The 144179-nt window shown below is 37.0% G+C and overlaps 6 protein-coding genes across 14 annotated transcripts in view; 3 read left to right on the top strand and 3 right to left on the bottom strand.

The window, feature by feature from the left end:
* Positions 1-18882: 18882 nt before the first annotated feature.
* Positions 18883-21447, bottom strand: clrn2 (clarin 2). The gene is made up of 3 exons (XM_067442769.1): positions 20956-21447; positions 19945-20124; positions 18883-19842 (listed from the first exon to the last, which is right to left on the bottom strand). Exons 1-3 carry the CDS (start codon positions 21206-21208, stop codon positions 19574-19576), a joined length of 702 nt encoding a protein of 233 aa, XP_067298870.1. The 5' UTR covers positions 21209-21447; the 3' UTR covers positions 18883-19573.
* A 9699-nt stretch (positions 21448-31146) lies between these two features.
* Positions 31147-51730, top strand: kitb (KIT proto-oncogene, receptor tyrosine kinase b). Its single transcript, XM_067441816.1, has 21 exons — positions 31147-31279; positions 34237-34506; positions 34936-35220; positions 36291-36430; positions 36519-36687; positions 36953-37139; positions 37970-38085; positions 38173-38287; positions 39118-39302; positions 40990-41096; positions 42001-42127; positions 42379-42483; positions 43282-43392; positions 46381-46519; positions 46627-46688; positions 46785-46885; positions 47057-47179; positions 47554-47665; positions 49417-49516; positions 49975-50080; positions 50171-51730. Exons 1-21 carry the CDS (start codon positions 31198-31200, stop codon positions 50327-50329), a joined length of 2901 nt encoding a protein of 966 aa, XP_067297917.1. The 5' UTR covers positions 31147-31197; the 3' UTR covers positions 50330-51730.
* Positions 51731-52110: 380 nt separating this feature from the next.
* Positions 52111-78102, bottom strand: clockb (clock circadian regulator b). Of its 3 annotated transcripts, XM_067441818.1 has the most exons (22): positions 77966-78102; positions 77672-77877; positions 76966-77072; positions 74136-74195; positions 72464-72612; positions 71078-71169; positions 70838-70927; positions 70610-70727; positions 70330-70443; positions 70120-70238; positions 69891-69973; positions 69688-69794; positions 69451-69598; positions 66807-66882; positions 66136-66277; positions 63967-64052; positions 63746-63859; positions 58888-59034; positions 58572-58799; positions 55169-55278; positions 54744-55011; positions 52111-54259 (listed from the first exon to the last, which is right to left on the bottom strand). In XM_067441818.1, exons 3-22 carry the CDS (start codon positions 76980-76982, stop codon positions 54074-54076), a joined length of 2454 nt encoding a protein of 817 aa, XP_067297919.1. In that variant the 5' UTR covers positions 76983-77072; positions 77672-77877; positions 77966-78102; the 3' UTR covers positions 52111-54073. The 3 variants fall into 3 exon arrangements, with proteins under 3 accessions (XP_067297919.1, XP_067297920.1, XP_067297918.1); XM_067441819.1 differs by lacking the exon at positions 77672-77877 and having other exon boundaries at positions 77966-78092; XM_067441817.1 differs by having other exon boundaries at positions 77672-78074.
* Positions 78103-80818: 2716 nt separating this feature from the next.
* Positions 80819-91552, top strand: lap3 (leucine aminopeptidase 3). 2 transcript variants are annotated; one of them, XM_067442770.1, is made up of 13 exons: positions 80819-81010; positions 81113-81228; positions 81338-81392; positions 81497-81602; positions 82910-83069; positions 83232-83396; positions 84206-84364; positions 86928-87052; positions 87135-87223; positions 88704-88806; positions 88888-88967; positions 89086-89198; positions 90556-91552. In XM_067442770.1, exons 1-13 carry the CDS (start codon positions 80915-80917, stop codon positions 90740-90742), a joined length of 1554 nt encoding a protein of 517 aa, XP_067298871.1. In that variant the 5' UTR covers positions 80819-80914; the 3' UTR covers positions 90743-91552. The 2 variants fall into 2 exon arrangements, with proteins under 2 accessions (XP_067298871.1, XP_067298872.1); XM_067442771.1 differs by having other exon boundaries at positions 83235-83396.
* Positions 91553-104478: 12926 nt separating this feature from the next.
* On the top strand, positions 104479-132560 carry rbm47 (RNA binding motif protein 47). 6 transcript variants are annotated; one of them, XM_067441821.1, is made up of 6 exons: positions 104479-104712; positions 121270-121993; positions 123066-123534; positions 125406-125612; positions 126650-126840; positions 128404-132560. In XM_067441821.1, exons 2-6 carry the CDS (start codon positions 121301-121303, stop codon positions 128653-128655), a joined length of 1812 nt encoding a protein of 603 aa, XP_067297922.1. In that variant the 5' UTR covers positions 104479-104712; positions 121270-121300; the 3' UTR covers positions 128656-132560. The 6 variants fall into 6 exon arrangements, with proteins under 6 accessions (XP_067297922.1, XP_067297927.1, XP_067297928.1 ...); XM_067441826.1 differs by having other exon boundaries at positions 125409-125612; XM_067441822.1 differs by lacking the exon at positions 104479-104712 and adding an exon at positions 111558-111745.
* Positions 132561-134057: 1497 nt separating this feature from the next.
* The window catches only part of tyrp1b (tyrosinase-related protein 1b), a 13179-nt gene continuing 3057 nt past the window's right edge, over positions 134058-144179 (bottom strand). Inside the window, exons 3-8 of the mRNA XM_067442772.1 lie at positions 143772-144094; positions 142308-142512; positions 139642-139809; positions 139292-139471; positions 139051-139200; positions 134058-135217 (exon numbers count right to left, since the gene is read on the bottom strand). Coding sequence (XP_067298873.1) covers positions 135018-135217; positions 139051-139200; positions 139292-139471; positions 139642-139809; positions 142308-142512; positions 143772-144094 — 1226 coding nt within the window. The 3' untranslated portion in view covers positions 134058-135017. The remainder of the gene's footprint in view (positions 135218-139050; positions 139201-139291; positions 139472-139641; positions 139810-142307; positions 142513-143771; positions 144095-144179) is intronic.

Below are 144179 nucleotides of genomic sequence, written 5' to 3' on the forward strand. Positions count from 1 at the left end.
CAGGAATCATTATAAGTAGTGTATGTGTTACCACAAATATTTTGAAATGATAATGTTTGTATATATATATATATATATATATATATATATATATATATATATATATATATATATATATATATATATATATATATATAAATTATCAGTTTCTCTGTTTTTATTATTATAGGTATGTGTTGGGTAAAATTAACATTTTTGTTTTATCCTATAAACTACTGACACATTTTCCCCAAATTCCAAATAAAAATATTGTGATTTAGAGCATTTATTTGCCAAAAGCAAAAACTGGTCAAAATAACAAAAAAAGATGCATTGTTGTCAGACCTCGAATAATGGAAAGAAAATAAGGTAATATTAATTTTTGAACAACACAATACTAATATTTTAACTTAGGAAGAGTTCAGAAATCAATATTTGGTGGACACTGATTCGGAATTACAGCTTTCATACGTCTTGACATGCCCTCCACCAGTCTTTCACATTGATTTTGGGTGACTTACTCCTGGTGCAAAAATTTATGCAGGTTAGATTTGTTTGATGGCTTGTGACCATCCATCTTCCTCTTGATCACATTCCAGAGGTTTTCAATGGGGTTCAGGTCTGGAGATTGGGCTGGCCATGACAGGTCTTGATCTGGTCCACACCTTGATTGACCTGGCTGTGTGGCATGGAGCATTGTCCTGCTGGAAAAAACAGTCCTCAGAGTTGGGGAACATTGTCAGAGCAGAAGGAAGCAAGTTTTCTTCCAGGACAACCTTGTACGTGGTTTGATTCATGCATCCTTCACAAAGACAAATCTGCCCGATTCCAGCCTTGTTGAAGCACCCCCAGATCATCACCGATCCTCCACCAAAGGGTGTCTCGCAGGCCTCCATAACCATTAGATGACCAGGTGTTGGACTAAGGTGAAAATTGGACTCATCAGAGAAGATGACCTTACTCCAGTCCTCTACAGTCCAATCCTTATGGTCTCTTGCAAACCTCAGCCTGGCTCTTCTTTGCTTCTCATTGATACAGGGCTTTTTTCTAGCTTTGCACAATTTCAGGCCTGCCCCTAGGAGCCTGTTTTGAATCATCATCGCCATGCACTTCACCCCAGCTGCCTTATGCCATTCTTTTTGTAGGTCACTTGATGTCATCCTACTGTTGTTGAGTGACATTCAAATGAGTTGGCAGTCATTCCAACTCCAATCAGTGGAGGGGCGTTTTGTCAATCAGCTGCCGGTCTGTAGATTTGTTGTCCCCAATGTCTGCTGCTTGACCTTGTTCTTATAAACTGCAGTCTGAAATTTTAAGGATGGAAGCAACCCAACTGTGGCAGAGGGAGCGTAGTTTAGCGAGGTCTGCACGGAGAGAAAGAGTCAGGAGAGTGACGGTGAGGATGTAGGTCAAGTGCATAATAATGAACACCTGTGTCTGATTGCAGTGATTGGTGTGGAGAGCCGGCATATAAGCCAGCAGAGAAAAGGCAACGTGGAGAGAGACACATACTGGGCACTCGTGGGCTGGGATTGGACTACAGAGATAAGATTGTGGTGTACAAGTTATATGGGACTGAGTTATTGTGAGCGTTGTGTGCGCACGTTTATGTACTCTTCAAGAGTATTAAAATAAAAGCCACGAGTCCCAGACACACCTTCTTCCTCCTTGCTAATAAGAACCTTCACTACAGTGGTGTCAAAAACCTGGGAGGAAGAAAAGTGCCACCGCCAGGATGCTCAGTCTTTTGCATGTTTCTCCAGAGGAAGCGCAGGATCGCCTTGTCATCTGGCAGTATGCGAACTTGGTTAAACATCCCTTTCACATCTCCGCTCACAGCCACAGTGTGTTGTCGGAACCGAAGCAGAACACCAAGAAAAGATGGGCCAAGTGTGGGACCAGGAATGAGGAGCTCAATCAAAGATTGACCCTGATACTGGAAAGAACAGTTAAACACAATCCTGGTTTTATCATTGTGATTCACCATATGGTGTGGAATGTAATAGGATTCAGTGGACTTTCAGCTTCCTGAGTGGAGATTTCTGCCACATAGCCAGCTTGTTCTAGCTTGTTCATCTCAGTACAGTATGCTTTAGAGCGTTTTGGGTCTTTGAGTCTCCGTTCAGTGCTGCGAAGACTTGCTAGTACTGCTTCCTTTGGGGCATTAAGGGTGACAGTATTTGGTCGTCTAAGCAAAGGAGTGGCATATCGTAGAATGCCGTCCACTTCTATCCTAGTAGTGTGTGTTTGTAGTAGTGTCAGAGCATGCTGGTCCTGCTTAGAACGAGTGGCTGTTGTCTCATTAATGTGAGGCAGGGTGTCAATCTGCCAGAGACGCTCAACATTCTTGAGTAACTCTGCATTCTGAGCATCTATAGAGATGTTCAGACATTGTTGATCACAAGGAGCAGTGTGGCTGTATCCAACAGGGCCTTGAAGAGTCCATCCAAGTCTTGTGTGAACAGCTATGGGTGCATTAGGAGGTCCCATTCATATAGGTTGGATTGACTCAATGAGTAGCAAGGGTTGTGCTTGTTTAATCTGCGGCAACGGTAATGACTTGATATGGGCATATTTGCATTGGAGAGCAGCTACTGGATAAGAGTGTTCAGACAGTCTCAGATTCTCTGCAGTGAAGGCATGATTTATCTGGAACCTCTTAGTAGGCCTGTTTAAAGGTCACACAGAGAGGGAAGCGGATGCCCCATTTAACTGAAGTACATCCTGACGTATTGTACGTAGTGTGAGGGTTTCAGGCACTGTTGTGAGGTTTAACTGTTCCACAGCCTGTGGTAGTACAATGCTACACTCAGAGCCATCATCTAACACTGCATATGTCTCCATGGCTTTATCTCCGTTATGAAGTAGGACCCTAACTACTTTGAACATCACCTTGGGAGATTGTTTGGGACGATCTAAGTATACTTGAGAAGTGGGAATGTTGACCAGAAGGACATTCTTTTGTGTCTGCAAGGCTGCTTCATGGAGAATGGTATCGTGCAGGTCTTTACAGGTCTTGCATCCTTGCTTTAGAGTACAGTTATCTGAAGCCTGTGTCCTTCTGCATTTCCCACAACACTTCCCATCCATTATCCAACTCAGTATTTACTCTGTGGTTAGTAGCTTAATTTTAGAAGAAGAGTTCAATAAATGGTCCTTATTTTTCCAATATGGGCAGTATGGTTGAAATGTGGGTTTCTTTACCCCTGATTGTACTTTAAAAGGTGAGGTACTGTTAGTGGAGTAAAGGATTGGAGGTTGATCTGTCCTTAGGGCAAGAAGGTGTGCTATCCTTCATAGCTGTCCTGGTTGCCTCACTTTGATAAAGCGCTGCTGCCCTGTTGGAAATACGCTTAGCCTGAGACTTTAACTGTAACCATGCAGAGAAATCAGGTAGGGTATAGGTACGTTCAGTGCCAGTCTGGAGAATGCCAGTATTCCACAAAACTGTCACGGTATGAAGGTGGCATTTTACTCAGAAGGCGATCAACATGAGATCCGCACCTTAACTCATAGCCATTTGGGCCCTATAGAGTCCTGAGCATCCCTACTAACGAATGGATGGATAAGGTGAAGTCATCAAAAGCTTCAGCATCTCCGAACTGAAGCATTCAGTATTGAACTTCGAACAGCTGGAGCATTCAGTATCGCTCCCAACTCACACTGGACTAGTTGGCGTGGTTGACCATATTTATCTTGCAGTGCCTGTAATGCAGCTGTGTATGGCCGGGGATCATGCATATATGCCTTTGCAAGCTGGAGAGCACTGGGAAGCTTTAAGTGACTTAGGAGCACTTGATACTTACTGTTCACCATTTTGAGCAGTGCAAAGTCACTTTCACGTCCAGTTTCAAAGGTTGGTATAACTGGTTTTGGAACCCCATAGGCAGAAGCTGCTAACATCTCTAGTTCAGACGGCTGGGCTTGAGGTATAAACATTGTTGCCGGAACTAGAGGGGCATGAGATGGAACTGGATGAGTGGCCGGGAGGAGACAATACTAATGCCTCAGAAGTAAGAAAGACAGGCTGTGGTGTGGAATGTGCCGGCATTTCCTGGGCAGATGATAAGAAATTATCCCTCATAGCAGCTCTCTGTAGAAGTGGACTTACTCCAGGTGGTACTTCAGGTGAGTTACTGGTGATGCTAAATTGCAATTCAGATTTGCTAACATCATGGTTGTCCTGTTTAAGGAGTGAGGTAACTTGCTTGGCAACCTCAAGCTCATTTTGTACTTTCTTGAGACGCCGTTGTGTTGCAATTTGTTAAGCCAAGGCTTTTCTGGCTTTGAGTGCCTCCCTAGCTTGGTCATCAAGCCTCTGACGTTCCTTATCTGCTGTAGTATCCTCTTCAATCTGAAGTTGGAGTTCCTCTTGTTCAAGAGCCTTTAATCTCTCCCCCAGCATTGCAGCTTGAATGTCAGAAAGGGCGTGTCTTGGAGACCTACCTGATGTTGTGTTGGAGGCTGTACCAGAGGAAATGGACTCAGAGGAATGTCTAGAATGTCTCTGCAAATGAGCATCAGCTGGAGGGGGAGCTGAGTGCAGGTGTGCAGGGAGTTAGACTTCATAATCTTCAAGATGAGCTGGAAAATGTCACTCTCTTTGTGTGCGGGGTCAGACTACGGGGTCTGCTGTGCTGGCAGTCTCAGGATCCATCTCTACTGAAGTACCCTCTGGCACGAAGGACCATAAACAAGCTTATGGGACGCATAGAGGGTTTGGTTAGGTACTAGTAGAAATGGTGGTAACAGTATCTGGTTAGAGAAACTGAAGTGAGAGAGACAGTGTCCCAGATGAAGGGTTTCATTAAGATTATTCCTGCATGTATGAGGTATTACAGGCATTCACCTATATGGTATGTGTGGTCTACAATGAACAGAGAAACAAAATGCAATAAGTTTCTAATATAAACAGTATTACAGATATCATAAAACGAATAAACTATTCAAAATGTGAGTAACAGTAAGCCAGGCTATTAAATGTTAAAGTTTGAACAATATAGAATGTAAAACAAAATAACTTCTTAATCAATCACTCACAGAATCACAAATATTATATATATAACTGACTGATTGTTATACATTATACAAATGTTATCATTCCTCAATATTTGTGTCATAAAATAAGCGCATAAATTATAGCAATATTTGATATCTCTACATTGGAATTCCTGCTTATAAACAGACAATATTTGAGCAATTTCACTAAGATTTTTTTTTAAAATATGTTTAAAAAAAGTTGTTTTTGTTGCTCTTTTCACTGTCACTAGAAAAAATTATATAGCAGGCCAGCCGTACAAGCCTGTGTGGACTCGCATCTTCCTCCCTCTTCTTTTCATATCTGTTCTTTGTTGAATTTGCTCTCCCTTTATTCTTGAACTATTTGGGAAAGCTTTTAGCGTTTTATAATCTGATCACGCATATACACACACACACACACACACACACACACACACACACACACACACACACACACACACACACACACACACACACACACACACACAACCACTAACAAACTCACTTCTGGCTTAGATGAGCCATGTCTGACTGATTGTACTAAAATGCCCTTGGGGGAAAATACATCATTAGTTATGAAAACACATTTCCCTCTTAAATCTCCATCGTAAGAGGTGCAGTTAGAAACCATTATAATTATAATCTCTACAGGGATAGCCCACATATTGACTGTGGTTCCATCAACCTTTAAAGATTCGATATCCAGCGGATCTACAAATGCATAATTTATAGCCAGAAAACACGTTCATACAAACAAGTGTTCTGATAGCATCTGATAAAGACTGTATCAAGAAGGCTTCTACACTGATAGCTGTAGAGGCCTTCTTGATATCCATCTGTGTTTTCAGAAGGCTAACTAATTAATCATTAAAAAAAAAAACAATACACTCAGGTGCAGTTTACCCAAAAGAAGGAAATGACCTCTGCTTTTAGTCTTCGGAGTAGCTTTTAGTTGGTCTTTGAGGCTTTACTTGTGGCTGCTGTTAAAGTCAGTTATAAAGGATGGTCAATTATATATTTTTTATTCTCTCATGTGCAGTTCCACAGGTAATGGATAAGTAATGGATTAAAGGGATAGTCCACCCAAAAATTCTGTCATGATTAACTCACCTTCATGTCGTTCCAAACCTGTATGAATTGTAGCTTAGAGTGTGAATGAGGAAGCCAGCAGTGAGGGAGGAATGGTGCACTCGTGAAAGAAAGGACACTCAATATCCAACAATATAATTGATCTGGCCGCATTCAAATCATTGTATGATAACTAAAGTGAGCTGGACATTAACATCACTGTTTTCTGCTGTATAGATTAAATGTACTAAATTAATAACTTTTTTACAAGAGAAATTAATACACCCTGAACGTACCTAAGCTGGACAATGACATTTTCTTCTAGAGCAGCTGTGCAGCTAAAACAAACTTTGTGTTATTTTTTAAGTTATCACTGTAAAGCTGCTTTGAAACATTCTGTATTGTAAAGGGCGCTATATAAAGGTGATATGACTTTACATGACAGAGCAGAAGAACACCACAGTTGAAACTGAAGATCCCCACTGAGTAGCAAACGATTTGAGGACGAGGAGCCAGGGTACACACGGTCCCCACTGATTAGGTGGCCAGCAAGATAAAGCAGGTAGCAAAGGTGACTAAGAGAGGACTAAGCAAAAATTTCTCTGGTTTTATACACTGCTAAAAAAATTAAGGTAACATTTAATCAATTAAACTGCAAGGATATCAGTCTCTCCAGTTGGGAAGCACAAATGATCTTAAATCATTTGTGCTCCTACAATTTGTGCAGTGGAGAGGCAACAGCAAGACAACCCCCAAAAATTGAATTAATTGACTGGTTTGTCTTTAGTTTTGTCAGGTTCTTTGTCACTGTCTGAAGCATAAGAAAGTGCCTGCAATCCAATACTTTGAGCAGTGTATTTTGGGTCACATGACCTTTTGAGGAAGGCCGGCTGAGAGATGGACTTCTGGAGTGCCAGCTGGGTGTCTGGAGTGGAGACCATGGCAGATCTGGTGAAACAAATAGAGAGAACTCAAGAATGGCCACCATGGCTGAGTGTGCTTGAAGTGGCTTCCGTGGCCATGATGAGTGAGGTATGATCGGCCTCCGTGGCCATCATGAAGGAGCTTTGATCCGCCTCCATACCCGTGACGAGGGAGCTATGAACCGTCTCCATTGCTGCAATGAAGGATCTTTAATCTGCCTCCGTGGCCATGACAAGAGAGCTATGATCGGCCTCCATAGCTGTAATGAAGGATTTTTGATGCAAGTACCATTCTACTGGTAACTGCCAAACTCTTGTCCATCAGATTCCAGAAAGAAAAGCATGATTCGTCACTGTAGAGAACACCACTGCTCTAGTCCAGTGGTGGCGTGCTTTACATCACTGCATCTGGCACTTTGCATTGCAATTGGTGATGTAAGGGTTGGATGCAGCTGTTCAGAAATGGAAGCCCATTCCATTAAGCTCTCTACACACTGTTCTTGAGCTAATCTGAAGGCCAGATGAAAATTGAAGGACTGTAGCTATTGACTTGAAAGTTGGCAACTTCTGAGTACTGTACGCCTCAGCATAAGCTGACCCTGCTCTGTGATTTTACATGGCCTATCACTTTGTAAGCTGAGTTGCTGTTGTTCCGAATTGCTTCCACATGTGTTATAATAACAGTTGACCGTGGAATATTTATTATTGAGGAAATTTCACAAATAGACTTATTGCACAAGTAACAACCTATCACAGTACCACGCCTGAAGTCACTGAGCTCCTGCGAGTCACCCATTCTTTCAAAAATGTTTGTAGAAGCGTGTGCATGCCTAGGTGCTTGATTTTATACACCTGTGGCCATAAAAGTGATTGTAACACTTTAATTTTATTGATTTGGAGTGGTGTCCCAATACTTTTGGCAATACACTGTCAGAAAAATTGTTCTAAAAAAAAACTAATTTCCACTATTAAAGTAATGATATGTACCTTTTAAGGTACTAATATGTACCATTTGGGTTGCACCTATTCACTTTTTTACCTTAGGGTACCGTCCCAGTGACAGCGATGTTTTTTTTCTGAGAGTGTATAGAGAGTCTTGATAATGAAGGTTGCTGTGACGTAAATTTAAAAATAGTTGTACCACATAAGCATTACTATTCTCTGTGGCATTTGATATTGATGTTAAAGTGATCAAAGTTTGATCACTTTAATCCCCATCCGTGCAAAATGCCACAGAGAATTATCATCAAATAATTATTAAAAGTGAAAGTAAAGACAATTATAATGTTGCAAAAGGTTTATATTTAAAATAAATTAAAATAACAGGAATAAATTACATTTGAAAATATACAGTATATGAAATAACATGAAAGTCCACACAAGACCAGGGGAATACAGGAATCATGACATTAATATTGGTAGGTTGAAAGTGTAAAAGTGAACAAATATTTGCATAAAAGATTGAGGTACATTAAATTGTAAAAGTGTTACTACACTATGTTTTTTTTTAAATTAAGTATGGGTGGGCACATTTGATGGAACTTTACTTCATTATCATGTACATCTATTTCTGCATGCAAATCAGGTAATTGTAACATTTGTGGAAGCATAATTATTCCGTGTGAAACAAACACAACACTCAAGTCTGCCAGTCTTGTGGAACTGGTAACCAAAACATTATAAGCTTATGAACTGTCGCCTTTGAATTGTCAAGACCTATGGTTGCTTTCGTGGGACTTCCCCTCTAAAAAGTGTGAAAAGTCACTTAAGATAATAGCTCAACTAAATGGTTGTTTACATCCTGTCCATAGTGCTTTTATATCAGCATTATAGTCACTCAGAACACCAAAGTACAGATAAACCTCTTTCCTGTACTTCCTTCACTGTATTTTGTGGTGCTGTAGACAACATCTGTGTATCTATCTATGACGATGATCTATGTGCATCTATAAATATTGCAGTGAATTGGAATAGTAAAGTGGCAGAGTGGACAGAACTATGGAGACTTACACCATTGCCAGTGTTGTGGAATCTTTTTTTATTCTGCCAAGGAGTCTGAATCTGGGGAAAGACAATGGGATGCTCTGAAGTGCTTCATGATACACTGCATTGATTTGCCCATGTCCAATAAACTGTGCTGGGAATGAGTCCAAGGATTTCCAAATGTACTCTTAGTCAATAGACTAAAACAAAATAAGTATCCTTCACGAAACTAAGGCATTTACAGTCGAAAATATGCATATTATGGCCATAATGTCATAATATATTTTATGTTTTTAACAATATATTTAGTTTACTAAACATAAGATGTGAAAGCATTAACATGCAAACCTTCCATTTTTGTTTTTTCCCGTGATTATAATTTGTAACTCAGGAGTATATTAAAACAGTAGTGCAGATATTACTTTAAACTATTTCCAATCAACAAAGTTTTCCAAACTATAGCCATTTTAAATATGATCAAACCATATTCAGTCAAGTTTTAAAGTCAAGAGTATGAACTTTAATACACTGTACATTCTAAATACATTTTAATTTCTCTAGAAACATCATGAATGGGATATATATGAACACCCTGCTATTTTGCAAGTTTACCCACTTGGAGATCATGGAGGGGTCTGAAAGTGTTATCGTAGGTGCATGTCCACTGTGAGAGACATAATCTAAAAAAATGAATAAATCCAGAAATCACAATATATGATTTTTTAACTATTTATTTATATGATACCGCTGCAAATAAGTAATTGAACACGTCTATCAGCTAGAATTCTGACCCTCAAAGACCTGTTAGTCTGCCTTTAAAATGTCCACCTCCACTCCATTTATTATCCTAAATTAGATGCACCTGTTTGAGGTTGTTAGCTGCATAAAGACACCTGTCCACCCCATATAATCAGTAAGAATCCAACTACTAACATGGCCAAGACCAACGAGCTGTCCAAAAACACTAGAGACAAAATTGTACACCTCCACAAGGCTGGAAAGGGCTATGGGAAAATTGCCAAGCAGCTTGGTGAGAAAAGGTCCACTGTTGGAGCAATCATTAGAAAATGGAAGAAGCTAAACATGACTGTCAATCTCCCTCGGACTGGGGCACCATGCAAGATCTCACATCATGGGGTCTCAATGATCCTAAGAAAGGTGAGAAATCAGCCCAGAACTACACGGGAAGTGACCTGAAAAGAGCTGGGACCACTGTTTCCAAGGTTACTGTTGGTAATACACTAAGACGTCATGGTTTGAAATCATGCACAGCACGGAAGGTTCCCCTGCTTAAACCAGCACATGTCCAGGTCCATCTTAATATTGCAAATGACCATTTGGATGATCCAGAGGAGTCATGGGAGAAAGTCATGTGGTCAGATGAGACAAAATATAACTTTTTGGTCATAATTCCACTAAACGTGTTTGGAGGAAGAAGAATAATGAGTACCATCCCAAGAACACCATCCCTACTGTGAAGCATGGGGGTGTTAGCATCATGCTTTGGGGGTGTTTTTCTGCACATGGGACAGGACGACTGTACTGTATTAAGGAGAGGATGGCCGGAGCCATGTATTGCGAGATTTTTGGGGAACAAACTCCATTGAAGATGGGTCAAGGCTGGGTCTTCCAACATGACAATGACCCGAAGCACACAGCCAGGATAATTAAGGAGTGGCTCTGTAAGAAGGCTCTGTATGGTTCTGCCATGGCCTGGCCAGTCTCCAGACCTAAACCCAGTAGAGAATCTTTGGAGGGAGCTCAAACTCCGTGTTTCTCAGTGACAGGCCAGAAATCTGACTGATCTAGAGAAGATGTGTGTGGAAAAGGGGGCCAAAATCCCTCCCGCAGTGTGTGCAAACCTGGTGAAAAACTACAGGTAATGTTTGACCTCTGTAATTGCAAACAAAGGCAACTGTACCAAATATTAAAATTGATTTTCTCAGGTGTTCAAATACTTATTTGCAGCTGTATTATACAAATAAATAGTTTTAAAAAATCATACGTTGTGATTTCTGGATTTTTTGTTAAGATTATGTCTCTCACAGTGGACATGCACCTATGATGACAATTTCAGACCCCTCCATGATTTCTAAGTAGGAGAACTTGCAAAATAGCAGGGTGTTCAAATACTTATTTTCCTCACTATATATATATATATATATATATATATATATATATATATATATATATATAATTTAGCCTCAATAAAGCAACATGTTGCAAAGAGAATCATAACTAACTGTAGTTATTAGGATTTATTTCTCGTCTAAATCTCTAGAGTCTTTTTGATCACTTGAGAAACTCTGCTCACAAATGTTTAGGGATTCATAAAACAAGCCTCAGTTTTGATCTGATATACATAATGTCTATGTGTGGAATTTACTCCCACGCAGTCTGTTTTTTATCAAGAAAGTATGTGGAAATTGATCAATAATTTCCTATGAGCAGAAGTCAATAACTGACACAAAGGGACTAAGTTTATGCTCAGGGAACAGTTCTATTAGATTTTTCATGCTTTTGTGGGTGTGATGCTAATGGCTGAGTGCTGTGGGATATCCTGTCTTTCGCCCACACACATATTCTGAGGTTTCCATTTGCGTTTCCCCACAAAAATGCATCCAAATGTCAAAAAGCATGTTTTATTTACCATTTACCAACTGTAGTTTCTGCTTTTTAATAGCCTCCTTTTTTAACACTGCATAGTGAATAAACAGCACTGTAAAAAAGAAAAAGAAAATCAGGCCCAAAATTACAATTTTCTGGTGACACCCGTCTGAATTGATGCAATTTAATTCACTGAAATTCAATTTGGCCAACTAAGAAATTTAGATGTGATCAGTCATTAGACAATTTTCAATTAGGGCCTGAATTATTTTTTACAGTGCTGTTTATTCATCAGTGTTAGTGATTTTTATTTATTTTTACAATTTATAATTGATTTCAATTTTTGAATAAATAATTATTCATTTATTTATAACATCAGTTGACATATCGTATCATTAGATCAGCGGACGACGCAGTCATCCGAACAGCTCTTCACACAGGCAGCCCTCACACATCTGGGCCAGTCAAACATGTGAAGATGTTGTTCGTTGATTTTAGTTCAGCCTTTAATACCGTCATTCCTCACAAATGTTTCCAAAAATGTATGCACCTGGGCTTGGATACTGGACTTTTTAAGTAACAGACCGTTAACTGTCAGGATGGGAGGCTGGACATTAGCTTTGATCCTGAATACAGAACACATTGTGAGATTATTGACCTACTGTTGTAATGTGTGGTATGGCAGCTGCACAGCAGAATACATGAGAGACCTACAATGTGTGGTGAAAGAAGCACAGCAAGGATAGATATAGATGTAGAACAGTTAAAACAAACACAAACAGGTTAAAGAACAGCTATCCTAGAGCTGTAAATCTACACCCCCCCCCCCAACACATTTTTTTAGTGTTTTTAGGTTCTACTTAATATTGTATTTATTATTGTTTATTTTAATGAATTTTTTTAGAGCTGCTTAACTACATTTCATTCTTCTGAAATTGCCCGTGCAATCATTAAATCTTTTTTTAATTTGACCATTTATTTGATTTAATAGCAAGAATAGGTATGCAATAAACAGGTAGAGCTCAGAGGTGATGGGACCCTCATGCATTGCTGACCTCGCCTTAGGGCAGGGGTTTTCAAACTGGGGTCCGGGGACCCCCAGGGGTCCAGAAGGTTCTAAAGGGGCTCCAGAAAATTTCAGAGAATAAAAAGACAAAGCAATAATGGATAAAGTCTACTCTACTGTTTAGTTTCTAAATGTTTCTCTCATTTCTTGTCGTATACATACTTTCCAGAATTGTAACCGTTTGCTTTGCATCTTTCCCCTTTAGAAAAGTCCCCTTTATCTCGCTCACTGGGGTTGTAAGGCAAGAACATAAACTGCTTACATACATTTATTGTGAAAGTTGAAATGTTGAAAACAAAAATGTTTTATTGAAAATGTTCTTCAGGTTTATACATCCAAGATTAAGTATAGCCAATTTAAGTTGGGAAACAATATGTTGTATTTATAAACTTCACACTTATTATTTATCTAACAGTTAAACTGTTTTTTCTTCTTAGATAAAAATAGATGGATTTTAGGAAGGGGGTCCGTCATAAAGGTTCATCATATTTGGGGGTCCTTGGCATCATAAAGTTTGAAAACCCCTGCCTTAGGGCACAATAATGTGAGTCTAGACCGCTGTACTGATGCACTCTGTTGGTCAAAACTTGCAGTACACATGGACAACAAACTGCTGTACGGTAGAGGGCTTATTATAATTTTCCACAAAAACAAAAACAAAAATTGCAGCATAGAATTTTTAAGTGCAATCAACAATGTTTAAGTAATTAAAACTTAAATTATGTTAAACTGACTTCATAAGCTTACAATCAGTTGTATCTTGTATATGAGTTTCGATCACTTATCTTTCAGGATGACTTGTTAGGAAAACCTTTGCCCCAAAAATAATTATTCTTTGTAAGTTGAGGAGATCTCATGTTTTCCAGGTTGTTTGTGAGACAATTTTTTTTGTATAAAGGTCAGATGGTCTTTTAAAATATATTTTAAGAGCAAAAAAAAAAAAAAAAAAAAAAAAAAAAAAAAACGTGTTATGTTAATTATAATTCTAATATTGTGTGTATGGCCCTGAAGAGCATGAACTGTCTGCAGAAAATGGCTCTTCTCAAAATGTTTTTCAAAATGAAACTGCCTGCTGAACAAAGCACTTAAGTTTGTCATAATAAACAAGGTTTTAAATAAAATTGATTGATTGACTTGCTAAATAATGCGCAAACAAACTGAGTTACCCTGTTAATGTAGAACTTAATGTAATTCAAAAACCATTTAACAAGTGATCTAGGCCTAATAATATATCATTACTGCTTAGCAAAATAATGGGAATTGAAAAATCAACTTAAAGCATGGAATAAGGTGCCACGAACCAATACATTTAAATTTTATATATGTATATTATCAGTAATAAAGTAATCATTAATACATTTGTAATCATTCCAACAATAACAATAAAAAATCAAATTAAATATGATTAGTTAAATCACAAAAGATGTTAAATTCAAAGATGAAGGTATTAATACTAATGCTGTCCACTAGAGGGAGCCACAAGATAGCAAATCTCAGGTTGACCGAACATTTTTCTAATAAATGTAAAAGTAAATAAAAAATAAATTAAAAAAAATCATATAATATTTTAATGCATGAAGTTTATTAAGGCCCGATATAATTTTACACTTTAATCTTCAAAATACTTACAACCTTTTTTTTTTACATCTCAATATTAATTTAAATGATATTGACAACATTTGACAATGACTGACTAAATATGTATGTCCAACTGCAGAAGAAACAATATATTATTAGTCTATTTATAATAATACTTCCATACGAAATCTTGTATAAATTATATATTAATAAAGTCATAGTTTTTGCTATTTTTGGACCAAAATGTATTTTCGATGCTTCAAGAGATTCAAATGAACTAACTGATGTCACATATGGACTACTTTGATGATGTTTTTATTTCCTTTCTGGACATGGACAGTAAAGTGTGCACTTAGATACGCTGTCGGACTAAATATAAAATATCTTAAACTGTGTTCTGAAGAGGAACGGAGGTTTTATGGGTGTGGAACGACATTAGGGTGAGTCATTAATGACATAAATCAAATTTTTGGGTGAACTAACCCTTAGAGGGCCAAACTATTTATTTTGTTTTACAAATGATGCTGTTGATATGGAAATGGTCATTTCACTACTAGCTAGTTGTCTATATTATTTATTGTCAAATACGTAAAATATTTTATTGTATATATATATATATATATATATATATATATATATATATATATATATATATATATATATATATATATATATATTTTATCTTGCAAAAATAGCATATTCTATACTGGAATTTGCTGTTTTTGTGTTGTCCGATTTGTTAAATGTGGATAGCATGTTTCTGAATATATCTCATGTTGTTGAATTGTCATTAATAAATATCAATTTTCATTTTACGAACATTCCTTTTGCCATAAATGTAATGATCCAGTGATATCCAGTGCTTCTATTGTGCAGGTGTTCTATTGTGCAAAAAAAAAAAAAAAAAAAATGATTAGCACCAGCTACACTCGAGGCTGGGCTCTTTTGACTCGGCCTGTCAACTACATCACAACTTTATAACCACGCCCTAGCAACCATCTACAGCACCCTAGCAACCTTATATCAACATTAACAAGCCACATCTCAGCACCAGAGCATTGTCCACATACAGAGTTGGGCTCTTGACTCTTTGACTCTGACTGACAATTAGTCTTTAAATATCACCCCATAAACTGTTTAGCCATACCCTAGCAACCATTTAGAGTACACTAGCAACAGTACAAACGCATGAATAAGCCATATCTCAACTCCACAACATTGTACAGACATGGGGATGGGCTCTTTTGCATAACTGGGCCCCGAGTTTTGCCACGGCAAGCACCACGCACAATTTCTTCAGGAATTGTGCATTCTAAATATTCAGGACATCAGCTGCCATTCTAAATGGTGGAATCCTCTTACCTCTTAAAGGCATGATACGTAAGATATTTGGAATTTAAAAAAAAATATTCCCAAACCACTAGAAAATTTTTATATATTTTGTTGACTTGTGTACTTACATCATCCCAACTGTTTCCAAGAATGTTTAAATCCAGAGAAATGCAATTTTAACCAGGACACGGACCGTGTCTGTGCGTCGCCTATCAATGACATCTTACCTACGTTAGCCTCAATGTTTTAATTTTTATTTTGTAGAAACCATGGTGACACCAAAGACGCTATAATATATTATGTGTTTTATTAGGGGGGTGAGCAACTGTTGGGATACATTTATCATCAGAAAACAAATGATCGTTATATAGATACAACATAGTTAGTCTTTTTGTTTAAATATTGTTTTCATGATTGACCGTAAGTACCATGTTTTACCATGCCTAATATCCGTCTAGATTACTGCAGTGTGAAAAAAAGTGTCTCAAAGTGGTCACCGAGACCAACTTTCCTTTCAGCACTCAATAATTGTATCTAATATGATAAAACAGCACTGCGTTATTGCACATACATGAACGGAAGAAACAGAAGAAGCGGAAGCGGTCGCCTATGGCATAATAAAAGCTCCACTGCTCTCGAGCCGTGTCTTTTAGCCCCACCCTGCTTCATACTACAGTAACGTTAATAAGTCTTTAATACATTAGCTCATCCATGAGTATGATTTCTTCCCGAGCTCTGTCATATTCTTTCCACCGGCTGTAGAGGTGAAGACAACATCTCCCAGGATTGTGTGAAATCAAGGCGTCATCAAGCTAAACCTTTGTTTTGAATAAGCGACCTCTAGCGCCAAAATTACATATTGTGCCTTTAACCCTCAGGCCTTCAGTTACCTGGGACATCATTCACTACCTCATTATTTTTTAAGTTAGACATAAACATTCTTAGAATTCTTTAATCAATTCATTATAAGCAATATAACCAGAAAACAACTGACAACATTATGCCTGTTATCCCATTAATTTTTTGTAAAAATTGTATAGGGTCACTAAAGACCCAAGATGTGTAACAGCGCACAAGAATAATTGAATCTTTGATTACTGAATAAGTGCAGTTCACCTTTATTCCGCAAGGTGTCAATGTCTAATAAACAATGATGAAATGACGTTTCACTCATAGGTACCACAAACAGAAAACAAAAAATAGAAAGTATCATCAGCCAAACTTGAAATGGCTCAGCGATTTACTGTACTGAACGCAATCAAATATTAGTGTCACTAACACTTGATGGTGGGTCTGCTGAAGAAGCTGTCAGCGATCAGAATGTTAATTTTGAAGATGTTAAAATGGTAGTTTTGAGAATTTGCTTGAGATGGCAAATATAAGCCAGATGATGAGTGTACTGGGAAATGAGCTTGAGGACAGTGATAGTGGTACAACATATTGTTCAAACTGAAACATTCCAAGCTCCAAAAGGTAACAAAATATGCTTTTATTCTTCCATAATTGTTACTTTAATATTAGGAGTTTTATATTATTGTGACAGGTAGAGATCTATCCGTGTTAGATATAGATCTGGTTTGCTAAAGACCCAAATATATTATAATGATTGGTGAAACATTAATGCATTTATTGATTATACATCATTCCTCAAAAGGCCATACCCAGCATTGAGATCCCTGAGGTCCGGACCTAATTCTCTCTCGAGATCCGCATGCATGTGTTGGGTTGGTAACATTCCCCCCCCAAAATTTCCTTTCACATGTGGAAATAAAATCTAGTCAGTAATATGTCAACATCTTATATGAAATATTTAAAATATCACACACACTATAGCATATATATATATATATATATATATATATATATATATATATATATATATATATATATATATATATATATATATATATATATATATATATATATATACACATATCTACATGAGTAATACACTGTAAACCCTAATGTTGTCTTTACTTAAACAAATCAAGTAAACTTGACTAAATATTACTAGTTTAGTCTAAAAACTCAGTCATATAAGTTAGTATAACTTATTAACCTACAAAATGCATAAACTTAAGATTTCAAGTTGTATGAACTCAAAATCATAAGTAATTAAAATAGCTCACTCTGGTCTTGCTTTGATGTGATTGGCCATGCAAGGAGTTCTGTCTAGCAACAAGAGAACGAATTCACTGATTGGAGGACATTTCCAAAAGGCAATCCTTTTCGCCTCACCTGTTGCTTGTTGCTGATTCAAATTAAGATGGAGACTTTTTCATTGTGTGCAATCTTAAATTCGGTAAGTAAAAATTTGTAAGTTACTAAACCTAACAATAATACGTGAACTAACTTATAACCAGATTGACTGTATTTCTGTTTTAATGAACATAATTGTTTTGTTGGAAGTCACCATGATGGAGATAAGTGTTTGCTTTAGTTGGGCTCTTGACAAATGATAATGTAATATTAGTGTTTCTCTGGCTGCTTTGTGTTTGTGAGACACATATGTTAAGTAACAAAAAGCCAAGAGAAATTATCATTAAGTGGTGTTGTTTATTCATTGATGATGATAATAACATCATCAAGCATAGGCAGAATTCCTGATCTTGTGCAGAGTCCAATGCTTTGGATGTCAAAGCAATTATTAATAGTTTTGAAATATTAATAATACTAGAATCTTCACTATTGTGCTAATATAATTTTTTTTTTTTTTTAATGTGCACAAAATGTTTAAATCTATGGCATTAGTTAGACACATACACACATCACTAATCTGCGTATGAATCTCTACAATGGTGACAAAACTTTTTACAATGGTGAAAAAATCTGATAAACAGATCAACTCTGAACATACAACAAGCTACAAAAACATCAGAACAAAACAGCAAAAGTAACAGCAAATAGTTAGAATTCAAAGAAAATTTGTCACAATTCAGACGCATAATTTATTCATGCCGCAATGCATGTTGGGACCAATGGGGAAGTTTTGATTGGTTGTACCCAGCATGCTGTACTGAACTGGTGTAGCAAGTTTGGTGAACTTAACAATTTAAGTACAGCGAAAGTGAGCACCAAGTTAAGTAAACTTAAATATTCAAGTTTTATGAGACTCCATTACTCAATTGAATTGAGGGAATCACTTTCCTCAAATCATTTGAGTATTCTCAACTTATTAGGGTTTACAGTGTAGAGGCATCAATATGCGATATAATTGTTTCATTTAATTTTATTTACGTAGAATGTTAATATTACAAAACCAAAATGTAGTATTTGCTTGGACTCAGGCTAATTGAAATGTTTTAATTAAGTGTGTTTAAGTTTTTTTATAAAAAAATAATTGGCACTGGAAGTGAAATGTTTTTGTATTATTGAAGAAATTGTATTATTTCTTATTTTAGCTATTTTATTATGCTTTGTCCATTTATTGTGTGTTTAATAAATCTAAAGATATGATATAGAGGTTCTGACATGGAGTGTGCAGTGCTGGGAGTCGAGGGCCACTCAACCACTGCACTCGATGTATATAGAAAATAAACTGAAAAATACATGCACAATCAATTAGTTTAGATTTTGATACTGTGCACTCGTAATTTGCAAAACATGAATTGCTATCTAGCGCTGTTATTGCAGTTTGAACAGGAAAAAAATACATATTTCTCAGTTGCTCTAAAATAGAAAAATTAGATAACATTAATATTAACTTGCTTGAGACATACACAATGTCACATTTCGGCCTGGAAGCCCTGCAGTTGTCCATAACCTGTGTCAGTCAAACAACATTTTGCTGTCCTCCACAAAAAAAACCCCCAGCATTTTCAAGTGATTTTCTTTTTACTTTTTTGCACAAAAAAAAGTGTTTTATAAACTCCTATAGTTCATAGTCATAAATCACCTCATATCACCCCAAAAATCACCTCAGGTGCAGTATTTTGGGTCACATGAACAGTCTGTTTGGCTCATCTGCAAAGCTTCCTCTCCGACCCTGCAGTCAAACCTTTCAGCTCATTCTTGTTTTTTAGTAGAGGAAGTCTTCTCCAGTGGCTGAGGGTTCCTCTGGTTTCTTAGTCTGTATTTTAGGCAGATGTATCTTGCTGGAGGCTACTACAAGAATGTTAGCTCCATGTGTTACAGCGCTGGCAACGCACAACCAGAAGGAGAAGCCAAGATTCTCCTCAATGATCACAAGGGTAAAGAGGCTCTCACGGTAGTTAGCCACATGTTCCGTGAGATGATGGCACTGAATCGCTGCAAGGAAACACGCAAAGCCCATTGCACTGAACAGAGCTGAGGGAAGAGATTAAAAGAGAACGGACAAGTATATGATTAGTAACTTGTCCATGAGGTGTAGAACATTGCCATCTTAGATTTAGTGTTATGTTGACTTACCGGCAATGAAATTCCAGATGTAGAGGCCAAAAGGTCCTTTGATTGATTGATAAGGAACTTTTCTGGCATTGTATATAGAGAAAGCTAAACTGACCACTGCAAAGCCAATAGCAATTAAAAGAAAGAAGATAATGATCATGTGAAGACCACTGTTGATTTTTTTGATGAGTTTTGGGAAAACTGTAGAATTTTTGAGGAAGAAAGAGGGAGAGACAAAGATCAGGATTCACACAATTGGATGTATACTTGAAAAAGTATCTGTATCACTGCATAACAGGAGTATCTATCTATCTATCTATCTATCTATCTATCTATCTATCTATCTATCTATCTATCTATCTATCTATCTATCTATCTATCTATCTATCTATCTAGATGGTTTTGGGTTGGCTTCTTATGCTTGCACAGACTGCGATTATCAAAAGCAAAAACTGTAATATTGTGAAATATTAGGCTATTACAATTTGAATGAACTGTTTTTATTTTAATATCATTTTATTTCTTTGAATTTTCTGCATCATTACTCCAGTCTTCAGTCACATTATCCTTCAGAAATCATTCTAATATGCTATTATTATCAGTGTTGAAATGTAATATATTTTAATGGAAACTGTGATACATTTTTTCAACATTTTTACAAGATTCTTAGAAAGTTTAAAAGAACAGCATTTATCTGAAATATAAAGTTTTTTTATTTATTATTTAACAATTTAATAATAATATTAGTTTTAAAAAACAAAACTAAATTGTTTTGCATCATTATAAAAAAATTATGCATCATTATAAAAAAAAAACTAAATAACTTCTAATAAAAGTAGGCCTGTTCATTTTACAATAACATCAACAAAACAACAACTAGGCCTATATATAAAAAGAAAATTCAAAGATCTGTTCTAATAATAACTTGTAGGCTACATCAGATAAATGTGATTCATTACAATATCGGTACAGAGCTTACATGTTTAATCAGAACAAAGTCTATCTAATCAATCAACACGTTAGTGCTCTTACTGTATATTTTGAAGCGGCGGATTCCGAGCCCGCACCTCCGTGTTTTCCCGCCCTGAAAGAGGCCGTAGTAAATGTGTCCCGTGAACTGCTCGAGCTCGGGACTAGACGCGTTCACCAGATCTATTCCTGTTTGACACAATGTGGTTCCGGTGACCCAGCGCTCGGTGGACAGTGCCACAACAAGAAGTACCACAGAACCGATGCTGAGTATAGAAGCGAAGGAAAACACGACCTGTTTCCAGAGAGTTGGCATTTCACTAACCCCATTCCTCCTATAAAATGCAAGACGCAAAGTAACACGACTCCGGGAGGCGTCCGCCTCACTCCGCTACTGCGCGAGCCAACTCTGCTGTAGCCTACCGTACGGAGTGTAAAACTTCACGCAAATAGCCTGCTGATTTGCAGCATGTTTGCAGAAAGTTTGCAACAGTCAAAACTAAATCACCATGGTAGCCTACTAAACTGAAGGAACGCGAGATAGACGCGATATAGAGAAAGAGCAGGAAACCAGATATAAAGCGGTCAGGTGGATCTCCTTCACCACCTAACGAAACCTTATACAGTTTACTTGCCTTCGCTTGGTTTGGTTGCCAGAGCGCGCGCGCGCGCACGCACAGAGCAGAGTTATTACGGGTTATAATTTTTGCGCCGAAATTTGGTGGTTCATCTAGCGCAAGTGAACTGTCGAGTCTTGTACTCACACACATTAATCAACCTGCTGTAACAAGGATTTTTATTGGATGTATTTTGCTATAGCAATGAATCAAATAGCGATGGCTTCTTTAAATTAAAATTTATAGGTCGTAAAAACGGGCGATTCAAAACATTAAATGTCAGCTCAGCCAAGACTCTATACTGGGTCACTGAGCATTGAAATAAATAAAGAAAGGGCAGGGTTTGACAGGAAAGTCACTGCACTGCAATTGGATAGCACTAAATGATAGTGACTTGAAATGTTAACCTGCCTCGATATTGTTTTATTTGGTGCAGACCCAACTCCGAACTGGCACTGGCTCTGATCTAGCACCCGGGTAATTCGGGTGGAAAAGGGGTATTAGTCAGTTGGAACAGTCTTAAAGGGATAGTTCACACCAAAATGTACATTTTGTCATCCTTAACTCAAGTTATTCCAAACCTGTGAGTTTCTTTCTTCTGCTGAACGCAAAATAAGATATTTTGAAGAATGTTGAAAACCAAATGTTGATGATTGATTTTGATTAAGTTTATTGACGTATTTTTACTACTATGGAAGTCAAAGGGGTCCATCAACTGTCTGATTTCCGACATTCTTCAAAATATCTTCTTTTGTGTTCAGCAGAAGAAAGAAACTCATACAGGAACAATTTGAGTGTGAGTAAAACATGACAAAATTCTCATTTTTGGGTGAACTATCCCTTTAAACAGACGTCAGCACCATGGACAGTGGTCTGACCAGTCTTCTACGATTCAGAACCACGGACAGCTCAACTCGTTCAAGAGTTCTGTAAACAGCGCTGATCTCCGCCACTAGAGGGAGATACCTTCCCGTTTCATTGAGCTGTGCTCTGTGCCAGGTCTTTTCAAACCTTTCCTGGAGGACCCCCAGCACTGCAGATTTTGTATGTCTCTCAAATTTGACATACCAGGTCTTGGAGTCTCTATTGAGCTCAAATCAGCAGTGTTAGATGAGGGAGATACAAAATGCGCAGTGCTGGGGGTCCTCCTCCAGAACAGATTTGAACACCCCTGCTCTGTGTCATTTATTGTGAAAATTACTCAAAATATACATAAAACAAAAACATAACTTATTGAAATATTACATAAATGTACTGTAAATATTTACAATTATGAAGTTGATTATACTCTATTTGTCAGTGTTCATGTCAAGGGAATATTACAAGTAATCAGATATACGTGACCCTGGACTACAAAACCAGTCATAAGGGTAAATATTTTGAAATTGAGATTCATACATCATGAAAGCTGAATAATAAACTTTCCATTGATGTATGGTTTATTAGGACCTTATTTTGCAGAGATAGAAATGGAAATCTGGAATTTGATCAAATCACCTTTAAAAATGTACAAATGAAGTCCTTAGCAAGGCATGTTACTAATAATAATAACTTTTTGATATATTTATGGGAGGAAATTTACAAAATATCTCCATGGAACATGATCTTTACTTAATATCCTAATGGATAAATGGATAATTTGACCCATACAATGTATTGTTGGCTATTGCCACAAATATACACATGGGACTGGTTTTGTGGTCCTGGGTGACATATGATAAATACATTTGCAAAAGACACAATATACTAGTATGCATATCCATCTTTCTATTACATCATATGTGACTATTGGTTTCAGTTTTTCATTCAATTTTGTATGCTCATCCCTCATTTTTATCTTTTATATGAAAAAATATATACTCACATGAACATTGATTTGTTTTTTTGATCAATCTCTCATTCTAAAGATATTAACATTCATATGATGTCATTACAATAGTATTTCTATTCAATATGACAGATGCCGAGAGAAAGAAAGGTTACTGGGTTCTTGAGGCATGTCTCGAAACATGTCTTCAATCTATATAGAAATGTATTGATGAAAACTGCTTGTGAAGAACATCAATTGGCTGTGTAAACAAAATGTTAGCTTTAGTGTCAGGCACATATACAATATATGTTCCCTGTGGTCAAAGAGTCTTGTCATATTGATTGAAAAATGGAGGCATATTGACAAGCTAAATTGCAGCGATGCTCATTGAGGCAACTGTGAATATCAAATGACTACTGTTGTGGTTTTGGACAGGCTTATAGACTTAATGCATTCTGGAATGTTTTAAATGTTTATAATGCAGTTATGATTGTACATGAGTTATATGACAGGTGTGTTTATTAATATAAACATCCTTTTCTATGTAATCTTGATCATTCTTTCTGCTCTTAATGTATAATGCTACACTCATATTTTTGTATATTTGTTTATTTATCATTTTCTGCTCAATCTAAATTCATTAATATTAATCTACTCTTTCTCTTCAGTTCTCAGCTTCACATTATGCTCTTTCTTCTTTATCATTTTTTGCCTTCTTCCCAATACCAATAAGCTTAATGAGATTCAAAGTGCTCTGTAACCCAGTTAATCAGATTCATTGTTTTGATTACACACTCAGTTTAGCATCTTAACATTTCTTAATCTCTTTGTTTTTCTGAAAAACAATCAGGCGTAGTGCATTGATTTGACTCTGTTGCTGTCTGGATCACAATTCTCACAGATCAGTTCAAATGCATTTCCTGTCATGTCTGACTGAAATTGCTCTCTAAAAGATACCATGAGAGTTTATGCAGCACAAGACATTAATATGTTCAACTGATTAACAGATTGCGAACATGGTGTTTTGGAAGAGATGCTATGAATTTGGGAACAGATCAGGGAGGGGCAACTCTAGTCTTGGAGAGCCACTGTCCTGGAGAATTTAGCGCCATCCTTTGGATGTTTTTAGGTGACGTTTTAAGGATGGAGCTAAATTCTAATGACAGTGCTCCTCCAGTTGCCCATCCCTGGAGTACATTGACAGTATATTCTGAAACTTACACTGTAGCATAATGGTTTTGGTCTGCTTTACTCTTATGTGGCCAAAAGGTCAAAACAAAACAAAAAAAATCCACTGCAGACCGTGGACAAAAGAAAACAAGTCATATGCACTCTGTAGACAAAACTAAACTAATCCACCGTACTCTGTGGACAAAACAAAACAAATCCAAACCACTTTCTGGACAAAACAAAACAAATCCACTGCACTCTGTGGACAAAACAAAACAAACCCACTGCACTTTGTGGACAAAACACAACAAACCCACTGCACTCTGTGGACAAAACACAACAAACCCACTGCACTCTGTGGACAAAACAAAACAAATCCACTGCACTCTGTGGACAAAACAAAACAAACCCACTGCACTCTGTGGACAAAACACAACAAATCCACTGCACTCTCTGGACAAAACAAAACAAACCCACTGCACTGTGTGGACAAAACACAACAAATCCACTGCACTCTCTGGACAAAACAAAACAAATCCACTGCACTCTGTGGACAAAACAACACATATCCAAAACACTCTGTGGACAAAACAAAACAAATCCACTGAACTTTGTGGACAAAACAACACATATCCAAAGCACTCTCTGGACAAAACAAAACAAATCCACTGCACTCTCTGGACAAACAAAATAAACACACTGAACTCTGTGGACAAAACACAATAAATCCACTGCACTCTCTGGACAAAACAAAACAAATCCACTGCACTCTCTGGACAAAACAAAACAAACCCACTGCACTCTGTGGACAAAACACAACAAACCCACTGCACTCTGTGGACAAAACAAAACAAACCCACTGCACTCTGTGGACAAAACACAACAAATCCACTGCACTCTGTGGACAAAACAAAACAAACCCACTGCACTCTGTGGACAAAACACAACAAATCCACTGCACTCTCTGGACAAAACAAAACAAATCCACTGCACTCTGTGGACAAAACAAAACAAACCCACTGCACTCTGTGGACAAAACACAACAAATCCACTGCACTCTGTGGACAAAACAAAACAAATCCACTGCACTCTCTGGACAAAACAAAACAAACCCACTGCACTGTGTGGACAAAACACAACAAATCCACTGCACTCTCTGGACAAAACAAAACAAATCCACTGCACTCTGTGGACAAAACACAACAAATCCACTGCACTCTGTGGACAAAACACAACAAATCCACTGCACTCTGTGGACAAAACACAACAAATCCACTGCACTCTGTGGACAAAACACAACAAATCCACTGCACTCTCTGGACAAAACAAAACAAATCCACTGCACTCTGTGGACAAAACACAACAAATCCACTGCACTCTCTGGACAAAACAAAACAAATCCACTGCACTCTGTGGACAAAACAAAACAAACCCACTGCACTCTGTGGACAAAACACAACAAATCCACTGCACTCTGTGGACAAAACAAAACAAATCCACTGCACTCTGTGGACAAAACACAACAAATCCAATGCACTCTGTGGACAAAACAAAACAAACCCACTGCACTCTGTGGACAAAACACAACAAATCCACTGCACTCTCTGGACAAAACAAAACAAATCCACTGCACTCTGTGGACAAAACAAAACAAACCCACTGCACTCTGTGGACAAAACACAACAAATCCACTGCACTCTGTGGACAAAACAAAACAAATCCACTGCACTCTCTGGACAAAACAAAACAAACCCACTGCACTGTGTGGACAAAACACAACAAATCCACTGCACTCTCTGGACAAAACAAAACAAATCCACTGCACTCTGTGGACAAAACACAACAAATCCACTGCACTCTGTGGACAAAACACAACAAATCCACTGCACTCTGTGGACAAAACACAACAAATCCACTGCACTCTGTGGACAAAACACAACAAATCCACTGCACTCTCTGGACAAAACAAAACAAACCCACTGCACTGTGTGGACAAAACACAACAAATCCACTGCACTCTCTGGACAAAACAAAACAAATCCACTGCACTCTGTGGACAAAACAACACATATCCAAAACACTCTGTGGACAAAACAAAACAAATCCACTGAACTTTGTGGACAAAACAACACATATCCAAAGCACTCTCTGGACAAAACAAATCAAATCCACTGCACTCTCTGGACAAACAAAATAAACACACTGAACTCTGTGGACAAAACACAATAAATCCACTGCACTCTCTGGACAAAAAAAACAAAACAAACACACTGAACTCTGTGGACAAAACAACACTCTGTGAACATAACAAAACAAATCCGCTGCACTCTTTGAACAAAATAAATCCACTGCACTCTGTGGACAAAACAAAATAAATCCACTGCACTCTGTGGACAAAACAAAACAAATCCACTGCACTCTGTGGACAAAACACAACAAATCCACTGCACTCTGTGGACAAACACAACAAATCCACTGCACTCTGTGGACAAAACACAATAAATCCACTGCACTCTGTGGACAAAACACAACAAATCCAATGCACTCTGTGGACAAAACAAAACAAACCCACTGCACTCTGTGGACAAAACACAACAAATCCACTGCACTCTGTGGACAAAATAAATCCACTGCACTCTGTGGACAAAACACAACAAATCCACTGCACTCTGTGGACAAAACACAACAAATCCACTGCACTCTGTGGACAAAACACAACAAATCCACTGCACTCTGTGGACAAAACACAACAAATCCACTGCACTCTGTGGACAAAACACAACAAATCCACTGCACTCTCTGGACAAAACAAAACAAATCCTCTGCACTCTGTGGACAAAACACAACAAATCCACTGCACTCTGTGGACAAAACACAACAAATCCACTGCACTCTGTGGACAAAACAAAACAAATCCTCTGCACTCTGTGGACAAAACAAAACAAATCAACTGCACTCTGTGGACAAAACAAAACAAATCCACTGCACTCTGTGGACAAAACAAAACAAATCCACTGCACTCTGTGGACAAAACAAAACAAATCCACTGCACTCTGTGGACAAAACAAAACAAATCAACTGCACTCTGTGGACAAAACAAAACAAATCCACTGCATTCTGTGGACAAAACAACACATATCCACTGCACTCTGTGGACAAAACAAAAACAAACCCACTGCACTCTGTGGACAAAACAAAACAAATCCACTGCACTCTGTGGACAAAACAAAACAAATCCAATGCACTCTGTGGAAAAAACAAAACAAACCCACTGCACTCTGTGGACAAAACAAAACAAATCCACTGCACTCTGTGGACAAAACAAAACAAATCCAATGCACTCTGTGGAAAAAACACAACAAATCCACTGCACTCTGTGGACAAAACAAAACAAATTCACAGCACTCTGTGGACAAAACACAACAAATCCACTGCACTCTGTGGACAAAACAAAACAAATCCAATGCACTCTGTGGACAAAACTCAACAAATCCACTGCACTCTCTGGACAAAACAAAACAAATCCACTGCACTCTGTGGACAAAACAAAACAAATCCACTGCACTCTGTGGACGAAACAAAACAAATCCACTGCACTCTGTGGACAAAACACAACAAATCCACTGCACTCTGTGGACAAAACACAACAAATCCACTGCACTCTGTGGACAAAACACAACAAATCCACTGCACTCTGTGGACAAAACACAACAAATCCACTGCACTCTGTGGACAAAACACAACAAATCCACTGCACTCTGTGGACAAAACACAACAAATCCACTGCACTCTGTGGACAAAACAAAACAAATCCACTGCACTCTGTGGACAAAACACAACAAATCCACTGCACTCTGTGGACAAAACACAACAAATCCACTGCACTCTGTGGACAAAACACAACAAATCCACTGCACTCTCTGGACAAAACAAAACAAATCCTCTGCACTCTGTGGACAAAACACAACAAATCCACTGCACTCTGTGGACAAAACAGTCTTATTTGCTTAATTCAGCTTTCATACACAAAATAAAGTCCTATAGCCTATGGCTTTATGTCCATATGGACTGACCTACTGTAGTTTAGTGTATGCACTTATACAATATTAAAATGTACAAAGTTAAAATGGTCCACAAAAGCAAAGTACTCTCAATGTAGACATACAGCAACACTTAAAAAACACCACAAAACCCACCCCACCACACACCAATATGACTATTATGGATTGAAGACCCTAATGGTCACTTGGTTGAGTAGATGAGGTTGTCTGTACGGTCAGCAAAAATCCAGTGGACAAACTTCATTAGGTTGGCATCTTAGTCCATTAGACTACTCTCGATTTCAGTCTGCGTTGTTCTGAAAGGCCTTTTTAATACTGATAAATCTTATTTTAGAATGGTGCAGCCTTTAAGCTTAAAGCTAATCTCTATCTATCTATCTATCTATCTATCTATCTATCTATCTATCTATCTATCTATCTATCTATCTATCTATCTATCTATCTATCTATCTATCTATCTATCTATCTATCTATCTATCTATCTATCTATCTATCTATCTATCTATCTATCTATCTATCTATCTATCTATCTATCTATCTATCTATCTAACTATATGTCTGTCTGTCTGTCCGTCTCTATCTCTCTGTCTGTCTGTCTAAGGAAAACACAAACAGACAATGGACACTGTTCTCTTTAAACTGGCAAAGTGATCATATGTCCATAAAAGAAAAAATTAGTCACTTCTGAAAAGAAAGACCAGTGAGTCAGCATCTCTATCTCTCAAACAGCCTGCAGATGATGAGTAAGGACCTATCGGTATCAAAACCTGCTCTGATTCATGAATAATTGATCAAACACAAAGTAGCTTCACCCACACAACATACATGCCCACTGCATAACAAGCATTGGCCTACAGGTGTCGTATGGACATTTCTCACAATAAAATGAGAAAGCGAAAGTATACTTGAAGGTTTGAAAAGCCAACATATCCACCAGGTTGCCATAATTGTGTTTGAAGAAAAACAATACCAGAACCAGAGTATGTATGTGTTTGTTTACGATAAACACACATGCGCACACACACTCCTGTCCCTGTTAAGATTTCTGATGCAGCAGACAGCACGTCATCACTGAAGAGCTGCAACATTTTGAACTCTATTGATTAACATGTGCATGAGAGGGCAGCCAGAGCAATAAGTTTTAAATTCATGTCAGTGGTCTTTGGCAACACAGAGATGACTGAGCTGCTGAACTGCTGCAAGAGACGTGACACCGTCCAAAATCCTCCACTTAAGATAATGAAAATTGCAATTTGTCCTCTTAACAAGGACGGTTCTAATTCAAAGTCTGTTTGTACTTCCTGTAAGCATGCGTCAGCTGGACTGGGTGATGTCGAGCATCGGAATACCGAAAACATTTGGTCAAAACAATCTTCATATTGGCAGCTGGGAAGCATAGAGAGAGAGAGAGAGAGAGAGAGAGAGAGAGAGAGAGAGAGAGAGAGAGAGAGAGAGAGAGAGAGAGAGAGAGAGAGAGAGAGAGAGAGAGAGAGAGAGAGAGAGAGAGAGAGAGAGAGAGAGAGAGAGAGAGAGTATGGCAATCCACTTTAACATTATTAAATCAAATAAAAAATTGCCACCGATTTCACTTATTCACTTCTGAAGAGTATATATTACTGTTACACATAGTGTAATTTACAGGCGTGACAACCGCATTCTACAAGCAAATTAACTCCCAAAAAATGCAGGTAGTGACAAACAAACTTCTACGCAGTGTGTATGGAAGTGAAGTGAACAACTTTGTTAATGATGTATTTAAATGCGCATTAGAGGTGTGTCTGTCTTCTGTGAGTGTGCGGTGCAAGAAAGCCAGGGAAAGTGGTACTAGCTTTGACTCATTTGTGTTGCCAGATCTTGTAATTTAGGGATGAGGACACACAGAACAATAATAATAATTTAGGGGATTCACTTAAGTATTTAAATGCAGTGAATCTTTGCAGTGTATGTGGCCTAAGTGAAGTTGGAACATTACTGAATGCCCCTTTGACAGCTGTGAACAGTTAATAGTGAAACTAAATAATAACCTAATACCTATTGGATTAAGTATGCAATTAAGGGACATGTTTGGGATTCATGTGACTCTTTCACACATTTCATAAGCGCATCACAAGTTCTCAGCTGATCAAAATACCTTCATATGTGGGATAAATGTGCTCGTATGTGCGTATAGCCTACATAACATGTAGTATAGCACACACCATTATTTTGGATGTTCAGTGAGTTGGATCTTAAAATAGGCAATGCATCATAAAAGCTGACCGATCAGGTTGTGAACGTATCCTTGCCCTGCTTCAGTATCTTCTTCAGGCTGGTGTTAAAAATGGCTAGCCGAACACTAAGCGGACAAGGAATAAATGAACGAACTAACCAAATGTAACCTAACTATAAACAGACCCAAAAAATAAGTAACTACTAGTAACAAACATAGATACTAGTTCAAAGGATTAAATGTTAAATTGGCTTGCCATACCAAGTGAGTGGAGAGAGAGAGAGAGAGAGAGAGAGAGAGAGAGAGAGAGAGAGAGAGAGAGAGAGAGAGAGAGAGAGAGAGAGAGAGAGAGAGAGAGAGAGAGAGAGAGAGAGAGAGAGAGAGAGAGAGACTTGAAGACGGACAGTCAGAGTTGGATCAGTAGCCTAATACTAATGTATGGACACACGCACACTCAGAGACAGAATGGGTGACGCTTGGTTTCTACGCACATTTCTACTTTTATTCGCCTTACCTGGAGGTGAGAACTTACATTTTCTGTTAAGATACTAAAAAAATGCGTTTTATTAGCCTATTATCATTATTAGTTTTATTAGCCTATTTTTTATTTTAATTTTATTATTTTGATATGTTGCATTGTTTCCCAAAAATATTATGTCCGCAATATGCCTATATTTTTTAGAGTTAATTATGAGCAGATTATATCCAGAGAATTATCCAATTGTTTTGACGACAGATGCAGATGATGGCCGTTAAGAGTTATGTTTTTGTCCATCTGTTATGTAGGCTACGCTCTCTCGAGTTGCGCGCTATCAATCGATTGTTTTATTATGATGTCTACACTTATTGAGCTAAATAGCAATTGATTCATTTCAATTATGGCAAGTTAACTCACACACCGGCCGAATCTCATGTGTTGTGCACAATGTCAATAATTAATTAGCGTGTAATTAGAGTCGCGTAGGTTAAACCTATAGGCTACCAAATACATACAGCGCAAAACTAGCAATCGACTACTAATTTAAAAAAAAAAACTATAGCCTACTGAGATACATTAATAAGTTACAGGCCTGGTCACAAACTGTGCTCAACTAACGGCAGTTTCCTGGTCGAGATTATCGGATAGATTGTAACTGCAAGCAACAGGTGCCGTCCGAGGTGTCTCGTGTTTTTAGCTGACCGCGGGTTGCTTCTACGCGTGTAACTGTATTTTTCACTTTTGAAAATAGTGCAAACATGCAAACATTTTCAAAACTAAAAAAAATCACAGTGTGTGCTATTCAGTTACAATTATAGGAACTATTTGTAGGCTACACAAAGACGTAGGCCTACAACTTTTATTGTCACGTGGTAATGTTGTTTTAATTAGCCTAATTAGTAAAAGTCTAATTTCAGTTAGGCCTATAGCCTAAGTTTTTTCAGGCTGGCAACCTAATAACCCTTCAACAGTAACATAAATTGTTATTAGGACTTTGTTAACACGTGTTTTAAAGTGTTCTGGACCAGAAAGTATGCCACAAACAATTCAAGAATCCTTAAAATTGCTTGGATGTTACGTTGATAAATTCCTCGCTCTTGCTGGTCTGTTGTCATCGTCGCGCCTGTGTGTGTGTGTGTGTGTGTGTGTGTGTGTGTGTGTGTGTGCACGCGCAGTAGTCGAGTGAGTGATTGAATGTTAAAACTATCGGGAAAGCTCCGTACGGGACGGTTAGGCAAACTGGATCCAATCTTCGGCTTTCCTGAGAAAATTGCCTGCCTTAGTCACTAATGCACCCCGTGCTTGTTTCGTATGGTTTGATTCGTCTGGACCGACCATGGCTCATCATGGTGAAGTAACAGATTAGTCATCATCATAGTGCAGATAATGGGAAGAAGGCAGCTCTTAATTGTTTAAATGTGAGGTCATCAAAAAATAACAAACAATGTTTGATAAATTATGCCTTCAATGTTTAAATTGCTTTGTGTTTAAATTTTTGTGTTGATTTTAATCCAAATCTTAATTGCTCTAAATGTTTTATTTATTAATTGTTCCTCCCTTTGTAGAACTTTGAGATTTTCTTTCAAATGTAAAGTGTTTTATAAATAAAGTGTGTGTGTGTGTGTGTGTGTGTGTGTGTGTGTGTGTGTGTGTGTGTGTGTGTGTGTATATATATACATACACACGCACACACACACACACACACACACACACACACACACACATATATATATATATATATATATATATATATATATATATATATATATATATATATATATATATATATATATATATATATATATACACACACACTGATCAGGCATAGGCTATATGATGGTCTCCGTTTTACTGCCAAAACAGTCCTGACTCTTCAAGGCTCGGACTCCCCATGACCCCTAAAGGTGTGCTGTGGTATCTGGTACCAATATGTAAAAAATAAAGCCTAAAAAAATATTGAATTACCTTCATTTAATTATTATAATTATTTTCTTTGCCTAAAGAAAATAAATAGTGCCTATTTTTAAGCCTATAAAATGCAAAAATTATACTCACTGAAATTCTAAATATTTTCACAATTTAATTGTGTTAATTTAATTGTAATATGTTACCATTCATTGTTTTGGCACAGTACTTTTAAAAAAAAATGTTATTAAGCAAAGATGTAATAAATTGTTTAAAAGCGTGAGTAAAGACTTTTGTAATAAGATGTTTATTCCAAATAAATGCTGTTCTTCAGAACTTTGCACTCTTTTAGAAACTTTGTAGAAACTTAGTTTTGGAATAAAGGAATACATTAAAATAATTATATTAAGAATTTATTAACCTCTTAAGATCTGGTATACCATTTTTGGGATTTCCGCCTGGATTTGGCCTATACCCGAATTGAAAAGCTTCCCATACACGCTTACAATGGTGTAAGTTCAAAATGTTGGTGTCCTTTTACAGGAAACCCTTTGAAGTTTCATAAAACACTGCTAAAAGTGATAAACATGTAATAAATTCAGTTTTGAAAGTGTGTAACTCAGGCCCTGTGTGCTCTAGCAACCTGCAGACAGTTTGGGCTGTTTCCACTAAATTACAAAAAAATGTGGGAAAAAGAGGTTTACCTGTGTCATATGCAAGATCTATTTTTTTTAATGTAATAAAATTATTGCACAGTAACAATGCATGTTCATAATTGACATAAAGCATCAATTAAAATATATATTTAAATGTTAATGATCCAAAATATAATAGATTCTCAATAGGGAAAGACTTGTTTTGATCCAGAACTTTTTTTTATTCTGTTTGTCATAATTCAAATATTCAACGCAAATACTTTTAAACATGAGTCGCGGGTCTAAGCTTTTAAAGAATTATCACAGTTACATCTACCATAAAGACCTTCTCACCTTCCTAACGTTTGCTGACTGTCAACAAAGCGCTGCATTAACTGCCTTTGATTCGACCTGATTTGGTATGCAGAGTGAACAGAATGGTGTGTGTTTGTGTTCCAGGATGGTTTAAACTTGTTATCACTCCCGATGCCCCTCATCTGGTGATACTTAAAGGTGGACAACTGGAACTCCGTTGTCATGATGATGCAGAGGCAAGCAAGGGCAGTGTGCGATGGCTGCGGGAAAAAGGTCGGAAAATCGAAGGAGAGCTAAAGGAAGCTGGAGCCAGTGTCATCCTCCTCAACTCCACACAGACACAGCATATGGGCCGTTACACCTGTGAGAACACACAAACAGGAGAGAAGAGCTCTATCTATGTCTATGTGAAAGGTCTGAATATGCATGTTTACACAGTTCGTTTATTTGTTCTTTTGGCCTCAATTCCCACACTTCACTCCTGAAGGAGTATTAAAACTTGAATAGGTCTTTTGTAGAAGCATAAATGCATGTCCTTAAGCTGTGTACTCAAACCACACCTTAGTGTGGATGTGGTTTAATTTCTTTTAATATGTATTATTGTTAACTGTCATTGATTGATGCAGGCATTTGAAGAGCCAAATTGTGTGATAAATCTCTTGCACACACATTTTTTTTTTTACTACTTCCTCATAGACAAGTCCTTCCAGTGTTTAATGTAACGCCCCTTGTTTTGCATTCACCCCCCCCCTCCTTACGTTCTTATGATTTGCATGTCTTTTGTTCCCTTTCTCATCACTCTCTATGTTTTCTACCTAAAATGTCTCGCTTTTTTTCTGACAGATTTGGAGAACGCTTTTGCGCGCTCCATGGTGTACGTCCTTCTGGTGAAGGAAGGAGACGATTGCACTATTCCTTGTTTAGTAACAGATCCAGCTGTCAATCACCTGTCCCTGTTGACCTGTACTGGCACAGCCTTACCAGCTGGCCTCACATACATCACACACCCTCAAAGAGGGATCACCATCAGAAACGTCGCTAAAGCCTTTGATGGCTGCTACGTTTGTGCAGGGCAGATGGATGAAGAACCTGTGAAATCCAGCGTGTATAACTTGGATGTGCGGCTAGGTGTGTGTGTACGTTAGAGCAGTGGCTCTTAAAGGGATACTTCATCATTTGTTCACCCAAATCATTCTAAATCTGTATGCATAATGTTGGAAAAGTCTATCTTTTTTTAGTCCATACAATGAAAGTGAATGTAGCCCAGTGTTACCCCGTTGACTTTCTTCATTTCTTCATTTCTTATCTTTTGTGTTTCACAGAAGAAGGAAAGTCATACATGTTTAAAATGGTGAGAGGGTGGGGAAATTATAGAAATTTCATTTTTAGGTGAACTATCCCCTTGATTTTACATTGGACATCAAAAAAAGCCCATCAAAGCACTAAAGCTGTTTATTGTACAGAAGTAAGCACAAATTTGGGGAATATGGGAAATGTTTTCTCTTCTATATGATGCTAATCTAATTAGATTTGATTATATGATTACGAGCCTTTTTTCCTTCGCATCACAACTCACTATTTGAGAGCCACTTTGGTGGCTGATGGAAAGAGTTTGATAGAGAAATATACCATAAGTAAATTTACTTTCAGCAGTGGAGACACATGAATGTGAAAATTTGGAATAAAGATTTGTTATGTTTTTAAAATAACTCTTAAATGCTCATCAAGACTACATTTGTTTTATGGAAGAAAAAAACAGTAAACACAGTAATATTACAATTTAAAAGAACCGATTTCCTTTAAAATATATTTTCAAATGTTTTTTTATTTTTATTAATGTGATGCAAAAGCTGAATTTTCAGCATCATTACTCAATTTTCAGTGTCACATGCTCTTTCAGAAAACATTCTTTTATTCAGCATAAATTTGATCAAAAGTGACAGTAAAGATATTTTTAATGTTACAAAATATTTATATCTCAAATAAATGCTGTTCATTGAACTTTCTATTCATCAAAGAATCCTGAAAAAAATACTAAAATGTCACAATATTACTGTGTTTACTGTATTTTTGATTCTTGATGAGCATAAAAGATGCCTTTCAAAAACATAAAAAAGCCTCTGACAGTAGTGTCATTGTCATATTATATCCTCGTTGCTTATATACTTTATTGCATGTTTATTGTTTTTGCGGTACAGTCCCGAAGACAGTGCCAGTGATCAGCCTATCCAGAATGGATGATGTGATTCTGATCCAGGATGAGGCGTTTGAGCTCACCTGCAGCACCATCAACATCAACCATGATATCAAAGTGAGCTGGAGTGTCCCTTCAGAAACGGTGAGATCCACACACCTGTTCCATATATTAGATTGCTTCCTGTATGCACAGTACCTTATCTGGACTAATATTGTCAATAATGATTTAGACAGCTACGAAAATCCCTAAATCTATAATCCTGCCTGGTTCTCGAGGATATCAGCGCTCAGCAATACTGAAGTTCAGTTCGGTGAAGATGAACGACTCAGGAGTTTATCAATGTAATGCGAAGAATGAGAAGGGTATCTCCATGGCAACTGTCAATCTGGAGGTTTACGGTAAGAAATGTGCGATTAAGCTGCATCAAATATTAAATCAAATGCTAAATATTATTGACTTTAAGCAGAGAGCAAGAAGAGCAAAACTTGTCGGAAAAAGAATGGGCTAAATTGTAACGCTCAATAAAACAATTGTTGAAATAGAAGTCTCGCCTTGATAGGGTTTTAATTTAACCATGCGTCTTTAAAAACCTTGGCGTTTTCAGCAAAAGACATGTCCCTGGCTAAACAACAGGACCTCTGTTAATGTGTGTGTTTTTGGCAGAGCGTGGTTTCATTAACCTTACGGAGGGAGAGGGCAGTGTGGTGGAGGTGCGAGAGGGAGAGAGTCTGACCCTCAGTGTGGAGATGACTTCATACCCCGAACCCGCCGAGATCTACTGGACCTATAACAACCAACAGCTCAAAAACACATCGGAGCACGTCATTACACTACACAACCAGCAGTACAGGTACACATACCTGCACATGCACTATGCACACACAAACGGTCAATTCTGTGGTAACTCCCCCATTGTTTTTATACACACAGCTTTGTTCTTATCTTATTGCTACTGTTTCTTTAAAGCTGGTTAAAAGTAAATGAGCAGTTGGCATGTTTTTTTATCCTTCCTCACATTTTTTTCTCTTATATTTGGATAATTAGGATAGACAACATAGAACACAAACCTTAAATGAACTATTCATTATAATTATATCGTGGTATTACACTTTTTAAAAATCAAATTCAAGTAAAACGTAGAAATTGTAGAAATTGTCCTACCTTATCATGAACTGTGAAATGATTGAAACAAAAATGTCTTGCTGATATATATATATTTGGGGCTACATTTTTTAAAACAACATTAAAAAAAAAAAAAATATATATATATATATATGGGGCTACATTTTTTTAAAACAACTTAAAAAGTAAAAAAAAAAAAAATCTAATTGCCCAAACTCAGGGATTTGGCCAACTAAAATGTTGCAACAAAATGTAAACAAGGCCTTTTTTACTCTTGTAAGTTAGTAAATAGGATAATTTTACCTACAAATAGTTTTGCTTGAACTACTTCCATCTTTATTTATAAAGGCTAACACCTAAAATATACACTTCCATCTAATATATTTAATATTTTAATACTTTCACAAAATAACCACAGTGTTAAAAAAAAAAAAAGTTAATGTCCATTTGCCAATCACGCATGTCATTACTTTTACAATTAGCATTAGTGACCTAATTTCTAACATTTATACATGAACCTTTAACAGCCATGGAGTTTTGTTTTTTGTAATTTTGCAGGTACATCAGTGAACTGAGGCTGGTTCGAATTCATGGATCAGAGGGTGGGATCTACACGTTTTCAGCCAATCACACATATGCATCTGTCAATCAGTCATTCACCGTCCATGTTATGTGTGAGTTCAGAGGACTGATTGGACTTTAGCTCTTAATTTATTTTTTTATTACACTTTTATACAGTCTTATATAAATCTCTCATTCAGGTAAACCAGTGATAGTTTCCCAGGAGGGGCCAGTTGATGGACAGGTGCGGTGTATTGCTTCAGGATATCCTGTCCCCAAAATATCTTGGTATTACTGCGAGCCGCCACATACACGGTATGACTAACACACAGACTAATATAATCAACTCACACTCAACAATCATACATTAGCATGCATGCTAACACTTTATTTTGATTGTTCACTGTAGGCATTCTACCAACTATAAGTAACTTTGCAACTACATGTGAACTAACTCTCATTAGATTATTAGTATATTGTCTGCTTAATATCGGCTAATGCTTTATTTTGATCGTCTCCCAACAGACATTCTGACTAACTTTGCAACTACATGTCAACTAAAGCCCCGTTAACACCATAGGAAGATACCTATAAAGTTAAAGATATAGTTCTAAAAATAGTTCTCAATATTAAAGAATACCAGAGTTCACAACACAGCTATAAAGATAACGACACAGAGAAACTATATAGTTGGAAACACTTCCAGAACTAGTTTATCCAGCTGATGAACGATAAAAAAAGACAGCCAATCAGAATCCACCAACAGACAAGCACACGCTTAGAATAAACAGAACGATATCGTCCACTGTTGTGGACGCTAATATAGTTATCTTTAAAGTTATCGTTCTTGGTGTGAACGAGCCTTTATTCAACTAACACCTAGTCTACTAGTACTCTAATGAGAGTAGTTGACATGTTGTTGCAAAGTTACTTATAGTTAGTAGAATGTCTAAAGTGGGCCAATTAATGAACGCACACATATCTGTTAACAAACTATTGAGAGTATTTTTTTACAGTTTTTTTGCAGAGTATTGCAGTTTCACAAAGCCATTTAGAATAGTAAGTATTTCTTAGATGATAAAATATGTTCTATGGATATAATAGCTGCTTGTCGTATTCTTTTGGCTTTTTATATTATCTGACAGGTGCTCCCTCTTGTTGAATGCGACGCAGGCCGATGAGGAGGTTGCCATGGTAACGGTGTCAGGGTCAGAGTTTGGACGAAGCGAGGTGGAGAGTCGACTTAATATCAGCAAAGGAAAATTTCACACTCTTGAGTGTGTGGCAAAAACCCAGGGCGAGCATGCCTACACTCTCTTTTCCATCAGCGGTGAGATTTATTCATGTTTATCTAAATAAGGACATACCTTACACTTACCCTAGAGTCAATGACTGTTTTTCTCAAACTAATCACAAATATAACATTAAACACCAATTATCCAGGTCCAAAAAGATAATGCTTGTTGTTTAATAAAATACAGTTGTTACAGCGGTGTCAGTGTGGCCTAGTCGTGCAATATCAAAACCAGAAAGAAAAAGCTTTCTACAGACTGTCCTTTACCCAAACCCCTAATGCTGCTTTTAGCTCCTCTCAGGAAGCTGCTGTTTACAAGTTCAGAAATCATAATTACTATGATGTTCAAGTGATTTTAGTTGGAAAAAATGGAGGCAATTTCATGATTATTTCCCCCTTTTTTCACTTACTGATAAGACAGGAAGCTTTTTTCACTCTAATGCAACAAAATGAAAAGCAAAGGATGCACATTAGGTCTGTAATATATGGTTTGTTACTATGAAATAGAAAGTGATGGAAAATGCAGTTTGATCACTCAAGCCTGTGAACAAAAAAAGAAGAAAAAAGAAGAAAAAAGATTTTGATAATTGATATTTTTATTCAGCAGAGATGGTTTGAATTCATAATCATTTATAAGGTTACACAAGATTTTAGTTTTAAATTGATTTTTCCACTTTCTATTCATAAATGAATCCTGAAAATAATAGATAACAGAAATACAGAAATACAATTTTTGTTATCACAGAAATGCATTTGAATTTAAAATATATTAAAATAGAAATCAGTTATTTTAAACTGTAATACTGTATAAATAATATAAACATATATATATATATATATATATATATATATATATATATATATATATATATATATATATATATATATATATATATATATATATATATATATATATATATTATATATATATACAGACAGTCTGTATATATATATATATATTACATAATAGAGTCAGATCATTTGGTCACATCTACCCAGATACACCAAAACATTGTATTTTTGTTGAAGTGGGCTATTCATAACAATTAAGCTACAATTAAACTTTATTTACCCAATTGATTATTTAAAAATTTTTTCGTCAAGGACATCAAATTGAGGCTGTCAGATTAGGTTAATTTAATTAATCTCATAGATAATCATTAGCTAATTTCCCTAGACAAAACAAACATATTTTAGTTGAAGTTACATTCATTACAATTAAGCTACAATTAAACTTTATTTACCTAATTTATGAATCTTTTTTTACCTTCAAGGACATCAAATGGAGGTTTTGTCAGATTAGGCTAATTTAATTTAGCTCTCATGGTTCATAGCTATAATTATTAGCTAATTTCCCCACTCTCCAAAACAAACATTCTATTTTGTTGAGGTGGGCCATTCATGCCAAAGTGTTATTGAGATAGTAGAGAGTCACAAGCCCATTCACGCCCAAACACACACACGGCTGTTAACAGATAATCCCTGAATGTTCTCAGACACACACTGAGCTTGTTGACAGATATGAGGGATTATTATTTTGTGCAGTGTGTGCACATTAGGATTTGTTACTGACGCTAAGCTCTTAAAATCCTCTGAAAAACAGATTTAAAACACTCACCTCATTAAAATTGTACTGTGAATTAAGAAGTATTAATGTTTTAAATGCAGATGTGGTGAGTGTGTGCATATTTATGTACGTGTGGGCATGTGTTTCTCTCCCCAGAAAGAACTGTGCCCCATAAACTCTTCACACCTCTGTTGTCTGGTGTCGTGTCCACTTCTGTTCTGCTTAGTTTAATTGTGGTGGTTCTGCTCTTCAAGTACATGCAGGTACACCCCAACACACACAATACAAAAAAAAATATATATATATAGCTTAAAGGGTTAGTTCACCCCAAAATGAAATTTCTTTCATTAATGACTCACCCCAATGTTGTTCCACACCCGTAAGACCTCCATTCATCTTCTGAACACAGTTTAAGATATTTTAGATTTAGTCAGAGGGCTTTCTGTCCTTTGAATGTAAGTGTATGCCCACTTGCTGTCCACGTCCAGAAGGTAATGAAAACATCATCAGAGTAGTCCATATGTAACACCAGCTGGTTAGTTAGACTCTTTTGAAGCATTGACGATACATTTTGGTCCAAAAATAACAAAAACTACGACTTTTTCAGCATTGTCTTCTCTTCCGTGTTCCTCAAATAAAGAATCAAACGGTCATAAATTATAATTCGGATCGCGTGTCATACTGGCAAACTGCTGAAATCACGTGACATTGGTGATACGAATCACGAATCAATCCGCTGATTCACGACCGTTTGATTCTTTATTTGAGGTTTGAAAACAAATGCGGAAGAGAAGACAATGCTGAATAAAGTCGTATTTTTTGTTATTTTTGGACCAAAATGTATTGTTGACGCTTCAAAAGAGTCTAACTAACCAACTGATGTCACATATGGACTACTCTGATGATGTTTTTATCACCTTCTGGACGTGGACAGCAAGTGGGCATACATTTACATTCAAAGGACAGAAAGCCCTCGGACTAAATCTAAAATATCTTAAACTGTGTTCCGAGGATGAACGGAGGTCTTACGGGTGTGGAACGAAATTGGGGTCATTAATTACATAAATTTCATTTTTGGGTGAACTAACCCTTTAAATTGCTAGCAATTAGTTCTGCTTTTATTTATTTCACTTGTATTCCCTGCTTGCCATTTTGTACACTGCATAGAAACCCAAATATGAGATCCATTGGAAGGTGATCGACAGATTTGATGGCAACAATTATACCTACATTGACCCGACGCAGCTGCCTTATGACCCCAAATGGGAGTTTCCACGGGAAAGACTACGCTTTGGTAATGGCGTTCACATTACACATAAATCTAAACGTCATGATTACACAATAGCTCATTATTTAATCGGACTAAAAGTGTACGTATACACACACACACACACACACACACACACACACACACACACACACACACACACACACGCACACATATAATTATAATAATAATCTAGTGCTTATTAAAGTGGTTTGAGTTTGATAATAATGATAATAGTGGTAATTAAGAGTTTATGGTTGTTGTTTGTTATGATAAAGGAAAAATCCTTGGCTCTGGAGCATTTGGTAAAGTGGTGGCAGCTACTGCATATGGACTCATATCCGCTGACACAGTGACCACTGTTGCTGTAAAAATGCTAAAGCGTGAGTATGTCTGGATGTATGATGTAATGTGTAAAGTACACTGCCTGGTCCCCCCAAAAAAATAAAAAATTACTGTTTAGATGTAGATAGACAAATGCTTAAAAGTCTATGATTGGATTAATATTGCATTGATTATTGCGTTTCAAGCATGTTGAACGTTTTTAGAGGACTTTACAGATTGCTTGACTCTTGCATTGTCAATACAATACAATATCTTGAACAAACTTTGATGCACCACTTGATTAAAATAACATGTATTGCCATCAAGAGGTTCATACATTTTTGGTCAAGATCTTGTATTAGCAAATCAATAGTCAAGCTCTCTGTAAAGTCTACTCCAGCACATCCCAAATACTTTCAATTCATTCAGAGCGGTGCCAATTTCATGTGTAAAAATGATTCTTCATGCTCCCTCCCAACCTATTCTTTCACAGTTTAAGCCTGATGAATGATATTGTCATTCTGGCATATGGACATATGACATATGGTCTTCCTACATGGTTGTTTAAGAAATTAAAAGCTACACACTCCATTAATTAGGCTTAGAAGAACTGTTGGCAAACATATAAAATGCTAGAAGCATAATAATCACAGCGAAAATGATTCAGTCATAGACTCTTGAGCATGTGCCTATTGAAATCCAAACAGCAACTTTTTTTTTTGTTTTTTTTTGACCAGGCAGTGTATGTATATATAGATTCCAATCATTGGTTTTCAAAACTTGGAATGTCTATCTAATATATCTGTGTATATTTGTGTGTGTGTGTGTGTCTGTGTATCTGTGGATTTTCCCCTAAGCGAGTGCTCACTCCACTGAGAAAGAGGCTCTAATGTCAGAGTTGAAAGTTCTGAGCTACATTGGCAACCATATAAACATTGTCAACTTGCTTGGTGCCTGTACAGTAGGAGGTAAGTGGTAAATATGGATTCAATCACATTAAAACAGCGGTGACAGGTTAAAGAGAGATTACAATAAGTTTAATATTTATTGTTTCTCATGTCATTCCAATTCCTATATTGTTTTCTTTCTTTTGGTTGAAACACAGCAGATTTTAAGAAAATGCGTTACTTTTTCAAATAAGGAAAGTGGATTTATACTGCACCACAAAAGTAGAAAACAGTAGTATTTGTCTCTCGAAATTATTGTCTGCTCTTCACACAAATCTTTTGTATAGTTTTTTTATAGGGTTATACTTTGTATATAGCTTATGGACTTGGAATATAACATATATGGGGCTTTTTGTCATACAAGGAGCAGTTTGGACATTCTCCCTAAACTATATGATAGGAGAATGAGATGCACTATATTGCCAAAAGTATTGGGACACCCTTCCAAATGATTGAATTCAGGTGTTTCAATCTCTTCCATGGCCACAGGGGAATAAAATCAAGGACCTATAGTATGCAGACGCTTCTACAAACATTTGTGAAAGAATGGGTCGCTCATATAGGAGCTGTAAGTGAATTCAAGTGTGGTGTGCAATAAGTCCAATCCAGAAATTTCCTCACTACTAAATATTCCACGTTCAACTGTTAGTGGTATTATAACAAAGTGGAAGCACTTAGATCAAGAACAGTGCTTAGTCACTTAAACTCCATGGACCCTGTGCAGGGACGGGAATGACATTGTCATGTATATACTTTGCATTTTAAATGTCTGTGGAGAAGCTATGATGTCACTTTGGCATTTGTTTTACACAAAGTAATGTATTTACACTAAATTACTCTGGTGCCATTTCCGCCTGGATTTGGCCTACCCAAATTTAAAAGCCTACCATACACACATACAGTGGTCTAGGTTCAAAATGTTGGTGTCATTTTACAGGAAACCGTTTAAAGTTTCATAAAACACTGCTAAAAGTGATAAACATGTAATTATATGTTGTGTAAGCTGTTATAACCCCCCCCCCCCCCCCCAAAAAAAAAAAACGCTTTTAGATTTTTTAAAATAGAAATTAATTTTTGAAAGTGTGTAACTCAGGCCCTGTGTGCTCTAGGACCCTGCAGACAGTTTGGGCTGTTTCCAGCATAAAAAAATAATTTAATGACACTGGAATATTGCATTTATATCACTGTATATGGTGGGTGGAGGGGGGTAGCGGGGGGAGGGAAAAAGGAGGAGGGGGGGGGGTCATCCCTTCAGACCCATTTGAATAAATCTTGCATACAACATGACACAGACAAACTTCTCTTTTCCACTTTTTTCTGTAATTTAGTGGAAATAACCCAAACTGTCTGCAGGTTCCTAGAGCACACAGGGCCTGAGTTACACACTTTCAAAAATGAATCAAAAAGCACCTACTTTATTGGGGGGTTATAACAGCTTAGACAACATATGTACGGAGTACGGTGTACTCAAATGTACGGTTAATTTTTAAGATTCTTAATAATAGCGCACCTCCACCACTGAGGAGATTTGTACAGCTCTGCTCAGAACAACCAGGACATCTAGGTCCACAAGTCGAAATGACTGCAGATTATCTAATAGAAGCTCTGCCTTTGCACAGACAGCCTTCTCATTCAAAGCTGTTAAAGAATGGAACAATCTTCCAGATAGTCTTAAATTATCCTCTGATCTGAAGTACTTCTCGCAAAATGTTAGAAAGGTATTATTAGATAATCAGTTATGCCAGCATTGACTATGTTTATTGGTTAGTCAAGTTTTTAATGTAGAAATTTTACATGGTTTATTGTTGACAGTATGTATAGGGTTAGTTTAGGCTGAAGTATGACTGTAAATATGGTTGTAAATAGATAGTGAGTTATTGATGTTTAGATGCATAGATTTTATTGTTTTATCTGCCCAGGGACTGCGGATGGAAATTAGCTGTAGCTAAATCTGGTGTGAAGCATCTTTTCTCTTGGAAGATTAATGTACTTGCACATGGTCCCTGTCAAATAAATAATAAACAAACAAATAAACAAAATAAATATACTTACATGTTTATCACTTTTAGCAGTGTTTTATGTAACTTCAAAGGGTTTCCTGTAAAATGACACCAACATTTTGAACCTAGACCACTGTATGTGTGTATGGGAGGCTTTTCAATTTGGGTATAGGCCAAATCCAGGCGGAAATCCCAAAAAATGGCCCTGGAGTGTAAGAGGTTAGAGAGCCTTATGGAATGGCTGAGTAGCTGCATTCAAGCCTTACATCACCAATGTGTGCAATGCAAAGCATCAGATGCAGTGGTGTAAAGCAGTGGAGATGTATTCTCTGGAGTGACGAATCACGCTTCTCTGTCTGGCAATCCGATGGACAAGTTTGGGTTTGGCGGTTGCCAGGAGAACAGTACTTGCCTAACTGCATTGTGACAGGTGTAAAGTTTGGTGGAGGGGGTATTATGGTTTGTGGGGGATTTCAGGGGCTGGGCATGGCCCCATAGTTCCAGTGAAAGGAACTCTTATATTTCAACATAAAATATTTTTTCATGCTTCTAACTTTGTGGGAACAGTTTGGGGATGGCCCCTTCCTGTTCAAACATTACTGCACACCAGTGCACAAAACAAGGTCTATGGACATGGATGAGCAAGTTTGTTGTGAAGGAACTTGAGTTGCCTGACCTCAACTCGATATAAAACCTTTAGGATGAATTAGAGTGGAGACTGCAAGCTAGGCCTTCTCGTCCAACATCAGTGTCTGACCTCACAAATGTGCTTCTATAAGAAGGAAAATCCCTTAAATACACTCCTAAACCTTGTGGAAAGCCTTCCTAGAAGAGCTGAAGCTGTTATAGATGCAAAGGGTGGGCCAACTCTAAACCCTACAGATTAAGAATGGGATTTAAGTTCATGTGCATGTAAAGGCAGGAGTCCCAAAACTTTTGGCAATACTAGTGTATTTTGGTGAACTGTAAATTTTTGGGATAATTTTTCCTTGACAATTGTTTTCAACAGGCCCTACTCTAGTGATCACAGAATACTGTTGCTATGGCGACATGTTGAACTTCCTAAGAAGAAAACGAGATGCGTTTTTCAGTTCCAAAACAGGCGATGGATATTACAAAAATCTGCTCAGCCAAATACAGCCTTCAAGGTAAAATATGTCTGAGAAATGTGGTGCAAAATTTATAAGAGTATAGATGTCCTTTTGTTAGGTTTTTGTAATGTAATACACCGTCTATTATATGCTGGTGCACACAGAGAGAGCACTGATAATGGTTACATGCCCATGAGGTCGTATCAGAAGAGGTCGAATCAGACAGGTAAAGCCCATCCTAAGAAAATACAAGCAAAATACAGCCACATTGACCACCAATCTTCATTATTTTACACGTTTTAATCGGTATTATCTCTCTCAGAATGGTGTGATGATAAAGATGATCTCTCTTTGGATACTGAGGATTTACTGAGCTTCTCATATCAAGTAGCTAAAGGCATGGACTTCCTTACATCCAAAAATGTGAGTGTGTATTACATTTATTCACCTCTCAAATTTCAGAGTGGGTCTAACATTAGAGGCTCTGTAATGTTATCACATTTTCATTTGGAATTGAGGTTATAGTTTTAATGGTGAATACATACATTTTTGACTAACAAATGTATATTTATGTGTGTTGCCATATATTTTAAGTGTATTCACAGAGATCTGGCTGCTAGGAATGTTTTGCTGACTCAGGGTCGGGTAGCAAAGATATGTGATTTCGGTCTGGCACGTGACATCACTAGAGATTCCAGCTACGTCCTGAGAGGAAATGTAAGGGAGTCTTGTATATCCGTTATCACACTCACACCTACTTTCTAATATCATATTAAGAATTTTATTTGAGATTTTAAGTAGTAAATGCACCATTGATTTAAAGGGATAGTTTAAAATTATTTACTCACCCTCATGTTGTTTTAAACTTTCTGTGGAACACAAGAGAAGGTATTTTAGAGAATGTTTCAACTGTAACATATAATGAAAATATAATGAAAGTCAGTTGAATTTGTCCATATAATGAAATGAAAATCATATATTGAAAGTCAGTGGAGTCCAAAACAACATCAAATGATGTAAATGATGACCAAATGTTAATTTTTTATACTAAAGCACTGTTCAGTATCATGAATGCTGTGTTTCCTGTTTAGGCACGTCTACCAGTGAAATGGATGTCCCCAGAGAGCTTGTTTGCTTGTGTGTACACTTTTGAGAGTGATGTCTGGTCCTATGGCATCTTACTATGGGAGATATTTTCTCTAGGTCTGTATGAGCTAGTGTCAGGCCTATTTAAGATTATACATACATACATACATGCAGACTCCAGAGGCCTGTTGCATGAAGCTAGCTGAACAAACTCTGAGCTTCAGAGTAGGTTTAGAGTTGACAAATCCAGATAAATCCAACCTGGTTTAGATCAAGTTCAACCGTTTCTCAAAGCTCGTTATAAACTTTCTCTGTCAACTCAGGTTTAATCCAGAGTTAGTGATTAACTCTGAAGCACGTGCACCTGAAAGTGTGACACGTGCGGCAAACAGCCAATCACAGCGTCTGTTTGATTCACTTCTCTTCTGAAGATTGAGAGATTGTTTTGAAAATGACTGAAATTAAATGTGTTTACAAGGCAGGAATAAACACTGCTGCTGTTTGAGAAGGCAGCTGAAAGAATATCTGAATATATCAATGCATAAGGTGTATCAAAGAAATATGCCTAATAATTATAGGTTCACAAAGAGCTCAAATGAATACACGTTGTTTAAAAGAATTATGAATGCATGTATTATATTTATATTACTATTTCGCTACTTGTCATTTAAAATAATATTTATATAGTGCCTTGCGAAAATATCCGCCCCCCTTGAACTTTGTGACCTTTTGCCACATTTCAGGCTTCAAACATAATGATATGAAACTGTAATTTTTTGTGAAGAATCAACAAGTGGGACAATCATGACGTGGAACGAAATTTATTGGATATTTCACTTTTTTAACAAATCAAACACTGAAAAATTGGGCGTGCAAAATTATTCGGCCTCTTTACTTTCAGTGCAGCAAACTCTCCAGAAGTTCAGTGAGGATCTCTAAATGATGAGGATATCTTTAAGAAATGGCTTTCTTCTTGCCACTCTTCCAGAAAGGCCAGATTTGTGCAGTATATGACTGATTGTTGTCCTTTGGACAGAGTCTCCCACCTCAGCTGTAGATCTCTGCAGTTCATCCAGAGTGATCATCGCCTCTTGGCTGCATCTCTGATCAGTCTTCTCCTTGTATGAGCTGAAAGTTTAGAGGGACGGCCCGGTCTTGGTAGATTTGCAGTGGTCTGATACTCCAGCCATTTCAATATTATCGTTTGCACAGTGCTCCTTGGGATGTTTAAAGCTTGAGAAATCTTTTTGTATCCAAATCCAGCTTTAAACTTCTCCACAACAGTATCTTGGACCTGCCTGGTGTGTTCCTTGTTCTTCATGATGCTCTCTGCGCTTTAAACAGACCTCTGAGACTATCACAGTGCAGGTGCATTTATACGGAGACTTGATTACACACAGGTGGATTCTATTTATCATCATTAGTCATTTAGGTCAACATTGGATCATTCAGAGATCCTCACTGAACTTCTGGAGAGAGTTTGCTGCACTGAAAGTAAAGGGGCCGAATAATTTTGCACGCCTAATTTTTCAGTTTTTGATTTGTTAAAAGTTACAAATATCCAATAAATTTCATTCCACGTCATGATTGTGTCCCACTTGTTGATTCTTCACAAAAAATTACAGTTTCATATCATTATGTTTGAAGCCTGAATTGTGGCAAAAGTTTGCAAAGTTCAAAGGGGCCGAATACTTTCGCAAGGCACTGTATGTATGTATGTATGTGTATATATATATATATAATGGTTGGTATTGCTTGTTTACCTGTAAGGTGACCGTAGGTGTTTTGAAAGGCATCGTCAAATAAAATGCAGTATTATTATAAGTGACTTTTTATGAAGGTCTTATGAAGTGAACATTTGCCTGCAGGTAACACGCCTTATCCAGGGATTCCAGTTGGATCCACATTCTATAAGATGATACAAGATGGATACAGAATGACTGAACCTGAGTTTGCCCCAATTGAAATGTAAGATAATTATACAATTCCATTCATACACATACAGTGGAGCAAAAAAATATTTAGTCAGCCACCAACTGTGCAAGTTCTCCCACTTAAAAAGATGAGAGAGGCCCGTAATTTTCATCATAGATACACCTCAAAGACAGAATGAGAAAAAAAATCCAGAAAATCCCATTGTCTGATTTTTAAATAATGTATTTGCAATTTATGGTGGAAAATAAGTATTTGGCCAATAACAAAAGTTAATCTCAATACTTTGTTATATACCCATTGTTGGCAATGACAGAGGTCAAATGTTTTCTGTAAGTCTCCACAAGGTTTTTACACAATGTTCCTGGTAGTTTCTCCCATTCCTCCATGCAGATCTCCTCTAGAGCAGTGATGTTTTGGGGCTCTCGCTGTGTCCCACTTGTTGTTGACTCTTCACAAAAAATTACAGTCCCATATTATTTGTGCGTTACCAGTTACGAGGTAATGAGATGGTGTTGGAGTGCTGACCCTCTGAAGAGGCCAACCTTTAAAAAACTTGTGGAAAGGACTGAACTCCTGCTGTCGGAAACCACTAAACATGTACGTTTTGACTCAGCTTAAAACATTTTGACTCAAAAACTGCTGACAATGAACCAGTTTCTTCAGTTAGGTTTATAATTATGTTTGCAGGATTACTTGAATCTCAGCACTAGTGGCAGCTGTGAAGCATTTGTTCCTCCAGACCTGCAGAGGGCACAGCGGCTGAGTTCTGTGGGCAGCTCGACAGCCTCAACTCAACCCCTGCTGCAGGCAACAAATGATGTTTTTCTGGAACATCAGAGCATATAAATGACCTCACGTTCTTCGTTTTGCCTCAAAATCATTATTTTCTCAATGGGTTTGACCTAAAAGCCTTATCCTCCATTTAAATACTGACTTAAATTGTGGCATTTAAGGGCATCTCCTAAGATTCCCTGCTCTGTTTGGCTCAATGCAACTCCATTAGCCTTGTCTTCCATTATATTTCAAATCTGTCAAGACACAGCATGTCCAGCCATATAACATATTTTCTTCTAAATGTAGCTGGGCTCCATTTTCCTGTATTGATCATAGTATTTTGAGTGCATGAGCAGATACATGGCCAGGCAAGCATTTAGATATAGAACCTAATGTTACCTCACTAGATAAATGACCAGCTCTACTAATGGCATCATTGTGCATCGTGTCTCTGTGATGGTGTTTTGTTGTGTATTCTTTTGTCTTCGTGCTTCTCTGCGTGAACAAGTACTGTACTGCAAGTACATCTTAGAGCAAGTAACAGTAAGGTAGGTCAGTGGTAAAGATGTTAAACCTAAAGCGAGTCTTGTTTAATGTCTCTATCTGAATCCCTTAATTCCAACGAATGGAGGCTCTCATTCATGCATTTGTACTGATTTTAGCATGTCATTACTCTCAGGTAAGTATTATAATAATGCGTTATCAATTTGTAATGCTATATTGTATCTATGAGATCCCTCTCCTAACTAAAGTTGTACTTACTGGTAAATGTATTAATGCAGAAAAGACAACTAGGATGTTTACATTCATTTTTTGAGTTTGGAAATGAACATTTGAACTTTTGATTGTGTGTGTATATGTATAAATAAAATGTGTTTCAGTGTAAAACTGAGATAATCATATTTGGATTGTACATTGTTTGTTGTAATTGACTGGATTCTATTCTTCAAAAGTGGTTAACTAGGCTGCAGTAGCTTGAGTAAACTTTTTTTTCTTGAAGCATGCTTAAAAGACAAGGAACATATCAGACATCTGCTCGTTGCTAATTCTTCCAGTAGATCAAAGGGTTATACTAAATTATTCAGCCAACTAAACCACGTTCGAAGGATGGAATGTGGTTTGAAAAGAATCAAATGTTTTTGAATGTTGACTGTGACGACTTGAACTGCTATGAGATTTGACTTTGTAAATATCTGATGTGTCAAGCTATTTTTTCAACTTGTAGTGTTATGTCAGAAATAAAAGCAGTAAGGAATTATGTAACTGTTTTTATACAGAATAAATTAAGTGTAAAGGACCTATTGCATGAATTGTGTATTTTTAAAATGGGTGCAAATCCTTAAAATATATGTAATTATGCATGTTAAAATACAATTATGTTTGTTTTAATATCCATCTTCTAATTTGGAGCATCCAAACCAGCAACATTAGCAAAACAATGGTGCAAGTTTGGGATGATACTATTGGTTTGTCTGACCAATGACAGACAATGGGTGTGTTCAAAAACTATTCTGGCAATTCCATTTGGTCCTGCAGTTAGCAGTATTCATTAAAAAAAGAAGCAAATCAAGATCTCTGTACACAACTTGAATAACATTGTTTGCTTTATTTCAAAAGTGAATATTGTGGAGGGAATTTTTTTTTTTTGGTAAACCAACAGAGGACAATTCCTACAAATTCAGTCACATTAAAGATGATATGACCTGGTAACATGGTTTTGATGCACAGTAATTCAGTATCAAAAAAAAAAAAAAAAAAAAAAAAAGTGTTACGGTAACACCTTAAGACTTAAATTTACTTCGTTGATGATGTAGTTTATCATTCACTCAACTCACTCAGAAATCAGAAATTTCTGGGGTTACAACCAATAACCATCATATTCTGAAAATACATTATTTTGGGTACACAGAAATACAAACAGTGTTTAAAAAAAGGGCATCTACAGTCCAAATCAATTAGCTCTTCAATCTGTCAGTAGCTTTTTTGGGGGTAAATTTTAAGCAAATGTATGATTGTACACACAATAAAACACATTGATTCCAACAGTAACAGCAAACACACTTGAGGGTTTCAGTGCACAACAAAATGAAACGCACGACATAACTATGAAAGATAATCCGAGAAATTAGGGGAAGGTGGACATCTACTTTATGGCCATCTCCACTTTTGGAATTCCAGAAGTCAACAATATCAAACTCTGTTCGGTTTCCATATATACCTTTCAGCTCTAACTTGTGTTTTTACAGTGTTACCGGTCTATACACAGTAATACTGTTGAACATTAATGTCTTTTGCCATATGAAAATAAAATCGCTTTTAATACACTTCTTATATAAATTCATTTCTGAGGTATATAGCTAACAAGCCAATGGGGAAACATCTAGTATACTGAGATACTGCAACGCGAGAACTGATTGGTCATCGCTGGGGTTAATACACACCGTTAGAAACCCATTCAGCGATACTGGAAGAAACACAAACTGTTATTGATATAATAGCCTGCACTTTAAATTCTCTGTCTCACGCACTCTGTCTCACGCACTCTGTCTCACGCACTCTGTCTCACGCACTCTGTCTCACGCACTCTGTCTCACGCACTCTGTCTCACGCACATACAAAAAGGAAGATCACTATTAACTTTAAGACTCTACAGCTGCACGATAACCCTGCTTCAGTTTAAATTACAACTTTGGAAATAAAACTAGGAATAGAACAATATCGTTATTTTCCTGTAAGCGGGATTTAAAAGGTCCACAGTATTCCAGACCGTCCTCAGTCAGTCAACACAGAAACGGTCTGCCTTGGATGTGGCTTCTTGCATAGCTCCCAAAACCATGAAGGAGGACAGAGCATTTATGAAAGAGGGTTTGAAAGCTTATTTATGGCATGTAATTCTTCTCTAAAAAATACAAGTACCATCCATGCACACAAAAACTAAACCATTAGGTCACAATTACTAGAAGGATGGACTATTTTAGTGTGTATAAACACAATAAGTGCTAGATGTAATGGGGAAAAGGTGCACAAAAAACTTTTTAGCGGACTACTATGACTCAGCTAAAAAGCAAATTAACATTCAAAAACTGGAAGTAGTTTTTTTTTTTTAACAAACAAAATTTTGGCACTTAATTTTTTTTTGTTGTTGATTCAAATGTATTTGATAATTAGAAATAAACAATGTCAGAAACATGGAGTATTATAATTTCAACCCCTAAAATGATAAACTAAAACAAAAATCTAGTGCTTCTAATAACCTCAAGGACAAACTATTATGAAGGGACTATTGTCATGGAAGGGTTAAAAGTAGAAAGTATCACTATAATATAAAAACATAAAAAACAAAAAACACTGTTAAAAAACAAAACTGGAAGTACAAATGAAAGTTTAAACTTCATGCAGCATATAAAATATTCAATATCTTGCATTGTTTCTTGACGGACGTGTATTTACATGTATGGTACACGAGAATGTACAGATTGACTCAGTTCTTTGGGCTGTTTACAATGAAAGACAAAAGGGTTTGCTGTTTGGCAAAGATAATGCAAATGCTAGCAATCTTATACTTTCTATTGTTGAAATAAATAATGAGTTTGGCAACCACCTGTTGGTCTGGTGAAATATTCCGCACGGTTGCCACAGCGTCCATCTGGTGGTGTTGAATTCCGTGCAGCTGCCATGTTGAGGGAGTTCCTTGTCTGCATTTAGGATGCTGCCACGAAGGGCCGTTTTGTTCAAACGAGCTCAGCACCAATACACATCAAGAAGAGATGATGTGAGCAGGCACCTCCATCTGATTGGCCATTGCGTTTATCAATGTTATTGAGACTGGGTACTAGTGCTGTCAGTCTGGTGAGAGGGGGTTGTTTTCTGCTGTTTTGGAGTCTGTGGTTTCAGTTGCTGCTGCTGTGGTTGTTGTGATGGAGTAAATGTGCCTTGCTGCTGAATAGGGAAAGCCTGCAGGATCAGTTGTGTGGACTGGTTTCCGTGGAGAAGGCGTGTGCTCTGACAAAAACACAGCAGAAATTTAGAAATGTGTTTTTATTTAAAAATTAAAGTCGACTGAAATGTTTCAAATTGGACAAAAAAAGGATGGAAGTGGCTTTGTATGGTTTACTTTATGAATAATAGATATAATACGACTTTATTCAGCATTGTCTTCTCTTCCATGTTTGTTTTCAAACCTTAAATATAGATTCAAACGGTCATAAATCAGCCTATTGATTCATGATTTGATTGTCAATGCAACGCTGTCGGACTAAATATAAAATATCTGAAACTGTGTTCCGAAGATGAACGGAGGTCTTACGGGTGTGGAACGACATTAGCACGAGTCATTAATGACAAATATTATTTTGGGGTGAACTAACTCTTAAAGAATATGAGACATGTCACAAGGGGAGTATTAACATTTAAATGGTGGTGCATAAAAAAAACTGCCTCAAGTTCTGAAAAGATTCAGAATGAAACTATGTGCATGCATTGTTACCTGTAAAAACGGTTGCTGCTGTTTTGTTGGCTGCTGCGTCGCCCCCTGCTGTTGATTTGTTTGTAACGTGGTAGCTTGAGCCTGTTGTTCTGCAGGCGCAGCTGACTGAGTCTGCAATGCTATGGTCTGTGTCTGACCTGGTTGCTGTTGGAACGGGCTGTAAGCTGTCACCACCTGACCCATAAACATTGTTGTGGGTACCATGACAGCACTACATGCCATTGGAGCGGTCACAATCTTAGTGACCAGCTGCTGCCCAGCAGGAAACCTGAGTGACAGGGTAAGGCAAAGAAAAAAATTATAATATTAGTAGTATTAATAATAAGAATAATAGTTTAATATAATAATAATAATAATTTTAAGCATATATTGTAGACAATGTGTTGTGGAAAAGAGAGAGGAGAAAAAAAAAACTGGTACTGTACCTGTTTATTGCATTGCCCTGGTTGATTTTTGGAGCCAGACTGCTGGGTATCTGCACAACATTGGTATTGGCAGGCTGACTGATCATCATGGTATTATATACAGGACCACGCTGAGAAAAAGAATGAGAGAGCAAAATTATGTCATCCATTTAGATGATGTCACCACATGAAGTGGAAGATAAGAGATTATGTCATGGTTAATGGGCTTTTTATAGCAACTTTTTTTTTTTTAAATTGTATAACTAATTCTGAGTTGTGATTAGTGTCATATACCTTAAATTTATTAAAGGTGCAGTGTGTAATATTTATGAGGATCTATTGACAGAAAAGCAATATAATATGCATAACTTGGTGTATAAAGACTTTACATAATGTATTATGTTTTTATTACCTTAGAATGAGCCATTTCTATCTACATAGAGTGAACTCGCTAGCCTGACAAGCCAGACCCACATCAAGATGTTTGGTCTGGAAACTCTCCATTGACAGGGCTCAATCCGAGGGGCGGGATAAACGGTTGTCTTTCAAACTCCCTCTGCACGTGATAGGATAGCGCTACAACCAACCAGGGCAACGAAGATGAAACAGAGCTCGTTGATAGATTAAACATTCGCCGTATCCGATCGGTAAAACTCCGAACACATCTTCCGTTTTTAAGAATGACTTCAGTGCCGTTCTGTGTCCTTTTCTCAGAGAAAAGCTCAACTACAAGTCTTCCAGAGTCGCGGTCAGAGCTGATTGGAAAAACCGCCGCCATTCGCCAGTTTCTGTGTTTACTAGAACCACGCAAACGCAACTCGGCCGTCGTCATTATGGCCCCGTCCACCGACTCTATACACTATGTGATTGGCCCGGCAAGAGTTAGGGGAATACAGCTCAGAAGGGTATTGAGAGTTGCTAGACGAAACTCGCGGGCAGATTAAATTTGCTGCCGCTAGGGTGCGTCTAGATTTCTAGGCTAACACACTGCACCTTTAAGTATTTATATCAGTATTAAAAATCATAATCAATCTGTGTACACAATTATGTATGGGATCAATAAGATTTTTTTCTTTTTTTTCATAAAAGATGCATTAAACTGATCAAAAGTGACAGAAGTTACTTTAAAAGATTTTTAATTCAAATTAATGCTGTTCTTTTGAACTTTCTATTCAAAGAATCCAGAACTATTTTTAACATTGATAAATGATTGATAAATCAGCATATTAGAATGATTTCTGAAGGATCATGGGACACTAAAGACTGGAGTAATGATGCTGAAAATGGTTTTCCCATCACTGGAATGAATGACTTTTAAAATATATTAAAACAGAAAATGGTTCTATTAAACTTTTAATAATTATTTCACAACTAACTTTTTCTTCTTCTTTTTTTTAAAATAAGTGCAGCTTTGGGGAGCATTGAAAAAATATTACCGACCCCAAACTTTTAAAATAGTAGTGTACATATATAATACATTTAAAAAGATATGAACTGACAATCTGAAACACTGAATTGCGACCAAAATTCAGATTATATCATACATTTAAACTTTTAATTAGTGGTGTCCTCGAAGTGTCGGATATTCAATCTTTAATTACTCGAAAAATAAAATATCATAAATTTGCTACACATGTTGCTTCGCTTGGCATAAATGCAGTGAAATCCTAAGCATGCAAAATAAAACCCACACTTATAACTAAATGCACAGGGTGGCACTGTGGGGTGTTTAAAGTTTGGATGTATTTTAAAATCACAGAATGTCATCTGCCTCTAGGCACAGTTTGGTATGACTTTAATCAAAACAATTACTTTTGATCAAATGGGTTAACATATCATGTGGAAACATTGTCAGGTGAAATTCAGTTATCAAAAAATATCAAAAACCACCATGAAATCCAAACACTGGTCGAATGAGGAAAGACAGCAGCTGCGGATATTCTTTTTTTCTAAACATGAATGTGAAACAGTGTAAGCACGATAATCCTATTCTGACTCGAGTGTATATGCATGTTCTGCATGATAACTGCCGAAGCCTGCTAAATACTAGGGATGCACCGAATATTCGGCCACCCAAAATGTAACACTTACATTTTTGGCCGTATTTCGGTGATAAAAGTCTTTTGATGACGCAAACAGAAACCGCAACATGCACATGCTTGTCACGTCTGCGGTGTTGGACGTATGTGGTTCATCTCACATCTGATGAGGCATCTATATGGGTTGTAACTTGAAAATAATGCTTTGTTTCTGTTTCTGTTGATGGATACACGCAAGGATATACTCCTAACAGCGATTGCAGCCATATGTTCAAATATGAACAGTAATTTTTCTCCTCATCACCTGGATGTAAAGCCAGAAGACTGAGAACTTGCCCACACTGTGAGATTTGTTCCTGTGCACTCATCCCAAAGTGCGCACACGTCTCACAGTGCGCAAATATTGAGTTCTCTTTTAAGTCTTGCACTTAAATGGACAAACTCACATAAAAAGTTTGTCAACATTTCCATCCTGATGAGTATCCTAGCAGGCATAGTCTGTGTATGGCTTAAGAGAACTTTATACAGTCGAGAAAGACGACACATATCCGTGAGTTAGGTCTTAAAGGGGCAGTAGCCTTTACTGCTCTGTAATGTCAACCAAAAGATAAGGACATCACTCACTGCTCTTGATTGAATAGCTTTTGTAAGTTTAATAAGGATTCATCTTTAATTAAAACAGTTAAATGTGCAGATATTTTACGTTTGATTACTTTATAAAATTTCTGTACCTTTCTGCGGGCCAGTAGGCCTGTACATTATTATTTAATGTACAGATGAGTGAGGTCAAGTTAAACATTTTAGTTTTATTTTATACTGTGCAATGTGCCAAAAAAATATATGCGTAATTGATTTTTTATTTGAAACTTTAATATTAATTTATGCAATTGCAATGCCTTGATTTCTGTGTTTCGGTTTTCGGGCTTGGTTTCCTTTTTTCCGGTTTCGGCCAAGAATTTTGATTTCGTGCATCCCTACCTATATAATTTTTTTTTTGTTTTCTTAAATGATTTTGTTTTGCATATTTTTTGTTTACACATTGTTTAATGTTTTCAAAAATCTTAAGATATAAATGTAGACTATATTTGCAGGTCATAAGTTTGTTCAGAAATGGTGACAAATGTATAATATAATCACAAAAATATAATGGGATTTTTTTTTTTTTTTATGAGCCCAAATATCAATCAATCAATCAATCAATCAATCAATCAACTTTATTTATATAGCGCTTTTACAATCACGATTGTGTCAAAGCAGCTTCACAGTGTCAAAGAGGATAATTTTGCAACAAAACAAAATTTGCATACAGTATTTATGAAAAATACCCATCTCTTACACATCCTTTTAATAATGATGATAAGATAATAAACAAAAAACAAACGTACTTGTGTCACAGAAGAACCCTGTAGATTCTGCTGAAGGGAATGAGGAGTCTGTTGCTGTGGAAGTGCTTGTTGCTGTGGAACAGTCCCACTGTGTGCAGTACTTGTCACATTTTGGCCCTGTATAGCAATGACTCCAGTCTGTGCACCAACCCCTAAAATATTATTCTGTGCTCCTCCAACTTGAGGCAACTGTACGCTGAGTCCACCTCCCGATTGCTGCAATATCATCTGAAAGACACCATTTGAAATCACATGATCCGGTTACCATGAAAACAAAGCAGTCAATGCGAACATTCAGACAATTATGCGTGTGTACCTGAGGGCCCTGTCCCTGCACTCTCTGCAGCTGCTCATGAATCTGTCTCAGTTCCTCCTGTTGTTTCTGAATGTTCACCTCTATCATGCGTGTCCTCTGCTCCAGTTGCTCCTTTAGGTGCTGCATTGCATTCAACTGTGCAGAGAACTACATTCAGAAAGCACAGAAATATAAACATTATGGTGTCATATGGGAAAAAAAATACATTTTGCGCAAAAATTATTGCGGGTGAAATTAGCTGTACTGTATAGACCAAAAATCACAATTTGTACCAGACTGTAAACATGTTTTTTTTCTCCTGTAAAGTTGGGCATTTTAACATTGGCTCAAAAAAGAGAGCAGATTTTCATTGAGCCCCCTCTCTAGTGGCCAATCGATGAATTGAGAACTCATGGACTATTAAAATAAAGTCCCTTCCATTTTGGCTTCAAGAAAAAACAGGGGGAGGTTGCTGCTTGATATGAGATTACATGTGTATGCTTCTTCTTCGCCTCTGTTTTAATCTGGAGATTCTGTACTTGTTCAGGCGATGCACAATAGTGCCTACCGTATAATAGTGAAAAATAGTTTGTCTCCTACAAACAGAAACCGCAACATGTACGTGCTTGTCACATGTCTGCGGTGTTGGATGTATGTGGTTCATCTCACATCTGATGAGGCATCTATATGGGTTGTAACTTGAAAATAATGCTTTGTTTCTGTTTCTGTTGATGGATACACACCCACCTCACTCAGTGATACATTACAACAGCGATAATAAAAGAAAAACGTGGGCAAATGGTCTCTCTTTGCAAACTGTTCAGTGCATGCGAGTGCTGCCATATGTCCGGATATGACCAGTCATTTCGCAGTTATCAGTTACCACGTGTAGAGCCAGAAGATGCGAATGAGAACTCACGTGCGCTGTCAGATGATTTCTCTGTGCACTCATCCCAAAAAGCGCACACGTCTCACAGCGTGCAAATATTGAGATATCTTTCAAGTCTTGTGCTTAAACGAACAAACTCACACAAAATGTATGTCAACATGTCCATCCTGATGAGTTTCCAAGCAGACATAGTCTGTGTATGGCTTAAGAGAACTTTATACAGTCGAGAAAGACGACTTCTTTCTATTCTTGATTGAATAGCTTTTGTAAGGATTCATCTTTAATTTAAATAGTTAAATATGCAGTTATTTTACATTTGATTACTTTATTCAATTTCTCTACCTAAAAACTAATGTTAAAAAACCTGAAAAGCATTGTTTATTTTATTAGTATCTTTGCTCAATAGTATTTATTTGTGCTGCTGCTTGTATTTAAGTTATTTGTTCTTATTTTTTATTTTATTTATTTGACAGTAGTCCTTTTTTCCCTGAACATAGAAAATACAAAATCCGTACTGAACGGTGAACCTAAAACCGTGATACAAACCCAACCGTGAGCAATCGGTACGTTCGTTACACCCCTAGTGTAACGCATGCGAGAGGGTAGCACACATTCTGAAAGCCTTTGGCAGAATTCTGATGAGCCATTTTAATCTAGATTAATCTAGATTCATTTCAAAATGAATCTAGATTTAAAAAAAAAAATCTATGCCCACCTCCAATATAACAATATCAGACTCTTTTTTTTACTCCCTAATATCGGTATCAGGCCCCCAAAAAATATATTTGTCAGGCTAAAAATTAGCCTGGATGCCAGCCGAACTTAGCCCCGCCCACAACATTTCTAGGTCTGGCCTCGATCCATAGAGGAGTAATTATCTCCGAACAGAAACTGTTCGGACCAATGAAATCATCAGGGCGGACTGGACGATGACAGACAGATGATAAACAGTAATGTACTCATGCACATCATCAAAGGGGCTTGGATTATATTTGTTCAAATCTTAAACGGAGAGCTTGTTTGGATATGCATTCACCTTCACTATTTCTCACAAAAATGATGATCATGTTGGGTTTAAAGGTACTCTGTCTCTCATTAATTTTTTCAAATATCGCAAATATCGTTTATTTCAGCACGCGTGCAGACAGGGTTGCCAAGTTTTTACAACAAAATCCGCCAACTACTAGCCCTAAACAAAAGCTTCTCGGGGGGGGTTCTCCGGGAAAAAAATGGTGTTTGGGGGGTAAAATGTGTGTTATTTTGGCAAGGTTGCCTGCTAAAATTCGCACTCATTGGTCTATATATCACATAATAGTCGCTTCAACCCACGGACATAGAAAACAACCCGTTGGAAAAAACACTGACTTGGCAACACAGTGCAGTTGAGTTCTGTTGAGATTTGACAACTAGCGTAATGCATCGCGTCGTTGCTCTGATTGGTTGTAGGTCTATACAATTGAGGTCTTTCCTGGTTCGGTTGAAACACGCCCCATAATCACAGCCCAATGGAGCAGTTTCAGACTCATATTCAGACTAGAATTGACTATGACCACATCAGGCTAGCTAAAAAACAAAACAAAAAAACTAAATTCTCAGCAGTGGCCTGTTGCATGAAGTTTGTTTCAGTTGCTACCATAGACTGTAAAAAATATGGACGTAGTGTCTGTGACGTCACCCATAGGATTTCGATAAGCCGTTCTGAAGCTTAAAGTAGGGGCAAGCTGGGCGTTGCCATCTTGTGAGTGAGTCACCGCGCGTCACTCCCGGATAACAGAAAATGGGCAAAAGGGCAGGATGTGGGCGGAGCTTAGGTGACGCAACGACTATAGACGGCGGATAAATGGCTATCTACCTGTAACCACGCCCTTAATTATGCAGAACTTTAAGGCTTTATATGACATAAACGAATGAGCTAGAAAAAAATTCATCCCCCTCACAGTCATGAAGGTCAAAATTAGCCGTATAGGCAAAAACCACAATTTGTACCAGGCTGTAAACATGTTTTTTTCTGCTGTAAAGTTGGGCATTTTAACATGGGGCTCAGAAGATTCTGCTCCCTTCTGGAGCCTGTCCTTAGTGGCCAGTTGAGGAATTGCAGTTTAGATTACTTCCGTATTGGCTTCAAGAGTGATCGGGATGTTGCCGCTTGGTTGCTACCCAGATAAGTTCGAGATTAGTTTGGGCAAACTCTGGTTTTTCGGGTTCAAGGTGGACTGGTTTTTAGCAGCGTTCATCGTCATGGTAGCGCTACACTGCTTCTAAACTGGACCAATCAGCCAGGGGCGTTTCTAGGATTTTTATTTTAGGGGGGCTCAGCCCCCAGTGAGGGTAGGTCTGTAGAAAAAATGGTAACACTATTTAGTTTAGGGTCCAAATTGCGCTATTAACTAATAGCTTACAAACATGCATACCCAGAAGATATTGGCTGTTTATCATTACTTATAAAGCAAATATTAATACCTTAATGCATGGCCATACTGTACATGCAATTATCATACCCAATAATGTAGGCAGGTTTATAATAACCAAGATCCCAAATGTTAGGAGGTTCTAACATGGTCCCCCGAGAAAATTTTCATTTCTATGATCTACATATGAGCATTTTATGATGTTCTGAAGGCCAAAAAATGTGATAACAATAGCTTGAAAACCATGTCACTGGGCAGTATTTTATTTGTCTTTCTTATGTCCACATCTCTCGTTTTCTCTGTTTTTATCTTGCCCTGTCTCTTCATAACGCTGAGCTTTGACTGTTTTTTTCCGTTTTCGTCAGTGAATAAAGTGAACATATGGTTTACATATTAACATACTGATATTTATGTTTCATGAATAATTTTCTTAGACACGTTAATTTACTGTTTATCAAAGTTTTAAGTTTATTAAAATCACAGTATGAACATTCATATAGGCTACTAATCTTATGCCCAATACAGGCTGAAAAAGCTGATGTTTGTTTTCATTTACTGAATGTTACAAATAGAATTATATTAATTTACAATATATACACATTCATTATTAAACTTACACCTAATCTGATGAAAATGGCTTTGTTAATATTTTCTGTTAAGGCATTATGAATCACATATTGGCATATTTCCAGTTAAAAATGTCTAAAAATTAGACACAACAAGTTTAATCATTTGCCTAAATATTTTTTTCTTTTGATTAACATTTCTGACTTAAAGCAGACGCTGTCAAACATGAATGTTTAATTTAGCTGCATTTATCTTACTTGACGTCGAGTTGCTCTACTAAAATTTGCGCTCAGCCTCAGCAGTTTCTGTGTGACCATAAAGCCCGCCTACTCTGATTTGATTGGTTTTATCAAATATTTTGACATTGACGAGCGGTGACAGACCAATGACGCTCAGATTTACACACACACACACACACACACACACCTCTGCTTCTGACGTGCGCTGCGCTCTGCTCAGAGCCGCTGCGGATTGGAGAGACAGACTAAAAAAAACGGGACGAAGCCGAAGCCTGCCACCAGTTTCATATGTTTTAAGGTTAATCACATATTTTTTAGGGGGGCTGAGGCATAAGTTTAGGGGGGCTGAAGCCCCCCTAAAAAGGGCCTAGCAACGCCTATGAAATCAGCTATGAGTCAAGTGCCGTCTCCAACTATGTTTATTTCTGCCTTGTAAATGCTTTCAATTTCAGAGAAGAAAAATCAATCTGACACTCCAAGTTGCATGTCATTGGCCGCATGCCGCACGTCATACTTTCAGGTGCACGCACTTCATGCACACATGCACTAATTGCAAACTCTGGATCGAACATGAGTTGAAAGAAGGTTTAGAGCTTTGTGAGAAATTTTAACCTGCTCTAAACAAGGTTGGATTTACCTGGATTGGTCAACACTAAACCTCCTATGAAACTCAAGAGTTTGTTAAGCTGGCTTCATGCAACAGGCCACAGTGCATTAAGTTGAATCTGCTGAACAAAAAAAAAAAAAAACTGAATGGAACAAAACTAAATTCTCACCAGAGCATTAGGTTGAACCTGCTGCTGTGGTTGAGGTTGTTGTTGTTGTTGTGGTTGATGTTGGCTGATTTGGATCGGAGAGCCAGTTTGATTGGTGTTCTGAGAACTCATGGACTATCAAAACAAAGACATACTCATAGCAACTGAGTAATTAAGGGTAAGTTAGAAGTGTTTTTGTAAGATTATTAAATACTTTTTGTTGATGAAGAGGCAAGTCTCACCTGTGTGCTGACAGAGGAACGACGTGTCATATCAACAGAGGGCCGGGTTGGAGTGCTCACATCATTCTGTAGCTTGGAGGGAGTTGCTGAGGAAATCAAACATATGCTTTCAAACAGGAAAACCTAATAGAAAATAACACCTGGTTTTAATCAGAGAGCGACAGCATGTGAATTAATCCTACCTGTCTATCTGTCTGTCTCTCTACTAACAGTGAAACTGGGTTTTTGTTACTTCAAAAACAGAAATGCAATAACTTTTTAGGTTCTCAAACTATTTCATTGATAGAGCACGGGGTGCTCTTAAATGTTTCTGTGTGAGTGTGATTCGGATGATCTAAGAGATGATCTAAATTCATTACAATTTAAGTAAATCACTTGCATATGCGACTAAATTTTCGCTCTGGGCGAAAATAAATAAATAAATACATAAATGTACTTAGCTAATAGCAAGTAAATTGTACAATTTCCGTCACTTATGATTGAGTTAGAGGTCAAAAATTATTTTAGCGCAAATATATCATCATTGCCTGCTGAGCTTTATGCACCGTTGCTGGGCTCAGAGCACCCTCTGTGGCTTTCTCACACATGCATACACTCAAACTTGAGAGAAAAAGAGAAGCTTTTACACGTACCATGTAAAGAGAATTGACGCTGTCCTGATCGGGCCACAATTTTTTAAGCCTTGCCAATTTAAACACTGAAGCTCAAGACGACGCAAAAATAAAAATCACACGTCGGAAGGGTGCCAGAAATCCGCATCTGACTGAATTGAGCTCTTTTTCACGTCTTCTTTCCCTTGAACGGACAACTTGACACGAAATGTCAAAATACCACCTTGACGAGTATCCTAGTAAATGTAGTCAGTTATGTCTATAAACAGTCAAGAAAGAAAACGCAATTGTAACGGTATTAGTATATTGATCCATGCATTATGTCTTAAAATGAAAGTCGTCCTTTTTAAAGGTCCCATTCTTCGCATGTTTTCGAAGCTTTGATTATGTTTACAGTGTGCAATATAACATGAGTTTATGTTTCTGTACTGTATTTTTCACACAATATACTTATCTGTACAGCGCTGTTTTCTCTGTCCTAAAAACGGCCTGATGATTTCCTTGTTCTATGAAGTCCCTCCTTCAGAAACCCGTAACGAGTTCTGATTGGGCCAGTGCTTCCCGTGTTGTGATTGGACAGCAGCTTAGCGCACTTTGCCCGGAAAGGTCCCGCCTCTCACCATAACGGGGAAATGCAAGCGCTGAATGCGCGCTCTTCTCCACGTGGGACAGCAACAAAACCACGCCCCCTATTTTGCGTGTTCTAGTGGGCGGAGGGTTAGTCAACAAACTGTTCTAGTGACGTCATTACATCCCTGCACTTCCTGCTGTAGTCCAAACCGGCCGTTCGCTGTAGGCTTTGAAAGGGAACTTCTGTTAAATAAAATATCTCGCTTGGCATTGAACTTTGAGCTTTATAATTTTACAGGTATTATTTATGCTCTAACAGCAACATTACACACTAACTAAAGTTTGAAAGATGGAATCGCGAAGAACGGGACCTTTAACAACAACTCCCAAAAAAAACTAAACTGAATGCTCAACTTAACTTTTGTCACTTTAATAAGGATTCATATATATATATATATATATATATATATATATATATATATATATATATATTTTTTTTTACTCATACAGTGAAGACTGTGCAGTGTAATTTTAAAATTGATTAATTCAATTTCTGTACACAGAGATACCTGAAAAACCTGAAAAGCACTGTTTAATTTGTATCTATTTTTTGTTTATTTTTGCTATTGGTTGTAATTTGATTACTTGTTCTTATTTTATTATTGACTTTTTACTTGTTTTTAATAGTGTTCTAAAATGTATATTTTATATTATACTTATGTATAAAATATGTACTAGATAAATGTCGGTCGAGGTCTCAGTCTGGATATGAGTTGTAAGCTACTGTCTGTATAAGTGTGTGTATGTGCTACAACAATGAAGCAGTGCATTAGTTTAGAACGGTGATTATCATAGCTGTATAACAAGCGGTTTAAAAAATGCATTCACCTGATCAATATTGAGTACGCTACCCAGATGGTATAAACAAACATTACTTGTGGAGTGTTCTCACAAAAAGTTAATGTCAAGCCCTTGTTTTAATGCTTACATGTGCAGGTGTTGTCAGAGACTGCGGTGTGCGAGGACTTGCGGGAGCTCCTTGAGGAGGTGGAGGGTGTGCGACTCCTACTGAAACGATCCAGCACCTCCTTCAGACTGGAGGTGTTCAACTGCGATTCACGGCCAGAAATCTGAGACAGATGCAGAGAGAGAAAGAGGAGAATTAAGACTAAAATATCTGTAGGGGTGTAGTAGCTCCATATTTTTGCAATAAGTGATAGATGAATGTTAGATAGTACTATTTGTATAGTTTAAAATGTAATTTATTTGTGTGATGGCAAAGCTGAATTTTCAGCATCATTACTCCAGTCTTCAGTGTCACAATCATTCAGAAATCATTCTAATATGCTGATTTGCCGCTCAAGAAATAGCTGACTTGACTTAACTTTTTATAAATTTATTACATGCTTGCTGAATAAATTGTATTAATTTTAACATCAATTTAATAAGTGTATATTTAATTTCGCAAAAGAGACACATGAATCTGTTAATCATCCAAGCAGCAGCCACAATTAACCTCAAAATTATTAATGACATGGACATTTTTTTACTCACTTTGTGTAAAATACTTAAATAACAATCTGCCTTAGATAAGCTTTTTAACAGTATGTACTACATTAGTTAACTATTTCAGAGAGGTTTCGGTCTCAAGCTTTTCACCTTGTCTCCAGTCAGCTCAGGGGGAGACTCCTCTATACCCATCTCTCTCCTCCGCTCCGCTCGCACTTCGGCATAGCTATGAACAAAAAGATTAGAAAATAAGAGCAGAACTGCAAAAAGAGTGCAGAAATATAGGTTCAGCTCAAGCCCTAAAAATTAGCTGATCTTGAACAGAGCGTGGGAACAGAAAAAATGCTGTCGCTGTGCAATGCAATAATGTTGCACAACATTGATCTTTTTTATCAAATACATAAAATTGTGCATGCAAGAGAATGAATCAATGGTTTCAGTTTCAATATATTGTAAAAAAAAAAAAAGGACAGATGAGAGTACTGGAAGTTTACGCGAGCAATTAGTATGCAAGAACACGCACAGTATTGTGAAGAGCAAAACAGAAATGCCGCATTCCCTGCACAAACACCTAGATAAACACTGTTTGATTTTAGACTGGTTATAGTCAGGTAAACAACACGTTGCGACCAAGCGGCAACCTCCCCAAGTTTCTCTTGAAGCCAATACAGAAGCAGAGTATGTGAGCGGAGTGGAGCGGCATCAATTTCCCCTCCACGCTCCACTCCTCGCTTACTGCTATCAGAAACACCGCTCCGTCTTCGCTCCGAGGAAATTTGCAGCTAACCGCTAAAGTATTTTAGTAAGCTCTGAAATATCACTATAAAGTTCAGTTTACAACCTGCATTAAATGAAAAAAATTAACAATAGGAGATTAGGACCCTAGTTTCGTTTCAACATGGTTTATTGGAACATTAGCGTGCATTTTCCCCCCACTATATGCCAAACTTATAGCCTAGGCTTTATCAGCACTAAAAGTTAAATATCATTGATGCTTTTTGCAGTGCAATTTTTTTTTTGGAAGTTTGGAAAGATACATACGTTTTCATCAATTTTATCTACGGATCAATTCAGATTTCTGCTCATTCAAAATCAGATAAAGAAGTGTTTGAATGCATTAGAGAGAACGATTACATGTGTGAATAAGCTGTTAAAATTTGCTTTCACCAGTATGTAGAAGTTTAAAAAAAATCTCTTTAACTTTAACATCCCGCTCATGCCCATATCGCCGTGATCCATCTGTATCAAGTTAGTTGTTTACCGTGTGAGTTCTGAATACAGCACTTTGCTTATTTAAATATTTTCGTTTCAAATCGTTTCTACACATATTAGGCTACATATTTCTCATGTCTGTGAGGCAAGCCTGGAGTTTCAGTTTATTTATGAGATACGCTTTAGTTCGTGAGCAATGAAAGCAATCACTTTCGCGACCCCACGTCAAAATTATAGTCCACTATTTGCTTCTTATTTATTAAATACATGCAATTGGCTTAAGAAACCTCTATTAAAATTAAGAGACAATTTGTACAAAACGAAAGAAAGTCTTTTTACAAAACAAAACTTAATATAATAATATTAATATCAACTAAATATAACCACCAAAATCATTTCTGACCCACTCGCATCTTTGCACTTATCATAATCAGAAGAAATATAAAAAATTATAGTATATTTATATATATATAAAAAAAAAACAACATTTAATGGCTAGAACAAGTATAGTAAGCTGCAGATTTATGTTACGTCTGACCTGGATTTGAGCGAACATCATTTTACCAGTGAGCCGTTCATGAGCGCGCGCCTGCGGATTATTGAGCTGAGTCACACCGGCTTCTCCGCTCATTAGTCATTACAGGCTCGTTCTCGTCAGAACGCCCACGTATTAAAAAATGGTCGGGTTTAAATTGGGCTCGGGCTCATATTTACAGTTAATGTGTCGGGTAGGGTGCACGGGCTCGGGTAGGGTCGGGCCTGATTTTTTGAGCCGATCTAAGCTCTAGTTCTGGCTAAAAATGTAGTTATTAGGCTATGTGCCGGCCGTTGGCATGAATTGTACACGTGATGGAGCAGTAGTGGAGTGCTCTCGGAGCGAGTGAAAACCACAACGCTCCGGATTTTAAAAATTCCGCTCCTCACTCTATTCAAAATCTCGCCGCTCCGCTCCCACTCCACTCACATACTCTGTACAAGTGACTTAAACTGCAATTCCTCAACTGGCCAGTAGGGACAGGCTCAAGAAGGCAGCAGAATCTCATTGAGACCAATGTTAAAATGGCCAAATTTACAGCAGAAAATGTTTACAGCCTAGCACATATTGTGGTTTTAGTCTATATGGCTAATTTTATCCTTCATGACAACTGTGAGGGGGGTGAATGTTTTTATAACTCATTTTTTTACATTACATAAAGTCTTACAGTTCTGCAAAAATTAAGGGTGTGGCCACTTTCATTTACATTTATCCGCTGTCTGTTAGTCATCACGTCACCTCAGCTCCGCCGATGTCCCGCCTCTGTGCCCATTTTCTGTTATCCGGGCTTGACGCGCGATAATGCAAAAACCAGCTCGTCTGTACTTTACACTTCAAACCTGCACTATAGAATCCGATGGGTGATGTCACGGACACTACGTCCATATTTTTTGTACATTGGTAGCTCCACTATTCTACACTCTATGGATGCGACAGGCTCCAGTTCGCCTGGCAGAGCACAGGCTCTGGCTCCTGAACATGAACAATTCTGGTGAAAAAGGGGTCTCTTTGGTTGGTTGGTATAGACATCTGTGTGCCTCTGCATACCTCACAACAGTGTGCGTGCACACAATGAACTCTGGTCGTGAATTCCACTGGTGATAGGTGATGTAGTAGTTAGTCTGGAGCCAAATCCATTGCTGCCCTTTAGTTAAAAAACGATAATAACACGATTTCCCTTTTCCAAACTGCATTACTGCAAGCAGACAGATAAAGGGATAGACATATGAAAAATATGGTACCTAAAGAAAGTCTCAAATATATTTGTGTGTGCTTTTAACTCACAATGCTCATGGCATTTAGCCAGTGAATGCAGGTCGTCTACGTGATAATAGTCATAGCCTGAGGTTCCCAACACTTCAAATGGCATATAACCAATGATAGGCGGTGCTCTGTAACACAACAACACACAGACACCTCATTGAAGAAACAACTGGACGATGAGTTACAAACATGGAGAAAGCGATATTGTGAGTAAGTGTGAAAACCTGTGATCTAATAGGAGGAATTTCCACTCCAGACTGTGTCGAGACGTGAATTCCTCATAGGGCTCCTCCACCATGCACATCTCCTGTACACAAATCAATTGTGTCAATATTAGCATTTTCATCAGTAATTCCTTATTATGATGCATGCCTTTAGTTGTCTGCTTTCAGAGAGAGTATTTGTAACGCAGATCTACTTTTCTCTGGAGTTTCTGATTGATTTTCAGCTTACTTTGATGAATTGGGGTTTGGCGAGCCTCACAGTCGCAATAAAACAGACTTGATCATCGAAGGCCGGCTGCAACGAGCGCTGCAAAATTCCCTCAAGGCCATTTCGGGTTGCATTAGGCACTGAGAGAAGAGGAGATTTGTGTAATGAATCCAGTTAACATATGGTTTCGTATTCAGTCAGTCTAGATCAAGAGGAAAAACAAACACTCACTGTCAGCAAGTGACTTAAAGTTGCCAATAAACTTGACATATTCATAGACGGGCGGTCTTTTGGGATCAACAGAACCTCTGAGCATGTGACAACAAAATTCCATCTTGTTCTTGGCTAATAAAAACACAAACAAACCAAAAAACACATTAAGCGCACGACAAACTAAACAGAGATGACTGTTAAGAGTGAAAATATGCTGAGGCAGCACACATTTGCACAGAGATTTTAAAAATACGACAGCAAAACAGGTATTTGGAAGGGATTGAGGTTGGACACTCACCCTTGTGGTTATCAGAGTTGAGTTTTTTAATGTCTGGGTGTGAGGCCAGCGCTTTATACACTTCTTCGTGCTCCCCCAATGGAAGAAAGCTCAAAAGGTTCTGATCCACCAGGTCCGACTGAAACAAATACGATTACATATGATATGTACATACAAAAATCTAACCATTGCAGGACAGTATTTAAACAGACTTCACACAACTAAACACACATTAACACTCTCACTTACAGGCAGATGTTCAAGCAGAGAGGTTACGCTTTCTGAGACGTAAATTATGTTTCCATCTGTCAGCATCACTAGAAAGAACCCATCCAGCGCCTGAAAAAAAAACAACACAAAAATTTAATCTAGAAGTGATGTATGAAACATCATAAACATTAAACATGGATGTGCTCATATTCTATTAAGTGGAAACATCTTTCAAAACAAGAAGAAAAGAGACACGTTTTGCCCAAAGCGAGGTCTCACCTCTAGCATCAGCTGTGTAAACTCCTCATTGCTAAGAAATGGTGGTTTCCAATCCTGCTTGATCTCACTCGACTCAGATTGTGCAGCATTTTCTGTATGTGAACACAAACACTTCCTTGTAAATAGTTTTTTAATTATCCTAGGATCTGTATGTCTCAGTTCATTAGTGACTACGATACCTTTAAAAATGTGGGTCTGAAAGATTTTTTAAATTGTTTTTGAAAGAAGTTTCTTCTTACCATGGTTGCATTTATTAAATGAAAATACAGCAAAACTAATAAAACAAAATATTACATTATTACATATTTTAAATATCCATTTTCTCTTTTAATATACTTAATTCATTCATGTGATGGCTAAGGAGAATTTTCAGCATCATTACTCCAATCTTCATTGTCACGTGATCCTTCAGAAATCATTTTAATGCCGATTTCCTGCTCAGGAAACATTTCTCATAATCATCTATGTTTTTGTGGAAAGGCATATTCTGTTAAATAGAAATCTTTTGTAAAATTATAAAAGCATTCACCGGTATTATCATTTTTATCAATTTAATGCACCCTTTCGGAATAAATAAAAAAATCTTACTGACCCCAATATTTTAAAGGTAGTGTATTACAGTGTTTGACATTGCAGTTCTGAATGGAATACTAGCATAGAAAAATAGCTTTAGCCAACTAAATATTTGTACTAGCATTACTAAATAATAAAAAAGTACAGTGCTTCCTACAGTATTCCTTATTTTTTCAAAACTGCATTAAATATAATTGCCTTTGTTTTTGTACTGTAGATTGAGCAGTGGTGCAGAAAACTGCAGTAGTACGCAGCTTTGTTGTCACAGGACCTCATTACACAGCATATTTTATTCACGAGTGAAGTCCTGTTATGACAAATTAAAAAGGATATTAAACTTATGTGTGGAATATATTACAAATCAGTGGGGATATGACTGTGCATCTGGAATGGAAGGTTGAAAATATTGTGTGCGGTTGAATCTGGTTTATACTGCACCCTTTGGCATTTTTGTAGGTCATCCAGGTATTCCATGCATAAAGAAAATTTGCATTAAACTCACACACATTCTTTAAAAATAATAGAGTAGTATGGTAGTAGAATTGCATGATTAATGAAGGTTACAATAATGGCTGTGATAAGTTCATTGTGAAAAGTGATGATTACAGTATTCCACTTTAATGTAAATCACAGGGCATTTTGTACTTGTCTATTTTATAGGTTTAATTTGTAACCGTTAAAAAACTAAAACCAATCACATACATCTATTGTGCGCATGGAAAAACAATTATTCCTGTAATTATTCCAGTGCACTACAAACAATAAAATCTTTGGTTGTTCTGTCCAGAACTTGAATTCCTTTTTTTGCCTCACCTTTGTGCTTATGCAGGTAGTCTATGCTTTTCTGCAATACTGTAGATTTGTCCATCTTGCGTGTGACTCCGGGCAACATGGTGCCAAGTTCTTTAATGAGGACATTAAACTGGTCTCGCCTTTTCTTCTCTGACTTATTTCTCGAAACGCTGTGATAATAAAGATATAATAGAAGATGATAAAGCAACAAAGCACAATACAAGGCTGCAAAATGATTAATGCTTAATTTTTCACTTTACAGTAGGAATGCTAACAAGTAATTGACGCTCAATTAATTGTAAATAGTGACTGAATCGATAAAGCGTATCAATGATCGATTAAGCAAGGTCATCAGAGTCTGTAGTTGAGGCGCCTGCGGCTCATGCGCAAAACACGTGACACAGACAAACGAGGTAAAAAAATTAAGCATGAAACATGTCTTCAACCCATGCAATGTTTATTTTAAAACATAATTAACCAAGGGACCCAAAACCCCTCAAAACAAGGGCTTTTACTGAAAATAAGAACTTCTTCCTCATGTAAATAATACAATCAATATACATAGAAAAAGTAACAAGTAATGAAAACACAGCACCATGATCCAGACACGATCAAATCCCGGAAGTCCTTTAGCTTTAGAAAAAAGCGACATGTCATGTCACTCCGTGACCTACGCATTGTCTTAAAGGGTTAGTTCACCCAAAAATTTAATTTATGTCATTAATGACTCGCCCTAATGTCGTTCCACACCCGTAGGACCTCCGTTCATCTTCGGAACACAGTTTAAGATATTTTAGATTTAGTCCGACAGCGTATCTAAGTGTATGCTCTACTCTCCATGTCCAGAAAGGGAATAAAAACATCATCAAAGTAGTCCATATGAGACATCAGTAAGTTAATTAGAATCTCTTGAAGCATCGACAATACATTTTGGTCCAAAAATATTTGTTGTAATTGGACCAAATTGTATTGTTGACGCTTAGAAATGGAGTCTAACTAACCAACTGCTGTCACATATGGACTACTTTGATGATCTTTTCATTACCTTCTGGACGTGGACAGCAAGTGGGCATACACTTACATTCAAAGGACAGAAAGCCCTCGGACTAAATCTAAAATATCTTAAACTGTGTTCCAAAAAATGAACGGAGGTCTTACGAGTGTGGAACGACATTGTGGTGAGTCATTAATAAAAGAAATTTCATTTTTGGGTGTACTAAACCTTTAAGTTGAGTTTGAACTCGTTCGAGACCACCTACTAAAAATAAAGATATGATAGAATCTACTATGGCTCAATAATGTTTAACAATGTTACAAGCCAACATACGGTGCAAAAGCATCAAACAGTTTAGTTTACACGTGCCTCAGTGGCAGTTTTTCACATAATTACTTGGTGTAGTTTGGTCTCTGACTGAAACAAATAAGCTTGTTGTATTCTTCTAGCTGGGACTTTTTCAACAATGATAAGCCTATCTGTTATGTAGGCTAAGCTACTATGATTTTATAAATATTTTTTTTAAATGTAACTACAATGTAAAAACATGTACATAAGTGCATTGTATCAAATGATTAATTACAATGTTAGTACATAGTAGTTAAGGCCACCTAATATAAAGTGGGTCCCCCATTTCTATTAGGATAATATTTCATGTTGTATAACAGAAAAACAACTAATATTTGCAATTTTACTCACCGTTTTGCCTTGTCTTTCTCATCTTCCTCCATCAGCCCATCAAAAACACTTTCATCATCCCTAAAACAGGGAAAATAAACAAATGTATTCTGTCTGATAGAAAAACATTTTTATTTTCTTTAAATCATGTCAATCAGGGGGCGTTTCCTCCAAGGAGGTAAGAGAGGTAGTGCCTCCACCCAAAAAAAAATGGATGAGATTTTTTTTTTTTTTTTACAAAAATAAAACAATATAAATATTACACCAACAGGTACATTTACAGTGGGAGTCCACATTTCTCTTGCCTCCCCTGAGCCCAATGAGTTTTAACAGACCCCTTAAAGGGTTAGTTCACCCAAAAATGATATTTATGTCATTAATGACTCGCCCTAATGTAGTTCGACACCCGTAAGAGCTCCGTTTCTCTTTGGAACATAGTTTTCTATTTTCTATTTAGACCGAGAGCTTTCTGTTCCTCCATTGAATGTATGTACGGTATACTGTCCCTTTCCAGAAAGGTAATAAAAACATCATCAAAGTAGTCCATTTGTGAAATCAGTTGGTTAGATAGAATCTCTTGAAGCATCGAAAATACATTTTGGTCCAAAAATAACGAAAACTACGACTTTATTCAGCATTGTCTTCTCTTCCATGTTTGTTTTCAATCCACAAACAAAGCTTCGAATGGTTATGAATCAGTGAATTGATTCAGAATTTGGATTGCCAATGTCACGTGATTTCAGCAGTTTGGAAGTTTGACAAGTGATCCAAATCATGAATCAATGCGCTGATTCCTAACCGTTCAAATCTTTGTTTGCAGACTGAAAACAAACACAGAAGAGAAGACAATGCTGAGGCCATCCTTAAAAATATTCTTGTTTGCCATAACCCGATCGACCCTGTCAATTTAGGACCGACTCAATTATTTAATTTTGTTTCCTTTTAGTCCGACCGACTTGCCGGTTGTAAATTTGCATCAAGACAGACCAATTTCTTTTTTTTTTTACTCTTCAAAAAACTAATACAAAAGCAATAAAATAATAATTATATTTTAGTAAGTATTATAAATGTTAGAGATGCCACAATTCTCAATATAATATTAAACCTTTCGGTAAGGCACTCACGGTTCAATATGCGCTTTTGAATTGCGTTTTTTTCATTTTTGCTTTTAATTATTTTTATTTCTCTCTGTTTGAAATATTTCTCTCAGTTAATTTCAGCTCTGTTTGAGTGTGCCTGTAACTCTATAGACAACAGCATTTCAAGCGTGGCTAAACACCCCCCTAACTTTAGTGCATATGATTGAAAATGTACTTATATCAGCACATAATCATATGCACTAAAGTTAGGAGGTGTTTAGCCATGCATGAAATGCTGGTGTCAGAGAGTTATACTCACGGAAGTATACACAAAGTTCACGGAACACTATTCACAAAGTTCATTATTTGCATGCGTTTTAAAGCCTTTCCTGTAAACATTTCATTTGCGCGCTTATACACTGTTTTGCGATGAACAAGCGCGCACTAAAAACCTGTCAAACACACGTGATTACTGGACCAAGTAGTCTTACTGTGCTAATACTGTCAAACACACACAAGGTGGTCAAACAAAAATAAAATAAAAAAAAATAAAAAAAATCACACTTGAATAAAAAAACTTTAATACAGTAGCTTTTAATTAAAGGTGCCCTAGAATTAAAAATTGAATTAACCTTGCCATAGTTAAATAACAAGAGTTATTTGTACATCACATACAGTGAGTCTCAAACACCATTGCCTCCTCCTTCATATGTAAATCTTGCTTGTTGAAAACACCACGGAAAAACAAGCGATTCTCAACCTAACGCCAACTGTGACTGCATGCCAGCCAACGTTCATTGTCAGGCGGAACCGCACGCAGCCAAATCATTGGGAGTTCAGGTTAACAAGCGTCACGCGAGGATATCGAAAACGGCAGATCATGGAAATAAATGTTATGTTCCATGTGGGGGGATGTGAGGACTTTTCATACCCTTCCCACATATAACAAACGTCAACAGTCATGGTTGATGTTTATTTACAAATGGATAACGCAACAATTTAATTCAAAGTTGTTTGTTTGCTAGGCCCATTTCACCAAGGACAGTTTTTCTAACCTGGGACAATATCAAGCAGGATTAGCTCAGTGTCACAAGGCTCTTCCCAACTGGACTATTTGCCTTTTTTTCCGGTTACAACAGCGTTTCCACGGGACATCAGCGTGAGACTACTCCTAGCCGTCTAAAACACTATTTAGGCAAATTTAAACAATGGCTAAGTGGCTTAACACATCTCGTTGTCATGTAAGGGCCCTGTTCATGTTACACAGACATTTTAATTGCATTTTGAGTCGGTTAAGAGGCACAAATACACACTTTACATTTATGCCCCCATTTCGCATTTTTAGTTTTGGTAGAATGATGATTCAAAGTATTTTAGATTGTTTATTCTTGTGTAAGAGCATTAATCAGAGCAGGTGGTTTGTCTGTGTAAAAGAGATTTAACGAATGCATGAATTGAAAGTACTGCATTAGAATTTTTTTTTTAGTTTACACTAACAGTACTATATTAAACTACTATATTTAATGTTAATAATGCAATGGGGCAATAACCGTGGGTCCTGATAATGCCAAATGTCTAATTTTACCAGTAAAAAAGGGCTTCCATTATTTATAGGCATCGTATAATTCTGTATTTTCAGGTTCAGAAGGATTAATATTTTATTCTGGTGTCGTCATTATTTTCTTACAGAAGAGATTTCTTTCAAAGCATTAAAAAAAATCTCATCAAGTCCAAACTTTTGAAAGGTAGCATGAATACCGTTTCAGCTTTACCTATCTCTGGAGCTCATGATAACGGCGTCTCATGGATCAGTCTGGGATTAAAAACAACCTGACACATTGGGAAGACATTGGAGAAGAGGGCCTGCCAATGTAAAAGTCTGCAGACAAACAAAACAGAAGATAACTGGATGACAAATGAACAGTGTAGTTTAATAGCCCAACGGTTTCTGTGAGGCCGTTTGGTCACTCTTTTTTACAGTCAGAGGTGAAAGGTTAATTGATGGATACTGGAGGCAACATGAGCGCTTACTCAACAAAAAATACAAAATAGAAAAAATAAATAAACAATATAACATATTAGTACATTTTCACTTGCTAATTCAAAAGCAAGTGATTCACACCACAGAATTGAAAAGCTTTAAACGAAGTGCATTTAAAGCGTGCAGTTAGAAAGATTAAACATTCTGCTCATCATTCCAGTGCAACACTATAATTACATTGCAACGAGAACAACTGTAAGCATTCCAATCATTCACAAACCTTAAGCATACTGACGCTGTGGGAAAACATCCTAACAAAACCAACCGTGCATGTTGAAAAATGAAATGGCACGTAAGTGCAAGTGACATCTAACTTCAAGAGATAGTACCGCTTTTTAATACTTGTTAACAAAATCCTATACCATCTGGGTTTTCCTGCACAGCAGCGTACCACTACCGCCTTTATCAACATAAGTATAAATGGTAACGTTACCTACCGAAAAACACACTTGCACATTCACACATGTGCCTGGTCAGATCTGAGCTCCTTCGGTGCCGAGATCACAATGCAGCGGTGCGATGAATAATCACTGTACAATAATGTGAAATGCAATGCTGACATTCATGCGCGCACTTCCTCGAGCGGTCTCGCGAATGTGGGTCAGCGGGCCTAGTGACACGCGAGGCGTTACGGAAGCTCCTCCTGATCGCGGCAAAATCAGCACACTTTCAAAATGCAAGTTAAGTCCGAGCTCGTAAAGCTATATACATTCATAGTTTAGACTATTTACCTCTTTCCTTTTCCCCTTTACCTTCGATCGGCGGCTGCAAGCGCGCGATTTCGGTTGCGAACAGGATGAAAACATTTAAGCCAGGCCTACTTCTCACGCAGTAAAAGGCATGCGCAGTAGCCTACGCCATAAGCGCAGTGGCGCACGCAGGACACTTTACATCACTTGCAAAATTCTCAAGCACAAGGATTTCTACACCTTCTGTTATTTTCTACTGGAACAATATCTTTGCTCAAAAATCCATCCTTACTAATAAGGTTAAGGAAATCTCATTTAAATTATTGCATAGGTTTATCCTACAAATATCTACAAAAATGTAAAACTGATATCGATTTAAAATGCTGTTTTTGTAAAGGAAACACTTTATCATTTGTTTTGGTCCTGTCAATATACCCAGCATTTTTGGATTCATGTGATGGTTTTCATTGTTGATAATCTTTTAAAACATTTTCTTATAAACATGGGTTATTTTAAAGAACGCTCTTTGAATTATGTTTTATTTCTTATTTTATTTTTATGCAAATTTCACATTCATAAATGCAAGTTTGCAAAAGGCAAACCTTCGCTTTTTATAAAAAGAGTTCAAAATGTAGGCTAGGCTGTATGTGGCGTGAAAAAAAAAAAAAGATTAATGCTCCTCCTTAAACATTTTCACATAAAATAAAATTATGTAATGGTGCTTACAGGCAAAGTATTTTTCTATTTCAACATTATATTGTAATAAAAATTACCAAATATCTGTATAATATATATTTTTATGTAAACTGATGTACCCTCTCTTCTTTTCTTGTTACTTTATGTTGAGGCATGTGAAATATGTTTTGTTATACACCGAGAGATGGCTTTGTACTTTTTGTTGAAAATAAAGCATTAAAGGGGTGGTTGCATGTGATTTTACTTTTCAACTTTAGTTAGTGTGTATAGTTGCTGCTTGAGCATAAACAGTATCTGCAAAGTTACAGCGCTGAAAGTTCAATGCAAACGGGGATATTGTCTTAAAGTTACGGCAGTTTATTGCCTAAACGGCCGGTTTTGGACTACAACGAGCTTCTTCCCCTGTTGTTGACATCATAAACCCTTGCTAGTCACCCCAGATGTGACTTCTACCCGTTATGGTAAGGGGCGTGGCGTTTCCGGACAACCTGTGCTTGGTACTTCAGCCAATAAAAATACATGAAACTACATTTGGTCATCTAACCAATCTAAGACCACTGCGCTTTTCGGAGGGATGGGCTTCATAGAAGCAGGAAGCAAACAAGCTGTTCAAAGGACAGTGGAGACAGCCATACCTGTCAAGTATCCCGTTTTGGCCGGGAAAGTCCCGTATTTTACCCTTCTTTCCCGCCGTCCTCCCGTATTCGTATTTTCCCGTAAATCTCCCGTATTTTAACCTGCGTTATTAAAAAATAATAATACCGGAGTAAAAAAAACAAAAAAAACATTTCCAATCTGAGCTCTGTAACTAGCCTCGCGATAACTGCCATCTGCAGTAGCCTACAGGTGGTCGTTGTCGCGAGGTTATAGTGTGTGAGGTCAGATGACGACGAGTGACAACGCGGGGAAAAACAAAACAGACGGATGATGGACGTAACTAACTATAGAGATGGAAGGCACTCCTGCCAACAAACCCAAACCCTGTGTAAATACCTTGATCAATGGGACAGCGAATTTAATTTTCTGAAGAGGAGCAGATGGAGGACAGTTACGCGTTTTGTAAGTTTTGTAACTGACTTCATGTGCGACAGGGGAAGATCTTTTAAAGTGACAGCATTCACTTATAATGACTATATAAAGAACAGAAGTAATTGCTCACTAAATATGCTCTGTTCTTGAGTAAATAACTTCAGTACCTTTAAGAAGGATTAATCTATATATAATTCTTAACTTATGCAGTACAACTACAATTTCTGTATATTTCCCACTTAAGGGAAATTTACATTTCCCTTAAGTTCTGATAAGTTGTTATACATGTAGGAAGAGCACAGGCACAAATAAAATGTATTATTATTATTATGCGTTTATGTGAGGATTTAACCCCCCCCCCCCCCCCCCAATCTATCCCGGATTTTGATACCCAAAAGTTGACAGGTATGGAGACAGCGGTGTGGAATAAAGGTAAAATATAAGAAAAATACGCCGTTTAAAAAAAGAAGAGGTATTAAACATGTTATACTGCACCCATAAACACAACCAAGCCTAAAAAAAATTAAAAAAACATGGAACCACTGCTTTAAAAAATAAAATAAACAAATAATAATAATAATAATAATAATAATAATAATAATAATAATAATATGCAAGGAATACGCGCAGTACAGGAGCTTTGCAAAGGTTAAATAATGTATATTCTTTAAGGCCTGTTTGCATTATATTTATATATTTTTATTTCAGTGTTTGATGCCTTTTGCCAGCATTGTCATGCTATATTTTACAATTGTGAGTTTACAGTTTACATCTCCCAATTCAGATTTTTTTCCACCAATTGTGAGTTTATATATAATCCTGTAATAGCCTAAACTTCAAGTGGCTTAGAAATAAAATCAAAATTGCGAGATATAGCCTAAACTTGCAAATCTGATTTTTTTTGTTCGCAATTCTAAGTTTTTTGCTCAGAATTGCGAGTTTATATCTTACAACTCTGACTTTATATAACGCAATTTAGAAAGAAAAACCTTTTTATTTGTTATTCAGTCGTATACAATGACATACATTTTTATTTAATGTCATTGTATATTTTTTTAAAGGCTGAATAAAAAATAAGCACAATAGATACATAAATAAGTAAATATATAAATAAAACAATGAGACTTTTATTTTTAGAATAAAATGTCGTCTTTTGTTGACGTCATTAGCTGCGACTATGCGCGATTCTCAACCTTCTAATGTCACGTGTAACGGTTTCAAAGAATTACCTCTTGTCTTGAGTCTGTTTTTATCCAACTCGAGACTATGTTGATACCATTCAGAAGGGTGTTGCTTACTGCAATCCGAAGACACAATTGTAGACTGTTTTCGGACTCTAAAATCACTTCCAGTTCAAGAAAAGTAAGTTTCATAACTTGGCCTGTCAGCTAAATGTCTCTTTGTGTATGGAGGTCACTGAGCGATTTGTTTTGTTTTTATTGTTGTGTGTAAATGTGTTTATAGGGTTTAGTTCTAGGTGTGTATGAGAAACTGTCAGAAAATGACGGAGTGCATTTCACGGAGGCTGCTGCGGCATTTGACAGGACCGTCTCAGGAAAACTGTCAGATATGTTGTCGGTGTAAGTCACTCATTTGACTTTTGCATTCCTACTAGACTGTCCATTCGCTTTTCTGCACGATCTATTTTTTCACTTGTCCACTCCTTTCCTCCTTCTCTCTGCTCTGTAGATCTGGACCTCCTCTGAAGAAAGGGAAGAGTCGAATTTTCTTTGGTTTACATCAGGTGTGAACTCACCTCTACATTATATTGGCTGTCTATTTAGATGCCTCTTAATATAAACATTAATTTATCAGTCAATTCTTACACAAGTATTTTTTCTTTTAAAGGACTTCCCTAGTGTAGTTGTAGTTGGTCTGGGTAAAAGCGGCACAGGTGTGTGTGGGAAAGAAAACTGGGACAATTGTAAGGAAAACATTCGTGCAGCTGTGTCAGGTAAGTGCCATTTGTGTTTGGGTGAATGGTCTCACAACATCTCAGAACATGTCTTGAGAATATTTGCCTCCCAAAATGAAAAGGAAAACAATTGATTTAGCTTGAAGTAGAATAAATATTGAAGATTGCTCATGTATTTTAATTGTAGTGAATTTTTCTTACACAATACGTCACAGTTTTAAGTCTGGATATCCTGTAAAGAGCACATTCAGGGCTTTTAAAAAAAAAAAATATTTAGAGATACCATTTGTTTCACAGAGACAACAACAACTACTTGGTCTTTAAAAATGACTGAATGATCAAATTTAGCACTCTCATGGAAAATGTTTATATTTTGTAATTATCATTTAAATCTGACTATGTTTCAAATTGTTTGTTATAAATCAACATCTCAGGAAAATGTAATGGGGTTTCTAATCAAAATATGACTTTGTTACAAAACAGGGCATCGATTTCATACAAGTCATGTATGAATCATATTACATTATACATGTCATGTATTAAACATGTCATCAAGAGGACACCGGGGCTTAAAGCATGTTTATCAGGCATTTTAAGAGACACAAATGAATAGGGAAAGAAATTGCATATCAGTGTTCCTATTACATATTAGATATTATTATGAAAATGTTGCCAACTATTCATCCCTTTATTATACTTTTTTTTTTTCATTATGTTGAACATGCTCCAAGAACACATTACTATGCAAATTAGATACATTGCATTGAATGGGAAAACCTATGAATGGCCATTTTACTCACATATTGTATAAAGTAAAATGGTATTTCAATTTATTCCATTATATTTTTCATAACATAGTTGAGAATCATCTTTAAAGTTTGGTTAAAAAATCCTGAAAATGTATTTGTGAGTGAAAAAAAAATCCAATTGTTTTTGCCTATACATGTTATACACAAGTCCTGGTGTCCACATACAACGATATAGCATTTGAATAAAATAAAACAAATGTTTTCCATTTGTTTCTTATGCTCTAAACAATGTAATGACATGAAATGGGTCTTAAGATAATTTTTGTTCTTACTTTAATGAATAAATACTTACATTACAATGTTGTGCTGACTTGAATACTTTTTTGGAAATTTTGGAATTACTAGAAACTATCAAATGTAAAATGTATTGACACAGTGTGCCTAATTGTCATGTACTAAAATAGGTGTAATCATTTTTGAAAATTATAATTTCTTAATATTGTGACCACAATATTTTTTGTGTTCAGATCTTCACAACACATGTTTTTTAATGCACTCTTTAAAATGTCCCTAATATGTCTGCCTGTGTTTGCACAGTGGGCTGCAGGCAGCTTCAGGATCTGGAGGTAGCTCATGTCGAGGTGGACACTTGCGGAGACGGGCAGTCAGCAGCAGAGGGCGCTGTGCTTGGGCTTTTTGAGTATGATGAGCTGAAGACCAAGAAGAAGGTCCGTGTCACGACCCAACCACATGGGAGGTATAAAAAATAGATGTACTATTAATGTATTCAGTTTCTTGGGAAATTTATTGCAGGATTTGTAATAAAGACACACAGAGCACTCCTTAAACTCATACTACGAAAGCTGACACTTTATCTGTTTTCTTCTTTTCTTAAGTTGATTTCTGTCTTTTTCCTTAGCAGTGTGGATTCAGAATGGAAGAAAGGCATTTTGTATGGGGACGGTCAGAATATGGCCAGACAGCTGATGGAAGCTCCAGCCAATCACATCACTCCCACAGTGTTCGCAAACACTGTAGAGCAGAAACTGTCGCCTTTTGCTCATAAAGTCACTGTCCACAAGAGGTAGATGTCAGTTCATTAAAGGGGACCTACTATGCCCTTTTAGAAAGTATTTATTTTTGTTAGGTTTTACTAGGTTTTCATGTTCATGTTTTATATTCTTGCAGCACCTGTCTTCCCAGTCTGTCAGTAATGTTCTGGGGTGCATTTCCCGTACAGTGACAATGCATTGTGGAAGAAATCAACTAGCTAGTCACAACTGTTTCACAAAACAGTAATAATAATAATAATTTGATAGTGATGTCAAGCAGAAGGTGGAGTAATAACTTCTTTTAATGAATCTGTTTGAAATCAAATTATTGCCACCAGAGGACTAATTCTTTTAAATATTTTTTTTCTCAGTTATTTTCCTTTATTTCCAGATATAATCAGACTCGTTCTTGCATACTACACACGTAAGCATGCGCACTCTTCAAAAGCGGCGCTTTAAATCTTTTGACAAACTAAAAGATGTAAAGGATATTTGTATATGTTAGAATGAAAGATATTGAAAATATAAAAGATTCTGTGTTTCGGAAACACAACTGAGTTTCAACTAACTACTAATGCAACTCAGCCAGGACTCTGCCAATAATTTTGGGTATGCCTCGGGCAGGAATTATTTAAATGAGGGATATTGTGGTGTTTTGTTACAGTAAGAAAACTCAAGACTACAATCGAGGCATATAGATAATATAGAGAATAACTCCCTTTCGAGTGTACTATGTAACTTTGCAGACCCTTTTCATGAACAGAAACATGACACATCTTTAACGTCAATCACTGTATAAATGAATGATTCAACTGCATTTATTTTTCTCTCATTCTTTAAGGCCTCAGTCTTGGATTGAGAGTGAGCACATGGGGGCTTTTCTCAGTGTGTCTAAAGGTTCGGAGGAGCCCCCGATCTTTCTCGAGCTGCATTACAAAGGCAGTTCAGACTCTGCACAGCCTCCTCTTTTGCTGGTGGGAAAAGGAATCACATTTGACAGGTAATTACATCTGGACAGAACTTCAAAACTACATCAGTAGCTTAAAGCTAAACAGCGTTGCACTTTGTGTAATGAGTAACATAAACTGTTAAACAGACCAGCTTAAATAATAAAATACACTTACCGGTTGTGGTCCATAAACAACGTCTTCTCCAGACAAAGAGGGAACTGCGTCATCTTTTAAGAATAATCTTTCTGTGAATCCGACATTAAACTGATTGAGATTGAGGAAGCAGTGCTGCACAAAGTTTTAAATTGTAATTATAATTTTCCGGAACCGAGTTAAACATAAACTGTAGCCACTGATCTCTACGTACAGCGTCAGTGGTAAGGCCAAACAAAGGTGATTTGACTCCGGGATGAAAATAAAAGCGTTTCAATGGCATGGCGACAAACACTGACACACTCTACAAAAACAACACTCGACGTGCGAGAGCAACAGGACCACGCCCCAGAATTTGCGTGTTCTTGTGGGTGGAGGGTTCGTCAACAAACGGTTTTAGTTGCGTCATTAAACCAGGAAGTGCAGGGGTGTAGTCCAAACCGGCCGTTCGCTGTAGGCTTTGAAAGCGAACTTCTGTTAAATAAAATATCTCGCTTGGCATTGAACTTTGAGCTTTATAATTTTACAGGTATTATTTATGCTCTAACAGCAACATTACACACTAACTAAAGTTTGAAAATGAAATCGCAAAGAACGGGACCTTTAATTGCTCACTTTCTGACATGAGTGACAGTCCCTCTGAATAGAAATAAACTAATGTCTTGAATTATATGTTGTAACTCCAACCGTTCACTGAACTGAGACATGTTTTGCTGAGAGAACTGATGAACTCACGAGCAGCTGATACTGAGCACGTACAGAATCGAAAACCGTTTCTGTCGGACAAGTTTGAAACTGAGAACCGAGGAGCCGATGAGCAGAGCCTCTTCATACACACAAAGCTCTTACCAACTGGACTATTTGCCTTTTTTCCGGCTACAACTGTGTTCCCACGAGACTTTAGCGCGAGATACAGCTAACCGTCTAAAACACTATTTAGGTGATTTTAAACAATGGCTAAGTGGCTAAACGCATCTCGTTGTCATGTAAGGGCCCTGTTCATGTTGTACAGACATTTTAATTGCATTTTGTGTCTGTTAAGAGGCACAAAGACACCCTTTACGTGTATGCCCCATAGTTGCCATTTTAGCTGAGCGGGGACTCTGGGCATTAACTGTAATAGCTCTGTGTTGCAAGCACCATTCGTTTTTTTTAAAGGGGGGGTGAAACACTCAGTTTCAGTCAGTGTCATGTCAATCTTGAGTACCTATAGAGTAGCATTGCATCCTGCATATCTCCGAAAAGTCTTTATTTTTTTAATAATTATATAAGAAAGATGCGCTGTTCCGAGTCTTTCCGAAAAAAGCCGAGCGGGTGGGGGCGTGTCGTGTGAGCGGAGCTAAATAATGACGTGTGCAGCAGCGCGCTGCTATTGTGTTGAGTTGAGAGTGCGTCGTAAAGCTGTGTCATCCCTAACAGCGGGAAAAAAACTTTATTCAAAATAAAAATATGGCTTTTAATCAGATACAGCCATACATCTATGATCCGGAATCAGACCCAGAGGCTGCAGTTGAACAGGAGCAGCAGCAAAAACGACTAGAGCAGGACGTCTGTATGTGGTACAAGTTATACACTAACTATATAATATGCTTAGCGACTTGTGTTATTTACATATTTATACTTGAATTATATCGTTGTATTTTTGTCTTTGAAGGTGTACATGTGGGAAGTGCAGTTGTGCACGTGTGTTTGTGTGTTTACGCGTGGTTTGTGTAGACAGTTAGCGGACTAAAAAAAACACAGACATTTGAAGCAGTCTCACTCACCCTTCTAACGTTGGGACTGCTCCATCCTTCAGCATTAGGCGATTGGGAAAATCCGGCGTCGAGCTGGGCCTTGTTTATGAAACAGTCGGCACCGAAATGCAGCGAACAGATATAAACATTCGCGCAACTCAGTTGCTGATCCGGAAAAGCAAATGACATCCACTGTTGCCTTAATGCGGGGTTTTGGGGAATCTGTGCAGGACTGTCTTGGTCTGGCAACCAAAAACGCACTTTTTTGGTGACATTGTTATGTGCACATCACCTGTCCAGCATCCTACAAGCCAGCGCTTTGATGGGCGTAGCCTGTTACTTTCGCTCTCTCCCTCGCTCTCTCTCACGCGCTTCCGGTAGAATTGTCCGTAAGGCCCATACAAGGAAATTCCGCCCCCATTAACGTCAAAGGGGACGCATGATCTCAAAAAACTTGCCGAAACTTATGACTAACCGGAAGTAGTATTTTTGACAAAGAAATACTCCCATCAAACGTCCACCTTAACTTTTGAAACTTTGTCTATGTTTAGTATGGGATTCCAAGTCTTTAACAGTGTAAAAAGATCAGTATGCATGAAACAGCATTTCACCCCCCCTTTAATATAGACTGTACTCACAAAGGTATAATGTTCAAGATAAACTTAAAAATTCGCCAGAGTTGTCCTTTAATGCTCATTCGACTTGTGTATCCATTTCATTCCAGTGGTGGTATCTCGCTGAAGCCCTCCTCAGGCATGGATGCCATGAGAGCAGATATGGGCGGAGCAGCCACTGTGTGTTCTGCTATTGTGACTGCAGCCGCTCTGAATCTCCCGATCAATATCATTGGTCTGTCCACTGCATGGGACACTTTGATTTAGCATCTGCTTTTTCATAACTGTTCAAACTAATCTCATGTTCCCCGTTTCAGGTTTGGCACCACTCTGTGAAAACATGCCTAGCGGGAAAGCAAACAAACCAGGTGACGTTGTCCGGGCGAAAAATGGCAGAACCATTCAGGTATTCTCTACTCACACATACACTTTAACAGTGTGTCTGTCTAATGTTGTTTATTTGAATTAAATTAAAACTAAAATATGCATTAAACTAAATTTGAGTTTATGATCAAATTTAGAAAGACTTAAATGTAATTCTATACAGTACCGTTTCATATGCTAGTGTTTAAATGTTTGGGGTCGGTAAGATTTAGTAATCACCAAGGTTGCATTTATTTGAGAAAGTAAATCTAAGAAAACAACATTTTATATATATACAGTGTGTGTGTATATGTATATATATATATATATGTATATATAGTTAATTGAGATCAGCCATAGACGTAAAGGATGCAGCAGCAAACAATAATAGGGAAAGAAAAGGGTTAACAATAACATTACTCTGAAACAAATGTAGTTATAGCCTACATAAGCTACCATATTTTCTGCTTAACTTTTATTAGACTCCAGTTCGAAAGAAAAGTGCATTTTTTCACTTAGCACATTCTCTGCAGTCCAAGCGCGATGCACTGCAAGCTTAATCTCGCTCATATCTGAGGTAAATCATTAACACCATCACCACTTAGCCTACAGTACATGAGTTACTTTTATTGAACTAAATTCATTACAATCGGCAAAAACGAATACACAGGATACTTTTCTGAACAAATGCTCCCGAGTCTGTGTTCTTCACACTGTTCACGTGAATCGCGGCACAGTTCGGCGCACACAAAATATCGGCAGTTCAATAGGGAACGCACATCTCTTAAAGGGGCTACACTATATTCCTCCTCCAGGTATAGTGTGGTACTGGTGCGCTCTCAGGTCCGCATGACAGCTTTCACATTACCAATTTTTCATACAAACTGTGCCCTGTTCTGAATTAAACGGCCAGTGTAAAAACTCCCTTTATTTATATTCTTAAAATGAGAGAAATCACTGCTTATTCTGAATTTTTAAGCTTAGGCTTAAGAGACATGAACTAGTTCTTTGAAAAACATCTGTGACCTTTGATACATGTCTAGCCTTCATGCTCTGATTATGGTTTCATTAATAATAAACATACATTTGCATAAAGCATAAATATTTGTCCATACCATAATTATTATTTTTATATAGATTTGATGTAAAATGTTATTTATTCCTGTAATGGCAATTTTTTTATGTAGAATTTGAAATGAGAAATCAATCTAGAATGCTGATAAATTTTTTTATTATTATTTGTTTTTTAATCAATGTTGAAAACTGTTTTAAAATAATATGTATGGCTTCTTCAAATATTTGGCGAGCGTTCACATATTTCTTCTCATAACTGTGTATTTTTATATATATATATAGTTCTGCTAAATTGTAATAAAAAGCCTAATGAAAAATTGCAATAAATAGCTCAACTGTCATGCATTAGAGGGTGTTTTCTAATGCAATGTGTGCGGTGTTCTGCTCAAATGCCTAAAGAAATACTGAGAAAGAAAAAAATTTGATGGAACGTTGTTTTTCTTTGGTAGGTTGACAACACTGATGCAGAGGGCAGACTGATTTTGGCAGATGCTCTGTGTTATGCTCATAGTTTCAAGCCCAGAGCAATCATCAATGCGGCTACACTTACAGGTATAAATGTGCACACTGTCCTCACATTTGTACACATGTAATCGTATTAATGGTTTCTTTCTCTCTTTGTTCCTCTGGCAGGTGCTATGGATGTGGCCTTAGGTTCTGCTGCTACAGGAGTGTTTACCAACTCTGATTGGCTGTGGGAGCGGCTGCATAAGGTAATGAGCAAAGTCACTCGCAATTAACACTTTTTTTTCCCCCAAATTTATTTCAATTTGTAAGATTTTGGGTGCGCTGATATCTTCATATTATTGTGTGATCTGTGTTTCCTCCCAGGCAAGCATTGTTACTGGTGATAGGGTGTGGAGGATGCCACTGTTTCAGCACTACACCAAACAAATAACAGACAGCGCACTGGCAGATCTGAACAACGTTGGAAAATACAGCCGGTTAGTACATGTGGAATCATGCACACTCAATCATGCTAATCCACACATTTTTTCAATCTTTTTCAAATTTTCCCTCCCTCTAATTCCACCTGCTATTGACTAGCAATAGCAGGTAGCATATCACGGTTTTGCTTGGGTGTTATGTGAACTAAAGGCTGTTTTTGATATTTTAAAAAAGTCAAACATCCAAATGTTTACCCACATGGTAAATAAAGCATGTCCAAATTGTACCCATATTACACATCGACCTTTATAGTGCATATAATACATTTATAATGGTTGAGAAATTATCAAATGCAGTACATGCTCAGACCATATATGCTTTTGGATTCTTCGATTATGTCCCGAATGAACTTCCTGTTTCAATAGGAAAAATGTCTGCATTACACTTACCCATTAAAGGTCCCGTTCTTCGCGATTCCATCTTTCAAACTTTAGTTAGTGTGTAATGTGGCTGTTAGAGCATAAATAATACCTGTAAAATTATAAAGCTCAAAGTTCAATGCCAAGCGAGATATTTTATTTAACAGAAGTTCCCTTTCAAAGCCTACAGCGAACGGCCGGTTTGGACTACAGCAGGAAGTGCAGGGATGTAATGACGTCACTAGAACAGTTTGTTGACTAACCCTCCGCCCACTAGAACACGCAAAAAAGGGGGCGTGGTCTTGTTGCTCTCCATCGTGGAGAAGAGCGCGCATTCAGCGCTTGCATCTCCCCGTTATGGTAAGAGGCGGGACCTTTCCGGGCAAAGTGCGCTAAGCTGCTGTCCAATCACAACACAGGAAGCGCTGGCCCAATCAGAACTCGTTACGTATTTCTGAAGGAGGGTCTTCATAGAACAAGGAAATCATCAGGCCGTTTTTAGGACAGAGGAAACAGCGCTGTACAGATAAGTAAATTGTGTGAACAATTTTAAAACAAAAACATGTTTTTACACGCGAAACATGAACTCATGTTATATTGCACACTGTAAACATAATCAAAGCTTCAAAAACACGCAAAGAATGGGACCTTTAAATTATCTCTGTTATTACATACGTTATTTAAGAAATTAATTTATTTATTTAGCAAGGATGCATTAAATTTGATTTAAAAAATACTTACAATAGGGATAAATACATTTAAAATACATCTATACAATAAAATTGTAATGGTATTTCCCAATATCACAGTTTTTACTGTATTTTGTTCAAATAAATGCACCCTTGGTAAGCATGAGAGACTTCTTTCCAAAACATTATAAAATCTTAACAAGCCCAAACTTCTGAATAGCAGTGTATTTGTTATCTGTAATCTGTAGTGTTTACAGTGCTTGTGTTTGGTTGCCATGACATTGAACTGGTCTGTGACCTCACAGTTCAGGTGGTGCCTGCACCGCTGCAGCCTTTCTGAGAGAGTTTGTGACCGCTGATCATTGGGCTCATCTCGACATTGCCGGGGTCATGACCAATAAGGATGAAGTCCCATACCTGAGAAAAGGAATGTCTGGAAGACCTACACGTACATTGGTGGAGTTCGCTGCTGGTTTGGCCTCTGAACCGTAGCGTGACTTTTGTGAACTTTGACCTGGACTGCCTCAAAAGAATATACATGGTGATCAGTATTCAGAATAATAGCCTGCAGTTATAAATACTTTTGCTGCTGAAATTAGCAAACACTTACCAATAAGTGATCAACACAGGTAAAGAATCGAAAAAGTCATTGCAAAGCATTTTAAGGCACAGAAGGAACTTTTAGTGCCAAGAACAGAAAATAATATTTAATGGAAACTGCTGACAAACACTGCTAGAAGCTGCCATGTTGTAGCTAAAGTCTAGTAACTTTATAACTAGCTAGTGAAATTATAGAATGAAAGACCAGTTTGGTGGACTGCCTTTTAAAACGGTATTGTATTAAGAAGTGGCACAAGGTTCAGAGAACTTCCATATTTTCATATTTGTGTAATAAGATTACATGGTACCATTTTATTATGCCATGTATAAATGCTAATTCAACAAAAATCATATGGCAATGAAGAGTGATAAATGTCACAGTGGAAAGTGTTGAGTCAGGATGGGCTTTCCAGATAAAAAAAAAACAACGGTTGAATTATCTAAAGAAATTAAAAATATATCTTGTATTTATACTTAAATTAATTTAGCCCCTTATATTGTCATATGTGAACATGGACCACAAAACCAGTCATAAGGATAAAAAAAATAGCTTTTCATTGATTTATGGTTTGTTAGGGATGGACAATATTTGACCAAGATACAAATGGAAATCTGGAATCTGAGGGTGCATAAATGTAAAATATTGAGAAAATCACCTTTAAAGTGGTCCAATGAAGTCCATAGCAAGGTATATTACTACTGCTATATATATATATATATATATATATATATATATATATAAAGCCATTCAAGTAAAGTTGAATGGTTGAGTTCCATGAAGATATTTTGTAAATGTCCTGCTATATATATATATATATATATATATATATATATATATATATATATATATATATATATATATATATATATATATATATATATATATATATATATATATATATATATATATATATATATATAGCAGGACATTTACAAAATATCTTCATGGAACTTGATCTTTACTTTATATCCTAATGATTTTTAGCATAAAAAAAAATGTATTCTGACCCATACAATGTATTTTTGGCTATTGCCACAAATATACCCATGCAACTTATGACTGGTTTTGTGGTCCAGGGTCACAATAAATTTGAAATTAACAAAAAATGAAATTCTGTCATTATTAACTCGCCCTCATGTTTTAATAAAAGACAGACATTTCTCAAAATATGTTCTTGTACAAGAAAGTCAGATTTAAAGAGTTTAAATGTTTGGGTTGTCTTTAAATGGTGCTTATTAGTATATTCCCAACCATGTTTAAAGATTGAAGGTATGCGCCATATGCAGAGGTAATGTCTGATGAAAAAAAAAAACATCTGTACAAAGACTATTCATGTGATTTGGGCCATTATGGTAAAACTTTTGAACTCAATAACTTTGCGTGTAAAGTATGAATAGTGAGTAGCTCTTTACACCACTAGATGGCTTTGTTAAAGTGAATGGAGGAAGAAGAGAGGGCTTTTGTTATCTCAGAAAGTTGAGTGTTGTGTCAGCTGGGCCTGCGCACTCATTTACACACAAAACAGGACAATTTACTGGAATGAAACCCTCTCACACCATGCCTCTGTGTGTGTTTTCTAACTTGAGGAACATTCTAACTATCCTCTGGGGACATAATTGCGAAAAGATGTCTTCTTGCAAAATGCACATCCTTGAAGATAAAAGTGCATCACAAATAAATGTAAAATAGTATTTTTATTATTGAAATTAAAATGTTTTTCTTTTAGATCTTTGGTTAGGATTTGTCAGTAGTAATTAAACGGGTGTGTTTTAAAGAAGTTAAATCAGATGTTGTAATGCTGTAAAGACCGCAATCAAAAATCATTAAACAGACTTTCGATATTATTGGTCTGAGTTTACTGACATTAGTTTAAAAAAGTCTTACATCACAAGTAGTTCCAACGAGTTTAAAACATGCTACTTGAAAAGTCCCTCTTGAAAAAAATTAATTTGGATCTGTTTTATCAAATTATCTTGAAATTACCATTTTATCTAAAGTCTTTGAAAAGGTTGCTTTAAACCAAGTGCAGGCTTTGTGAGTAAAAGATTTCAATCTGACTTTAAAGCAAATCACAGCACAGAAACAGCCCTGCTTATATTTTTTTATATCGATTGATTCTGGTGACTCTGGAATTCTAGTCTTTCTAAGACCTTAGTGCAACATTCAATACTATTGATCATGGCATTCTTATTACTCACCAAGAAAAGACTGGGTATTCGGAGTATGGCTCTTGAATGGTTTAAATCTTTTCTTTTTAGCAGGACCTTCTACATTAAAGGGATAGTTCACTTTGAAATTAAATTTTGATATGTTTTAGCTTACCTCATGGGCATCCGAGATGTAGGAGTATTTGTTTCCCCAGTAGTTTCAATTTTGATCATTTTAGGTCAAGCCGTTCTTGTCTGTGCCTCACATAATGCAGGTCTATGGTCACCACCTCAAAGAGCATACACAGAGAAGTCCAAATTAAACAATCCCTCATCGTAAGTACACACTGATGGCCTAAGACACGAAACGAGCGGTTTGTGTGAGAAAACGAACAGTATTTATATCGTTTTTACCTCTTGTACACCACTACGTCCGACTGATCTGAGGGCGCGCGTGTGTGTTTCCTGTGGTGTACACAAACCGCTCGTTTCGTGTCTTAGGCCATTCATGTGTACTTACTTACGATGGGGGATTGTTTAACTTGGATGCCCATGAGGTAAGCTAAAACGTATCAAAATTTAATTTCAAAGTGAACTATCCCTTTAATCTTGGTCAACTTTACTCCAAATCTGCTTCATTGATTTATGGTGTCTATTTTTGGTTCTATTTTTCATAACACTTTTCACTGTTATGCTGACGACACTCAGGTGTATCTACCTCTACGAAAACAGGACATGAGGTCAATTGAGTCATTACTAAACTACTTGGATAACCTGGGAAACTTGGCTCCATTCTGCAATCTGTGGTTAAGAATCATAGGGTACAATTTGATGGAGTTTTAATAAACTCTGTGGTTAACTCTGTTTGACTGTGGTTAAACTCTGTTTCTTTTATTTGAGAACAATAACAAAGGTAAACCTGTTTCTGTTGTCTCGTAACTTGGGGAAGATTAGTCATGCCTTTATTACTGTAACACTATTGTAATTCCTTGTATGCGGGTGTGAGCCAGTCATTGTTAAATTTCTTACTTTAGCTATATATTGGCTTCCAATTTAATACTGGGCCGATTTTTAAAAGACTGCTCTTACTTTATAAAGCACTGTAAAGCACAATTTGGCATCCTCTGAATTTAACTAATCTTTACACACAGCCCACATAAACCTCAGAGGAACCTAATGTCATCTAACCAGATGATTTTAAATGTCACGAAGACTAGATTAAAACTTTTTTTTCCCAATGATGGCTCAAGCATTGGGATAGCTTAACTTTACATCTTAGATATCACCTTTTGTTGGGCTCTTTTAAAAGAAAATTTAAATTACATTTACTACCATTAGCATTTGGCTCAACAGATTGACAAACCAAAGAGGTTCATTGTCGTTGCTGTCATTTTATTACATGCATGATTGTACAGCACATTGGTCAAAGTTCCCTTGTTTTAATTGCTCTATAAATAAATAAAAGTAACAAACGCTTGGTTAGGTTTTGTCAGTAGTAGTTCTTATTTATTACTATAGGTTAAATAGGAGTGTGTTTTGAAGACTTTAAATCGGACGTTGTGCTGTAAGCTGATGTGGAATTTGTTCAATAAACTGGTAATCTGAAAAGCGGGTTGAGATGGAGAGGAGAACGATTGTTCTTACAGTGCAGAGGTTTAAGCACGCGCACCCTGCTTTCATCCCACAATCCCTCTACACACGCACAACCCAAATATCCACTTTACACACACAAGCCATCCTGCTAGAATTTTGATTAAGTAAGCTAACTTTATAGACACAATATTGCTGATAGTTCACACAAGTATGTGTGTGCATTTTAGAGCCATCTTAATTCCAGGAGTGATAAGTGATGTATTTTTGTGCATTGTGAGTAATTGATCACGCAAGGGAAACTGACTGTTCCAGGAATTAAACAATTTGACAAAATAGAATTTAACAAAATCAGCAATAGGCTACTGTGTCTAAAACATTAATTTACTTTTTAGACTCAGTATTGCCAGTTATATTTATTTTACTACAAATTTACTTTTTAAACACTATTGAATGATGTTGAATGATAATGCAAGAGATTTTAAAACTGATTTATTCAGGAATTAAACAACTTGTTTGTTGCTCATGGTTGCTTTAGCTTCATTTGGAAATATTTTCATTGGCATTTTCATTATCTTAATCGCCTAGCCTGACAAGCCAGACCCACATCAAGATGTTTGGTCTGGAAACTCACCATAGACAGGGCTCAATCCGAGGGGCGGGATAAACGGTTGTCTTTCAAACTCCCTCTGCACACGATAGGATAGCGCTTCGAGCTAACTAGTTGACAGATTATACTTTCACCGTATCCAGTCGGAAAAACTCCGAACACATATTCCCTTTTTTAGAATGACTTCAGTGCCGTTCTTTGTTCTTTTCTCAGAGAGAAGCTTAACTCCAAGTCTTCCAGAGTCGCGGCCAAAGCCGATTCAAAAGACCGCCGTTCGCCAGTTTCTGTTTACTAGTAGCACGCAAGCACAACTCTACCGTCATTATGTTAAGCCCCGCCCACCAACTCTATGCACGATGTGATTGGCCTGACCAGGGTTTGGTTTTTCCAGCTCAGAAGTGTATTGAGGCATCTAGATTTCTAGGCTATTAATCACCCATACTGTACGTAAATCCCCAATTGCCAAAACAAAAAAAAGGACTTGGGCACTGATCAAGCTGATTGTTTGAGCTCACGCAGCATTTTATTTCAACCGCCATTTTTAAAAGTCTTTTGCGAGTTGTCTTCTGCGATCAGTAAATATTTTGTTTGCAACAATGGAGTTTAAAAAAAATACAACCACTGGACCGACAACAAGGTTCAGGCTTTATTGAGCATATGTGGAGGAGGACATCCAGCTGGAACTGGAAACGGCGACACACAATGAAAAGGTATACCTGAAGATATTGAACAAGTGGCATGAACGCCTGGACGCGTTATTAATTGATCTCATAGATGTGGCTGTTGTGGTTCATGGTCATAGCGGCACCAACTGCTGCAGTAAATGAGGTGAATTCAAATGACTTTCCCATATTAAATGCCTATTGCCTGCCATGCACAGTTAAGATAATGCCACCGGGATGGCCGTCCCACCGCCTTGGGCCCGTCTTTGCTGCTCACAGCTTTTAAGATATTTAAGGAAAATGGCATAATTTTCTTTTGGGAAAAAAAAAATCCCAACAGAAACTCTTATAAATTAGCATAGCAAAACATTAAACACTAGTCTACTAAATATCCAATTTAACATTAATCTTGCACAAATATCATTATGTAACATTTAATTTCAGCATTTAATCTCCCCTTTTCATGTCATGGCAAACGGCAACCATGCTGGGAAATAGAAATCCCAGTTGAAAGTTTTTCAGTTAAATTTAATTTAAAATAAAGTTTCAAAAAAATTCAGATCACTTAAAGTGTCCGTTTTTTTTTTTTAACTCAGAAGAAAGTTCTAATACTCATAAAAGTTGAAGGTGTCATGAACTGGCTTTTTAAACTTCGATCAATGGCTTCGTAGATGTAGGAAGTGTCTAGGTCCTTGGACGTTTCCGGTTAGTTAGCGCGCACATTCTAAACATCAGGGAGAGGGTGATATTACTTGTTCATGCGATTAAAAGTCAAAATGAATACTGTTCAAAATCTATACAGTCTGAGGTAAAATTTTGACGTTCGCGTTTTTTTTAATATTTAAAACATCATCATCAAAACGCACTGAAGACTTGGAAGTAAACACTCACTGCTATTGGATAAGATTTGTATATTTAATCAGCTCCCTCTCAGTAAGTTTACCGTTACACGTGGGATTTAAAAACAACATCAGGAATTATTGCCCATGGGGCTCACAAACCGTATTTATCAAACAAACACAATTATTTATCTGTCATCCAACCGCGATTGACTGGAATGCTTTTATTTTTTTATTATTATTATTAGCCGCGAGTACTTCGCGCGCGCACACACACACATACAGCGCGCCAAGTACATTGCAGACAGCATGAACTAAACTTTCGCGATTGTATTTTTACTTCAAACATGAAGTTAGAGTGAACAAGGAGCATCAAGAAAGAAATGTTATTTCACTATTTAAGATGGCCCACCGGTTCTGTGGCTGCGGTTCTGTGGTGCTGCAGGACGTTGGGCTTTGCGCCCTGGCCCACTCGAGTCTGATCCCGAATTGAAATGAACCAACAACACCACAAATTAAGGATTCTCCCCAGCCTTTGACAGCGTGCTAAGGTATGTTCGGCATAATCAAGCAAACGAATTTGACATTTTTACAAACGAATCCGTGGTGAAATGAAGGAATAAACACACAATGTCTTCCCCATATGAGCTGGATTCATTTAAAAAAATAGAGTTAATTCATGCATTGCATAAAATTGAAATCCAAATGAAAATTCGATCCGGTTTTGCTCTGTGTAGGCCTATTCATGTGAGGCACGAGTCGGTGGGTGGGGCTACAGTCATGCCATTTTATGTTGAGGGGATGTTTTGCCGTCAAGGTGTGGCATATTCTGAGATCGATCGTTTGCTAGGCCTGCATGGTGTCAATAAAAAGCTTTTCATAACAAGGAGGTTTTCAGTCTAGAGACAGACTTAAAGGGATAGAATGTTTGTAAGCAAGCAGATGGAGCAGCATTGACTACCATATCAGGGAAAAATACTAGTGAATGGTTGCTCTGCTTTGTTACAAACATTTTTCCAAATATCTTATTTTGTGTTAACTCGTACAGGTAACATGAGGGAGAATAAGGGAGCAATTGAACCACCCTTTTTTTTTTTGGTTTGATTGCCTGGACCGAAACAGAGTTCGATTGATTGTCTGGTAAATGAGTGAAACACACATTTTTATCAAATTATATGTCATTAATAGTTCACTTACGCAATTTTGTATGATTTCGTTCACATCAGCAACGAACCGTACCACAGTTCACATGAAACGAACCCCAGACCACCTTTTTAAGCGGACTCGGGTACAGTTTGGGTGCGCACCCGAGTTTGGAAGGCCACGTTCACATCATCCAAACTAACCAAACTCTCGTCAATCGAACCTGGCTGCATACCAAAAGGGCTAGTGTGAAAGCACCCTTAATAATGACAGAATTTTCATTTTTGGGTGAACTATCCCTTTAATGTTAGAACACCCCAAAATTGAGAATAACATTGTAGGACTGTGTAATCATGCGCTCTCGCAAATCCTGTCACTTCGCTTCTGAAATGCTTCTGGTGTGAGTTGGTGAAGCATAGAAGACGGAACAAAACCTCACAGCAGCCGTAACGCGCCGCAGACGTGTGCAGTGTAAATAGTCTAAGGTTGTACCGTCACATACCATCATTGACAATACTTTTTAAAATGTCAAGTTGACAACTTAAGAGTAAACTTGTACATTGTATTTGGCAGTACTGTCTAAAAAGTAAACTCAGAAGCAAACTTGTAATAAAATAGACGTAAAGTAATCTTAAATTATAAAGTGTCTAAAAAGTAACTTTACTGTTTAGGCACAGTAAAGTTCAGAGGAGGGAGAGTGAATACATCGGTAAAAGGAGGTTAGAGCTGCCAGACAGGAGGTCAAGAGGAAGACCAAAGAGGAGGTTTATGGATGTAGTGAAGGAGGACATGAAGGTAGTCAGACTGAGAGAAGAGGATACAGAGGATAGAAATAGATGGAGGCAGATGATTCGCTGTGGCAACCCCTGAAGGGAACAGCCGAAAGAAGAAGACTGTCTGTTTAGGCACAGTATTGCTTATTATGTTAGGTTTATTTTACTCCAATGGAAATGGTTTCAAATTAATCAATACTTACATTTTGAATAAAGCTACCATGTCACAGCGCAACAAACACATCATGTTTAATTCCTGAATAAATCACTGTTTTGAACAAATCACGTGAGTCAATGATTCATCTACTCTTAATGCACAAAATGAAACCACTTATTTCTATACTGGCTAAAGAAGTCTCTGGAATGGACAAACATACAAAAGGAGTGATCTAAACAAATAAGGTCTCAGTGGTGTTGTTGGCTTGTGTTTGGGCAATCAAATTCAAGACCCAAAACTAACTGTTGTATATTTTGTTGAATGTAGCCAATAGCTGAGAATGATCCACATTTTACTGTGTAATTGAATAATTGGTCTGGTGGACAAAATTAATATTCATGTTGTCGTAGAGCTGTGAATCTTAGTTTGTAGATGGGGATGAATCTGTCTCGGATAAATGAATGTATAAAATTGGAGTATAGACTTATATGAGTTTTTTGTGAGGCTGAGACAAAGAGGGAACGCTTTGATAACAGTATTGTTCAGAAGTGCAGCCAGAGGACAAGGTCACCCTCATACAGTCAAAATATACTTTTTACCTCTTTGTGTGACTTTTGTTAAAGTGGGAACATTTGTGGTAAGTGTAGAGCTGATATCCACATCACTAATAATTGGCAACATGCTAATTTGTGTTTTAATCATTTTAATGAGAACTGCACAGTTCCTTAATTTAGTATATGCACTGCAAAAAATGCTTTTCTTTCTTAGTATTTTTGTCTTGTTTCTAGTCCAAAGATCTAAAAATTCTAAAAACAAGAAGTATTTACTAGACAAGCAAAAGTAATTGTCTTGTTTTGGGGGAAAAATTACTTAAGAAACATTTACTAGACAAGTAAAAATTATTGTCTTGTTTTGGGGAAAAATAACAAAATTTAGAGATTTGTTGCTTAAAATAAGCAAAATATTTTGTTTTGGCAAAATCAAATAACCTGGCAGATTATTTTGTTTATTTTATGCAAAAAATATCTTAATAAAAGATTTTTTTATTTTTATTTTTTAGAAATTTTGACTAGAACAAGACAAAAATACTAAGTAAGTTTTTTTGCAGTTTGATATTTATCCAAAATATCTCAAATTTACCATATATATATATTGTTGATATGAACCTTCTGTTCATCAAAGAATCCAGATTTTTTTAAATCCCGGTTTTCACAAAAATATTAAGCAACACAAACCTTTTTTCAACTGATTAGAAACATGTTTCTATCAAATCAGAATCCTGAAATTCAACATATACACTGTCAGAAAAAAAGGTACACTGCTGTCACTGGGGCGGTACCCTAAGGTACATCGTCGTCATTATGGTAAGCCCGCCCTCCGACTCTATTGTGATTGGCCTCACCAGAGTTTAGTTTTAACAGCTCAAAAGTGTATTGAGAGTTGCTAGACGACAATCGCGGGAGATGCAGATTAGATTTGCTGCCGCTAGGGTGCGTCTAGATTTCTAGCCTAGTTAGTTATGTGTCATCAGAGAGAAGCGCGGTGGCAGATTCCAGTCGAATTACAGCTAACGTTAGCTGAACAGCCTCAACTAGTTTAAATGGTTTTGTGCAAGTTTACTCAAATGGCAGCATCATATCCCGAGAATGATTCTTCTGATTTTATAACATTCTGAACAGCTGAGGGATGGATATTTTATGACTGGTATCAGTCGCGCTGTTAAGGCTCGTGCACGCTGCCTGACTTTTAGTGAGGAAAAAAATGAGCGTAACGACAAATGTTGAGAAATTCACAGAAGAAACATACTGAGGTAAAAAATTGACATGTTTAGTTTATTTAATATAGGCCTTTAGTTAAATAATATATCATGACAAGGGAGCTATTTGCTGCACTCCCACAGCACTTTTGTGTGTGTGTGTGTGTGTGTGTGTGTGTGTGTGTGTGTGTGTGTGTGTGTGTTTATGACGAGGTGTTGGGGTTTTTTCTTTCGCTAGTTCAACTATAGTTTGCTGTATTACAACTACAAATGAGACCAGCATGGCAGGGTATGGCAGACAATTGATCAGCTGTCGTGTTATAAGTCTCTTTCGCATTGCACCACAGACACTTAAAGCAGATTTTGTTCTTGAGCTAACAGTTCTCCAGTTCCAGTGAGTATAGCCTATAAATGTTCCTGTATGTGTTAATGTTAAAGCTACACTGTGTAACTTTTTTTGTTTATTCTTAGCTAAAAACACTTAGTTCTTTCAAAAATATATGTGCACATTAATGTATATTTACGTAAGTTTATAATATGCCATTGAAAATACATACGGGTGAGGGGTTTGAATGCCGGTCTCCATTTTGTCTCTCCATTTTGAAAGGACAGTAGCCAAAGAGGGACATACCCGTAAATTCAAGCTTCGCCTTTCGCGTTTTAACACTCGATGGCACCGTGTCGAATGTGAAGAGGGGGATTGCCATGTTAATCTTGGATTAAATCGGCCACCATAGGAGTTAAAACGAAATCGGAATTGAGAGGAACAGAACCTAATATTCACTAGATGGTCATATACCTTTTCACCGCAAGATGGGGGAAAATATCACACAGTGTAGCTTTAAACAAACAACAATGGGGAAAAATAGTAGCCTACCTAAACTTAAAGCACTGTTATTTATGTTGTATTTATTTGTTCTATTGTCATTTTTTTTAACTGACCATTTAGGCCTACTTGATTACTTAATTACTTGATAACGTTTTACCTACATTAAGCAAATGCTTATTGCTGGGGTTTACTTTTTGGTAAATGGACTGCATTTATATAGCGCTTTTATCCAAAGCGCTTTACATTTTTGCCTCACATTCACCCATTCATACACCGACGGCGATGTCAGCCATGTAAGGTGCCATCCAGCTCGTCGGGAGCAGCTGGGGTTAGGTGTCTTGCTCATGAACACTTCGACACTTGGTCAGGTGGAACCGGGGATCGAACCACCAACCTTCTGGTTTGTAGACAACCTACATGAACCACTGAGCCACTGCCGCCACTTTTTGGTCATATTTCTCACCCCAAGCAATCATGTTATTATATTTTTTTGTAAAACCAAACAAGATTAATACATTTTGTTTGTTATATTGCAATGTGTGACTATAGGGCATAAACCATATTGACATCGTATATGGGGCAACCTAATTATGGAGAGGGAAAAAAAACATTATATACATATTTCGAGAGAGAGAGAGAGATCCTGGTGGGATTTTGTTTTTACTGCATTATATACATCTTAAATTTCATTCATAATGGTCTTAAAAAGTCTTAAATTTGACTTGAAACCTGCAGATACCCTGATGAAATTCAAATCATATACTGTGTGTACTTTGTTTTTGATCGAATGAATGCTGCCTTGGTAGGAACTTCTTACAGAAACATAAAAACATTTTACCAACCTTAAATTTGAATTGCAGTGTAAATGAAACTAAAACGAAAGCTCCATTGAGGTTAAGCTATAAAGCACAACCGCAGAGCAATAAATGTTTCCTCTGGGTGTGTGTTTGTGTTTTGGGTTGAGGAGGTGGTGTATGTATGTTTTGGGCCTGCAAATGACCCATTGTGTGTATGTTTTTGAGTTGCATGTTAATGAGTGTATGTGTGGGAGAAAGAGTGTGATTGTATCCCCCCTCTTCAGGCAGGAGTGTGATTGGTTTTAAACAGATTAACATTCTAACGGTCAGTCTCAAATCCACCCAGTAACTCAGAACAAAAACTGCTCATTAAAACATAGTGACCCTACCACATGGTTTCATTTACCTTTTTAATTAAAAGCTTAGCAATTTATGTCAATATAGTGCTCCCTAATAAAGTGCAACTCCCCATGTCTAGTTGCACATCATGTTGAATGTGCGATGTCACCAGTGCAGAGTGACTCTGCAACCAGAGATGAGGAATGTAATTTTGTCCACTCCTACTGCTTTTGCTTATGTGTAATTCACCTGCAAGCCTTTGTCATGTCCAACATTGAGGAAGTGTTTCCGATCTCTCTCTCTCTGTCTCTTGTTTTCTCTGCATTGTCTGTCTATTGAGAAAGAAGAAGGTGTGTTGAATGCATTGATTGTATGAAAGGCTTTTTTTCTGTGTGTGAGAATAAATAGAACTCTTCTCAGAGACTTGTATTTCACACATGGGGGTTGGTTCATTCATTTTTGTTTCCATCCGAGTCAAGGAATCAATGATTTGGTGAAACGTTCCAATCAGTGACTAGTTAGGGTTAGGGTTATGAACCATTTGGGAAGGCAATTAATAACACACTTAAATGAATGACTGAATGAAAATTCTCATGTCGTTCCAATCCTGTACCACTGACCACCTTCTGTGGAATATAAAAGAAGATATTTCGAAGAACGTTTCAGTGTTTCATGAGTACAAAACCATTGGGTTATTTACTTTAGCTTTTTATTAATATTACTTAACTACATGAACTTACAAAATGGTTAAGGTTTGGTTTTGATTTAGGCTTAGTTCCTGCGTGTAATTATGCATCATTTATAGTTCTATAAATACATACTAATAATCTAACTAATACATCATATTAAAATAAAGGGTAACACTTTATTTTAGTGTTCTTGTTACGCATATTACATGTAGTTACTATGGTAATAACAGTAAATTATGTGTAATTAGATGCAAATAAACCAAATCGTAATTTTAATTATTAATTATTATGTTAATTATTAAACATTAATTATTATTAATCAGTACTTAAATGTAAAACTAAAAAGTAACCCAGACTTCTTAAAATAAAGTGTAACCAAATAAAGTGTTACCTGCGAGGAATTAGAATTTCAGTTGATGGATAACAAATGTAACGATTAATTTGTGTACGTGACATGTTGCGTCTGTATGACCGCATTTCATGAAGTCATAATTCGAAATACACACAAAAGTTAGAGGTCAGTGAACTGGGTGAAATGGTTATTTGGGAGATGGAGTCATTCAATTTGTTTTTTCTTCAAAAATTCCCAGAGGTCTATGAGAAACAGAGTGCGTGTTCATCTTTGTGTCACTTTGAGACCTTTATTGCATAAATCAGTGAAACCTAATGGGATGGTGAGCTCTGATATTTGTAAGGTGTGCGTGTGTGTGAATGTGGAATGCTGTTCTGGCCTGTCTCCAGGTTGAGGGAGGATAGCGTTTCCAATCCGAGAGCCTGGAAGCATTCTGGTTTGGTGAGTTTCTGAGACGCACTCTCTCTCTCACACACACACACACACACATACAGAGAAAGGAACAGGTTGCTCGGACCAGCCTGGTGAGAAACATTTCCCGGTACTAACTGTTGTAGACACAGACCGACACGCACACACACACACACACACACTCTCTCTCTTTTTATCAGTGTCTAAACATTTTATATTCGTTTAAATTATTATCTTTTCTGAAAAGTTTGTTCTTGACCTTCTGGATTTCAGACTGGGCCAGTATTCCAACAGATTTTTTTGTTCCTTTTTTTCCTCCTCACAGCAGAGGAATGTGAAGATTATGTCAGTGAGAGGCAGGTACAGAGACTAGCGCTAATTACTCTCTCTCTCTCTCTCTCTCTCTCTCTCTCTCTCTCTCTCTCTCTCTCTCTCTCTCTCTCTCTCTCTCTCTCTCTCTCTCTCTCTCTCTCTCTCTCTCTCCACCCGCTCTCTCGTTTTCCCTCCCTCCTCCTTCTCCTCGCCAGTGAAGGAGAGACACAGGGGAACGAACAGCAGGGACAGGGAAGTGAAACAGTTTGGAGACAGAAACTAAAAGAGAAAAAAGAGAAACTTAACGTATTTTCATCACTCTGGACTGTCAAAACCTGCAAGAACAGACACGATAAAGGGTGAAATACAGAGAAACAGGGATGAATGTGGCTGATCCTCTGTACCTTTGATTAATGCAACACGTAGATTCTCTCTGACAGCTATTAAAAGCGCAGGTAAGTTCGTACATTGTCTATCTGTGATTCTCAACTTCAGTGTCTCATGTTTTATCTGTTTTCCTTCCTTGTTCTCTCTGTGTCATCTTCTCACAGATGGTCCAGCGATCATGTTCTCCCCTCTGACCTTATTTATTTTCATAGAGTTAAATTGACATCTCTCTCTTTCCCTCCCTCCCTCCCTTTTTCTTTCTCTTTTCCATCTTACAGTTGTAAGGTTAGAATGTCCTTGTGTTGCGAAAACTGTGTTGAAAGTTGCTCTGCGGGTCTTTTGTGTGTGTATGCGTGTTGTGTAACTGCACTCAGGGGGTGTGCTATAATTTAGTTTGTACGAGAGAATCAGGTTTCTGACACAGAGATGGCTCAATCTAAGGGAAAAAAGAACTAATGAAAAAGATTGAAAGACGTTAAGGCCCGTTCTAGTCAATCTAATAGTTTGTTTAGGCAATACATGGTGTAGACGTGTACTTTTTTTTCAAAGGGGAAAGGCACAACATGAACGGACAAGACACACACTTCGCTTTAAAGATTAATCACTGTTTCTTAAACAAAAATCATTTCTAGAGCCGTGGAATCCTCTCAATAATGTGTGGAAATGACCTCCTGACGCATGTAATAGGGAAGTATTTCAGTTTTAATGTGGGTTTAAGTTTAAAATCTGATAAAAACCTACTTTAGGGATGCCCGAAAGATTCCTTAAAAGTTAAAGACTCGTATACTGTCACAAAAAGATAGTTTCATCAAATAATAACGTTTTCTTTTAGAGTTTGGGTTAGTTTGTAGCATTTATAATTACATTTACATAAGAGCAATAGCTAGATAACTAGGTAAACGTGTACGTGGGTTGGTGTGTTTACTTTGCTGTACCTGAGGTACAATTTTGTCTGCAGAAGAGAGCTAAATCATTGCAAAACCTCCCTTGGTGAAATCCAGACTTTTTAAACTGAAAACCTAATTGAATACTTTTTCATTCTAAAAATGCAAATAATTTACTGTTACTTGTAGAAGTCAGTTGAAATTACAATTATCTTTATATAAAAAAGTGTGTGTGTTGGATGGGGGGGGGGGGTTGTCCTGGTACACCCTTTGTTATAGGGACATTTGGGGACAACTATGGGGATGTTTTTTGTAAAAATGCAGAAAGTTTTTTGTGATGTGTAGGTTTAGGGGATAGAATATACAGTTTGTACAGTATAAAAATCATTGCCTATAGAATGTATCCATAAAACATGAAACATCAACGTGTGTGTGTGTGTGTGTGTCTGCCTTAGTGTCTGGTTATTTCACATAGGGGGTAAAGAGGTCAGTGGTCTTGCGAGCTGACATGCTGTAGCTTTGCATTGTGGGGATGTAGTTGAAAATAAATGAAAAGAAGAACTAGAGTTAAATTGGCACTGAGCTGAAGTACAAAGAAAAGACAACTTGTCACTGTGTGTGTACACGTCTCACTGGTCATGTGACTCTCTGTTGTTACTCTAAATACCGCATCAGTTAAATGTGTAGGCATGTTTATTTGGTGACAGACCTTTGGGGGCCCAGTTGTGTGTGTGTGTGTGTGTGTGTGTGTGTGTGTGTGTGTGTGTGTGTGTGTGTGTGTGTGTGTGTGTGTGTGTGTGTGAAATCTGATTGGCTGTGGCTTGAACCAGTTCTCTCTGTCTCCATTCAGTTGCTTATCTGATTCTCAGAAGGCAGCATATTCATGTGCATGTGCTTTTAAAACTGATGTATACTTTTAGCTTTTATTTATTTTGTGATTATCGTAATGAATTGGAACTTTTTATTTTCATCATGACTTAGTTTCATGAATTTTGTCTCGCAACTTGAGTGTAAACTTTGAGACAGATATGCTTAATTGTGCCTCTGGTTTAAACTTCAGAAGCAGAAATTTCTGAATTCAGTTAATTAACATAAATCAGTTCAAACTGTGTTTCAATTAATCGATTAAAGTATTAGCAAGTATGAGCGTTATGACAAATTTAAATCTTAGGACAGAAGCAAAAATGCATTTATAGTATTTGAGTTTGGATAATTTCCATGAATCGGTTCAAATTGGCCGTTTTAATGAACCGATTCACTATTTTGATTCAATGGTTCATTTGCGCCAACACTCGAAAACATCTCAAAGCATTTTTCATGAATATGTATATTTTAGCAAAAATAAAGGTTGATAAAGACAAAATTTTGTTACTATGTTTTGTGATATTGGTGCAAAAATATTGAAAATTCATCAAATGAATCCTACCTTTTAATTAAATAAAGCAAAAAAACAATGAAAGAAGAAAAAATATATCATTTAGTCAGGATAAGTATATAAATATTGAGATTTTTGTTTTTATATCACCCAGTCCTATTGTACAACTTTATTTCTGAAAAGGAAAATCTTTACCAAATCAGTGAAACGCTTTCATTTCTTGATCCCACAAACACTAAATGGAATAAAATTGTAAAGTTTAGGGACATTTCTCAATTCTACATTCTTTATTGACTCAGTACTTTTGTTTCCTCTTTGCGGGAAACACGCACATTTCTTATTCATCCACCTTCAGCACTTCAGCCTGTCTTTCTTGATGTATGTAGATGTACTATTAGATATAAAGAAGGAAACAGAGTGAGAGCAAGACAGGTCACCTCTCTTAAAGTCATATGACTGATCATGTGACCTCCTCAGCATGACTTTAACCCTGACAGACATCTGGACAAGTGTGTGTGAGTGAGTGAAACAGGATCTCCTCTCTCTCCCTTCTGCTTTTCTTCCCATCTCTCTCCCTAAAACACACCAAATACCTGCACTTCACAATGAATGCATTCTTATACTGTCTCTATAGACAGACTAAGAGTGGTTTGTGTGTGTGTGTGTGTGTGTGTGTGTGTGTGTGTGTGTGTGTGTGTGTGTGTGTGTGTGTGTGTGTGTGTGTGTGTGTGTGTGTGTGTGTGTGTGTGTGTGTGTGTGTGTGTGTGTGTTCAGCATGGTTCTACTCCAGGTAGTTTGATTAATAGTGACTTCTGAGGGGTGGAGCTCTTTTAGTCCAAAGACTTAATTTGGGATATCCCACCGTGCGCCACACACACACACACACACACACACACACACACACACATTGGTCTCCTTAGTGACACAAGTTCTGCATGTCCGAATCAAGTCGCTCAATTTCTTTCTGTCTTGCTAATGCTTTTATGCCGCTTCATTACACACTGCTCTCTCTCCCCTTTCTTCTTTACTTTGTTGTAGTGAGTAATAATAGGCCCTGTCCATTGAACCTAACAAACCGCACAAAAGCAGCATTGGTGTGTGAATACTGTTATATAGCGTGTACCTCTTAATTGCATTACCAACGCACCACTCAGATTTTGATGTATAAATCTGGTGTAGTGTGTGTACGTGTGGAATGAATGGTTGAGAGAACGCAGTGGTCCCTAGCAGTTTACCTTCTTTTAAATGTAACTATTTAGAACATCTCACCCCTCTTGCATTGCGCATTCACAAGTGTGTCCTTTTCTGTAAGAACACCCTGTCCTTCAGCTGAGACCTTCAACATTGTTTTTACAATTTTTTTTTACAGAATAGTACAAAAACTAACCACTTTTCTTTTAACATTAAAAATGAAGATAAAATGTGTTTTTGGTTTTGTATGACCCTTTAGTCAGTGTGCAATTGGAAAAGGTGTTACTTAAAGCGTAAGTGCATTCAAATGATTTGCATCCATTACTTGTGAAAAATATGTTTAAAATGACATTTGATTAATAGTCTAGTAATATTAATATTAGTAATAATATATTGCCACTTATTAAAACCTACTATAATATGATAACATATTTGAGATTTATATAGATTTCTCTTTTTTATATTATTTATTTGTATACAAGAACATGTATTTAGAATACAGTTTATGTTGTATGGACAATTATGTCTAACAGTAAGCGTAATATAAACAAAAATGTCTGATTGTACACTACCATTGAAAAGTTTGGTGTCATTTATTTTATTTTTGAAACTTAAGGATGCATTAGGATCCTTCAACAAGGATGCATTAAACTGATCAAAAGTAAAGACATTTATGATCTTACAAAATATTTATATTTCAAATGCTGTTCTTTTGAAATGCCTATATAACGTATAATCCTAGGGATTCCACAAAAAAGACTTTCCACCAAAAAAAAAAAAAAAAAAAAAACTTAAGCGAGACAATTGTTTTGATAATAACTTTGATAATAAAAGTTTATTGAGCAGCAAATCAGCATATAACAATGATTTCATAAAGAATGTGACTAGAATATTAATGTTAACATTTCAGCTTGGCCATCACTACATTACATTTAAAATAACAATAAAAGTGAAAATTGTAATTTTCTTTTAAATTTACAATTGTTTAAATTGTAAGAATATTTCACAATATGTCTTTTTATACTGTATTTTTTATCAAATAAATGCCGCACTGGTGAGCATTAGAGACTTTGTTTAAGACCTGAATAATTTACCAACACAAAACCTTGGGACCTTTAACTACCCAATTATATTTTTCTGCAGAGTCAGTAAGGTGTCATATGATGATGGTCACTTGTTACAAATTCAGCTGTAACTACTAAAAGTGGGGTGGAAAAGAGGGAGGAGGATGAGAGAGAAGAGCAACAGGTGATGTACGTACAGGAAATGACGTTGTGCTTAAGAGCCGAAACAGTTTTTGTTCTAATCTAGGCGGTTGGCTGATCACAAGAATCCCTATAGCCACACAAAATAAACACACACACACGCACACACACACACTCACACTCACACAAAGGGGTGGCAAACCAGTTAGATGGATCCCTCAACTGTCTACAACAGTCCTAAACATAAAATGCTAGTGCACACACATTAATCCAAAAGGAATTTCAGAAGTTTTTCCACGCTCGCTCAAAAGGCAACCTTGAAATGTACAATAGCACCATCAGTAGTTATCTTTTTAATCATTGGCAACATTATAAAACCTGGGCACATGATACATTGTAGGTAGGCCATAAAGCAGGGTTGGGCTGTGTAGAAAGTCAACATGCCTTGAGAGGGTGCAAAGTCTGCCTTTATAGCCTTATCAGTGCCCATTATAAACATGTAAAGTCCTTCTCCTCCATAGAGTTCAAGTTTCTTTCCTTCTGTTTTTCTTCATGATGGAGGGATGAGAGGGTTTGTTTGTTACAGAAAAACGGACCGTAGCGAGTATTAGATAAGCATAAATTATACATGTTAACTGTATCCTCATCGGACGGGATAGAAGTGAAGAAGTGTGCGTGTGTGTGTGTTGAGGGGGATAAAGATAGACCGTGTAAGTGTTTAAGTTTTGCACACATTGCGTCACACATTGCTGGTAGAGGTAACAGGAAAATCAGGTCTAACTCAAACTTCAACACTGAATACATGAATAGACTAAAGACGCACACAGACACACAAGCAGACATGCGCACTGTCTGTCTAAGCTAGTAATACATCTGACCTACAGTAGATCTCTGCGTCAAGGTCATCTGATGGTGACTGCGCTGATGGCTCAACCGCCCAAGAGCTTTAAATATCTCCAGAAATGGTAGATTCACAGTGAAGTGTAATACACAATGGGATTTTGGACCAATGAGATTTCACTGTAGGCGGGGCTACAAAGCACATTAGCACACTAATAGAAACAAAGGACAACATTTTATTTAGAAGAGAACATTTCAGTAAACTTTGACCTGTGAACTAGCGTAGTGTGAATATATTTGACGAATAGGGGATCCAAACATCTTGCATGTTTGAAGTATAATGCCGACGTGAACATTTTGAAATGATTATTAGTTGTGATTTGTGATTTGTTTAAGAAACAGAAGCCCTAGGAATGTGAAGTCGTATCATGTTGAAGAAATGCGTTGCGTGTCAAAGAAATTTCTCATGCTCAAAGCATATTGTCACTGCTCAATTGCATAACACTGAACTCTCCTTAAGGGTATAGCTCAGGCAAAAACCAAAATTATATTGTTCCCAAAGACTTTTGCTCATTTTCAACACTATGGATTACTTATGAACATTTTGAAGCATCAATATGTAAAGGATTCTCAATGAAAGGCCAGAAATCTCTCAGGTTTTCCCATTGTGTTTCAAATTAGAATTAAAATCTTATGAGGATGAGTAAATAATGACAGAATTTAAGTTTTCTGGCGGAGTTGGCATTAGTCTCTGTCACTAATGCCAACTCTCATTGAAAGTGAATGACTTTCTGTCACTTTGTAAAACTTTTTAATGTGGAAAAAATATTGACTTATAATAGTCTGTGTTTCTATGTCTGATTATGTAGGGGTGCTAATTTTATACATTTTATATGGCCAGTGTTGTTAAAACACACGCAAACACAACCATTTGTGAATCAATGATTTCCACTTTATCTAAAGCAACATAAAACACACTAACGTGTAAGTACCTGTTTTTAGGAACAGGAATGAGAAGATTTCACAGACCTTTCCAGGTCTGAATGAGCATGAGGGCCCCTTAGCTTCAAACTTTTTGTATTCAAATGTTTTTGAACACAGGAATTCAGGAAATTGATTTCAGGTCAGGCTGAATAGTTTTCAGTCAGCTGCCACCTGTAATGAACCTTTACTTAGTCAATGGACAACCTCATTCGCACCCCACCGCACACAGTCACGCACCCGCACGGCTATCTCGTTTGCTTCCAGAAAAACTGGAGAGAAAAGTTCTTGGGTGTGACACGGAAAAGGAAGAAAGAATGAAATATTGGAGAGAGGTGTAGGAGGGGGCACCTTTGCTCTGCCCCACCCCTCACATGCATTGAGTAAACACTCTTTTACCAACTGCACCTCCAATCACTCACTCCGCCTCTCTACCCCACAGACTGTGTGTGAGAGTGAGAGATTGACCGAGAGAGAGAGAGAGAAGAGGGTAACCACTGACGCCAGACAGACAGAAGGCCTGAGTGTGTGTGTGTGTGTGTGTGAGACTGTGTGTGAGTGAAACAGCATCACAGTACACCAGCTACACTTCCACTCGGATACATTCATTCACCTGAAAAGACAGGTAACGTCTGTTTTTTTTTTTTTTTAATGCCTGTGTGTCTGTGACCGCTGGGATTCTAAAGTATGTGTGTGTGTTTTTTTGTTCGTTTTTTTGGCAGCACTCGTTTAGGCTGATGTCTTATTTAAATAATAGATCTTTACTTATGCGTTCCTGTAAATGACCTTCAGGGGAACTTTAATAAGGAAAACTATTTTTGCTTGCGTGAGGATATTTAGTGACATTTTACAATAAGGTCTCATTTGTTAACATTAGTTAATGCATGAACTAACAATGAGCAATATCAATTTATAGCATTTATTCATCTTCGTTAATAATGTTAGTTAGTAAAAATCGAATTGTTTATTGTTTATGGCAGTTCACAGTGCATTGTTACATGCAGTTACTAATAACTATAAATTATGCATAATTACATGCATCTTAACCAAACCAAACCCTAATCCTGTAGCTGCTTAATATTACTCAGTACTTTTACAGTTTACAAAGACACTTTAAAATAAAGTAACCCTTTATTTCAAGGCGTCCGGGTTACAATGTAAGTACTGAGTAGTAATAATTAACTACATGTACTTTAGGGTTATGATGAGGGTTTGCTTTATTTGCATGTGATTATGCATAATTTATAGTTATTAGTACAGTAACCATGTAATGTCACTGTAAAATAAAGTCTTACCACCAATGTTTACAAATATTATGTTGACAAATGAAACCTTTTTGTTACCAGCTATCCAATAGTAATTGTAGTAAAATGAAATAAAAATAGTATTTGCCATTTGACTAGCAGCATTGTGTTTATGTAAGTGAGCGTAAAACAGTGTAAAATGTAATTGTGCGTCACAGTGTTGGTTGTTGCTCTTTGGACTCGACTTCTTCAGTCTTATGTTTGCTGTTGGGGTGGGCCTAGACCTGCGTATGTTACTGGTTACTGTTATCAGAAAGATTCCCGTATTTCTTCAGTCAGTGGCAGAGGTATCTTGATTCTCCATGTGCCGATTTCTCACCCAAAAATCATCAAGAGAAAGTGATGAGACATCGGAAAGGTGCTTACTGGGGGGCATTTCTGAGCAGATCATCAGATGCGTGTGTCTGTCAGCAGATTGTGTTTGATCAGGCCTTGTCACATTGTGTTGAAGTAAGTAGATTAACCACAGGAGCGAAGAGTTCAAACTACAAGATAAGAAACCTCAAGATGTCATCAGCGTGTCTGTGGTTTCATCCCAATGCTCATTTGTGTGAAGTGTAGTTACAAAGGTGAAACAAAGTGAAGTGAAGTGCTTTAGTTAGGTATGTGTGCATCCGTGATTTGTCCATTTGGATCTGCGAGTGTGCGCCTGTGTATGCAAAAACAAAATGATTCATATATATGTGATGATGTGTTTGCTTGTGTGCATTCACTTAACCTTATTCGTTTTAAGTTTTCTACTTCCTTCTTCCTGTTTAGTTATTGTTAGCAGTGCTGCCATGTTAACTAAAATCTAAACAATTTAATATCGTAAAGCTGAAATAATAAAGGTTAAAACTAAGAAAGAACTAAAATACTTAATGTATAAAAATAAAAGCTTATTTAATAAATATTAGAAAGAAATAATTTAATAGTATTAATAAATACTATAATACAGTAGTATATAATATTAAAATATCACTGATTGTAAGGTTTTTTAATTTAATGCCTTTCAGACGATGTGTTTGGGTGTTTTTTTACTAGTTTCTAAGTTGTGAGAACAAAAATCACTGTGTGTGTTTTGTATGAATGATTGGATAAATGTTTTACTGTAGCCTGTTTTCAAAGAGAATTGAAACTGAGGACTACAGGAATTGAGAATGATGTTGTGGGTATGACGGTCACCACGTCCGCATGTCTTTCACTCTGTCTGGCGTCGTTTGACGACACAGCAGTGTTATGTTTGAAGAAACCATAATGTGTTCTTTATGTAATATCGTAAAGTGGCCTTCTCTGATCCAGATGTTTATCTACAATGCACACAGGTTAATTATAGGACCAAATACACACATATCGACCTTTTTATTTTTGAGTTTTCTTATATTATTCTTAGTCTTTGTCTTCGTTAGATTGCATCTCTTTACTGTAATACAATGATTTGTTACATCATAGTCATGACAGCTGGAGTTTGGGGTGACGTGACATGTTCTTGCTAGGTTTTAAGAATTCAGCCATATTCACTTTCAGTATTTCGAATTGACTGTTATAGTAACATGGATAGTTTTCTATGTCTACATAAAGTGCATAAGCTGTTTGGATCCTGTCATGAAGTGAACTTAAGCAGATTTATCTAGCTGACATTTGGCAATTTCAGTCTATAGCTGTAACTGTTTCGGCGATTAACAGAAGTGGTAGTTCCCTCATGAATCAGGTTCAAAATCAATCAGCAGCTTTTTCGCTGGATAACGTATTTTCTGCTTAACATGAAAGTTAAATTTAGTGAAATTCAAGTTGAAGCTAAATATACATTATTTATTTGATTTCATCATATTTGGCTGGTTTCACAGACAAGGCTTGAACTTAGTTCCAGACCAAAATGCATGTTTGAAGTGTCTAAACTGAAAGCAACTTGCACTGATATATCTTAAAATATGTCAGTTCCATCATTGTCAGTGCTAAATGTTTTTTAATAAAAGCTACGTAAATACCCTAATTAAACTAAGGCCTAATCCTGGCTTAATCAAAGCCCTGTCTATGAAACTGGGTCATTATGTACAGTATATATCAGAATTTTATCAACCACCGTCCACCTTGATCTCTGGATATTGATCACTGAAGATTTCAAACCCCTATTACTTGTCCACTAGGGTTTAGCCATTATGTATTGGTTTAGCACATGCATGCTAAATTAAAGGGAATTGTTGATTCTCGTTTAGAGAGAGTTGATGTTAATGATCTGCACAGTGATTATGAAGTGTTGCAAAGGTCAACGTTTGACAGAGATGAGGTTTAATAATTGTAGAGAGGTTTTGCTTAGTCACTGAGAAGAACACAAGGTTCTGCACTTTTCGGTTCATCATGTGATTGGCTTCTTAAAATGAGCCGTTTTAGGAGTCTCTTCAGCAATAAACATTAACTTACCAGATTATCTGTTGAAAAGCCCACAAACTTTGAGTCTTAATGGTCACCTTGATGCTGAGTTAATCTAAACCTTGCTGACACCCCAACATTCAGACACGGTTAAAAAAAACACACACACAAATGCCCTTTCACTCATGTCTTTCAGCCGCATTTTACCCCTGAGAGCCCTTCATGACACTCAGACCAGCAAGGCTTTTGTGTCTCTGTGAGGGCTTTGCTTTTGCTCTCTTGGTTGCTCTATAGAGTGTGTATAGTTTGAAGAGCCCTTATCATGACTAAAGACCTGCCAAGCATCTACACATAAACAGAAAGACAGACACACATGGGTCAATGACATGACACTCATCTATTATTTTATTCAAAATACCCCCTTTTAAAGTCAAAAATGTTTGGGTGATACTGATACAACTGTCTTGGTAGCAGAAGAAGCTAACCTTTTATGAAAAGCCTCATTCAAAGAATTAGTTTGTTACTTATTTTACTTAAGTATTCTTAGGGGGGAAATCATATATCAACAAAAACTGTTACACTGCTTATTATTATTCTAAAAAGTTTTGTCTGTCTGAGCCGCTTGAGTCCTGGCTCAAGGACCTTTCCCGATACCGTCCCCTTCTCTCTCCAAATTTGCTTCCTGTCTGCTTACTGTTGTATCATAATAAAGGGGAAAACTGCAAAAACAAATCTTTAACAAAAAACAACAACTTGTGTCTGTTAAATCGAAATCGTCTGGTGTGAAAAACATGCAGAAAACTTAAAATGATATCAGATAACACCCCTGCTCACATTGTCATGAAAATGCAATGTTAGTACAGGTTCAAACTGATATTTGTAAAATATAGTTTTTAATCCTAAAAACATGATTCAGGTGTGTACAATCAAATTTATCAAAGGTCTGGAGAAAATATTGCTGGCATCCAGGCTAAGAAAATATGGTACTTTGTACTGGTTTTTAATTAATAAACAAACAACAACAACATAAATAGAAAGAATGCATTTCTAAGAACATATTTTAAACTTAGGCGTATTCTAAGGAGTATTTTAAACTATTTTCCCTTTTCTTTATTATGATTCATGGACACGCTTATTGACACATATTTGAATACGCACTAATGTTTTGTTGCAACTGAGGAAAAATCACAACCTTATTATTATTAATTTCCACCATATCGCATAACCACACTACTCTCTACAATTATTTCAAACTGGTGTACAAATACAAGTGTGAATTATATGCAAGTTTCATCTCTGTGAATGACTCTTCTCTAAGATATTTCCGCATAGTTTTTCCCATCATGTCAGCTTTGATTCATTTTCCAAGCCACAGTGACCCAACTCAGTACAACAGGTGTGTGTGTGTGTGTGTGTGTGTGTGTGTGTGTGTGTGTGTGTGTGTGTGTGTGTGTGTGTGTGTGTGTGTGTGTGTGTGCGTGCGTGTGTGTGTGTTTGCTGTCAGTACAGTGTTCTTTCTCTTGGAGGCCAGCATGTGTATTGTTCTACCCGTCTACATTTCACACTTTTATTTTACTGAGATCGAAGGAGTTTCACCCAAGAGAACTAATTGATCTGTCTGCACACAAAAGCCTTGTGTGTGTTCCTGTGTACCTGTGTGCGTCAGTTTATATGTGCTGATTGTCAAGTATTGTCCTGTGTGTTAAAGAAGTCAAAGATCAGAGATTTCTGTCAATCAGTATCTTAGATAATAACAAACCATTATCTTGTGATCACACACACACACACACACACACACACACACACACACACACACACACACACACACACACACACACACACACACACAAACCCTCACATTTTGCTTAGCCATTATTTGTTGTTTCTATCACTTGTTATTTAGCAACAAGCTATTTATTAAAGAACTTTATAAGTTTAAATGACCCTATATAATTTAATATATGATGGTGCATTTGAAATCGCGCATACTAATACTCTTGGCTCATCCTCAAACATAGTTTGTGTGGTAACATTTTTCAGTAGGCCTAGGTCCCATTAGTTAACCTTAATTTTAAATTACCTAACAATAAACAATACATTTTTACAGTAATTATTGATGTTTGTTAATGCTTGTTAATGCACATTCAAGTGTATGTTAGCTGATGTTAGCTCAGGTCCATTAAATACATACATTTTAAAATATATTAGTTAATGTTTTTAATGGATAAATTATTTACTTTAGAAGTATTTCAATTGTTAGTTAAATGTTAATGTTGTTAACTAATGTTAAGAAATGTAACCATATTGTAAAGTGTTCCTGTTTGTGGTTTGCTTTTTGTTTTGTTAAAAAAGGGTGATCTCTCTCTCTCTCTCTCTCTCTCTCTCTCTCTCTCTCTCTCTCTCTCTCTCTCTCTCTCTCTCTCTCTCTCTCTCTCTCTCTCTCTCTCTCTCTCTCTCTCTCTCTCTCTCTCTCTCTCTCTAGTGATTTGTGTTGGTTAATCATCCACCTGCTGCTGCCTCAGGTTTCCTTGCACCAAGTGCGAGCACACACACACACACACGCACACACACATGCACACACACACATAAAGGTCAACCATTGCCAGGCAGGTACAATAAGATACGGAGACCTAATGTTGGCTGGAAAATTAATAATCTTTTTCCAACATCTCGAGCGTTCATTTTCTCTTATTTGCCACTGATTCTCACTTCCTGCTGTTTTCAGTATATTTGTACGGAACAAGGAAACTTACACAAAGTCTCACTTCCAGAAACACACGAGGACCTAAAAGATGCCTATTCGTGTCTTTTGTAAAATGATATGCTTGTTGAATTGTGCATTTTGCATTCTACAGACATTAATATCAAAGGCTAAATTTGATGTGTTTATCTAAAGTTTATGCGTTTCTTGCCCATTGCTAGTGCTAAGCTCTACTGTTTTAAGTAAAGAACTTGTTTAAACCCATAGCGTGTCAACATGAACTGCCAATGTGACAACACACCTATTATCAGTATTTCTCTCTTCTTTTTTTTGGTCTAGGCAGGTGAATAAAACTATAAAATGTTTGTTTGTTTAAATACCTATACAGCTATTGACTTTCTAATATAGACCTAACAAGTGTGACAACTTGCCCCTATATCCTCTGTTTGCTAAGCAAAGCCCCAAATGAAAAGCCTGCTGCAATTTTCTATTCAAGCTGCATAAGCGCCATGTTTTTAAGATTAAAAGGTAAAAACAGCCCAGCTTGGACGAGAACAGAAACGTGTCACATGTGAATTCCCCAGCTAAATAAAATGTTCTAAGAACGTTTTGCCAACATTCTCAATGCTAGGAAACCATTATTTCTGAATGTTCTCTGAAGATTCAAAATGTCAAGGTTTTTTTCATGCTTTTTGTGAACATTAGAGAAAACATTAATTAAGGGAGACATTGCAAACATTTCTCTTAATCATCTCAAATGAGGAAGTAGAGTAGCTAGATGAACATCCAACTAAAATGTTTCAGAATAACGTTCCATGTACAATGTTAATGATTTTGTGCTTATCTTGTGAGAACCTTATTACATTAGCTAAAGTTCCTACTGTCTGTGTTTAAATAGGCACAGAGACATTTAGCTTTTTTTATTTTACTGTGCTGCTTTTCCATTGTTTTATATGAACATGCGCTAGTCTGTAGACAGTTTTGCTCACGTCTCTTATCTTTTGTAGAGTCTCGCTCGTGAACACGTTTTTAGAACGCTTAAATTGTCTTGAGACCCTGTGTTCTTTCATTCCACCTCACTGCTTCTACTGTTTTTGAATGGCCTCTAAAACGTTGTGCGTAACTGCTCTCTTTACATATAGTTCGGGCCATAATTCTTAAAAAAAATGTATCACCCTATTTTTGGCATTTTTATGAAATCAATGGACTAAATCAACCACTATTGCTCCTCTCACTCAATCACATTTTTTAATGCATACTTTCTCACTCTACTTGTTCAGTCTCTGGCAGAGCTCCATTATTTCTACTCTCTCTTGACCTGTCCTTCCTCCTGATTTCTGCTGAATCGTCTTTCATTGTCATTTGCACACTTCCATTGACCCTACTTCCACCAAGAGTCTAACCCAAATTTAATACAAGCTGAAAACTAGTTATTCATTTAAAGGCAGAACATTTTAGGGCAACATTTTTAGGTTTTTCCTGCAGAATATGCTTTTTTTATTGTCCATTGTTCCTATTCTTGACTTGTTTTTTATACAATTATTTAGGTTTAATAAAGATAACACTTTAATTTCAGGATAGCTCTTGCACTCTCTCTTGGTGTTGGCACTGTCTCCTCATTTAACGTGAACGTAAAACGCCACCGATTTATTATTTAAACATCTGTTATTGGTTGGTCTTCTTGGTCCTCTTGGCTTTTGATTAGTCAGTCTGCTTGTCTTCCTGTTTCAGCTTGGCCTTGAGCCACACATGTACTGATTTTTAGTATATGTGTGTGTAAGCATGTGAATGAGGAAGTGTTTTTGGATGTGTGTGAGTGAGAGAGAAAGAGCGTTGGTTTAGTACTGCTGAGTTGCCTGTTATTCCAACCTCACAGTCACAGTCACATGCTCTTTTATCAAGCCTCTTGAACTCATCATGAAAACACCAGGTACCAACTTAAGCACGGTGCGTGTTGTAATCTTTTATTTGAACTTTATTTCTGGGGTAAATGACTAATTAATAACCTTTACACCTTTGTTGTTGCTGTATGTCTTTTTAGTTGTGTTTGCAAGCATTTGTGTGCTGTTTGAGTTGTGAACTTAGTTGTGTGCTCCAGGATAAGCTGTGTGTGGGTCAGCATGCTCTGCGTGTGTAACCATGGTTTCATTGCTAAGCAACTTAACTACCTTAACCTCTAAGCGGCATCAAGGTCCGGTTAACTAGAGCCAAATAACAGCTAAACAGTCTGATTGAATCTCAAGTTTTCAGTATATATAAATAAAGTTATATTATGTAGGAAACAAACTAGTTTCTTTATATTAAACCAAATTCTTTTGTTGTTTACTTTCACGCGTCTATGTACTGCTTATGGAAAATTCTGGACTTTGGGCATTCTGGAGATTTATTCCATGCTGAAGAATGTAGATGCGGCTTAGTGAGGTTTATTAGGCAGCTTTATGTGTAGAAGAGGATTTATATTTTGCGTGTGTGTGTGTTTTATACAGAAAAAAAATAGGACTTAATGATAAAATCTCATGAGATTTTTATTTATTTATTGAGTGATATTAGATTATTCACTTGAAGTTAATCTTTAAAAAAAAACATCATCATTTAATAACACTGCTCAATGTAATCTTTAACAAATCTCAAAATGAATTTAGTTTTTGCCTTAATGGACCAGTAACATAAAAAAAACATTTTATGGGGACGGGGGGTTTATGGAAGCCCGTTTCCGCCACTAAATGAAAAAATAAAAGGGTAATTGTGACTTTTTATGTCAGAATTCTGACTTTTTTTCTCACAATTGCGAGTTATAAAGTCAGAATTCTGATATATAAACTCGCAATTGTGCAACATAAAGCATAAAGACATTTATTTTTTCTTAGTCCGAATTCTTACTTTATATCATGCAATTGTGAAAAAAAATCTGAATTGTCTTTATATCAGAGAATTCTGACTTTATATCACACAATTGCGAGTTTATATCTCAGAATTTTGACTTTAAAACTCGCAATTGTGAGAAAAAAAGTCAGAATTCTGAGATAAAAAGGTGCAATTACGTTTAAAATGGACCCCATTGACTTACATAGTATGGAAAAACGGGCTTCCATAGGGATTCTATCGGTCATTTTTAAATGTACTTTTTTTTTTTTTTCAATTTTAATACTGGCTATATAACATGGAAATATTTTAATTTAAAATGTGGTACATCCCTAATTAATATCAGGCACTGAGATTCCAGTTTTAATATAAGCTGCATCCGAAAACTTCTTCAGAGGACGTATTCCAAGGTAGGAAGGCGCGAGGGAAGTCAGAATACAATGTTAACCTCACTTCCTTTCTCCTGAGATACCATCATCTTATCGTTTTCTGAAGGCAGCATAGATGTATCTTTCGCTGCCTTTGATGTCCCACAATCCTGTGCGTTCTATTCGGTGACAGTTGAACTAGAAAAAGATGGCCTCTGAAAGTTGGGGTTGCTGGTCTTGACTAATGTTTTCCACTTCTGATGTCATTTCTAGCGAGTAATTAATACTGTAGTACTTAAATATTTGTTTAGTTCTCACCAAATTTTGCTGTAGAGATTATTAAACTGTTACCTTGCCCCAGAAGTCTGTCTGTGATTTCGCAAACAAGTCACATCAAAGAAACAAGTCAGCTGCCTAAGTTTTCGAAAGCACATTGACATCTGTTAGAATTAAAAGTTATTGAAATGATATGGTTTATCGAGATTTTATCCAATTACGTGGTGATGCTCATAGTTTGTTTTTAATACAAAATATACTAACTGGATGAATTCTTTGTCTCCTTTAGACTCCAATCCTGATTGGATGCTTATTTCAGAATGACAGCAGAAGACTCCGCCTCTGCCGTTGCCATGAGTAACCCTAGCCCTTCCTCCTCTTCTAACGCCTCCTCAGTGCATCCGCAGCATCACAGCTCTATCCCTGAAGGAGTAGCTGGGGCCCCAAATGAAGCTGCACTTGTGGCCTTGATGGAGCAGTCAGGTTACGGAATGGTGCAAGAAAATGGCCAGCGCAAATACGGCCCGCCACCTGGCTGGCAAGGCCAATCCCCCCCGCGTGGCTGTGAAATCTTTGTGGGTAAAATCCCACGTGACGTTTACGAAGACGAGCTGGTGCCAGTATTTGAGACTGTTGGACGGATCTACGAGATGCGCCTCATGATGGACTTTGACGGGAAGAACCGTGGCTACGCATTCGTTATGTACACGCAGAAGCACGAGGCTAAGAGAGCTGTCCGTGAGCTCAACAACTTCGAAATACGTCCAGGAAGGTTGCTTGGTGTGTGCTGTAGTGTAGATAACTGCCGCCTCTTCATTGGCGGAATCCCAAAAACCAAGAAACGTGAGGAGATCCTGGAGGAAGTTTCCAAGGTGACGGAGGGGGTGCTGGATGTGATCGTGTACGCGAGTGCTGCGGATAAGATGAAGAATCGTGGCTTTGCCTTTGTTGAGTACGAGTCTCACCGTGCTGCTGCTATGGCCAGAAGAAAGCTCATGCCAGGACGAATTCAGGTTAACACCATTTTCCATTGGGATCAAAGGAAATGTTCAATCAAAAATAAAAAATAAACTGTCACTACATACTTACAAAAGGAGAAGTTTTTGAAGAATCTTTACACAGCTCTTTTCCATACTACAAAAGTCACAGACCACACCTGCTAAGCTCTAAAAATAAGACATCAAGCATTAAAAAAGTATTCCATATGACTCATGTGCTCCATTCCACATGAATCAAGTCTTCTGAAGCCATATGCCGTGTGAAGCCATATTCATTTTTTCATTAATAATTATCTCACCCAGTGAGCTGTTCACTTGAGACTGGATCATTGAGTCCGTTTAGACTCTAGAACTAGATCAGTCAAAACCATCAAAAAATTGTTATTTCAAGAACAAAAAGGGCTGATTCGATACTGAGTTCACTGACTCACTGCTTCACTGATTGACAGTTTGGTACAAGAGATTTTAATTCTCTTCCAGTTCTCGTTCTCGTTCTCTTCTAGTTTTGCTCTGTTCATTACACAAAACTATTGAATGGCTTCAGAAGACCAAAGTCACATCTACTGCTTTTATGGTGCTTTTATCATGTTTAGTTGAGTTTTTTAAGCTTTACAGATATTCTGTTTCATTCTATTCATTGGAAAACAGATGTGTGAATATATATATATATATTTTTTTTACTTCTCAATTTGTTTCTTGGGGTCAAACTATTCCAAAGATTCACCCAAAAATTAAAGTTCTGTCATCATTTACTCACCCTCAAGTTGTTTCAAGATATTTTGAAAAATGTTTGTAACTAAGCAGAAAGAGCAACCATTGACTACTATAGTAGGGAAAAATACTATGGTAGTCAATGGTTGCTCTTTCTGCTTGGTTACAAACATTTTTCAAAATATCTTTTGTTGTCTTCAGCAGAAGAAAGAAACTCATGGGTTTGAAACAACTTAAGGGTGTGTAAATGATGACAGAAGTTTTATTTTTGAATAAAACCTTTAAATCTTTCTATCACATTTATTAAGTACACCTGCCTTACCTATTTGTGTGTGTGTGTGTGTGTTTTTCTGTTTCTCTATGTGTGTTCATCCAGCTGTGGGGTCACCAGATTGCCGTCGACTGGGCAGAACCTGAGATTGACGTTGACGAGGACGTCATGGAAACAGTGAAAATCCTTTATGTGCGGAACCTGATGATAGAGACCAGTGAGGAGACTCTACGCCAAACCTTTGGCCAGTACAACCCTGGCTGTGTGGAACGTGTCAAAAAAATCCGAGACTACGCCTTTGTTCACTTCGCCAGTCGAGAAGATGCTGTGGTTGCGATGGACAACCTGAACGGCACAGAGATCGAAGGTTCCCGTATCGAAGTGACCCTTGCCAAGCCTGTGGATAAGGAGCAGTACACTCGCTATCAGAAAGCATCGAAGGGAACAGCTCCTGCCACAACTCCTGAAAACACCCAACAAAGTTACGTGTATCAGTGCGACCCATATACACTCGCCTATTACGGCTATCCGTACAGCACGCTCATTGGACCCAACCGAGACTACTTCATCAAAGGTTGGAGAACTCATTCTCTCTCTTTATTCAGATCAATAACTTTATGAACTCAAGAAATGCAATACCATTTGATGAAATCAGAAATACCTGAAAATGTTGCTAACAATTGCTTTTTCTTGATGATCTTAAGTGTCATGCTATTGAATATATTTGGGAAACTAGATTGTTTTCCAACTCTCTCTTGCATAACAGTCCATATTCACACAAGTAATCAGACTTGATCTGTACAAACAAATTTAGGGGATGCATTACAATTAATGTGAAAATGATGTCCTCTTCAACCCAGAGCTTTCATAAGGGCACATCCTTTAAAATAGTGTTCTCAACTGGTTGGTGAAAAACAATGCTAAAAAAACAAAACCCATGAACTATGCATAAAAACTTAATAGTATAAAGTACTTGATTAACTTTACCTATTTTGTGGGGAATGTATGATTACATTTGATTACGATTACATTTGCTTAATTACATTTCTAAGATAATTAATTATATGTCTGTCCATCGTTCTGGGCCACCAAGCCAAGCCATATTTACTTTTTAACACTTATGTGCTATTTAAAGTGAAACACATTATGCTTTCATGAAGTTTGTTTTGACTCAATACAGTACTCATAATTTAACTTAAATATAATCAAAATAAAAATGGTTTGGTTTTACAAAAATGTAATTTATTGACTTCCAAGAGATTGTCTTCCATTGAAAATCAAGAGACGTTTAGAAACCACAGTTGTCACTTTTCCTATTCAGACCTGGTTGTCATGTTAAAAAATGCATATTAGTTCATGGTGATATAAGGAAATTTGTTTACTTTTCTACAATCAACAAGTTTGGTACTGTAGTTTCTATTTGATATCCAATGTAAAACCCAGAAGTAAAACCAGTTGAGAACGACTGCTTTAAAAGACAATTTTTCCAAGCAAAAAGCTCTGCCCTGTTTGTTGCTAATCACATATTTAGTATGGCCACTAGATGGCATGCACTTTGAGATTGTTTTGGGCTGAAGAGCTGAGATCCACAAGAAAAGTATGAAACTGAAACTAATGATGGGAATCTGGTATTATTACATTTCCTAACCCGTAATCATCAATTATAAATGCTTGTGGTTTAGGGTTGGGTAACAATTGAGAATTGTGATTGCATATTCAATCTGAGATATATTTGCTCATCCATTTTCTGATTATCTGAAAACAAAACTTTATCTTTACTTTTAATTTCAACTTTACTTAAGCACCACTCCCATCTCAAAGAACAGAGGGTAATTACAAAGGTGTTCACACTGACAGCGATTTGAATTAGAATGCTGAAAAGTGATAGTGCCTAAACTCCACATTATGTGTAGCCACACCTATATCTTGATCATGAAGTCATCCCATGCGAGCAAACCTTTTAGCAAATATATAGAAAGCTGACAGAGAAAGCTAATGATTTATTTTAAATGCCTACTGTTCTCAACCTTAAAGGGATAGCTCACCCAAAAAATGAAAATTCTATCATCATTTACTCACCCTCAAGTTGTTCCAAACCTGTGTGAGTTTCTTTCTTCTGCTGAACATAAAAGAAGAGATTTTGAAGAACGTGGGTAACCAAGGAGTTAATGGACCCCGTTGACTTCCATATAGTATGGAAAAAATCCTAAGGAAGCTGGTGGGGTTTGGTTACTGACATTCTTGAAAATATCTTCTTTTGTTTTCAGCAGAAGAAAGAAACTCATACGGGTTTGGAACAACTTGAGGGTGTGTAAATGATGACAGAATTTTCATTTTTGGGTGAACTATACCTTTTAGCACTGGCGTTACCAGTACTTTTATGTAGGTATGTGCCTCCTTTCGGCTCTGTACCTGAACAGCACCTCCTTTCATTTGTATCTCAAGCAGGTACTGTAAGAGGCCGTGGCCGTGCTGGGGCCGGTAATAGGGGCCCAGGGCCCCGCGGCTCATACCTTGGTGGCTATTCAGCTGGCCGAGGCATATACAGCCGTTACCATGAAGGAAAAACCAAATTGCCGGACAAACCTTACGAGATCATGTCCAGTCTAGAGCTGACTGCTGTGAACCCAGTGGGCATCAAGCCTGGCACAAGTCAGTGTGAAATTAAAACACATACATACAGAATATAACTCAGTTGTGCTCTTGTCCACCCAGTGGAGGCAGAATATAAATTGATCTGGAAACAAAGTTTTAATTCAGAAAAACGTTTATGGATAATTTATAAATGTTATTACTGAAATTGAGCCACAGGGTAGTTTCACATTCAACTCTTACGTTTAAAAATTGCAGTCAATTAAATTGGAGTTATTCAACAAAATGTAGAAATTTGCATGATTCTACTGCCCCTACTGGTCTGGAGTGGAACACTAACTTTCTTTCACTATGATAGCTGTCACTGCTTACCCCAATAAGCAGGCTTTTGATTGTTTTTTTATTACTTAAAAGCTTCACTTTTTTCCAATTATATACACAATGTTCAAACAATACTCAACAACTCTCGTAATGTTATATACCTCAAGGTAATATATATCAATGTACTGTCATTTGAAGAGACAGTTATTAAGTCCAGAAAACAGTCCAGAGAACTAAGCCATCAATAAAACTACTTTGAGAGTGTTTGAGGTTGTTTGTTTGGGCATTGAGTTCAAGGTTCTTTATTTTCTTACTAATCAGCTGCTCTGTGTCGAAACTGAATGCAGAATTCTGATCTGAGATCAGCAAACTCCTGACTGGAGTATTCTGACGTCACCTAAACCTACTGATCCTAAGTCTAAATTAACGCGGGGAATGAAAAGAGTTTTTGTACATGGAAACTGTGTGTGTGTGTGTTTATGTGTGTGTGTATGAAAGACAATGTGTACGTGGCTGTGTGGGTGTGTTTTTTTTTTTGTCGCTAATCTTAAGCTGAGTCATACACTTGTTGTAAATGAGGACAGGTTGTGCAAGTCTCAGTCTTTTTTCCTGCATTTAACCTTCATCAATCTTGCACTTTCTGACTTATCTTTTACTTACCTGCATTTTTCACATTCTAAATGGTGTAACCTGACATTGTACTCAGTAATAAATGTAATTTAAATGATACATTGTCCATATTTTTGCCATTGTTCTAATTGTACGTGTGTCTGTAGTGGCTCTTCCAGCACTTGGTGCCCAGTACCCTGCTGTGTTTTCTGCTGCTCCAGCAACTAAGTTAATGGAGGAAGGAAAGATGCACCCAGTGGAGCACCTGATAAACCCTATGGCCCTCCAGCATGACCCCACAGCTGCGTCGGCCAATGCAGCGGTCATGCCTGCAGTCTCCACACCACCCCCTTTCCAGGTACTGACCTGCACCTGAGCAGATGGAATACTTTACAGTTATTATAACACTTAGATATCGCTAACACCATGAGCTTATTGTATGTCAACATCTAAAGCGAAAATGCTGTGCTACATGGCACATTAATTAACAGCTAATGAAAACATATGTGATGTATTGTACACTACTGTATCTGGAGTGTGATTATGCCTTGACCCTGGAGCGTTAGTGTTTTCTTGCACCTCAAGATTCCTCTGATACTGCTATCATGAGACTTGTATTTGAATTGCACTATACGAAACATTGGAATTTAAGTTAAAGGAAGTAGAATTCAAATGACCTGAAAAGGAATTTATGTAATTGCAATGTGTTATTTTTAGCTAGAAAAGGAAGTCTCTTGTCAAAAGAACCTTTGAAAGCCGTTTTTTTTATATAAAGAAGTGTTTAATTTTGAACGGTTTATAGACCTTTTTATTCTACATACTTTAATTTCATTTCAAATTTAACTCCCTGTTCTATTAAACTTCCAGCTCATTCATTGAAAATATAAATATTATAGTCCCTAATGCATGAATTCACCATATGTTAAAATATTATTAGCAGTCTGAAGCAAAGAAATATAGAATTTGTACAATTCTATCAGAAAAATAATAACAATACAGAAAATACCAATACAGAAATACACAATGTCTAGTAAAAATGTGATTTATTGCCTTGCACAACTGTATGGAAATCTGTATGGATCTTGTGCTTATACATACCGAAAGAAATTTTGAGATTTTAAGAAAACATACAGATATGTATTAGACTGTTAATGTGCCAAAAACTCTTTATTTATTTTAAATAAAGAGTACAAATACTCTTTATTGATTTAAATAGCTTTATTGCTAGTTGCATTACTGCATCAAGTTAGGACTGTAAATCAAATTCGCATGGCCAACTTGAAGAAGATTGAAATACATACACAAAACTGCCAATCATGCAGATTTTGCCTGGAAAATTCTCCCATGCAATTGTAAATGTGACCACACCTTAACTTTTCCTGCGGCATTGACGAGATATTCCACCAATTATGACATACCTCTTACCCGCCATTGATGAGTTTTTCCATCCAACCGTTTTTTCACTGGTAGGGGGCAATATTACAGATCTTCTGAAATAGTTACAGCATCTCCGGATCCAAAAATCGATCTACTTAAACCAGAAAGAGCAGATAGAAGTTGCTTATGCACATGTAAGCCAGCGTGATCACCAAACAATCAACCTCATATAAATAAATACGGCCTAGCGTTACAGAGAAAAATATCGTACCCACAAAGAAGTATATTGGGGGTGTTGATGGATTCCATCTACTAGATCTGTGTTTTGATTGCTTTATTTTTTGAAGGAAACCTCATTCAATTGTTGAAGAAAAAAACAACTAGAATCATTTTTTGTTGTTGTTGTAGATCAGAGGCTTTGTTCTTTCTTTTGATATACCGACTGTTACCATATTCATACAACAAAGTAATTTGAGGGCCATGACATTTTTGTGAAAACGCTTGCTGGCCGGGAAAGAGTTAACAATTTCTCTCAATCTCACAGGGTCGTCCTATAACTCCCATCTATGCTATGGCTCATAATGTCCAGAGGATCCCGGCTACAGCTGCCAGTCTGTATGGGGCTGGGTACATGCCTTTCGCTACCCACGCCAACACTGCCACGCTGGCAGCGCTGCAGAAGAACGCTGCGATGGCAGCCGCAACCTATGGAGGGTACGCTGGGTACATGCCTCAGGCCTTCCCTGCCACTGCCACCTTCCAGATGCCCATCCATGATATATACCAGACCTACTGAGATACCCGCAGCATCAATCACAATGACTTACAGTTATACACACCACATCACCACAGGCCACCAGACATTACGCTGCATCTATGAAGTCTGCTGGTTAACTGAACCTCGCAGAGTAAAACTGACATACTCACAACAAAACTAACACCTTACGACTCGTGTGAAGCTCCCTGGAAGCCTTTAGATTTGTGTACAAGTTAACCCTGGCAGCAAGGATGTAGTTTTCTGCTAAATTTACTCACAGCTTCATCAAACCCTCTGGCCCACATTTATTAATCCAGATGTATGACTTAGACCAAAACCACTTTTATATGCTACTGATTAGTTAACTAAGATAGGTAGACCTTTGTGTTATATGTTGTGGACTCAAACCCCTGCAATGTGACCAGAACCTTGCCCACTTTTCCTTTAGACCAATAGGAAGCAGTCTGTCAGTTCGACTTCTTAAAGGACTTGACCACACCTGCTGATTTACGAAGCCATCACACGACTGAATGAATGACAACTCCTGTTCTCGCATGAACATTAGCATATTTTATCATTCAGCAAATGTGTCGTTTATTAGTTGATCACCGGTACAGCGGTGGACTGACTCCGAGTGATATGTTCATATGAAGAAATTCAAATCAGAGCATTTAAGACTTGCAGAAGCACACCTACTGACATATCACCTGACAAATCTTCCCCACACACTCCAGCTGAGAATCGTGAGCCAGAGCGTTCATGTCATCGCACAATCCTAATACCGCTCCTCTGCGTTCACAGCCACCAGAATCCTGAAGGAGCATTGTAGTATTAGTGGACTTTTAAAAAAGCGTATTTAATGCATCTCCATTTACTTTTGTTTTGTGAAGAAAAACGAAATTGACAAAAAAAAAAAAAAACTGTAAATGAACAAAAAACTGCTGAGCAGAAATGTCAACAACCACAGAAGTAGATGATTTAAAGTGTTTCATGAAAATGCTGTATTTTGAGTATAACATATTTGCGATATGTTTTGAAGATGTCGGAATCTTCCGTCCACTGGGTTTTCTGCACGCGAGTCCATACGAGAATACCTGCATTCATTTTTCCTCCTTTACTGTTTATTGCTTATGCATTTTTATATTTAGATTGTTTTAAGATTGTACTATTTAGATGGCTTAAATGCTTTTCAGATGCTGTTTTTATTGTCTAGAGGTTTTTTTTCCTTTCTTTTCTAAACTGGAAGATAGAAAAACACTGTTTTCATTCTCAAAGGCAAAATAAGTATAAGCGAAAAAGCTAACTGGAAAAAGTCAGCTAAGTTTTTTAGTCAGTTGAAGCTATGCTGGATAACATTTGTTCTTGGTTAAAGGGATAGATCACCCAAAAATGAAAATTCTGTCATTATTTATTCACCTTGATGTCTTCCAACACTGTATGACTTTATGAACGCAAGAGAAGATATTTTGAGAAATACAGTATTCCTGTCTCAAACCAGGCAATGCCTCAAACTCTAGCAACACCATGGTCATAGGTTCGATTCCCCTGGAATCCATGAATTAATGAATTACCTTGAATGCAAGTCACTTTGAACAAAAGCTTCTGCCGGTGTTTTTTTTTTTTTTTTTTTTCATTCAATGGAAGTCGCTAGGAAACAAAACTTTTTAGTTCAGGTTTGGAAAGACATAAAGGTGAAAAATTGCAATGATTTTCTGAATTGAAATTTTTGTTGAAACTACCCCTTTAAAAGCACAAACTGCACTGACAAAAAAAAAGTAGCTGGGTTGAAGATACAGCATCATTTACGATGAATTAAGGTCTGTTCACATACAAGAACGATATAGCGTCCACAACAATTCACAGTACGTTCTGTTTATTTTGAGTATGTGCACAGTTTTTTCATCTGCCACTTTAAGTGCTCAAGCGCTTTAAAGCATAATGCATTCTGATTGGCTGTCAATGTTTTCATCAGCTGGAAAAAAATCCTTTGTGTTCTGCTGTGGACTGTGCTACTCTTTTAAATTTAGAACAATTTTCAAAACCCTGTCTTCAATTTTGTCATCATTATAGTTATCGCCCTTGGTGAGAATGGGCCTTTAGTTCTGCTTACTTGTGCTGCTTGTGTTTGTAGTTGATAGTTGATGACCAACTGTGAGCAGCCCTTATTTTTTCCAGACCACTACTGTGATTCCCAGCATCCAGTGCTGTGCATCATTAGGAGAACACCTCGTATCCTCTTTTGTGCCATTAATACAAATTGCACCTGAAGTACTGTCCCATATACCGCTGAACCAAATATGTTGATGTTGTTTATTAACGTTCTTGAGTTGCAGACCTTGAGCTGCAAGATAAAATCAGGTTAATGGCACGATACTCTCATTCTCCCGATTATAATTCCTCCTATAGACGCGTGTAGACACAGCTGTCGATTCAAAGAGTTTTGTAGTTTTTCTTTTGTAGTTTAGACCACACTCCATGTTGTGTAGCTACTGTAGTACACTGTAAAAAAAAAAATCATGTCTCCAATTGAAAATGTTCAATTGTAAATATTTCAGTTGGCCAAATTGAATTTCTGTGAATTGATGCAATTTAATTCACAGAAATGTAATTTGGCCAACTGAAAAATTAAGATGTGATCAGTGACTAGAACATTTTCAATTGGAGACCTGAATATTTTTTTTACAGTGTAGTAATGATGACTGTTCTGAGGTGCACTTAAACATTTTTGGGTGTTAGAAGTTCTTGTGTACGTATGTGATTTATAATATGTGTTTGAGCAGGCACTTTTGTCTTTTATGGGGTATTTCAATACTCCTGGAACTGGAATGAACTGGACCAAACTGAAACCAGGGAGCTCAGAGAACCTGTTAATACCCTCATTGCCTTTTCAATGACTGCTGTGTGTCATATCAATGTCCTCTTGAAGTATGTTGTATGCCACCCACCACTATGCCTTCTGTAGGACTGAGTATGTCACGTGCCTTTATCCAGACTGCTGTCTGTCAAGTGACCTCTTAAACACTGTTTGTAAAACCACAGTGCCTCTTCTCTCCTATTTTCTTTCAGAAAGTCAAGTTTTTCTTCTTTTTTTTGTTTTATACTGTTGTGTCAATGGGGGCTCTGAGTGTTAGAGTGCTGCTTTATGTTGTATTATGCTTTCATGTTCTAACAGAGTTGATGTTTTATTAAGTATAGCCTGTTTTTTTTAGATGGGGAAAACTTCACAATATACGACCAAACAAAGAACGGCAATCCACGCAGTTCACATCACGTAAGCTAGAGACACATTTTTGCACACTGCTGCCATCATCGAGGACGATATCCCTCGGTTATGGCATGTCTGTGCGTTTTTGAGAAAAGTGAATAATCCCCAGTAGTTTTTCCTCTGTCTGTTATCTAATCTTTTATTATGAAGCAGTCAGGATATATTTAATATATACAGTACATTGTTTTTATGTATGAAGTAAGAGGAAATGCTATAATATATTTTAAGAAGACTTTTCCATCTCATTATATGTGGTTTAGAGAGTTTAACAACAACATGTTTTTTTTTTTTTTTGCCAAAGTGTTCAATGTAACTAAACTAATGCGAATGTGTGGATAGATAAAAGTCAATGCTGGCCAAAATTGATCATGCATTCATTGGCAAACATGTTTTCTTTTGCGACCATTTCATAAAACACTACATGTGTAGCGTTTTTTTTTTCTCTTCCTTTTTAAGACTTGTTTTTTGTTACTAAAAAACAAATGAACAAGACAATGTGACCTCGGCTGAGGACATTTAGATAATGTAGAATGCTATTGCCAAAACATTCGTTTCTTCTTCTTCTTCTTCTTCTTCTTTGTATAGATCTAGAACAGTTTTTTTCTTGCATTGTCTGTTTAAGGCTTTTTGGCATTGTTGTATTTATAGAGGTAGTTTAATAAAGCATTTTCAAAAAGAAGAGTGCAATGTGCTTGTCTTTCTAATTTGCTAATATTTTAAACTTTACTTTTTTACTTTAGTTTTAAAAATGGACTTTTCTGATAATGATTCAATAATGTAAAGTTCATTGAAGATGTTTTTGGTTGATTAATACAAGTTTGGTACTGGATATGTCCTCAAGGGTACCAAATTATTTCAAATAGAGCATGATGCCCAATCCTGTTCCTGAAAAGCCAACTGTATTTATTAGACCGATTTCGCAAACATGGCTATTTTAAAGTTCTCATGAAATCAAAATTGACCATGTTTACTTTGTTAGCTTATATTACAGAGTGATATAGGTCTTAGTCTTAGTGCAAGTTAAAATCTGTGCAAGTTAAAAGGTTTGCCTTGGTAATCTCAAAATCTGCAACGTAACTTCCGGTCTGGAAACGGCGTTCCTTCTCAGCTGATGTCAGTTTGACGGCTAGCGTTTTAAAATGTGTAACACATACCACACCCCTCCAACCGTTAGTCTGCTATGAGCAGGAGATGGAAAGGAGGAACGCTGAGGTAAAACGTTGCCCTCTGTTCAATATTCCGTTTCACTGGGAAATAAGTCACAGCACTGAAGAAAGCTCACTTGCTACTTCCGGTTCAATGTGACTTTAAGCCAGGATTAGGCCTTAATTAGGATATTTAAGTAGCTTTTATTAATGTGCCATTAGAAAAAACTTTACTGGTGTAAGTTACATCTTGAGATATTTGAAGATATGTCTGTGCAAGTTGGTTGCTTTTAGTTAAAACAGATAAAACATGCGTTAGTCTGTCCCTGAAGATCTTATTAGCTGGTTCAGGTGTGTTTTATTAAGTTTGTTCCTCCTGAACTTTGCACGGAGGTTTGTCCTAGAAAAGGATTGAGCAACCCTGAAATAATGTGAAATTTAAAGGGTTTACCCAAAAATGTTAATTACTCACCCTCGTGTATTTCCAAATATGTCAGCCTAATTTCAAACTTTTCATAATATAAAGCGGTGTCACTCAATTCATACGGATTAGATTTACATAATTTATAAACTTTTTGATGATTCAAAGTGTCAGTTAGGTAGCTGTCAATGGAGGGAGAAAGCTCTCACATTTCATCAAAAAGATCTTTATGTTCCCAAGATAAACGAAAGTCTTGTGGGTTTGGGACATGAGGGAGAGTAATTAATGACATTTTTGTGTGACCTAACCCTTTAAGAATCAAACATGCAGTTATGTTTGTTCCACTAGGGGGCAGCAGAGCAGAGGGACTAGATATAGATTTAAAGCCAGATCTGAGCACCTGTGTTTTTAGCTGAAACTTGTAGTTTTTGCACTTGTAGTGCAATGAGGGCTTCCTTTTTCTTTGTCTCTGGAAGTCACAGTGTCATCCTTGACATGATATGGCATGCTGACTTGGTTGTTATTGCCACTCCCCAGTGGTATAAATATGTGCAAGGTCAGCCAAGAGGAAATAGACTTTATTTAATGTTTTCTTTGTAAATAGGGTGACATAAGGTGAAGTGAGAGGAATATATTTCATGATTGATTGCCCTTTAAATATCAGCAGAAAATCAAATGTTAATAGTTGCCACAAGGGTAGTTGTCATTTTGAATGTTTTCATTTGCATCATAATCATGCATCTCAGTGGATATGATCGAGCTTCAAGCAAATAAAAACGCTCCTCTTAAACATAAGCCTACATACAGAATATAAACCACTTACACATACCATTTATGGTAGTTTTTAATTATTTTAATTTTTGAATGATACTTATTACAATATGTATTGTTCCAGAATTACTCAATTATTTGTGAGGGTCTGTCATCCCACTTTATTTTAACACAAGATGCTTTTTGTTCTGGACACTTGCGCTTTTGTGCTGATGGATCATGATTATTAATCATGACACTGTTATGGCATCACACGAACCATGTCAAATAATAGTTTATGTCCATGATGTATGGGGATCTGGATATTATCAGGAATTTTTATGTGGTAACTTGGAGGAGTTTTTCTTGGAAAAAATGATTTATGTACCGTAGGCTATATATCAAATTTACTTAGAAATTATGTAATGTTGACACTTTGCAAATTGCTTCTGGCTGCAGAATCGTCTGCATTGAAAGTACACAAAAATAAAGTGAATTTTAAAACTTTTTTTATCAGAATAATATAAAAGAGGTCACACTGTACAATAACCGTAAGTCATGTGTTCGTAGGGCATTCATAAGCACTGTATAAACTCAAGCCGACACATTAAACATGTTTTAAGGGGCGCATATGACAGTATCCTCAATGCCTCACTGGACATGAAAAATATGATAAATAGTCATAAATTAAGCCTGTGTCCACAAAACTTTTACAGTGCTTTTGAATGCTAATAATTCATAATTCAAACTCCTCCAGTACAGGGTGGATGCACAGTGCAATAATAAAAGGGTTTAAGGTGTGTGTGTTTTAGTTCCTCAGTCACACCACAGACTGAGAAGCATGGCGCTGATCCTCTGAGTAACGCCTGAATTGTTCCCCTAGCAACGGCTCCAGGCCCTCAGCTGAGTGGTAAGAGCGCGCCCGAACAGCACACCCGATGACTCCACCCACCACAGCCACAACAAGCACCACGGCAACAATCGCGATGGTGATGATCTCTGAAATAGTGTATGACCGAGCTGGGGACGGAGAAAGAGAGATTTTTTTGATTACATGTAACTCACCACAAATGTATACAGGTGAACTAGATTTTTTTAAATGTACAAATGTGGCGGCTGCCATTGCTCTCATGTTGGTTTGCTAAAGGCCCGTAAAGAAACTGTATGTAAGAAATGTATTTCAACGAATCATAAAATGGTCCTGATATGTCACTAGACACTAAGAAATCATGTTAATTTCAAATACAAATATCACTGACAACAGTAGTCTGGCCAGGATATTATCATTTAAAAGTTGTTGTTGCAGCCCTCAACTTATATTGATGTTGACATGTTGTGTTTTGGCCTGAAGCTCCGCCCTCCCCCTATCGCCCAATCATGAAGTCAGTTGTGTTTCTGCATCCGCTCAGCTCTGCTCTAGTTACCACAGCTGGAGCTACAAACGCTCCTGCTGGTTCCTGCAGCCTATCTGGCAACCTCGAGTCGGGGAAGGAGGAGAGGGAATAGTGATTGCAGTACCAGTTTTGGTCACAATCTTAAATACACTTTCTTTAAACCAGTGTGACATAGTTTAAATTGAGTCTCCATTAGGACCCCAAACAATCCCATTGACTTTTAGTGAGTACTCTCTTTACTGTAATTCCTACATTATCTAAACGTATTTTAATGGGTGCAGATTTAGTATGAATTTATGTGACGTGGTTTGTACAGAAATGCATGATTTATGGGGGGGGAAAGTGGTACATAAGCAGGTTGTACTCTACAAATCGCATGAACAAGATCAAACAAATTCATAGTTTATCGTTAAAATAGAATTGGCTGTGTTGACAAAATCACGCTATGATACATGTTGTTTGAACTGTTATAATGACCATTAAAGGAATAATTCACCAAAAATGGAAATGATCCCATAATTTTCTCACCCTCAAGCCATCCTAGGTGTATATAACCTTCTTTCAGCCAAACACAATCTGAGTTATATTAAAAAATATCCTGGCTGGCTCTTTCAAGCTTTGTAATAGCAATGAATAATGGTTCATGATGGTTTTGAAACTCCAAAAAGTGCGTCCATCCGTCATGAAAGTGAATTAATAAATGCCTTCTGAAACGAAGCGACGGTTTTTGTAAGGAAAAATGTGTACATTTAAAACTTTATAACTATAATCACTGGCTTCTGACAGCCGTTCGCACATTCACGAGAGAGTCATGTGGTTTTTGCGAGAGGTGTCTATTCTAACTAAGATAATTCTAAATAATACGTCCTACTTAGGTTTAGAGGTAACTCTGTTGCTGGAACTCAGCTCTCTCGTGAACGGCCGTTGCCAGAAGCCAGTGATTATAGTTTATAAAGTTTTAAATATGGATATGCTTTTTGACCTTCAAAAACTCTGGCACTATAACTATTTACAATCATAGTAAAGTCATATACACATCAGGGTAAATCATGGAATCATTTCCTTTTTTGAGTGAACTATTCCTTAAATGTCTATTGTAGTTAGCTTACTGTACGTACTAGCATATTTCAAATTAATAATGTTTTTGTAAAACTATGCCTAGTAAAACTATTAACTGTATAGATGACTCAATTTGCCATGACACAGGTGGAAGAAGCAGATGAACATTTATTTTGCCTAATGGACTGAGCACAGCAAATTTAGGGTTTTTAATTATTTTAATTTTAAAATAGTTTAAACATTATCCCTTAAACAAGTAATGTGCACCACAAGATACATACTCTTTAGTCTCTTGTAGGAAGCATTATTATCATACTTAAGTCTCTTTTGAGTATGTGGGTCACATGACTTGGTGCTGGACATTCTGAGTACTTAAAAGTATAATTAAAAGTATTTTACTTTGCTTATAGATGTTTATTCTTTTGATTGAGTAGCCTATATTTTTTCACATAGTTTTACACACCTACTGTTTTATAAAGAATACAGAAAAGAAAACAGATATGATCCTAGTTCTGAGAATCTAAATTTTACTGTAGGCTAGTCCACTGGTGGTGCACATAGGAATTTACTTAAAATCTATTTTACTCTTTCCCCATCATTGTTTATAATTTTCTGGCTATCCATGTTTTTACTGTTTACAGTAGGCTATTACACATCTCTGTAAAAAGAACAGATTCTCCGGATCAAAACACAGGTAAAGAAGAAGCAGAAGCAAGTCATAGAAGATTGTAGCATGTAACAGTATAACGCGATCATCAAAAATGTAACAGCATATACATTCAAAACTGCATAACGTTACCGTATTAAATGTCAAACCAATCAAGAGGTATAGGACCATGAAGCTATGTTGGTGTTGATGGCAGATGGACTCGTTCTACTCCATCTGTGTTTTGATCATCATTCTGAATTTGATCCGGATGTTGTTTTTGCCAAAAATTTGATTATCTTAGCCTTTTCTTTAAAATGTTGATAAAAAAGAATGCACAAAGACATAAAACAAATTTAAATAGAAAGAGTTAATGTAGAGTTAAAGGTATATTTCAAGTTATTACCTAAATAGGAAGTATAGTAGTATACTTAAAGTGCAAAAATTATATACTGTTAAGGCTCTCATGAATCAAGTATGTCTGTATGCGTGTGTGTATGTATCTATGCCTCTTTTTTTTTTTGTATGTCTTGTTGTTGGGCCTAGAGCCTGTAATAAAGTTTATATATATATATATAGGCATACTGTATAAATAGTAAACTATATAAGTATGATGAAAACTTACGAATATACTTTCAGTAAAACTACTGAAAGTATATTTTAAAGTGTACTTTCATAAACAAAAAAATGTGCTACAAGTATTTGACTATAGTTAACTGTTAGTACACTAAAAAAATTGGGTTGTTTGAATGGATCCATTTACTAGGGTTCAAACAACCCAATTTCTGGGTTTGTCCATTTCCAATCCAGCTTGGGTTGTTTTTAACCCAGCATTTTTTAGAGTGTATACCTATAAGTTCACTTGTAGTAAAGTTGCAGTAAAAACAAAAACATTTTTGCAAACTACAAGTTTACTGCTGTTACACATATAGTGTACTTAAAAGTGTATTTTATACACTAAAAGGTGGGACAATTTAGTCTCAGGTAGTATTAAAACTTGTAAGTGTACTTCTAGTACATTTATGCTACTTGAGCTTTTCTTAAGTATACTTGTCATACTTGAAGTATATTTTTTTTTTGTAAGGGCTTTTAAAATGAGTCATGATGATGTACTGCCATTATACTGAATTCACCCAACCAGTTAAAGGTGCAGTGTGTGAATTTTAGCAGCATCTAGTGGTGAGGTTGTCAGTTGCAATCACACACCACTCACCCCTCCCTTTCGAAGCACATAGAGAAGCTACAGTGGCTGACACAAAACAAAAATGTCATCGTCTGAGACAGCAGAGTGTGACTATTGCTTTGTAGAGCAGTTTGTCCGTTTAGGGCTATTGTAGAAACATGGCGAGGCAAAAAGGCAACTTCACTGTTGCCCGCAGTGTACAGTGTAGGGGACCCGCAGTGTATGTAGATAGAAATAACTCATTCTAAGGTAATAAAAACATTACAGTACATTAAATATGATCTTAATACACAACTAAAACAGTTATGTATATTATAGATGCATTTCTATCAATAGATCCTCATAAATACTACACACTGAAACTTTAAATTATATACTTTTGTGTTGCACACATAGACTGTAAGAAGAAAAATTAGCAAATGAAGACAATTTTCTTTTTTGAGTGAACTATTGTAACCTATCTTATCCACTTTAGGTTATATTAAAAAGCTTTCTGGAAATTAAAGTTCACATGGTTTATGGATTTATTATGGATTGTTTTTTGCTGTGTGTGCTAACACTAGTCACTCACTTGGCCACTGAACCTCATAGGTGTAGCCCAGGTTGTCTGGGGCGGTAACAAACATTTCAGCATTTCTGATTGGTGGCCAGAACGGGACCATGTTGAACTCCCTGTTGTGACCAATTGGAGCATTTTCCTCAGGATAGAGCACTGTTCCTGCTGTATACAAACAGAGAACAGTGGTTAGGATGCAGCTGAAACATGAAACACTTTTTGGTTATGTATTTATGTATGTATGTATGTATTTTACCAGCAGTGTGCCTCTGAAGCCATTCATCAAAGATGGCATCAGTGAATGTGTGAAGCAGGACAAAGATGGGGTCATTTGGTGACAGGTGAGTTTGTCCACCTGTGCCATTTAGAAACAAATGAGCCAGGTTGTGCAGACTCCTCACTACTGGGTCATAGTTTCCCTGTGGAGCACTGTAACCTGGTGACACAAGAGAACTGTTAAAAGTAATTTCTTTGAAATGCTGCAAAGAGTTTATGCAAGTGGTTGTTTGCTTGGTGTACCAGTCTCTTTGTCTGGTGGCTCCAGACATATTTCAAAGACGTTTTATTTGTTAAATACTATTATCTGCAGCTATGTGTGTATCATACCCTCAATAGTGTTCCTGAAGCTCTGAGACGAAGTTGAGTAATATGGTGGTGTGTCAAAAGTGTTCAGCTCTAGACAGTCAACGACATCCTGTGGTTCTGGTAATCGCTGGACCATGGGCCGAGCCACATTACCAGCAGGGTTTCTTCTGATTGGACTTGACTCCGTATCTGAATACACACCAGGCAGAGAAGGTACATTTTGAAAAATTCTGATGAAATTTGAAGGTCATTTTGTTTTGTTAAAATCTATTTGTTTGAAAATGCATAAAAAGTAACTTTTTGTGCTCTAGCAGTTAATAAACAACAGACACATGAACAGTATAAACATGACTGCACAAAATGGCGACTTCACTGTAAGGGGACCCGCGGTGTATGTAGATTGAAATGGCTCATTCTAAGGAAATAAAAACATGGAACTGCATGCCTCTTGCAGAAGAACATTGCAGCTGGAACTACTTTGTTTATGTATATGGCAAGTCACGCAGGGACTGTGCTCCTCCGCAGCGGTTCCTACCAGACTGGTCTGAAATAGTCCCAATATAAACACTTATAATAATGATTCAGGGTAAGACAAAAACACAGTTTGGAAAATGGATTCATGTTGTACATTCTCATTATATATTTTTTATAAATCTTGCAGAACAGTGGCTTTAAACACACGCTGACTTGAAAACGACTCTTCAATATGGGCATGTTTTTAAATTCTGAATCAAAATTCTTTTGAAATTTTTGGGGGTATAAAGTTAAAAATCTATTGGTGATACAACTGCCCTAAAATTATAATAAAGAAAAAAAAAAATATATATATAATTAAGGTTCTTAAAGGTGCACTATGCAACTTTTCCGTCTGCTAGAGGGTGCCTATTCAAAACAAAGGCGTAGTTTGATAAAGTTTGAGCCAAGTTTGAGCGCAGAATCTTGGGACATGTGGTCTTCACCTCACAGCCGGTGGAAAAAAATCGGGATAGGATTCATGACAGAAATAATGTTGATGGATGCTGTTATTAACGTTACTGTAGTATGAAGCAGAGCAGGACCGAGTGTTGAGGGAGCTGCAAGGCCGCTGGGGCGATTGTTAATGAGATGAACAACACCTCACGAGCAGCGGGACTTTTATTATGACGGGAAACAGTCACCCGCGCTATTCCCGCTTTTCAGGTCATGAAAAGCAGGTAACGCAGCTCTGTTTATAATATTAGATACATTTAAGTGTGTTGAAAATTATGTTATGACGTTACTCTGTGCCTTCGCTCGGCGGCTGCTGTGACACTTGTTCACACTGCTAAGAGTAAAGTGCTTCTGCAGAATAAAGCCGGAAACCGGGGGTAACGCAGATATGACACAATTGACAGGCGGCTCCCTCAGACGTCCCGGCTCCTTGGTTAAAATAGCAATTTTCTTAAAATGTACAAATAGTTGGAAACATTAAGGATATTGTAAGTACTCAACTGAACAAAATATATAACACTGGCCTAGTGGTTTTTGGATATTTTACTGCAAAAATACTACATAGTGCACCTTTAAGTGTCGCAGATTGTATACAGAAAAATATTTTAATAAAGATGCTTAACTGCAAATTTAACTACAGTAAATGGTCCAGGCGACGAGGAGTAAAATTGGTGGCCAGATATTTAAACAATGAAAATGACCACTTAAAGACCACCATGGCTGCATGTGTGACAAGGTCAATAAGTCTCTTAAATATCAAATAACCTTTTGCAAGATTTGTTCAGGCTGTAAAATGTAATGTGGTGCAACTCTCCCAAAACAAAATTATGTTTATAAATTATTAATTAATATTTGAAAAAATACTTTTATCTTGGAAAATATGTTTATATAAAACATAATTTTTAAAGAAAATAATCGTTAGGATTCACATATATTCAAGGTAAAAGCAAAATATGTTATTACTTTTTACTTGATAGTTGCACCACAACATATTTAGAGTCATTTGGGTTAAAGTGTTCATTTAAAAAAAAAAAATTCTAAATCACATAAAAAGATATTTTGTTTTATTAATTTAGAAGCTTGGCAAAGAAAGAAAGAAAGAAAGAAAGAAAGAAAGAAAGAAAGAAAGAAAGAAAGAAAGAAAGAAAGAAAGAAAGAAAGAAAGAAAGAAAGAAAGAAAGAAAGAAAGAAAGAAAGAAAGAAAGAAAGAAAATTCATTGTGATCTGTCATTTATCTTTGACCTATGAGCCAAATCTCTTCATGAATTCCCACAGACTGTGAGAAAGAAGCATCATAAGATTGAATATTATACTATTCAGTTTGTCTTCAATCGTGAGTCATGTACTTGCAAATACTATCACATGATTCTAATCGTTTTGGCCATATAAGGTTTGATCTTTTTTTGAGCTCTCGAAATGCCTCGAAGGATTAGTTCAAACAGCATGTGAGCAGTCTTAGGTCTTGGAATGTGTGTGTGTGTGTGCGCGTGTGCGCGCGCGCGTGTGTGTGTGTGTGTGTGTGTGTGTGTGTGTGTGTGTGTGTGTGTGTGTGTGTGTTTCTGTTGCAGATGGTCTCCAATGTCTCACACTCCCCCACACTCTCACAGATCTCCCACCGGGGAGAGGACACACAATTAAACGTGTGTTTCGGCGGTATTCTGTGTATATGTGTTTGTGCGATGATTGTGTTACTGGTATGTTGTGCGAGTGTGTCGTACTGTTGCAGATGGTCCCCAGTGTCTCATACTCCTCCACACTCTCACAGATGACTCTCCACTGAGAGAACACAGAGTTGGAACTGATGCCATTGGTGTCAAAGCTGCTTCTGGCTCCCAGCAGGTCATCAGTGCAGATATCACACTCGTTGCCTCCTATAGCAAAGTTCCAGTATGGAAGGGCAAACGACGGGTCCCCAAGCATGTCCTGTACACACACACACACACACACACACACACACACACACACACACACACAAACCACATGCATTAGCTGATCCTTCTATCAATAGGGAATAGTTGGTATTTCTGCTCACTGCACAAGATAATAAGACTTGTCAAATTGATTTTTCTGGAGTAAAGCATAAATCTACAAGAACAAGAAAAATGTACAAATGAGGTAAAAAGATTAAATTTAATTCAAGATGTATTCTCTGAAAACAAGGCTTGTTAGTTTGCATAGTTTTTAGTTCTCACAAAAAATTTGTTCTGGGATATTTCGATATTTTTACTGGAAAAAAAATACTGATTATAGATTATATTATTTGAAAATGTTTTTTTTGCAGTCCTACAAAACTAAAGTATAGATGCCAATTTTTGCCACATAAAAAATAAGCCATTGTAAAGTCATTATGCAAGTCATAATTATCATAAAAGTAAAAATATTTTTTTTCTTCTTATGTGGCAAAAATGGGCATGTATACTTAAGTTTTTTTTTTTTTTCTCTCTCTATACACTCAAAATTGCTGGGTCAAATTAAAAGACAAATTAAAAAACGAAGAATTTTTAATTGAATGGTTGGGTTGTTTTCCCAAATTTGTGTTAAAACAACCCAAAACATGTTCGAGTTGTTATATCATTTAAAGTATCATTTTTCATCATTTTTGTTTGTTTGTTGTCTTTGAAAACATTTTTAAAAATAATTTTAATGTGGTTTAATTATGACCTTTTTATGACATCATGCACCAAGGCATAACTTTTTTATGAGGCATAATTGGCCTTCCATTCTAATGGGAAGATTCATCCAAAAATGCCATGAATTATTCACTTTCATGTCTTTCCAAACCAATATGACTGACTTTCATCCACTGAATACAAATAAAATGTAAAATAATTTTTAAAGAATGTATTCTTTGCACTTTTCTGCTTCAATCTTTCAGGTTTTAAAGAGAATATCAAACCATTATAAAAGTGGCCCAAACATATTCTCTGTTTCCCTGTTCCAAGTTTCTGAAGTCATACCATAGCGTTGTATAATAAATCACCAAAAGCAGCTGTATGATTTCAGGAAACATAGATACAGGGCACGAGTCATTTTAACTACTTTTATGAGTCCTTTTTGAAACTTGAAAGAGCCAGATCCAGTACACATTCATTATATTTAGTTTTGGAACGATGTGACATTATTTAATAGGTCTTTTTTTATATTTCCTGCTGTATAAATGCCATTTTTATGATTTGTGTCACCTGCATGTCTCTCTCCAGTTGCAACAGGTGGTACCGGTGCCAAGTGACAAATCCTGGTCCTTCATGAGAGAAATCCACACCTCCGAAACTCTGCTGCCCTGGACCCATGTAAGTCTTACTGACAGAATAGTAGTGGGTCCAGACAAAGTAATTATAGATGGTGATGTTCTCAAATTGAACACTTGCTCCATCAGGCCCGAAAATCTCCTGATAGCGGCGGGTGCAGATGACAAGGTCAGGGTGGACGGTTCTTTTAGCCTGGTCCAAAGCGTTTACAAAGGCTCTTTTCTCATCTGTGGACATCTGCATGACGTTACGTCGCACTGGGAACACAAACAGACTCAGGTGAGAAAGCAAGCGCAGCATACAAACGTCATGTACTTCATGTGCAGCGTGAACATGTGCAGG

The sequence above is a fragment of the Pseudorasbora parva genome, chromosome 4, assembly GCF_024679245.1.
Source record: "Pseudorasbora parva isolate DD20220531a chromosome 4, ASM2467924v1, whole genome shotgun sequence".
Classification (NCBI taxonomy): Eukaryota; Metazoa; Chordata; class Actinopteri; order Cypriniformes; family Gobionidae; genus Pseudorasbora; species Pseudorasbora parva.

Coding starts and splice junctions, on each gene's coding strand:
- rbm47 (XM_067441821.1), top strand. CDS start 121,301: ATGACAGCAGAAGACTCCGCCTCTGCCGTTGCCATGAGTAACCCTAGC. Junction 125,613..126,649: donor GGGCATCAAGCCTGGCACAA/GTCAGTGTGAAA, acceptor GTGTGTCTGTAG/TGGCTCTTCCAGCACTTGGT. Junction 126,841..128,403: donor CCACACCACCCCCTTTCCAG/GTACTGACCTGC, acceptor TCAATCTCACAG/GGTCGTCCTATAACTCCCAT.
- clockb (XM_067441818.1), bottom strand. Junction 71,170..72,463: donor CTACCTGCATAAGCACAAAG/GTGAGGCAAAAA, acceptor GTTCACATACAG/AAAATGCTGCACAATCTGAG. Junction 66,278..66,806: donor CTGAGCTGACTGGAGACAAG/GTGAAAAGCTTG, acceptor CATCTGTCTCAG/ATTTCTGGCCGTGAATCGCA.
- lap3 (XM_067442770.1), top strand. CDS start 80,915: ATGTTGATACCATTCAGAAGGGTGTTGCTTACTGCAATCCGAAGACAC. Junction 81,011..81,112: donor TCACTTCCAGTTCAAGAAAA/GTAAGTTTCATA, acceptor ATGTGTTTATAG/GGTTTAGTTCTAGGTGTGTA. Junction 81,603..82,909: donor CATTCGTGCAGCTGTGTCAG/GTAAGTGCCATT, acceptor GTGTTTGCACAG/TGGGCTGCAGGCAGCTTCAG.
- kitb (XM_067441816.1), top strand. CDS start 31,198: ATGGACACACGCACACTCAGAGACAGAATGGGTGACGCTTGGTTTCTA. Junction 42,128..42,378: donor ACGGGAAAGACTACGCTTTG/GTAATGGCGTTC, acceptor GTTATGATAAAG/GAAAAATCCTTGGCTCTGGA. Junction 43,393..46,380: donor TGGTGCCTGTACAGTAGGAG/GTAAGTGGTAAA, acceptor TGTTTTCAACAG/GCCCTACTCTAGTGATCACA.
- clrn2 (XM_067442769.1), bottom strand. CDS start 21,208: ATGCCAACTCTCTGGAAACAGGTCGTGTTTTCCTTCGCTTCTATACTC. Junction 20,125..20,955: donor CCGCCGCTTCAAAATATACA/GTAAGAGCACTA, acceptor AAAATTCTACAG/TTTTCCCAAAACTCATCAAA. Junction 19,843..19,944: donor CATCTGGAATTTCATTGCCG/GTAAGTCAACAT, acceptor CTCTTCCCTCAG/CTCTGTTCAGTGCAATGGGC.